Source organism: Pelophylax lessonae (genome assembly GCF_965119305.1).
Source record: "Pelophylax lessonae genome assembly, chromosome: 5".
In the NCBI taxonomy this organism is placed as follows: Eukaryota; Metazoa; Chordata; class Amphibia; order Anura; family Ranidae; genus Pelophylax; species Pelophylax lessonae.
In genome coordinates, this window is record NC_138772.1 from 151,761,966 (window position 1) to 151,899,023 (window position 137,058).

At 44.8% G+C, this 137,058-nt stretch overlaps 2 protein-coding genes across 6 annotated transcripts; one reads left to right on the forward strand and one right to left on the reverse strand.

Annotated features, from left to right (window-relative positions):
• The first annotated feature begins 15,758 nt into the window (after nucleotides 1-15,758).
• Nucleotides 15,759-77,613, forward strand: UBE2E1 (ubiquitin conjugating enzyme E2 E1). 2 transcript variants are annotated; one of them, XM_082258632.1, is made up of 6 exons: nucleotides 15,759-15,785; nucleotides 15,862-16,097; nucleotides 43,446-43,496; nucleotides 69,325-69,457; nucleotides 75,688-75,835; nucleotides 76,881-77,613. In XM_082258632.1, the coding sequence occupies exons 2-6, from the start codon at nucleotides 15,922-15,924 to the stop codon at nucleotides 76,976-76,978; spliced, it is 606 nt and encodes a 201-aa protein (XP_082114758.1). In that variant the 5' UTR covers nucleotides 15,759-15,785; nucleotides 15,862-15,921; the 3' UTR covers nucleotides 76,979-77,613. The 2 variants fall into 2 exon arrangements, with proteins under 2 accessions (XP_082114758.1, XP_082114757.1); XM_082258631.1 differs by having other exon boundaries at nucleotides 15,771-16,097.
• Nucleotides 77,614-119,039: 41,426 nt separating this feature from the next.
• On the reverse strand, nucleotides 119,040-126,270 carry NKIRAS1 (NFKB inhibitor interacting Ras like 1). 4 transcript variants are annotated; one of them, XM_082257800.1, is made up of 5 exons: nucleotides 126,192-126,270; nucleotides 125,868-125,977; nucleotides 122,939-123,180; nucleotides 119,669-119,882; nucleotides 119,040-119,298 (listed from the first exon to the last, which is right to left on the reverse strand). In XM_082257800.1, the coding sequence occupies exons 1-5, from the start codon at nucleotides 126,239-126,241 to the stop codon at nucleotides 119,237-119,239; spliced, it is 678 nt and encodes a 225-aa protein (XP_082113926.1). In that variant the 5' UTR covers nucleotides 126,242-126,270; the 3' UTR covers nucleotides 119,040-119,236. The 4 variants fall into 4 exon arrangements, with proteins under 4 accessions (XP_082113926.1, XP_082113928.1, XP_082113929.1 ...); XM_082257802.1 differs by having other exon boundaries at nucleotides 126,178-126,247; XM_082257803.1 differs by lacking the exon at nucleotides 126,192-126,270.
• Nucleotides 126,271-137,058: the final 10,788 nt, after the last annotated feature.

Genomic DNA, 137,058 nt, shown 5'->3' on the forward strand with positions numbered 1-137,058 from the left:
ATCAAGGACTGAGAAGGTATTGAAGCCACAAGATTTGTGTAATGGCCAGAAAACTTTGTGTATGTGCCATGACAGATTTTATTTTAGGCTCCGTTCACACATGTGTGGCCGCGGGTTTGTGACTTGGGTCAGATGTGCCTCTGTTCACCGGTTCAGGAACGAATCAGATCCGAAATTTAGCCTGAATTCGCACCTGAATCGGACCAGAAGACACACTGGACCCATTTTTAATCCCAACCGTGGCCGCCCCCCGAAGATGTGTGAACCCGCTACATTGAGAGCCGGTCACACTTCCCTGTCATGTGAACTGAAAAACCGCATCCGATTTGCATATGTGTGAACCCAGCCTGAATGATCACAGCCATTGATGAATTGGATTTTCCACCTGCCCTAGTCTTTATCTGAATGATTGCAATAATATATTAATTGAACCTGGGTGCTGTTTGGTGCTTAGAGACACTGGGACTTGCAGCTGTTTTAACTAAGCTGTAAGGCTCAGATCACACTAATGTATTTTTACACACTAAACAATTTTTTTTAACATGGGTTCCTATAGAACACGTTCACATCAATGCATCTTTGTGCCTTTTTTTTTCCCGCAGCATGCAGCATTTTGCATGTATTAAACTTCAATAAATCCGCATCCAAAATGAAAACACTGCGTTTTTATCATGATTCTGCCACGATTTGCGATTTATTTTTTGGGGGCTTTACATTCACTGTATACAGTATAGCTGGTTGCCGGGAAGCCAGCCGCCACGTCTTTACCAACTGATGGGTTCCTCGCTGACAGTTGAATGTAAAAAAAAAAAAGATTCGCCGGTGAAAAAAATTCATGAAAACAAAGGGCGTGGGGTCCCCCACCAAAACCATACCAGACCTTTCGAACTGGTATGGATTTGGAGGGGACATCCAACGCCCAAAAAAAATGGCGTGGGGTCCCCCACCAAATCCATACCAGACCTTTATCTGAGCATGCAGTCCAACAGGTCAGGAAAGGGAGGGGACGAGCAAGCGCCCCACCCCCCTTCCTGAACCATAACAGGCAGCATGCTCTCAACATAGTGGGGTTGCTTTGGGGCAGGGGGGCTCTGCCCCCACTCCAAAGCTCCTTATACCCATGTTGATGGGGACAAGGGCCTCTTCCCCGCAACCCTGGCCGGTGGTTGTGGGGGTCTGGGGGCTTATCAGAATCTGGAAGCCCCCTTCAACAATGGGGGATCTAGGTCCCCGGCCCCCCCAAATGTGAATGAGTATGGGTACATTGTACCCCTACCCATTAGCCAAAAAAAGTAGTGTAGTGTGACAAAAGACACTTTTTGACAAGTACTTTATTATATTCCTCCGGTCGTTTTCTTCCTCCTCCGCCGCCGCCGCTGCCAATGTACCCCATACTCATTAACATAGGGGGGACCAGGATCTTGTAAAAGGGTGCTTCCGGATTCTGATTTTGGACCCTGCCCTAAGACCCCCACAACCACCGGTCAGGTTTGTGGGGAAGAGGCCCTTGTCCCCAACAACAGTGGGACAAGGTGCTTTGGGGTGAGAGGGGCAGGAGAGGGGGGGGGCGCTCGCTCTTTCCCTCCTTTTTTCTAACCTGCTCGGCTGCATGCTCGGATAAGGGTCTGGTATGGATTTTGGGGGGGGGGGGGGCACGCCATTTGTTTTTAAATTTTTGGCGTGGGGGTGTTCCCTCCAAATCCAGGAGCTGGGGGGGGGGGCCCACACAGTTGTATTATTACAGAACCCCAGGGGCGTGCAGAGCGGCGATCGGTGATGCGGCGTGATGCGACGTGTGCTCTTTACTATGTGACCAGCTGTGTCCAATCACAGCTGGTCACATAGTACACAGGAAGAGCCATTGATCGGCTTTCCTTAGTTCGTGCATGACAGGGGGGGGGGTGCCACTAGAACCACCAGGGATGCCCACCCATGACCCCAGGGATGGCAATCAGTGCCCTCCTCATCAGTGCTGCCCACCAGTGCCCTCCCCATCAGTGTTGCCCGCCAGTACCCATCATTGCCCATCAGTGCTGCCCACCAGTGCCCATTATTCCCACCAGTGCTATCTATCAGTGCCCCTCAGTGCCCATCAGTGCCGTCTATCAGTGCCCATCAGTGCCGCCTATCAGTGCCCATCAGTGCTGCATATCAGTGCTGCCTATCAGTGCCACCCCATCAGTGCCCATCACCCCATCAGTGCGCCTCATCAGTGCAAGAAAAAAATGTATCTATTTACAAAATTGTATAACATAAACGAAAAAACTTTTTTTTTCAAACTTTTCTGCCTTTTTTTTTTTTTATTTGTTTAGCAAAAACGAAAAAAACTTGCAGTGATCATTTACCACCAAAAGAAAGCTCTATTTGTGGGAAAAAAATATGACATAAATTTGCTTTAGGTACAGTGTTGCATGACCATTGTCACTCAAAATGCAATAGCGCTAAAAGCTGAAAACTGGCCTGGGCTGAAAGGGGGTGAAAGTGCTCTGTATTGAAGTGGTTAAAAAAAAAAAAAAAAATTATGCACATTTTTTTATGTACTGCCATTGAAGTCTGTGGGGCCAAAATTGTGTACAAAACTGCACCAGATACCCCTCATTGACTTTAAAGACCAATCAAAATTGTAAAAAATATCTTTTTATTATATTAAATTGTAAAAAAAAGGGGAACACATACAAACAATACAACAGTATACAGAATAAATACAGATAAAACAACTGAGTACCCATTACATAACAGAAGCATGGCAAACATACGGCTACCTGTAATGAACCATTGGGCTAGCTGCTATGAACTTATGCATGGAACTGAACATGTTTCCATCTGATATAGTAGAGTCCTTCTTCAAAGATGGAACAATGGATACTATTATTTTCTAAAACATAAATGTATTATGTTAGTAATGTAAATATATCTATCATGAGTAATAATATGTATAAAGTAGAGAGCCCATCACAAAGACACAGTAATATCACAGTCAAAACATTAAATAAGCTGAATTATACTTACAAAGTTCAACAAATGCATTGCACATCAAAGCAAGTTGGGAAATAACCACTGTCAAATGGACCCGCACAGCCAAAGACCCCTTGTATTGTGAACCAATAGGTCCTCAGATAGAGACAGAGTCGCAGTCACAAGGATCCAGAAACGAGCAACCGCCCATGTATCCACCAGTTAGGTAAATTGTCTGGAGGACAAATGAGTAATAAATAGACTCATAAAGACAAAATGCAAATAAACAAAATATTTCAGAGGTAAGTAATGCTAAAAATGTTTGCTGAAGCCTACTGCTGAGAGGAGACAGCCTTGATAACTGCGGTGGGAATGTCCCCAACTATGGAGGTAAAAATCCCCACATAGTATCCATAAAGTGCAGTAAAATGCAAAAAAAATAAAAGTATAATCAATGTCACAGAGGCATACCTGTCTTTGTATAGCGACACCACTTGTTACAGCAGAACCATCAACCATCTGCTCCATGCAGCATAAGCTGACCTACCGGAGTGATGGTTATATGCCTTACCAGGGAGTGCTGATCATCAATTAACTGGATTAGTGATTACCATCAGCTGGCTGGTGGTGTGATAGACGCCCTCGTCGCTGTGGCGATGAGCAGCGTCTCCAGAGGATCTGCTGGCAAGACGGCGCACAGCGCCAACCCGCCCAGATGGACAGAGTGGCTTCACGCGTCATCATGCCACTGACGCACACTAGGCCAACCGTCCAAGCTGAAACGCACCTGATGACGTCAGCTGTGACGAAACGCGTCGTGCGTGGTTACGTCATTTCCGCCCCACTGGAACGCAGATCCGGTCGCTGGCTCACATAGCGTCCCGGAAGCAGCCGCCAATGAGGGATTCGCGGCCCCTACTGCCTTTTATGCTTGTTTGCCACGATATTATGTGAGTACTATTCTTACTTTTTGCCTAATAAAGTGTTTAAACGGTACATCACTATATGAGGTCTTCCTTTTTGTATATTACCTCAGAATATCTCCTTAAACTTGAGAGAGGAATACCATATTGATCTAGTGTATTGGAATTACCTTACCCCGCTGAGAGGAAAGATCCAGGGATACCTTTACCCACGAACTCACTACGTAGGAATCGTAGGAAAGAGGCCATTAACCTAAGGCTCATTACCCCTGTAGGGGTATATATCTCTGGTGAGTGCGGGATATATTGGAGGGGTGCACGTTTTGTCTCACCCTATATTTACCACCCGGATCACTTCTTGAATATCACCTATCAATAATACTGAAGCACTATTGTTTTGTTAAGCACTTTTCTGCAGCACTTTACGGACTGTTTTTGGACTTTTTTATATTTATTTTTTATTGGTTTAATATATATATATATATATATATATATATATATATAATATATGCTTGGTGTTTTCACTGGATAACTTGCACTGGCACATTGTTTATTGTCATCTCTATTTTATTGCACTTATCACTTTGTGTTCACAATTAATGTGTATATTTTAACTCCAGAATATTTTTAAAGCACCTATATATATAGTTTTATCTACAGTATACTTTTTTGGGACATGTTTGCATACTAGCACTATATTGTATATTATTTAAACCCCTTCTATATATATATACATACACTTTTAAAACAGGCAGCGCCATTTTACCTCATTTTATTTTTCTATTGTATGATATAGCCCACTGGACTGTATTTTGAGGTAGGCTGCAGTCTAGTTTTTATCCATAAGCGCGGAATTTGTACCTCTTTAAGACGGCGCACAGCGCCAACCCGCCCAGATGGACAGAGTGGCTTCACGCGTCATCATGCCACTGACGCACACTAGGCCAACCGTCCAAGCTGAAACGCAAACAGGAAGAGGATGCGGCACTCATGCGAAGGTCCACGACCCGAACAGGCCTGCTAAAAGGCCCATCTGTGTTCCACAAAGGGAGCACAGGGGGCCTTTGTGCGCCGGGTGATGCAGCTCCAATCTCACATTAGATCCCTTTAGTCCACCTGGGGGGTCTACTCTCCATCATGCTCGTCCATTCTGCAGAAAAATACAAACAGAAGTACAATATATTTATTGCACAAGAATTAGTACCAGGCATGATTATATGCATATTGTCATAAATATAGGGGCTATGCTCACAGTTAGCCATATTGGATTAGATAGAAAATTAGACAGATAAAGCAGAAACATTTGGGCCAAAAAGGCATACTGATACACCAAAAAAGCACCTATAGCATCTTTCCTGACACATGGCAGCACGCAGGAGTGAACAGGTCCCATAGAAAACAATGATAGTTCTTTTGGCATACGGTCATGTTAGGCCAGTGATGTTATGAGAATCCCCACCGCTTGGTATATGTAACGCTGTAGGATAGAAAATTCCCTGACCACAGTTGATTGGGCTCAGAGGTTTCATGTTTGGGAAAATACATTGTATGCACATGAGTGGAAAAATACTAATCCACAATAGCTTCAGCATTTACATGAGTATGGGGTGTACAGCCATTAGCTTCTATGCCCAGCTGCATGCCCCATCTATGGCTCACCAGGCATGTATTTTTTATGCCTGAAAATGACTGTGTGCATGAGGCCTTTGTGTAAAGCCAAGCTTTAGATAATGTGATTTTTCATGCCGTGCGATGATGCAAAAAATGCTCAATTTCCCCATCAACACAGTCAGTGTTGATGGGAGAAATCAAGCAATTTTTGCATCATGGCACGGCATGAAAAATCACATTATCTAAAGCTTGGCTTTACACAAAGGCCTCATGCACACAGTCATTTTCAGGCATAAAATAATATATGCCTGGGGAGCCGTACAATGTATTTTCCCAAACGTGAAACCTCTGAGCCCTACACTTTTTTTGGGTGAATGGGTAGGGGTACAATGTACCCCTCCGGTCTTCTTTCTATGGTCTCCTTCTTCTTCTTCCGCTGCTGCTCCTGCTGCCCCCAATGTACCCCATACTCATTCAAATAGGGGGGGGGCAGGATCTTGTTAAAGGGGGCTTCAGGATTCTGAATTTGGATCCTGCCCACAGACCCACACAACCACCAGTCAGGGTTGTGAGGAAGAGGCCCTTGTCCCCATCAACATGGGAACAAAGTGCATTGGGGTAGGGGGGGCAGAGCACTTGCTCGTCCCCCCCCCCCTCTTTTCCTAACCTGCATGCTCAGATAAGGGTCTGGTATGGATTTTGGGGGGACTCCACAACGTTTTTTTTTTTTTTCAATTTTGGCGTGGGGTCTCCCCTCAAGATTCATACCAGACTCAAAGGGCTTGGTATAGTTGGATCAAAGTCGGATCCCATTCATTGAAGTTGCATGGAAGTCGGACATTAAGTCGCAGGGCAAAGTCAGATCTGAAGTCATACGACTTTCGTGTCGGATCAGTGTGAACATAGCCTAAATCAGAGACAGCGTGATTTGCAGTAACTATTGGCCTGAATTTGTAAGTCATTTTTATGTGTGCACACATGTTATATCTACTTAAAGCAGAAAACCAAATACCAAGATAAAGAAGAATAGCTCATTAAAGATAAGAGATTTCACACACAGTCATTTTTTCTGCAGCTAGACATTCTAAGGTAGGCCATAGACAGTGCAAACTTCACACGATTCTTCCATAAACACAGACAGTGCTGACAGGGGAATCCCACTTGCCGAGACAATGTATTCTCCTGGCGGGAGAAGCCTATAGCAACCGTTAGTGATATTTGCAAGGAAATCCAGCAGGCTGGTTGTACTCAAGTTGATTAATCAGCTTGGTACATTCAGCCTGTCCATACATGGTTCAAATCTTGGCCAGTTCCTGCTGAACCGGCCAAGATTGGAACTGTCTATGGCCGGCCTTAGCTGCTATTAAAGCCGCTAGCAAGAATTGTATGTAAAATCTGACAGGCTGGTTGAACCCAAGTTGACTAATCAATCAACTTGGGTACAATCAGCCTGCCTATACATGGTTCGAATGTCAGCTGCTCCCTGCTGAACAGGCCGAGATTCAAACCATCTATGGCCGGCTTAAAGCTGGAAATACACAGATTTTTTGGTATTCTGTATATTCCTGCATCCACCAAAGTAATATGGATGTAGGAATCTCCTTTGCTGTGTTATTGTATTCTGACAGTGGGGACTCCTCTGTCAGAATACTCAGATCAGTGCTGGATGAATGCAGGTTTTCCAACATGTCTGTTCAGTGGAAGCTAATTTAACAATGGGCTTCTGTCAAATCAGGAGAGCTACACACAGATCAAAATTCAGTCAGTCCCTGTCCCTGCTGAACTGGCCGAAATTTTCAATCTGTTTGTACCTAGCTTTAGTCCACTTCCTATAAGCCCAGGATGACCCCAGCCATGGACCCACCTTAGCCTGTGACTGGACAGTGGAAGGTAAAGCAGCACAGTGAAGAGGTCATCTCTCAGAGGTCATTACACAAACTTATTGGCTCCTTGTGCTGCTTCCTCCAACACCCCAGCCCTGCTGTACAGGGGGCTGCAAGAACCTGGCACCCAGTCAAACTTAGCTACTTAAATTGTTTGCATTCAAAAAATACATTGAATGACGTATTAATGATTAAAGAGCTGCATTCATTTGTATATTTTATATCTGCCTAGAGTTCAACTTTAAATATTACTGCAGTCATTTGTTTACCTAGGAACTGTGTCCTGTTACATTTTATGATGTAACACTAGTAGCAACGATCAACAGTTTGACCTAATGTGTACAATATTTACTTTATTTCATTACTATGTATGCTATTAGTCACATTCCTTTGGCTTGAATGCGCACGCTTTTCACTAAAGCTAAAACATTTCAGTGTTTTAGTTTCAGCATTCTTCTGGGTTTACTTTTGAAACATATAATAAAATATTACTGTATTACTGTACTAAGTGAAAGTTCACATGGACCTTGATACTCAAGGGCTTCCGGTATCTGCATGACTTCAAGTGGCATTCCACCTGGCCTTTAAATACTTATATAGAAGCAGGATGAGGACGGGGAAATGATGGTCCTGCAGCACAAGGCATTGCAGGTTATGTTTGGGGCATCACGTCATAGCAAAAAACAAAGTGAATGCTTTGCTAAATGCTACTAAGTAACCAACCTCCTTTAGTGCCCATTCACACTACCGCGACTGGTCAGCCTGACAAGTTGTGGTTCATGCAGTGCTACGGGAACCGTTGTAATAGGAGCGACTCAAGTCGCTCCGACTTAGAAAGTAGTTCCTGTACTACTTCGGGGCGACATCGGAGCGACTTGCATTGACATTCATTATATGAAGTGCGTGCAAGTCGCGCCTGAAGTCGCGGTGCACGCGACTTCACAGGTCGCCCACGAAGTCGTGCCGCGGTAGTGTTAACTGGCACTTAAAGAGACCCTGTCATGATAGCAATTTATAAATACCTTAATGGTGATCTCAGCATAGAAAAAAAGCTATTCAGTCGCAAGGATTGCATGAGGACATGCAATGCGATTAGAGGAGAAGCGTTTTGACCTCAGGCAACATGGGGGGTTCTTTACTGTTAGGGCTACAAGAGTGTGGAATTCTCTACCGCAAGAGGTGGTTTCTGCGGGAAGTATGGCTACTTTCAAAAGACTCTTGGACGTACATCTCAAGGATCAGAACATTCAGGGGTATGAGAGATGATTACGGCCACGCGCACCTACACAGGTTGAATTGGATGGACTATTGTCTTTATTCAACCTCAACTACTATGTAACAGAAAAAAATGAAGGTTAAAGCACAATAAATATCTTAAATGCTTGCTTTCTTTGTTTTTTTTTTTCAATGCAATAGTTTTAATAATTTGCAATGCCTTTGCTAGAAAATTTGACTACTCTAGGCAGAATCATACTTTTCCTAGCACTACCCCCTCCCTCTTTGCACATCATAGCCCTCTGTTCTTCTGGGAGTGTCTAATTACTCTTTATATTGGCCCAGCTCCTCCAACCCTCCATGTATAATCTTTATGTATCCTTTAGGGGAAGATCAAAGTGGAATACTATAGTGCAGTCATTCTCAACCAGGGTTATGTGGAATCCTAGGGTTCCTCCACAGGTTGTTATAGGTTCCTTTAGCTGTGACAGATTATTATTGTTATTATACAGGATTTAAATATGCTTATATAAGGGCAGGCAATACAATTACAATACAATTTAATACAGTAGGATCATAGGCGTGCGCAGGTGTGCTTGAGCACACCCTAATCACTACGTGCAGTGCTAATTCTCCTACTGCCCAGGTTTCCCCTCGTGCTGGCCCCGACGCCCTGCTGGCTTCCCTCTTCTCCTCTCCCCCAGCTGTTGGGGGGGGGGGGGTCAGAAAAGAGAGTGTAGGTAATTTACCAGCCCCTTCCTTTTCTAAATGAACACAGTGAATACATTCACTTACTGTGTCCCTTCATAACTGAAGCATAATAAACTATGTTTACTATGCTTCAGTTTGTGAACGAGCAGGAAGCCGCTTAGCACAGAGCACTTCCTATTTATTCACTGCCCAGTGCAGCTTAGGCTGCAGAGAAAGGCATGTGTGTTTGAGCTCTGGGGTGCACACCCTAATGCAATAAGCTATGCACATCCATGAGTAGGATCAGAGGGTCCTGCTCTTTAGAGCTTACAATCTAAGAGGAAGGGTCAAGAGATACAAAGGGTAATAACTGTGGGGGATGAGCTGATGGAGAAAATAAAAGTACAGTTGATAGGTGGAGGCAGGGTAGGCCTCTCTGAAGAGAAAGGTTTTCAGGTATTGTCTAAAATGGACAGAGTAGTTGATAGTCAGAAAGATTGGGGTAGGAAGTTCCAGAGGATGGGAGAGGCTCTGGAGAGGTCCTGGGGGAGCATGGGAGGAGGAGACAAGGGAGCTAGAGAGCAGGAGGTCTTGGAAGGAACAAAGAGAACAATTTGGTTGGTATTTTGAGACAAGGTTAATGATGTAGCTGGGGGCCTGAGTTGTGGATGGCCTTATAAGTTTTTAGTATTTTAAATTTAATTCAGTGGGTGAGGAGAAGCCAGTGGAGGGATTGGCAGACAGGGTTGGCAGACACAGAGCAGCTGGTAAGGTGGATGAGTCTGGAGGCAGCATTCATGATGGATTGAAGGGGGGATAGCCTATGTAAAGGTAAGCCAATGAGGAAGAAGTTGCAGTAGTCGAGGTGAGAGATGACAGGGAGTAAATTAGAAGTTTTGTGGTGTTATTGGTTAGGAAGGGAGAATTTATAAATGTTGCGGGCAAGTGCCAAAAAGGGGCGGAGCATAGGTGACCTTAAAATGATGCCTCCCCTGAAAAAAGTTCTGTGGACGCCCATGATAACATCAAGCACCTTGGCATATGGGGACGGGTTGATAATTGAGCCATCGATCTTGACACAGAAGTAAGAAAAAAAACAGACAGAATAAATATTATGAGCTTGGTTTTAGATAGACTGAGCTGAGATTGAGGAAGTGGTGTGACGTCCAGTCTAATATGTCTATTAGTAAATTAGTGGTGCGTGAGGAGACTGATGAAGTGAGCTGAGGGGTAGAGAGATAGATTTGGGTGTCATCAGTGTAGAAATGGTATTGAAAGCCATGGGAGGCTGTCAGCTGACCCAGGGAGGCAGTGTAGACCAAGAATAGGAGAGGTCCGAAAACAGAACCTTGGGTGACTACCCATTTGATTGTTCCTGCATAGTTTCAGGGTCAACACCACTTGGCAGAGGCGGGCACCAATGATTGTTTTATCTATCTGTAAGGGTGGAATTCTGATCCCCATTGTAAGAAAGGCACTCTTTCTACTGACCACCAATGCAGGAGCAGTTTTGCTTTTGACCACCAATGAATTGTTTTTAGCAGGGAATCCCTGAGACTTGCAAATTAATTCAGGGGTTCCCCAGGTTGAGAAGGCTGAAAGAGAGTATCACTTGGGTGACAGCTGTAAAGCTAACATCATATCCAAGATGGTGGTGCCCAACACCACTCTCAAGCCTTTTTGGTGTCTAAGCAAGGGAAGCTTTTACAGGTAAATAACACTCTTAAAATATGCTTTGCTATGCTACACCTAAGTAGGTTTTAGTAATGTGCTTTATTGCCCATTTTATAGGCTATGTAAATGATGATTGTTTTCTACAGCATTGGAATTGGGAAGTTTGTTTGTTAACAGTTTGTCCAGTCTGTACTGAAGTTCTGGTTTTGACCTATGCTGCCAAGTTCCACTACTCTTTTGAGTCTTCTATTTCTGAAGTACTCTAGTCGTAAAATCTCCCCGCAAACATTTGTCACGCAGATCCCCCTTTGGAGTATTAAAGGTACCAATAGGCATAAGTTGACAGTCTACTGATTTGGCCATTTTCATCAAATCTGATAAAGATCTTAAGGTGCCCATAGACACTAGATGACGGTTTACTGATCTAGTCTTTTTTAGCCCGGTTAGGTATTATGTGTCAGCGCTGGATGAGTTATCCTAGTAAACAAAATTATTGGACAAATTAGGCTAGAAAACCTTATTATTTCTGTTGTTATTCATACATGGGTCCCCCTCTGCTCTCCCTTTCCCTTTACAGAAGTGCTCATTCAACTAGAGCTCCCATGGGTTGTGCACTTTTGATGCAGTTACACTTAGATTGTAATTCTCCTGTACAAGTCTTATGGCCGGAATACACAATAAGAAAATCGGCCGAAAATTTCCGTTCAACGAAGGATCGGCCGATATTCTACTCGTTAATGCCCAGCCATCAGTGACCGATATTGTGAACGGAAAATCCCGTTATCGTCTCGTTTGCGAACGAACGATATTCTATACGTTGGTGTTAAGGTCGTTCATTTAAAATCTGTAGAACATCATCACGCATGCACTGTTTCGATGGTCAGCGGTCAAACGGTCGGGCGATATTCGGCCTGTGTATGTTGGCAACGTTTTCGACCAAGGAACACTTTTTCATAAGTCGGTGGTTGAATGATCGGGCGATATTCGGCCCGTGTATTCCAGCCATTACACTCATCTGTCCCTGAGATATATCTCATTCTACAGCCACTTGTCAAACTCTTGCCTGGCCAGGCAAATGTATGCGCTCTGCACTCCTATTTACTCCAATAGAGCTATTGAGTATGAGCAAGTACTCTGGACTCACTTTTCATAGGAAGGAATGAGAGTGCAGAGCACATGTGTGGGTTCCACACATATTGATAAGTGGCTGTGCACCGTTTTAATCACCACCTAAGTGCAAACACATACAGTACAAATAGTGGAGTAGCCTTTGTTATGTAACAAAGTCTCTCATGGTCTGTAGTATGCAGCTGTGATCAAATGGTGATCATCCCCCATCATTTCCAATTCATATGGTGAGAAGAGAAAATGGGAGAGGCATTTTCATGAGTCACTGCTGGTCAGACAGGAAGTAAAGGAGGTCCCTCTGAGCAACACCACTTTAAATAGCAGGATCATTGTGAAGAATGCCTCCTGCTTCCAACCAGCATGTGAATTGAGCAACACCCAGCGTTATGTGAAAGAGGGTCCCATAAGCCACTTGTCCTACACCTAGTATATATTGGTCCCTATATTCCATAGGGCCCTTGTGCTGCTGCATGGTCTGCACAAATGATTTGTCCATCCCTGATCATCATGAAGGTCACCTCCTGCTTCTAACCTGCATGTGAATTGAGCAATGCCCAGTTTTATGTGAAGGAAGATAGGGGGTCCCATAAGCCACCTGTCCCCCCATCTAGTATACCTGGGCCCCTATATTCCAAAGAGCCCTTTTGCTGCTTCATGGTCTACATAAATGGTGTGTCCATCCCTGATCATCATGAAGTTCACCTCCTGCTTCTAACCTGCATGTGAATTGAGCAATGCCCAGTTTTATGTGAAGGAAGATAGGGGGTCCCATAAGCCGTCTGTCCCCCCATCTAGTATATATGGGCCCCTATATTCCAAAGAGCCCTTGTGCTGCTGTATGGTCTGCATTAATGGTCTGTCCATCCCTGAACTTCATGAAGGACATCTCTTGCTTCTAACCTGCATGTGAATTGAGCAATACCCAGTGGTATGTGAAAGAGGAAGAGGGTTCCATAGGCTGCCTGTCCCCCATATATTATACATGGGCCCCTATATCCCAAAGAGCCCTGGTGGTGCTGCATGGTCTGCACAAATGGTATGTCCACCCCTGGTCATCATGAAAGTCACCTCCTGCTTCTAACCTGCATGTGAGGTAAGCATTGTCCAGCTTTATATGTAAAAGGTAGGGAGTCTCATCGGCCACCCATTCCTCAACTAGTATAAATATGTATATACAGTATGGTTCAGAGGGCCCTTGTTGTACTGCTGCGTGGTCTGCACAAATCTTCCTCATTGTGAAGAACTCTTCCTGCTTCTAACCTGAGCATGAAGTGAGCAATGTCCAGCTTCATATGAAAAAAGGAGGTCCCATCCAACACCTGTCCCCCATGTAGTATAAATGGGCCCCTATGTCCCAGAGGGCCCTTGAGCTGCTACATGGTCTGCACAAATGTTATGCCCATCCCTGCTCATTGTGACGGATGCCTCCCGCTTCTAACCAGCATGTGAAGTGAGCAATGTTCAGTGTTATGTGAAAGAGGAAGGGGGTCCCATCAGCCGCCTGTGCGAATCTAGTATACATGGGCCCTATATCCTAGACGGCCCTTTTGTAGATACATGGTCTACTCTACACAAATGGTATGTTTACCCTTATTTATCATAAAAGATGTCTTCTGCATCTAACCTGCTTGTCAATGAGCAATAGCCCACTTTATATGAAAGAGGACCCATCAGTTGCCTGTGCCCAACTTGTATAAACTGGCACCTATATCCTGGCATACCATTTTGTAGTTGCACAAATGTATACCCATCTTTACCAGGCAGGGCCAAGACAAGGGGTGGGCAGGAGGGGTAGCGGCTGCCCTGGACACTGTGGTATAATTTGAGCTGGGGGGGCACCACCACAAAGCAATGGGGGGAGGGGTGTCAGCGGGTAAGAATTTTTCTAGTAGGGGAAATTTGGGGAGGTGTGCTAGGATTGATGCTTTAGGGGATATGTGTTGGGAGGGGGATGGGTGACGAGGATTTGTGATTGGAGGGGGCATTTGTGCTAGAAAAGGTAATATGGTAGGGGGGGGATTTGTGGTGAGATCAGACATTTTTGTGAGGGGGGATTTATGCTAGTATGGATGATTGGGGGGTTTATGTGCTAGGAGGGGATATTTGGAGTGGGGGGATTTGTGCTCGAATAAATGTGAGGGGTAGATGATTTGTGATAGGAGGGAAAGATTTTTTATTTTTTCTTGGGGGGGGGGGGGGTGTGCTGGAGGCATATGGGAAGAGAGAGGATTTAAACTGGGAGGGAAAGGGGGGGGGCAAAGATTTGTGCCAGGAGGGGGATCTCAGCAGGGGGGTGTACTTGCACTGGGGGAAAGGGGGTATTTATGCTTAAGGGGGAGCATGCAGATTAGTGCTCAATTCTTTTTTTCTCTTTGGGGGGGGGGGGGGGGATTTTTGCTGACACAATCATACATTTTGGCATGTTCGTCCTGGGCTCTAGATAACCTTGTCCTGGCATTACCAGGAAGTATGTCTTCTGCAACATCCGCTTTATATGAAAGAGAAAAGGGGTCCCGTCAGCGCCCCATATATCCCAGAACCCCCTGTGCTACTTATCACCTTCTCTCTAAAGCTGGCCATACAGGTGGTGCCTTCTCCTGCCCCTAGGTTCCCCCATGTAGAAAGTCCTTAGATTCCCCCATGCAGAAAGCCCTTAGATTCCCCCATGCAGAAAGCCCTTAGATTCCCCCATGCAGAAAGCCACATAGGTTCCCCCATACAGAAAGCCCCATAGGTTCCCCCATACAGAAAGCCCCATAGGTTCCCCCATACAGAAAGCCCCATAGGTTCCCCCATGCAGAAAGCCCCATAGGTTCCCCCATGCAGAAAGCCCCTAGGTTCCCCCATGCAGAAAGCCCCATAGGTTCCCCCATGCAGAAAGCCCCATAGGTTCCCCCATGTAGAAAGCCCCTAGGTTCCCCCATAGGAAGCCCCTAGGTTCCCCCATACAGAAAGCCCCATAGGTTCCCCCATGCAGAAAGCCCCATAGGTTCCCCCATGCAGAAAGCCCCATAGGTTCCCCCATGCAGAAAGCCCCATAGGTTCCCCCATGCAGAAAGCCCCATAGGTTCCCCCATGTAGAAAGCCCCTAGGTTCCCCCATAGGAAGCCCCTAGGTTCCCCCATACAGAAAGCCCCATAGGTTCCCCCATGCAGAAAGCCCCTAGGTTCCCCCATGCAGAAAGCCCCTAGGTTCCCCCATGTAGAAAGCCCCTAGAAAGCCCCATAGGTTCCCCCATGTAGAAAGCCCCTAGGTTCCCCCATGTAGAAAGCCCCTAGGAAGCCCCATAGGTTCCCCCATGCAGAAAGCCCCATAGGTTCCCCCATGTAGAAAGCCCCATAGGTTCCCCCATGTGCCTGCGCTGCTGACTTTTTCCCGACTCCTCAATGGAAATGTGTGTGGGGTGGTATGGGCTGGAATTTGGGGTGATCAGAGCCATGTATGACCAATATAGAGGTAAAGGTGGTCCAGCATTCACCTAGAGTTGCCCCCCCCATTGATTGTATATAATGGAGGTGAGGTGTGAAGAGGTATACATGATGTGTGAGGAGTAGTGACGTCACACAGTGGGGCTCACACATACATAGCCTTCCATTGGTGGCTGTGCTCCCCTCCCCCTCAGTGTGTGCATTGTGCAGGAGGAGATAGCCCCCCCTCTGGTCGGTGCTCTCAGTGTGTGTGGTGGGGGAAGGAAGGAAGGATCCTCCATCTCTCTCTGGTCGGTGTTCTTTCTCTCTATCAGTGTGTGAGTGTGTGGGGTGGGGGAAGGAAGAATCCTCCAGCATCTGGTCGCCCTCCTCCTCCTCCCTCCTCTGTGGGTGCAGGCAGTGTGTCAGCTCGCTATGTCGGATGACGATTCCAGGGCCAGCTCCTCTTCATCCACCTCCTCCTCCTCCACCAACAACAACAACAACCAGCAGCACATAGACCGGGACCTCTCCAACAACCACCCCAGGAAGAAGGACACCAAAGTCAGCATGAGCAAGAACTCCAAACTCCTCTCCACCAGCGCCAAGAGGTACCTACCTACCGTCACCCCCCTCCCCCCAATAGTATCTCCCGGTATATATGTGGGTGAGGAAGTGTCAGCGCTGGCAGGATCCACCATCACCCCCAGCATAGGGGTGCCAGGCCTGGCACAGGTTACCCCGGCTCTGTGTGTGGCCTGCTGGAGACAAAGGCTGGGCTCTACACCGGACATGGGGGACAACAATGGGCTCAGACCCAACCAGCCGCTCTTCCCCTTTAAGTCTGCTCCGTCATGGCCGCCGCCGGCACCCCCTTCCCTCACTGTCCGCTCAGGTTAACCCGTTCTCTCCCGCACCCCCACCGTGCGGCAACGAAAGGGTGCCATGGCTCGACGCTCATTTGCATTGTAGGGCGCCGCCCACCGACTCTCATTTACATGTTAGCTTTTCGGGGTCCCCGTGCAGTGAGATGGGGAGGCAGAGCGGGCCGGGAGCGGGGACGGTGTGTGTGACCGGAGCCGCCGCCATGTTCTGCCCCTCAGGGGGTCAGGAGTGGGGGCAGGGAGGGGAGAGTCCTTATGTGCTACTGAGGGGACAATATAGGGAAGGGTCCCTTTGTGAGGATACTGAGGGGACAGTGTGGGGGAGACTCCTCAGGGGTGGTGAGGGGACAATTTTTTTTTTTTAAGGGGAGAGTCCCTGTGTGGCCCTGAGGGGACAATGGTGGGGGAGGGGAGCAGTGCTGAGGGGACAATGATGGGGGAGGGGAGCAGTGCTGAGGGGACAATGATGGGGGAGGGGACAGTGATGGGGGAGGGGACAGTGATGGGGGAGGGGGAGCAGTGCTGAGGTGACAGTGATGGGGGAGCAGTGCTGAGGGGACAGTGTGCTGAGGTGGGAGAGTCCCTGTGCGGTGCTGAGGGGACAGTGTGAGGGGGGGAGAGTCCCTGTGCAGTGCTGAGGGGACAGTGTGCTGAGGTGGGAGAGTCCCTGTGCGGTGCTGAGGGGACAGTGTGAGGGGGAGAGTCCCTGTGCGGTCCTGAGGGGACAGTGTGAGGGGGGGAGAGTCCCTGTGCGGTGCTGAGGGGGAGATTCCCTATGCGGTGCTGAGGGGACAGTGTAAAGGGGAGATTCCCTGTGCGTTGCTGAGGGGACAGTGTGAGGGGGAGAAGAGTCCCTGTGCGGTGCTGAGGGGACAGTGTGAGGGGGAGATTCCCTATGCGGTGCTGAGGGGACAGTGTGAGGGGGAGATTCCCTATGTGGTGCTGAGGGGACAGTGTGAGGGGGAGATTCCCTGTGCGGTGCTGAGGGGACAGTGTGAGGGGGAGAGTCCCTGTGCGGTGCTGAGGGGACAGTGTGAGGGGGAGATTCCCTATGTGGTGCTGAGGGGACAGTGTGAGGGGGAGAGTCCCTGTGTGGTGCTGAGGGGACAGTGTAAGGGGGAGAGTCCCTGTGCGGTGCTGAGGGGACAGTGTGAGGGGGAGAAGAGTCCCTGTGCGGTGCTGAGGGGACAGTGTGAGGGGGAGATTCCCTATGTGGTGCTGAGGGGACAGTGTGAGGGGGAGATTCCCTGTGCGGTGCTGAGGGGACAGTGTGAGGGGGAGAGTCCCTGTGCGGTGCTGAGGGGACAGTGTGAGGGGGGGAGAGTCCCTGTGCAGTGCTGAGGGGACAGTGTGCTGAGGTGGGAGAGTCCCTGTGCGGTGCTGAGGGGACAGTGTGAGGGGGAGAGTCCCTGTGCGGTCCTGAGGGGACAGTGTGAGGGGGGGAGAGTCCCTGTGCGGTGCTGAGGGGGAGATTCCCTATGCGGTGCTGAGGGGACAGTGTAAAGGGGAGATTCCCTGTGCGTTGCTGAGGGGACAGTGTGAGGGGGAGAAGAGTCCCTGTGCGGTGCTGAGGGGACAGTGTGAGGGGGAGATTCCCTATGCGGTGCTGAGGGGACAGTGTGAGGGGGAGATTCCCTATGTGGTGCTGAGGGGACAGTGTGAGGGGGAGATTCCCTGTGCGGTGCTGAGGGGACAGTGTGAGGGGGAGAGTCCCTGTGCAGTGCTGAGGGGACAGTGTGAGGGGGAGATTCCCTATGTGGTGCTGAGGGGACAGTGTGAGGGGGAGAGTCCCTGTGTGGTGCTGAGGGGACAGTGTAAGGGGGAGAGTCCCTGTGCGGTGCTGAGGGGACAGTGTGAGGGGGAGAAGAGTCCCTGTGCGGTGCTGAGGGGACAGTGTGAGGGGGAGATTCCCTATGTGGTGCTGAGGGGACAGTGTGAGGGGGAGATTCCCTGTGCGGTGCTGAGGGGACAGTGTGAGGGGGAGAGTCCCTATGTGGTGCTGAGGGGACAGTGTGAGGGGGAGAGTCCCTGTGCGGTGCTGAGGGGACAGTGTAAGGGGGAGAGTCCCTGTGCGGTGCTGAGGGGACAGTGTGAGGGGGAGAGTCACTGTGGTGATACTGGAGGGGACATAGTGGGTGTCCCTGAACACATCACATATTAGGATAGGGACTGACCTTGATGTCCTCCTCCACCTTATGCCCAGAGTTAGGCACAAAGCACCAGATCTTTATTATATGAAGTAAAGTTGGAAGATGTGATGACTGAATATACACCCTATGATTGTGTCAGTATAAGTTAGGACAGTCCCCGTCCCATCCAGACATGGGTGTACAGGCTGATGGCCGCTTTCCTTGGTACCTTCATATATTTTTCTAAGCAGAATCTGGTTGCATATGGTTGGGTTTTTCAGGAGTTTGTATAACTAGAATAGCCCTTGTAGGCCTCATTCACATTGGCAGTGACAGGCGTGTTTTTTTAGGACATTTGTGAATTCCTAGATGGATATCAGGACTACAAATCATACAATTCACACCTTGTGCTCAGTGTGGCGGGGATAGGACTGTGTGGGTCCCGGGGCAGATAGGAGATGCTGAGAGCCGTTCACATATATGTGATGACAGACACCGCATGTGATTCGCAGCGCACTGCTCTGCACATCACATGCGATGTCTTCAGCCATACAGATTGTATGGCTGAATTTGCATCGCATTCAGACACAACTCGCACAGAACCCTTTTTGGGGTCCGCACCAGAATTGGATCGCTTGGGTGTTCACACCTATGCAATCCGATTCATGTCCAAACTCACAGTTTTCACTGCGATATGTGAGCTGATCTGGGGGTGTCGTTAACCTTGTATTGACACTCCCAGCGATTCGCATATGGCAGTGTGTACTGCCTGCGAGATGAATGCGATGCTCATGTCTAGAGCCAGTCTATGGGGGCGATGACATCAGGCACAGTCCATGCAGAAGACCGCTAGAGTTCAGGGGGGTAAGAGCAGCAGGGACTGGTCTTGCGCTTGGAAGATCGGTGGATTAGGTGGGTAAATCGCCACTCCCCTCACCCGTAGTGCGGTGCGGGCATAGCCCCACTGCATGCAAAAAATGTTCTTCTTCAAGCCCCAAAACAGTATATTTATATTGCAGCTTACCAATTGTTAGGTGTGATGGCTGCATCAGTTTACTTTAGACTTTTTCTTTCTTTCCGATATTTTCACTTGGTCAGTAAGGGCTCTTTCACACGGGCGATCCGATCAGATCCGCCTGTCAGTTTTTTAGGCGGATCTGATCGGATCCTCCATGCAGCTCTATGGGGCAGCGGGTGTCAGCGGAGACACCTCCGCTGACACCCGCTGCCATCCGCATCCGATCCTGTGCTTGAAATCTGGACAGATGGAAACCCTATTTTTCCATCCGTTCAGTAATCGGAGCGGATCGGATCTGATGAGAGTGGACAAGCGGTCCGCTCTCATCCGATCCCCCATAGAGGGCAGCGGGTGCTGAGACACCTCCCTCTCCGCTCTGCAAGCGGAGACGGAGTTGTCATCCGCCCGGCTCAGCGGGGATCGCGGATCGATCCCTGCTGAGCAACACGGATCCACCTACGGAGCGGACTGTGTGAAAGAGCCCTATGTCTGTTTTTCAACACACCAAGTTGTCCCGCAGATGTAGCTGTTGGAGGTTTGAGAAAAAAAATGTAACACTGACAGGGGTGCTTAAATTATCAGTTTTTATTAATTTATTTAAAACCTTTATCCCAACAGCGGAAAAACCTGTTGCAGTAGCTGCTTAAAAGCCAGTGCTGGCTGGAGTTCAACTTTAGTTTATTAGTTACTAAATCTGCTAGTTCATCTAACACCTCCCTTCCCCCAGACTGATAATGATGCTTTCCAAAGGTGTCTCTGTTGCTCTTTCAACCAGAGTGGAGACGCTCCTAATACAGGAGGTGTGTAATGGGCAGGCAGATCACCAGGTGAAAACAGTGGGGGGGGGCTAAAATAAGAAAACCAATGCAGCCACCACATCTAAGGATTGGTAAGCTGCAATATATTACACTTTTGGTTTAATACCACTGTAAAGTAAATGTAAATCCAGTCACTAAAATGTCTTCACTGTTTTAACATGTGAATGTGCTTTCTGTGTTTTCTTAATTTATCTTGAATATTCAGCTTGTGTTAAATATACTCCATGCTGGTCCCTGCTGTGAAGGTCCTTGTTTAGGCACTTCCTGGTTTGGGGTTTTGGAGAGACAATTGTGCTCCTGCTTTGTCACCTTGTCAAATGATTCCCTGGGTGATACTACAAGTGTTTGAGTTGACAAACCTTGAACAAGCTTGGTCCATTGTTGTCTGTATTAGGAGTCTGTTTCCCAGCAGTGATTAAAGCCGGCCAAACCCTGATTGAAATGTCTCTAGTGGAGTAGGAATCGGCTGAATTTCCATCCATGTATGGTGGTTCCCGTTCATGAGAAGTGTTAGTGGATCAACAGTTCATGAATTGGCTTGTCAGAAATTCCCTGCTCAATTGGTGCGATGGAGCCAATGGGCTGCAGTGCTGATCAGTGTATTCTGGTGGGAGAGTCCTGCTGTCAGAATACAAAGACACAGCGGGGAGGTTTCCCCACCCATCTTAAATGTGTGGAGGGGAAATCGGCTCAGTTTTGTTCATTCGGCTGGCTGGCTAAACAAAATAACTGAGTAACGTATGGCAAGCTTAGGAGTTAATGCTGAAACAAGTATCCATAGACAGGAGGTGGCTGGAAGTGGCTACAGGAGATCAGCAGCACTGAGATGAAAATAAACCGTATTTTACTAACAAAGAAAACATTATTGCTGATCGTGCACAGCGTTCTGGCAATCTAAATGTCTTCCCCTTGGAGTTTACATCTGCCTTAACGGATACATTGTCATGTGCAGTGATAGGAGCCGTCACATTCAGTGTAGAGGCAGAATTGTGTATTGTCTGCATTGCTGGCCTGCTATGGCATCATCTTCTCTCCTTTCTCACCAGGGATTTGATGTTGCTGCGCTGTGATAGCATGGGGCAGTATTGCCATGTTGATGATTAGGAGTGTGAAAATGATTGCAAATGGTATAATTTCAAATCATCATGTTGAATTTCTATAATTACCACCCAGGCTACAATTTTCCAGCTCATATAATGTGTGTTTTCAAATCTCACTTCTCCTTGCTTGTGTAAATAACGTTTTAGGTCTTTATACAGTTTAGACTATGCTTATAGCATTTATCAAAACGGCAGCAGTGGTGCATTGCAACCAATCAGCTTCTATCTTCATCTTGTTCAGTTAGGCTTTGAAAATGAAAGATAGAAGCTGGTTGGTTGCTGTGCATTGCTTCTCCAGATTCTGACTGCACTAATTTTAATAAATATCCCTCACAGAATTTAAATGTTGTGTTTGTCTACCCAGTGGGGCAGGCGCGGCCACACATGGATTATAATTTTGTTGGTCTCTGCTGAACCAGCCAAAATTTGACCCATCTATGGCCAGCTTAAAGCGATATTAAAACCAAAAGTTTAATGTATTGCAGTTTACCGATCATTGGATGTGTTGGCTGCCTTCATTTTCTTTTGTTCCCTTTTTTCCCCTCTGTTTTTACCTGGTGATCTGGCCAGCAACACACCACCAGTATTTGTGTGCCCCCACTCCACTCTGAATGAATGAGCACCAGAGGCATAGCAGCATTGCTAGTCTTGAGGGGTGTCAGTATGAGGAATAGTGCCCCAAGGGCTAGATAAGGGTATGCAAATGGCCACTATTTTGGGAGCACTGTACTAGCAGATTTAAGCACACTAACAAATTGAAGTCAAACTCCAGCTCACACTTTATAATCAATTACAGTAAACCGTTTTATTTCCTTTTTTGGGATAAAAGTTTTACATATGTAAACAAAAATTGGTCATTGTAAGCACCTCTGTCAGTGTTAAATGGTTTGTCTTAAGCCTGTAAACTGAAAATTCTGCTAGAGGGCTTGTTCTTTTGAAAAACAGACTTGATGGCCAAATCAACAGATAATAGAAGAAAGAGAGCCTAAAAAAAAAAGGAAACGAATGCAGCCATCACATCTAAGAATGGGTAAGCTGCAATATAATAAATGTTTGCTTTTGGGTTTAATACTGCTTTACAGATCAAGTCCAGAAAAGTTAGGACTGTTGCAGGGACTATAGCCCTGCATTGGGCGGGAGGACATTGAAGGGCCTTTCACTGCCGTAGCGCAGGGGAACACCTTCTGCCAGGGGAGGATCAGGTAAACAGTGCGTTTCCTGTGCCCTAGACAAATGAGCAGCTACATCCTGTAGTGAGGGTACAGTCGCTACTCTACCAATGGGCACAAGGGTGCAAGTATAAAGGGAGTGCTAGAAGGGATAGGAACCTGGACCTATAATGGCTTACAGTCCCCCTTTTCTTTTTCGTTCATTGACTGACACAGTTTTTCATCTTTTTGACCATATTTTTACACTGTCCCCTACAGGAGTAGGACACTAGGAAGAGAAAAGGCTTGAACACGCCTATGAGGCAGTCCCTGGGTGTATACTCCCACTTCCTGCTATAGGTATTCATTTTTTTTCTGCCTAGTCAGGAGAAAGGACCTAGTTCCTTGCTGGGATCCCTGGTCCTGGCAATTTTTTTTTTTTTTACATGGAATTTTTTCCTCTTTATTATTTTGTTTCTGTGAGAGCTACAATGAAGTGCTTGACTGGGTGACAAACTGGATAATATAGATCCTTAGTGTCTACCCTGCCAGTGAGCATGTGCAGACCACAGCTCCACTCTAGGTTGGCCGCGACATAGCCCCACTGGACGGGGGCTGGCCTGGGAGTTAAACGTCTCGCGAGGGTGCATACGAACTGGCTTCGGCCTGAGTCACAGCGCTTCCTTCTGGCCGACAGCACCCACATTACGATGGAGCGCTGTCCTGTCCGGAGCGGTGCCCACCCTGTTCCTGGTGTGGTAGGTAGCTGCCCCCCCTACCCCTGGAATGGTCTGACCCCTGGGTTCCCATCCCCCCCGCCCCCCTCTAAAATATGGTCACTGTGGGTCTTTGAGCCCCCCCTCCCCTCCCTGGGTGAGGGTATGAGCTGGCTGTTGCCACATGCTCTCAAGGGGGGCTGGTTAAATTTGCTGCCGAGTCCTGACCTTGGGCACAACATGGGGTTGAGCAGGGTTCCCTTCCACCCTGGGGGTTGGTGACTAGGGCAGGGATCTCCTCTGGGCTGCCTGCGGTGATGTTAGGCTGGGGGAGCGGATGTTTTAACATCTACAGGTACGCGCCTCACGTGGCCAGATCCGGCTAAAAATTTAGGCCGTTGCCTACTCGCTGAAAACTATGTGAGGCGGCCCCTGTGAGGGTGGCTGATGCCACTGCCTCCCGTTTGGGCATCCGCCTGCCCCTAGGTGGTCAACTCAGCTGGGGTTCACGTTCTTGCGGCTGAGCGCCTTCAAAAATTTAGGCTGCGGCCTACTAGGCCAAGTGTCTGAATCTGGCTCTGCCGTTGGGAGGCAGCCTCACTGTGTGTAGCTGAAGCCCCCACTCTTTTGGGCACCAGCTAGGCTGAGGATCCGTGCGATTGCGACTGGGCCTCCACAAAAATTTAGGCTGCGGCTTGCAGCCTGCTAGACCATGTGTTTAGCTTGGCACCTCCCTTGGGAAGGGGTAGTGCTGTGGGGGCACTTCATTTTTTTAATGACAGCCTTGCTGCCATTATTGTGTGGTACACCTGCCCTCTTTTAGTGAGGGCAGAGGAGAACCCCCAATGGGACTTTTAAGGTCTTAGACAATCATTTGCTGCTAAAATAGCAGAGATAAAAAAGGTATGCGGTCTTAACCATTAACTCCCTATTTCTCCAACCAATCCCTTTCTTTTAGTGAGGGTACCCTGCCCTTGCTTCCGCGTCACCGCGGACGGCCCCCTTTTAAGGGGGCTTTGTCCTCTATGGAGGGCTCGGAGGGAGACCCCCCCCTTGTTTTTTTGTTGGGTCTGATAGGTGGCCAGTGTCCCCTTTGTGGGATCGCAGTCGGCGGCCTCCCCTGATTGTTTTTCGGGATGACCTTAGTATATAGTGACCCTACTGGGTCTGCGTCCATGCATCTGGAGGGCTCAGATAGTGAGGATAATTCCTCTGCTCCTCTAGCCATGCTTAATCACTTGCCTACCGGGCACTTTCACCCCCTTGCTGCCCAGGCCAATTTTCAGCTTTCAGCGCTCTCACGCTTTGAATGACAATTGCGCGGTCATGCTACACTGTACCCATATGACATTTTTATCATTTTTTTCACACAAATAGAGCTTTCTTTTGGTGGTATTTAATCACCTCTGGGTTTTTTATTTCTTACAAAAAAAAAAAGAAAAAAGACAAAATTTTGAAGAAAAAAAAGTTTTTCTTATTTTCTGCGAGTAAATTTTGAAAATAAATACATTTTTCTCCTTCACTTATGTGCGCTGATGAGGTGGCACTGATGGGCACTGATAGGCTGCACTGATGAGGTGGCACTTATGGGCACTGATGAGGTGGCACTGATATGGAGGTACTAATATGCCGCACTGAGAGGTGGCACTGAGAGGTGGCACTGCTGGGCACTGACGGGTCGCACTGAGCACTGATGGGCAGCACCATCAGTGCCCACACTCAGTGCCCATAGTGCTGCTAGTCAGTGCCCATCAGTGCCTAGATGAGCAGGCACTGACTGGCAGCACTATGGGCACTGATGGGGGGGCACTGATGGTGGGCACTTATTGTATTTTATTTACCTTTTTTTGTAATCAGGGCACTGGTGATCAGTGCCCTGATTACATGTCTCTGTGTTCCCTAATCGCTGTTCAGCTCTGCTCTTCCTCACACGCAGTCTCTGTTTACATATGAGATCATCTCTCAATGCATGGTCCGATCACGTGGTAAATGGCTGCTGTGATTGGCCATTTACCACGATCTGTGATTGGCTGTGTCCAAGGGACACGGCCAGTACAGATTTTCGACGATGCGCGCTCGCGGGGAGCCTGTCACTGGAAGGCCGTGTAAAGACGGCCTCCCGGAAATTTGAGCCCGCGCTGTAGCTGTACTTCGGCTATAGCGCGGGCGGCAACAAGTTAAATAAGCGCTGGTGGATGCACTGTTTGGGTCAGTGCGTGAAATTTTAAAAATGGAGGTTGCGGCTTATGCCGCGTCGGAGGCACCAGTTCCTTTTGGCACCCACAGGCCCCCCCCCCAAAGCAGCAAGGGTGTTCCTCTTTCCGCTCACCTTGACAACACCTGCATTTACAGGTGGAAGGTTCCATCTGTAGTGGACTCACTGGTTTCCAGGTCAAATTGAGCTACCTTAATTCCGGTTGAGGAGTCCCCGACCATTTACAGGTTAAGCTAATAAGAGGGGGGAGGCTCTGGCCTGCCATATGTGGCTGTGGCTGGTTCAGCGATGAGGCCGATAATTACTATTTCCCTGGTGTTGCAAACTCTGACCGAGTGGGCTAAGCTTTTACGTCAGGACCTGGAGGAGAAGCAGCTTCCCCCTGCCTTGGTGGAGCTGGCAGATCAGTTGGTCCAAGGGCTACAGTTTGTCCTAGACGCCTCTTTGGATGCTGCTCCTCTGCTTTCTAGACTGTCTCAGCAGTGGTCCTCTGGCTGAAATGCTGGTCTACGGACCAGGCTTCTAATGGGTCTTGTCTGATCTTCCATTTGTGGGGGGGATCTCCTGTTTGGAGCTTTCTTGGATGACATCATCAAGGGCCTCACAGGGGGAAAGTGTACTCTTCTTCGCAGGCTTCCAAGGGTAAAGAGTCCCGTCGCAGATGGGGACCCTCCTTTTCGGCTTAAAAGTGACTTTTTCGTTCCTCTCAAGACAAGGAATCCAAGCCATTTCGGGCCTTCGCTGGGGATTCCAAAAAGTTTTGGGTCGGGCAAACCACGAGCAGGTACTGCCAGACCTGTGGACAAAACTTCCTTCACATGTCTCTGCTGTTTACAAGAGCTGTGGACCGCTCTGCTTAAGGACAAGTGGGTCCACAAAGGCATTCCCTCCGGCTACAAGATCGAGTTTCGATCATATCCTCCGGATAGGTTCTTGCCTTCTAACCTGCACATATCCCCAGATAGCTTAAAGTATCTCTATGGGGCAGTGCAAGATTAGTTACTTCAAGGGGTGGTTGTTCTGGCTCCAAAGTCGGAATGTTTTCAACATATTTACAGTTCCCAGGAAGGAGGGCAAGGTACTCCCCAATACTGGACCTCAAGGCACTAAACCGCTTTGTGGGGGTACAGAAGTTTCGCATTGAGTCCATGCACACGGTGGTGGCATCCCTACACCAGGGGGATTTCCTCGCCTCCATCGACATCAAGCATGCCTACCTTTACATTCCAATATGTGTTGCCCATCAACGTTTCCTCCGCTTTGCCGTGGGCAAGGAGCATTATCAATTCTTGGCGTTACCCTTGGTCTCGCTTCGGCTCCTCGGGTCTTCAAGAAAGTGTTGGCCCCGGTTCTAGCATTACAGCATCAGCGGGGGATCGCAGTACTGGGGTACCTGGACAATCTGCTTTTACAAGTAGAGTCTTCGTCCGCCTTGTTGGACAACTTGGACATTACTCTGCAAACGCTGAGGGAGTTCGGTTGGATTCTGAATCTTCAGAAGTCTGCCTTGGTTCCATCCACAAGCCTAGTCTATTTGAGTCTGACTCTGAAATCGTCCTCAGCCAGAAAAAAGTTTAAAAGTTGCAGGAGGCAATTCGGCTTTTGCTGACCAGCAGACGGTCGTCTCTTTGGACTTGCATGCACCTGTTTGGGTGGGGAGGCGTCCTTGGCACAGATTGTGCTCAGGGGGTCTGGTCTCAGGAAGAGTCCAGATTACCAATCAATGTACTGGAGCTCCGAGCAATCAGATTTTTGTCTGGATCATTGGACAAATCGTCTCCAGGGGTGTCCAGTGCGGATTCAATCGAACATTGCCATGGCTGTGGTCTGTCAATCACAAAGGGGGCACAAGAAGTGTCCTTGCGGCTTGGGAAGTAGCCGGTATTCTAAGGTGGGCAGAAAGATTCATTCAGCCCTCTCTGTTGTGCACATTCCAAGGGTGGAAAATTGGCAAGTTGACTTTCTCAGTCGACAGGCGTTAGACCAGGGGGAATGGTCTCTTCATCCGGTGGTGTTTCCTCAGTTGTATCTCTGGTGAGTTAAACGTCTCGCGAGAATGCATAGCCCTGGTCACGATCCTGGCCATGACCTGAGTGGCAGCGTACCTCTGGCCAGCAGCATGCCTATGCCAAGATGGTGGGTGGTCTGTCTGGAGTGTTGCACACCCAGTTCCATTGTGTGGTAAGTAGTGTTCCCCCCCCCCCTCGATGGTCTTTCGGGGTGGACCTGGGCCCCTCCCTGGTATGGTCGGACCCCCCGGTTCCACACCCATCCCCCCAGCCCCTCCCAACAGTCACAGTGGGTCTTTTGACCCCCAACCACCCCCCCTACCCCCGGGTGAGGTGAGAGCTGGCCTTGCTACGGGGGGGGGGGGGGTTTGATGTGGTTGTTGCTGACCTGGTTGCACAACAGGGTACTTGGAGCGGGTTTTCTGCCTCCTGGGGGTTTTTGCAAATGTGGCAGGGATGTCCTTTGGGGTTTCTGCGGCACTTATTGGGCTGGGGGAGCAGATGTTTTTATCACCTGCGTTAAGCGCCTCATGTGGCCTGATCGGGCCGGAAATTTGGGCTGTGACTTTGCGGCCTACTCGCGGCTGACAGTCCAAGCTGTCTGAGTGACTGACCAGGCTGTCTGAGCAGCTGATCAAGCTGACAGAGCTGCCGTCAGGCGGCCGGATCAGGCCAAAAATTTAGGCTGCGGCTTTACGGCCTACTCACGGCTGAATGACCAAGCTGCTGATCAAGCTGAAAGAACTGTCGTCGGGCATGCGCCTCATGCGGCCGAATCAGACCAAAAATTTAGGCTGCAGCCTACCTTGTGGCCGATTGACCAACCTGTCCGAGTCCTGAGCTGCTGACACGCATTCAACCCCCCGACCCAGACTCAGACTAATAGACCCCAAAGGATGTCTATTTAGATGAAACGCGTCAGATCTACTGCAATTGCTGTGATTATTTTTATGTACTAGCGCTTTTCATCAGTCTTTCTGTAAGTGTGTTTTTACCCTTACTATGAAATGGTTTTACATGGGTACACACTATGTGAGTTTTCTATTTCATTGAGCTCCTCGTGGAAGAATTTCCTGTTGTAGTTACCAGCGGTTATCCTCCTCCTGAGTTTATATTCTGTGAATGATGAGTCTGGGTTGAAAGTATTATTTCCTGAAGGATTTGAGATATCTATAATACAGTGATATCTGCATTTCCCCTAAGCTTGAATGATCCAAAGAGTATATACTCTATTGGATCCAGGATATCTGGTAAGCCTTTGAGCTACCTGTTTCATCTGTGGTGGTCATAACTCAAGAGGTTTTTATCTGCACTTTGCACTTTTGTGGTGGATATATCACAAATTTCTCAAATGATGGACTATTTTTATTTAATTACATAGAATTTATGGTCACTTATGCACTTTATGTATTTGCATATTTTTGCTAAATTTTGCACATATATCTTCACTTTTAGATATTTTCTTGTAAAGAATATGTACTATTTTGCACTACATACATTTAAATTCATATGAGTTTGCACATTTTTTGTCTAGTTTTGCACATATATTTGCACTTTAAAGTGCAGGTATTGATTACACATAATATTTTGCACTATATGTGTTTAAATCCTATTATCAGCTCTGCATTATTTATATCCGTCTTGTCCTTTTACAAATTGTCATTTGTTTTTGCTGGCTGCTGACTATTAGTGTTGGCGCAGTATACATTTTCTATTTACATGCACATGAACTTTCTAATGGCATCCCAGTCTTCGTAGGGTTCAATATTGAGTTGGATCACCCTTTGCAGCTATAACAGCTTCAACTTTTCTGGGAAGGCAGGCCATAAGGTTTAGGAGTGTGTCTATGGGAATGTTTGACCATTCTTCTTGAAGCGCGTTTGTTAGTTCAGGCACTAACGGACGAAAAGGCCTGGCTCGCAATCTCTGCTCTAATTCATCCCAACAGTGTTCTGTTGGGTTGAGATCAGGGCTCTGTACAGGCCAGTCAAGTTCTTCCACCCCAAACTTGCTTATCCATGTCTTTATGGACCCTCTTCCTGACCAGAGCACTTTTTTCAATTTGGCACTACGCTGCTTTTAACTGGTAATTGCGCGATCATGCAACGCTGTACCCAAACAGTTTGCTTCCTTTTTTTCCCCACAAATAGAGCTTTTGGTGGTATTTGATCACCACTGGGATTTTTATTTTTTGCAATATAAACAAACCGCAATTTTCTTTTAAAAAAAAATATTTTCTACTTTTTGTTATAAAAAAATCCAATAAACTAATTTTTTGTCAAACATTTAGGCTAAAACGTATTCAGCCACATGTCTCGGGTAAAAAGAAATTCAAAAAGCGTATATATTTATTGGTTTGCGCAAAAGTTATAGCGTCTACAAAGTATGGGACATTTTCTTGAATTTACGCAGCTTTTAGTTTGACTGCCTATCTCATTTTAGGTGCTAAAATGTCAGGGCAGTACAACTACCCCCCCCCAAACTACACCTTTTTGGAAAGTAGACACCCCAAGGAATTTGCTGAGAGGCAGGTTGAGCCCATTGAATATTTCATTTTTTTTGTCGCAAGTGACTGAAATAAAAAAATGACACAAAGTTGTCAGTGAATAGATATATTTCTCACACATACCATGGGTATCTGTGGAATTGAACCCCAGAATACATTCTGCTGCTTTTCCTGAGTATGGGGATACCCCATGTGTGAGACTTTTTGGGAGCTTAGCCATATACAGGACCCTGAAAACCAATCCCCACCTTCAGAATTTCAAAGGGCGTAAATTGCTCATTTTACTTCATCACTACCTATCATGGTTTCGGAGGTCCTGAAATGTTAGCACAAAAACCCCCCAAATTACCCCATTTTGGAAAGTAGACACCCCAAGCTATTTGCTGAGAGGCATGGTGAGTCCATGGAATATTTTATATTTTGCCACACGTTTTGGGAACATTACACTTTATTTTTAACACAAAGTTGTCACTAAAAGATACACTGCTCACGCATGCCATGGGTATATGTGGAAAGACACCCCAAAATACATTCTGCTGCTTCTCTTGAGTACAGGGATACCCCATGTGTGAGCCTTTTAGGGAGCCTAGCTGTGTACGGGACCCCAAAAACCAATCACCGCCTTCAAGCTTTCTAAGCGTGTAAATTGCACATTTTACTTCCTCACTGCCTATCACAGTTTCAAGGGCCCTGAAATGTCAAGATGGCACAACCCCCCCCCCCCCCCCCAATGACCCTACTTTGGAAAGTTGACACTCCAAACTATTTTCTGAGAGGCATGTTAAGTTAATGGAACATTTTATATTTTGCCACACGTTTCGGAAAAATTACAAATATTTTTTTTTTTTTTTTACACAGAGTTGTCATTGAAATGATATATTGCTCACACATGCCATAGATATACGTGAAATTAAACCGCAAAATAAATTCTGCTGCTTCTCCTGAGTATGGAGATACCCCATGTGTGAGACCTTTTGGCAGTCTAGCCGCGTGCAGGACCCCAAAAACCAATCCCCGCCTTCAGGCTTTCCAAGGGAGTAAATTGTTGATTTCACTCCTCACTACCTATCACCGTTTCGGAGGCCATAAAATGACGAAATGGCACCAAACCCCCCCAAATGACCCCTTTTCAGAAAGTAGACATCCCAAGGTATTTGCTAAGAGGCATGGTGAGTATTTTGCAGCTCTTATTAATTTTGGAAAATAAATAAAGAAAAGAACATTTTTTTTTTCCGTTTTTTAATTTTCAAAACTTTGTGACAAAAAAGCAAGATCTGCAAAATACTCAACATGCCTCTCAACAAATAGCTCAGGGTGTCTACTTTCGGAAAAGGGGTCATTTGGGGGGGATGGGGGGTCTGTGCTATTTTGGCCTTTCATGGCCTCCGAAACTGTGATAGGTAGTGAGGAGTGAAATCAACAATTTACGCCCTTAGAAAGCCTGAAGGTGGTGAATGGTTTTCGGGGTCCTCTACACGTCTAGACTACCAAAAAGTATCACACATGGGGTATTCCCATACTCGGGAGAAGCAGCAGAATGTATTTTGGGGTGTAATTTCACATATACCTATGGCGTGTGTGAGCAATATAGCATTTAATTGACAACTTTGTGTAAAAAAAAAAAAAAAATAAAAAAAAAAAAAAATAATAATAATACTTCTGGAACTTGTGGCACAATATAAAATATTCCATGGACTCACCATGCCCCTCAGCAAATAGTTTGGAGTGTCTACTTTACAAAATGGGGTCATTTAGGGGATTTTGTGCTATCTTGACATTTCAGGGCCTCCAAAATTGTGATAGGCAGTGAGGAAGTAAAATGCACAATTTACACCCTTAGAAAACTTAAAGGCAGTGATTGGTTTTTGGGGTCCCGTACACAGCTAGGCTCCCAAAAAGTCTCACACATATGGTATCCCTGTACTCAGGAGAAGCAGTAGAATTTATTTTGGTGTGTCATTTCACATATACTCATGACATGTGTGAGCAACGTATCTTTTTAGTGACCACTTTGTGTTAAAAAAAAAGGAATTTTCCTAAAACTTGTGGCAAAATGTAAAATATTCCATGGACTCAACATGCCTTCCAGGAAATAGCTTGGAGTGTCTACTTTCCAAAAGGGGGTCATTTGGGGGGAGGGGGGGGGGGGTTGAACTGTCCTGGCATTTTATGCCAAATATTAGCTTATGCCATACATCACCCACTCTTCTAAACACTTGAAGACCAAGCCCTTTTTGATACTTTTTTGTTTACATGAAAAAATTACTTTTTGTGCTAGAAAATTACATTGTATATTTTTTGAAAGCAGAGGCCCTAGAGATTAAAATGGTGGGTGTTGCAATTTTTTTTTTTCCGCAGCGATTTTACAAATGCAATTTTGTGGGGGGGAAAAAACACTTTTTTTTAAAAGCACAAAAACACACTATATTGGCCAAATGTTTACTAACACATAAAAGATGATCTTATGCCGAGTACATAGATACCAAACATGACATGCTTTAAAATTTCAGCGGCGACAAACTAATTACATTTTTAAAAGCATTTAAGAGATTTTTCAGGTTACCACTTTAGATTTACAGAGGAGGTCTACTACTAGAATTACTGCCCTCGATCTGACGTTCGCAGTGATACCTCACATGCATGGTGCAAATGCTATTTACATATGATACAAGACCCATGCTTGCGAGCATAGGGGGACAAGAGTGCTTTAATTTATTTTTTTAAATAACTTATTTTGCTTTTTTAATTTATTTTTACACTGTCCTATCATTTTTTTTTTTTTAGTGTTCTACAGGGAATGTACACATCCCCTATGATAGCAATAGGTAGTGACAGGTACTTTTTTTTTTTTGGAAAATTTGGGGGTCTATTAGATTTTAGATCTCTCCTCTGCCCTTAAAGCATCTGACCACATCAAGAATGGTGTAATAAGATGTGTTCCCAATTTCCCAATAGCGTTTTTTATATCCAGGAAAACCGAAGTCGTGAAATGCTTGTAGCTTACGGTTTCTTAGGCCATAGAGTTGATTGGTGCCATTCTGGTCTCTGATCAGCTCTATTGCCAGCTGCATTCTTGGGTTCCCCAGTGGGACAGGACAGCCCGAGAAACCGTGGGGGGGGGGGGACATCCCCTCTAACTGCTTGTAAAAGCAGTCTAGCCGCTAATTAGCCACTAGGATTGCTTTTACATGAAAGCTGACTGCTGGCTAAAAAAAAATACCAAGATGATGCCTAAATCATCAATCAAATCTGAAGACATCATCCTTGAATGACCGCTCAAAGTCCAGTGACGTACCAGTATACCAGTACGTTACTGGTCCTTGTTGACCATATATTGTAAGGTTATTTTTTTTTTCATGCAGCCTATGGACTGAACGAAAAAAGAGAACCTAACAGATTCCTCCATTGACATCAATCGATCGATTGATTGGTTGTATGCCCACCATTGGAATACCGCCCTGCATCCACCCACTTCTAATGATGATCATACACTGTTCTTTTTTTTCCGTTCAGCCCATGGACAAGCGCAAATTAGGGTCACAAGTGACACTAATACAGTTATCAGTAGTTAGCTATATACTTTATATTAGTGCACAGTGTGATAGCGAGTGAAGGGGTTAACTGGGGGAGATCAAGGAGTTAAACCTTTATTAGGGGATAGATGGCGGGTGCCCTAAACCTATTTGGGCCTAGCGCAAATTAGGATCACAAGTGACACCAATACAGTGATCAGTAGTTGGCTATATACTTTATATTAGTGCACAGTGTGATAGGGAGTGAAGGGGTTAACTGGGGGAGATCAAGGAGTTAAACCTTTATTAGGGGATAGATAGCGGGTGCCCTAAACCTATTTAGGCCTAGCGCAAGTGCAATTTAGGGTCACAAGTGACACTAATACAGTGATCAGTAATAAACTGTATATAGTGTACACTGTAAGGGGTTAACTGGGGGGGGGGGTTGATCAAGGGGTTAAAAGTGTGCCTATGTGTGGTAGTGTTAGTGTAGTGCTTGGCGTACTCACTTTTAGGTGCTTCTTCTCCTGGAACCGAATGGGCTCCAGGAGGGAAGATTACATCACTTCCCCCTGCCTGTGTTTACATTACACAGCCTGGGGACATGATGCCATTGGCCAGAACCGATCACCAGAAATCATTGGTCTGCATCTGGTGACCGGTTCTGACCAAATCAGACCAGATTGGGTGCGCGGGAGCGCACCCTAGACTCGTGAATGCGCATCACCTAGTGCTACGTGACTTTGCGCAGCCGAGCCGCCCTGCCACAGTAATACTACGGTGGGCGGTTGGCAACTGGTTAATAGATTGGTCTGGCAAGAGCGAATTTTTTTTTTTTTTTTTCATGAATCCATGCTGATTACTACTAATGATACAGTTTTCATTACTAAAGTCTTGTATATAGTCCCTTATCATCCCCTGCAATATCTTACAGACTATTGATGTTAGGCTAACCGGCCTGTAGTTCCCAGGGATAAATCTCAGCCCTTTTTAACCAGTTGCTGACCACCCGCCACATATATACTGCAGCAGGCTGGCTCGGCTGCGCAAATCGGCATACCTGTACGGCGATCCGTGGTAGCGATCCTGGGTGTGTGCACGTGCCGCCGGCGGCACGCTCCCGCCCCCACTAGGCAGCGAGGATGCAGATCCACGGGACCGGTAGCACCGATTACTGCCAAGCACCCACGATTGCTCCCTGCTGAGAGAGAACACCGGTCAGCTTGTAAACACAGCCGACCGTTCTCTGAAATGATCACAGAGCGCCTGTGATCCTTCTATATAGGAACACAGGTCTCTGTGATCATTTCAGAAGTTCCTCCCTCCAGTTGGTAAACACTCCCCTAGGCTCACAGTTAACCCTTTGATCACCCCAGGGTTAACCCCTTCCCTGCCAGTGTCATTATTACAGTAACTGCATATTTTTAGCACTAATTAGTGTAGTAATGTCACTGGTCCCCCCAAAAAATGTCAGTTAGGGGTCTGATCTGTCCGCCACAATGTCACAGTCCTGCTAAAAATCGCAGATAGCTGCCTTTACTAGTAAAACAAAATAAAAAATAAAAATTACATAAATCTTTCCCCTAATTTGTAGATGCGATAACTTTTGCGCAAAATACGCTTTTTTGGGATTTTTTTTACCAAAAATATGTAGCAGAATACAAATTGGCCTAATAGAAGGAAAAAAAAAATATATATTATTTTTTTTTTTTTTTTGGGGAATGTTTTTTATATAGCAGAAAGTGAAAAATATTATTTTATTTTTTCAGAATTGTCGCTCTTTTTTTGTTTATAGCGCAAAAAAATAAAAATCACACAGGTGATCAAATATCACCAAGAGAAAGCTCTATTAGTGGGGAAAAAAAAGGACATAAACTTTTATTTAGGTACAGCGTTGCACGACCGCGCAATTGTCCGTTAAAGTAACGCAGTGCCGAATCGCAAAAAATTACCTGGTCTTTAAGGGGGCAAATCTTTCCAGTCCAGAACTGGTTAAATATTGATACCACGTTGGCTTTTTTCCAATCGGCTGCTAATATTCCCGTCAGTAGACTATCCATAAGAAACAACGGTCTGGCTATTAGCTGGCTGAATTCCTTAAGGCCCTGGTCGCGGTAACCTAATTTATGTTAAGTTTTTCAAGTCTGGTTCTGAGCCTGTCTTCTGTTTACCATGAGGGTGCTTCCTGTGACGTGTTATTAACTTTAACATTACAGTCTAGGTTACTGTATCCCCCCAATTATTTTGTGAAGACTGAGGAGAAAAATTTATTTGGCACCTTTGCCTTCTCTCTGTCCTTTGTAGTGAAATTCCCTTTGTCATCCTTTATGGGGCCAATGATGTGCTCTGGCCTCACTTTCTTACTATTTATATACTTAAAGGTTTTTTTTTTTTTTTTTTTTTTACTCTCTTCTGCTATGTGCCTTTCGTGTTCTATCTTAGCCGCCTTAAATGCACTCTTACATTTCTTATTGCATTCTTTGTTAGCTTGGAATGCTGCCAATGACCCTATGCTTTGTCGTTTTTGAAGGCCTTTCTTTAGTTTTTATATGCATTTTTACGTTGGAGTTTAGCCACCAACGGTTTTATTCCCTGTTGGAATGCAATGGCCAGTACCTTTATTTAGTATGTTCTTAAAGCACTCCCATTTTTCCTCCGTGCTCTTTGTGCCTAGGATTCTATTCCATTTTATATTGTCTAAAAAAAAAAGAGTGCAGTTTAGGGAAGTTGGCTCTTTTGAAATTCATTGTCCTTGTATTACCCTTGTGTTTCCTATTTCTATGATTTATACTGAAACGAATTGACCTATGGTCACTGTTTCCTAAGTTGCCCCGTATTTCTACATCCGTGATCAGGTCTGTATTGTTAGTAATCAGCAGTGTGTGTGTGTGTGTGTGTAAATATACAGTGGGTACGGAAAGTATTCAGACCCCCTTAAATTTTTCACTCTTTGTTATATTGCAGCCATTTGCTAAAATCATTTAGGTTCATTCTTTTTCCTCATGAATGTACACATAGCACCCCATACTGACAGAAAAACACAGAATTGTTGACATTGTTGCAGATTTATTAAAAAAGAAAAACTGAAATATCACATGGTCCTAAGTATTCAGACCCTTTGCTGTGACACTCATATATTTAACTCAGGTGCTTTCCATTTCTTCTGATCATCCTTGAGATGGTTCTACACCTTCATTTGAGTCCAGCTGTGTTTGATTATACTGATTGGACTTGATTAGGAAAGCCACACACCTGTCTATATAAGACCTTCCAGATCACAATGCAAATGAGAAACATGAGGTCAAAGGAACTGCCTGAAGAGCTCAGAGACAGAATTGTGGCAAGGCACAGATCTGGCCAAGGTTACAAAAAGATTTCTGCTGCACTTAAGGTTTCTAAGAGCACAGTGGCCTCCATAATCCTCAAATGGAAGACGTTTGGGGCGACCAGAACCCTTCCTAGAGCTGGCCGTTCGGCCAAACTAAGCTATCGGGGGAGAAGAGCCTTGGTGAGAGAGGTAAAGAAGAACCCAAAGATCACTGTGGCTGAGCTCCAGAGATGCAGTCAGGAGATGGGAGAAAGTTGTAGAAAGTCAACCATCACTGCAGCCCTCCACCAGTCGGGGCTTTATGGCAGAGTGGCCCGACGGAAGCCTCTCCTCAGTGTAAGACACATGAAAGCCCGCATGGAGTTTGCTAAAAAACACCTGAAGGACTCCAAGATGGTGAGAAATAAGATTCTCTGGTTTGATGAGACCAAAATAGAACTTTTTGGCCTTAATTCTAAGCGGTATGTGTGGAGAAAACCAGGCACTGCTCATCACCTGTCCAATACAGTCCCAACAGTGAAGCATGGTGGTGGCAGCATCATGCTGTGGGGGTGTTTTTCAGCTGCAGGGACAGGACGACTGGTTGCAATCGAGGGAAAGATGAATGCGGCCAAGTACAGGGATATCCTGGACAAAAACCTTCTCCAGAGTGCTCTGGACCTCAGACTGGGCTGAAGGTTTACCTTCCAACAAGACAATGACCCTAAGCACACAGCTAAAATAACGAAGGAGTGGCTTCACAACAACTCCGTGACTGTTCTTGAATGGCCCAGCCAGAGCCCTGACTTAAACCCAATTGAGCATCTCTGGAGAGACCTAAAAATGGCTGTCCACCAACGTTTACCATCCAACCTGACAGAACTGGAGAGGATCTGCAAGGAGGAATGGCAGAGGATCCCCAAATCCAGGTGTGAAAGACTTGTTGCATCTTTCCCAAAAAGACTCCTGGCTGTATTAGATCAAAAGGGGGCTTCTACTAAATACTGAGCAAAGGGTCTGAATACTTAGGACCATGTGATATTTCAGTTTTTCTTTTTTAATAAATCTGCAACAATGTCAACAATTCTGTGTTTTTCTGTCAGTATGGGGTGCTATGTGTACATTCATGAGGAAGAAGAATAACCTTAAATGATTTTAGCAAATGGCTGCAATATAACAAAGAGTGAAAAATTTAAGGGGGTCTGAATACTTTCCGTACCCACTGTATGTGTGTATATACAGTATCTCACAAAAATGAGTACACCCCTCACATTTTTGTAAATATTTTATTATATCTTTTCATGTGACAACACTGAAAATATGACACTTTGCTACAATGTATAAAGTAGTGAGTGTACAGCTTGAATAACAGTGTAAATTTGCTGTCCCCTCCAAATAACTCAACACACAGCCATTAATGTCTAAACCACTAGCAACAAAAGTGAGTAAACCCCTAAGTGACAATGTCCAAGTTGGGTCCAATTAGCCATTTTCCCTCCCCCCGTGTCATGTGACTCATCAGTGTTACAAGGTCTCAGGTGTGAATGGGAACAGATGAGTTAAATTTGGTGTTATCGCTCTCACTCTCTCATACTGGTCACTGGAAGCTCAACATGGCACCTCATGGCAAAAAACTCTGAGGATCTGAAAAAAGAATTGTTGCTCTACATAAAGATGGCCTAGGCTATAAGAAGATTGCCAAGACCCTGGAACTGAGCTGAAGAACGGTGGCCAAGACCATACAATGGTTTAACAGGACAGGTTCCACTCAGAACAGGCCTCGCCATGGTCGACAAAAGAAGTTGAGTGCATGTGCTCAGCGTCATATCCAGAGGTTGTCTTCGGAAAATAGATGTCTGAGTGCTTCCAGCATTGCTGCAGAGATTGAAGAGGTGGGGGGGTCAGCCTGTCAGTGCTCAGACCATACACCGTACACTGCATCAAATTGGTCTGCATGCCTTTCATCCCAGAAGGAAGTCCGCAAACAGTTTTCTGAAGACAAGCAGAATAAGGATATGGAGACCAAGATCAACTTGTTTGGTTCAGATGGCATCAAGCGAGTGTGGCGGCAACCAGGAGAGGAGTACAAAGACAAGTGTGTCTTGTCTACAGTCAAGCATGGTGGTGGGAGTGTCATGGTCTGGGGCTGCATGATTGCTGCTGGCACTGGGGAGCTACAGTTTGAGGGAACCATGAATGCCAACATGTACTGTGACATACTGAAGCAGAGCATGATTCTCTCCCTTTAGAGACTGGACTGCAGGGCAGTATGCCAACATAACAACCTCAAACACACCTCCAAGATGACCACTGCCTTGCTAAAGAAGCTGAGGGTTAAGTGATAACTAGCCAAGTATGTCTCCAGACCTAAACCCTATTGAGCATCTGTGTGGCATCCTCAAACTGAAGTTGGAGGAGCGCAGGGTCTCTAACATCCACCAGCTCCGTGATGTCGTCATGGAGGAGTGGAAGAGGACTCCAGTGGCAAACTGTGAAGCTCTGGTGAACTCCATGCCCAAGAGAGTTAAGGCAGTGCTGAAAAATAATAGTGGCCACACAAAATATTGACACATTGGGCCTCATTTGGACATTTTAACTTAGGAGTGTACTCACTTTTGTTGCCAGCTGTTTAGACATTAAGGCCCCTTTCACGCTGTCAGTTTTTCAGGCGGTTTTGAACGGATGCCCCATGCATCTCTATGGGGCATCGGATGTCAGCAGAGACATTTCTGCTGACATCTGATCTGATCCTGTCCGTCAAATCCGGACGGATGGAAACCCTATTTTCCATACGTCTGGGGGATCGGATGAGAACAGACAGGCGGTCCGTTTCCATCTGATTCCCCCATAGAGAAGAGCGGGGACCTGACAGCTCTGTCTCCGCACACAGCGAGGAGACAGAGCTGCCATCCACCTGCTCAGCGGGGGATCGGCGGATCGATTCCCCGCTGACAAAAAACTGAGTCCGCCGACGGAGCAATAAGTGTGAAAAGGGCCTAATGGCTGTGTGTTGAGTTATTTTGAGGGGACAGCAAATTTACACTGTTATACAAGCTGTACACTCACTACTTTACATTGTAGCAAAGTGTCAATTCTTCAGTGTTGTCAAATGAAAAGATGCAATACAATATCTACAAAAATGTGAGGGGTGTACTCACTTCTGTGAGGCACTGTGTGTGTGTATGTATATATATATATGTGTGTGTGTGTGTGTGTGTGTGTATAAAAAGAGAAAAAATGAGAGTTTGATGGCCTACAAGGGACGCCTAAGCTGGATACAGTACATTGCATCCAAAAGAGCGCGGTTTGGCATCAAATCCTATATGCTCTGCGAGTCATCCACGGGGTACATCTGGAATTCGGTTATTTACACCGGTAAAGGCACAAAGTTCAACCCCAGGTACAGCGGCTATGGGATGGCCACATCATCTGTCCTTACACTTCTGGAGCCATTGCTGAACCAGGGATATTGTGTGACCACGGACAATTTCTACACGTCCCCGGAACTATGAGGTTTTGCTACAAAATAAAACTGACGCATATGGTACCGTTAGGCCTAACCGACGAGACATGCCATCTATGTTTGCCAAAAAAACCCTAAAAACCGGAGAAATAGTTGCCTGGCAGAAGGATAAGATGATGGCAATGCGATGGCGAGACAAGAAGGACATGTGTCTCATGAGCACTGTGCACAATACCTCCACTGCCATGGTCCACACAAAAAGTGGGAAAGATGTGCTGAAGCCGCAAGTTGTGATAGACTATAACAAAACCATGGGAGGTGTCGACAGAGCCGATCAGGCAATGACATTTTATCCGGCTATGGGCAAACAGCAAAAAAAAATATTATAAAAAAATATCTAGACATCTTCTGGAACAATGCCTTTGGAACGCATATATCCTGCACAGAGCAAAGAGTGACAAGCCTCTTGCTCATTCTGAGTTTGTCTGGAAGGTGGCTGAGCGGATTTTTGTCAAGCACCAGACGCCATCAGTAGTTGTAAATAGACCTGGACATCGCGCTGTTGACGTTGTCAACCCAGAACGCCTGACCGGTCGTCACTTTGCAGACTATATCCCGCCAACCGCAAAAAAGGCAGCACCTACCAGGATGTGCATAGTTTGCTGCTCAAAGAGAGATGGCAATGGAAAGAAAGTCAGAAAAGAAACTAGGTTCCACTGTCCTGATTGTGACATCAGACTTTGTGCAGTTCCATGTTTCAAAATTTGTCACACTCAGGATGTTTATTGAATTTTCTAAGGCTGGCCATACACTATACAATTTTCTTGTTCAACTTTCCTTTAGATTTACCAAAACCATGTAATATAGGGTCAAACCTAAACACTTTCAATTTGTATGCAATCAGGCAGGCCCTTGCACTGCATAGTTTAAGGTAAATCTAAAGGAAATTGAATAAGAAAATTGTATAGTGTATGGCCAGCCTTAGTTTGACAAATTTCATTATTTATCACATTACTGAATAAAATTATATTATTTATTAGCTTATAATTCATGATTTTGTGTTTCATCTGGGATGTCTACTAGAGTCTTGTTTAGTCAGGTTTAAGTCAGTAATTACTAAGAATTGTAGGCCTATAATACATAACACCAAATTTCCATGCAAAAAATTGTACCGCTTTTGGTACAAAATTCCAGACATAATCATACTGCCAGGGAGGTTAAAAAAAAAAGTCACTGAGCGGCGGAAAAAACTGAACGGACTGTGTGAAAGGACCCTAAGGGTCCTTTCACACGGCCGCTCCGCTGCTTAAGTCCGCTGCGGGACTTTTTTTTTTTTTTCACGGAGCGGATGACATTTGTGTCATCCGCTCCGTGTGCCCGCATATCATCCCATCCATTTGCGGATGATATGCGGACATAATGTAAGTATATGGCATTGCGGATGTCAGCGGATGACACCGCTGACATCCGATTTTCCTTCCTTTCCGTTTTTTACACGGATGAAAAAATAGGGTTCTGTTCCATTCGAAAAAACTGAACAGAACTGAAAGGAGGAAAATCGGATGTCAGCGGATGGTATTCCGTTGACATCCACAATGCCATTCACTTACATTATGTCCGCAAATCATCCGCAAACGGATGGGATGATTTGCGGACACACGGAGCTGCCGTGTGAAAGGACCCTTAAGCATATAAAAAAAGTCTGCTGTTGCATTTGTAAAAGTCTGTAAATTAATTAATTAATTAGATCCATCCACTAGAATTGCTGTACTATACATGGCTCGAAATTCAATCCTTGAGTGGCCCTGTCCGACAATGAAGGAACTAGGTGTCAATTGTAAGCTGAACATTGACTGAATCCAATTGGATGCAGTCACTGTTTTGGTAATCTGACAGCTGTGGATATTGGCAGCTGTTCAACCCATGGTCTGAACAAGAGATAATCAGGATGTGTGTGACTAACCTAAGGCTGGCCATACATACACCTTACAAATCTCGGCCAGTTCAGCAGGATTTGAACCATTAATGGGCAGGCTGAACCAAGTTAATCGATTTAATTAATTTAGGTACAACCAACCTGCCTGATTCTCTTGCAATTATGCCGCTAGCGATAATCATTGTCAGACAATTGCTCGGCACAGGGATCCCCCTGTCAGCACTGTCTGTGTTAATTGGGTAATCGTGCAAATTTTGCAGGAATGAAATTCGCACGGTGTATGGCTTGCCTAAGGCTGGCCATACACTATACAATTTTCTTGTTCAACTTTCCTTTAGATTTACCAAAACCATGTAATATAGGGTCAAACCTAAACACTTTCAATTTGTATGCAGTCAGGCAGGCCCTTGCACTACGTAGTTTAAGGTAAATCTAAAGGAAATTGAATAAGAAAATTGTATAGTGTATGGCCAGCCTTAGTCTACTGTTCTGGTAGTGGTCTAGATTGTAAGCTCTAACGAGCAGGGCCCTCTGATTCCTCCTGTATTGAATTGTACTGTAACTTTACAGTGTGGGGAAGACAATAAAGTGCGCAAACTGTTGGCGCTATATAAATCCTGTATAATAATAATAGTGGTCCCTTTGTTTTAGTACAACTGTGAATAGCAGTAAAGGCCTTCATTCACATCAGTTGGCTCTGTTGCAGTGCGTTTATCGCACATTTGTTAGCATCTGTTTCATTAAATCAACCAATACATCTGAATGGGCTGCAAGTCTCCACAACACACCAAAAATAACACACTGCATTTTTGCTCAAAGAATAGTAACCCACCAACGCAAGTGGTGTGCAGAGCGGTGGTGTGAATATGCCCTTAGAGGATGCCAATGGACTTGTATAAATTACAGAATCCTATTAGATTGTAATTCTTTTTTAATGCCTTTTGTTTGGGAGATTTTTCTTTAGATCCTGCTTATTTCTATTTTCCATCACTTCCACTGGGCAGCATTGATACAAAATGCTTCGGTTGGAGTGGTCTTTAAAGAAGACTACATACTGTATTCTTTTTACATTGTGGGTTATGAAATTCTTTGGGAAAGAAAGTGTTGTGTTTTTGGTATATTTGTTACACTTTAGCGGGTGTAAAGATATCTATGCAATGTTTCCTAAAACTAAAATGTTGCTTTTGTATTTGTACAGGATTCAGAAAGAACTGGCTGATATCACCCTGGATCCTCCTCCAAACTGCAGGTTAGTGTGTCTTAAGCATTATTCTTCTGTCTCGTGTGACATTACTTGACTCGCATTGTTGCTTTGTGGAATGGTATTGCTGTCGCCTTTTGAAACTAAAGAATGGTTTCACTTCCCGCTGCTCTATTAAACGAGGAGGAAAAAATACTTTGAATGAAGTTTAGCTAATAGTTAAAATTAACCTGATATCGTAGTATTATTCTACTTTCTGCCTGATAGGCATTCTCATCTACTACAGTGTTTTGTAGATATGGAAATGATTTTGGTTATATATGTAAAGGGAGATTTTCAGTGCTTATGCAGTTTGCTTCTAGGACAGGCAGTGAGGAGGCATTTTGCAGCTCGGATAGATTTAACTAAATATTTGGTTTGGTATGTCTCACTGCCATCTTCTGTCATGCTCCTGTCAGCTGATTTTCTTGCAGCAAGAAGTGCTAGCAGCCTTTAAGCTAGGTGATGGTACAGGTTTAAGCTGGTTTAGGGCTTAAGCACACTTAGGCCTCATTAATACTTGCAGTTGGGGGCAGTGCGGTGGTTAGGGTTTTAAGGGGTAAAAACAGACCGCAAGGAGGAAACATAATGCCTCCTCCCCACCTGTCAAACATCCTCACTGTTGATCAGCCAATGTGAGGGTCAACACATGTAAATGAGCCTTTACTGTGCCCGCTGAAGAGCGTTCTGCAGTGGATCGCTCTTTAGAGGTTTTTTTGTGGTAAGGAGGCATTATTTTGCCTTGAAACCCTAAAAACCTGCAACTGCATGCATTGTTTAGTGGGTGGTAGTGCTCATACATGTATATACAGCCACATATTGAGGTGGTTATACCGCTGGATCAGTTTACAGGTGGCGGAAGTGGGTACTCCTCTCCCCCACCACTGCTGCCACCTGTTTCTTTTACTGGGCTCTACTGTCCTAACTGGGACCAGTTGCATCGGCTCCACTGCACACAGCAATAGGAACTTTCATCAGCTGCGTTCTGCTTTTTCCTTTATTCTTTAAAAACTGTACTCAAGGAATTCAGACACTTGGTAAAATGCGCTGACTTACTATGAGCGAAGTCAAACGAGATGCATGCCAACTTGTGGCCTTTTCTCTTACATTTATATTCCCAGCATTTTGAAAGGAAAGACAGTGTCTTCTCGCACACAGCATCTCTGCTCACCGCTCTCCTCTACTGTTCATTCAGAGGGCTTTGTGGTCTATGAATGAGTTCACATAATGGCAAGCAATGTGTCAATGGGCACATAATCTGCATGCAACTCTGCAGCTGTTGGATCTGAGATATTGGAGCGCCAGAAGTATAGCGAAAGCTATACTCCTGGCACGCAGTAAAGAAAAAAAATATAAGTTAAAAAGATAAGTCCATAAGGTTGCATGCCCATCATTGGACATAACCCCTAGTAATCCAGAGCTTTTTACAAAGTGGCTGATTTCCTGTTCAGCCAAAAAGGCCATGACCTCTTCTATCCCTGCTTTGAGTACCTTGCCAGTAAGGTTCCATTCACGCTTGTGCAACTTGTCATGTGAATTTGGCCAATTAAGTTACATGACGAGTTGCACCCAATGTTTTTTGAGTGACAACTGCTTAAATATGTGTAACTTAGTCGCAGCGACTTAAAAAAGGTTCCTGCACTACTTTGGCCTGACCATTTTGTGACTTGAGTCCCATAGACTGCAATGTAAACCTTCAAAAGTCACATGAAATTTGCACCTGAATGTTATGCATGTGACAGTTGTGCAACAGTTGTCTATTATCATTGGTCAAAGCCAGGGATGCACCCATCCAAAGTTATGTCAAACTTACACTCCAAAGTTGTGCAATTTTGGAGTCATACAAGTGAGAATGGAGCCCAAGGTTCCAGTCACACTTGAGCATATCGTTTTCAGGCATTTTTTTTTGTTTTTCAGACGTTTTTTTTACGTTTTGAGACTTTAGAGATGAGCATTTTACGAGCTGAAATACGCTCATGCCCCATACACACGTGCAGATTATCTGCAGACTTTTGTCTGCAGACTTACCAAAACCATATAATATGAGGTCAAACCTAAACACTTTCAATTTGTATGCAATCCGGCAGGCCCTTGCACTACATAGAAAAGGTAAATCTGAAGACAAAAGTCTGCAGATAATCTGCACGTGTGTATGGGGCATCAGGTGTGAACAGGGCCTAAATGATAGCATCCATCTGCAAACTGTTTTATTGGACCGTCTAGCAATTGTTTTTGACTTTTTCTTTCAAAGATGGTTTGCAATTTTAAAGTATACATTCCACTTTTCTATTCTCTGCTCTTTGGCAAGTTAAGCGCTGTACCAGTTGGAAAAAAAAGTCTGCCAGTAGCTCTCTGCTATTCTTGGTGGGCACTATATAATGTTGCTTTTTTACCTTAAAGTGATCTATTTGTTTCGGGGCCTATACATATTTCCCAAGAGAGTCTGAACTCTACCCACTAAACCGTTCTGGCCTGTTTCTGAACCCTGTGGTATCCTGGCATTTACCAAGCATCCAGTGGTTAAATATAACTAACGCATACGCATACTCAGACTGGTCTGGGGTGGTAAGCGGGGTCCCCCAAGGCTCAGTCTTGGGACCAACCTTGTTCAATTTATTCATAAACAGCATTGAGGACGGGATCAGTAGTTCTTATATCAGTTTTTGCAGATGACACACAATTGGGCAGGGCAATAACTGCACAGCATGAAGCAGATATCCTACAGAATGACCTGGACAAAATAACAGAGTGGGCAACGACATGGCAAATGAGGTTTAATGTGGAGAAGTGTAAGGTTTTGCACTTGGGGACTAAAAACATAAAAGCACAATACACTTGAAGGGGGGGGCCTTTGGGGAAATCAAAAATGGAGAATGATCTGGGAGTCTTGGTAGAGGGTAGACTAAGCAATAGCATGCAATGTCAAGCTGCAGCTGCCAAAGCCGGCAGAATATTGGCATGCATAAGGAAGGGGATGTATTCCAGAGATAAAACTATAATTCTACCACTTTATAAAACTCTGGTCCGACCGCATCTGGAGTATTCTGTCCAGTTCTGGTCGCCAGTCCTCAGGAGGGATGTGATGGAGCTGGAGAGAGTCCAGAGAAGGGCAACTAAACTAATTAGGGGATTGGAGGACCTTTAATTATGAAGAGCGTCTGCAATCTCTTGATTTATTCTCCCTGGAGAAGAGATGCCTGAGAAGGGACATGATAGCAATTTATAAATATCTCAATGGTAATCTCAGCATAGAAAAAAAGCTATTCAGTCGCAAGGATTGCATAAAGACTCGAGGGCATACAATGCGATTAGAGGAGAAGCATTTTAACCTCAGGCAAAGCAGGGGGTTCTTTACTGTTAGGGCTACAAGATTGTGGAGTTCTCTACCACAATAGGTGGTTTCTGTGGGAAGTATGGCTACTTTTAAAAGACTCTTAGACGTACATCTCAAGGATCAGAACATTCAGGGGTATGAGAGATGATTACAGCCACACACACCTACACAGGTTGAACTGGATGGACTATTGTCTTTATTCAACCTCAACTACTGTAACTAAAGGAAAAACTTTTTTTTTTTTTTTTTTTAGCTTTTGATAGAGTGGAGGGGGATTAGAACCCTTGTCGGTTTTTATTGCTGTCTGTGCCCCTTTTAGGGAGATTCACCCTCTCTATTTGTTCTGTTTTCCATTATCTTTGAAAGTAAAAGAAAATCCTACATTTTGGGTTGTCCCCCAAAAAAGTAAGGGCATAAAAGTAATTACAATATATTCATTAATGGATACATTATACAGTGTTTTATATCTGAGGTTTAGCTTAGTCTGGTTTTTATTTCTTTTTCTATTGATTCCTAAAAATAAACCTCGCAGAGGGGTTATAACCCCCCCTGCTCTATCCCAAAAAAAGTTTTGCCCAATAGTTCTACTTTAAATAAAATATTGTTTCACTTGCAGATATTGGTCACTGTTGCTCTGCCTGCACATATGTTCCTCTTTATTGGCTGCTAAAAGAGAACAGGTCCATACATGTCTAAAATACCTGTATTTGCAGCACCAATGAAATGGGTTTTGAATTGTGAAAAAGATCCATTCTTTGTTCTTTGCTCTCCAGCTTCTCCACTCCTCCTGTGATAGAGTCCTGCGTTTTGAGCTTCACTAATCTTGAGCGCTGGCAGAGCTCAGTTGCCACTGCCTTCTGTTCAGTGCCTGGGTTAGGGTTAGGCAGTTTTATAGTGAGCGGGAGGGGGGGAGCTATAGCAGCCGCTAGCAATAATCGCAGGTAAAACCCAGCATGCTGGTTGTACCCATGTTGATCATTCGATCAACTTGGTGCATTTAAATTGAAATATTCCTGCGAGCAATTGAGGTAAACACTAAATAAATACTGCAGCGAGCACTTCACTTTCTCAGAAGTGTGGGGATTAAATAAATAAATAAATGCTGTGCAATTAGCCTCTCCCGTCACCCCTAAAAGTGATCACGCGGTGAATCCGCCACTGGGACCACTTTTACTTGAAAGAGGACCGCTTGCCCGTTAAAAAATACTGGGGTTATGGCACAGCTATCTGCTGCCATAACCCCGATATTTAACGTCAAAGTAGCGCTGTAAACCTTGGCAGACAGTCTTTAAGTGGTTAAGTAAGTTCATCAAATAGAAACATTTGCCAATATCAGCCAGTTTCAGAATCTGGTTACTGTGACAACATGCGCAGTTCTACTATAAAGTGGTTGTAAACCTCAGACTTGAAATCTAAACAAAGCATATCCCTCTACAGTGTGCAACTTGTCTCAGTCCAGAGCATAGGATAACATAATGGGGAGTTTACTGGCTGCAGAAAAAAAAGCTTGAAGCCAAAAACAGCCGCTGTAAAAACGTCCTGTGTGCATGAAGCCTCAATGCACACTGGACATTATAAAAATGTCAATAGCTTTAGCTGTAGAATGCTGCTGTAAAAATATGGGGTTTTAGCAAAACTATACTCCCACAAAAGCTTATGGCTCAAAAATGCTTACAAATGCAGAATGGCCACAGTTTTCAGCTTTTTTTTCCAGTTAGTGTTTTTACAGCTGCAAAACTCCTTCAAACCTACTAGTTCTGGGGTTTTTTTTCCAGCCAGAAAACTCCCCTGCCAAAAAATTGGTGATAAAAGCCTATGTGTGCATAGATACATAGGATATCCTGCTGTCACATTTACTGGCTGTAGAAAAAAGCCAAAAACAGCAGCTGTAAAAACGTTCAGTGTGCATAAGCCCTAATGCTGCCTGCTGCTTTGTTCCTCTACCAGCTTGAGTCACTTCTGACAAGTTTTTCCTGACACCAAGAGAAAAATGGTGATAGGGGAGGGATTGCCAGCTTGTTGACAGCCTCAGCTCTGTTCCTGTGTGCTGTGTGAATGGGGTGTGTCCCTTCCCTCCAATCAGCTCTCAGAGCTCTCCTCACTGAGCTCTGCAGTGTGTAACTTCAGCCCTCTGACACCTCAGACAAGCCTTGTAAATTCTGGACATTATCTGCCGTCTCCTCCTCTCTAAATCAGTTCAAACAGGTACACCTTGTGTAGGAGGATTTGTTTCATCTCCGTGTATCACCTGAGGCTAGTCACTTCACTGGGTAAACGTAAGGGGTTTACAACCACTTTATTGAAGGATGCCAATGTGTCATATCTTTAGAATGTACAAAGGAAAGGCAAATTGTAATAATACACAGTATAATGGATTTTTCAGGAAAAGCAACCTCTGAAGAACCTGCAACAGCACCATTTTATTTTAGCCATACAGAATTTTGGACTGAAGCCTCTGTAGCATCATAAAAAATGTTAGTTCTAGTTAAATCAGGTTAGAGAAAGCATACGATTCATGTCTGACTGGCAAAATGGCATCTCGTTGTTAAACCCCCAATTTGTGAACGTTGTCTGTAAAGCTGTGTCAGGGATTTGTGTTGTAGTGAGTCAGTCTCTAGAGAATTCTCAGCAGTATGAAGGGGTGATTATCCTTCTAGAACATGGTAAATGAGACTTAACAAGCTTCATGTGGGTATATGTGCATCCCCAGTATTTGCTGCCAAGTCTTTTTCTTATTGCTTTCCAGGAAGACATTGGGAATACTGCTTTACTCAGCATGTATTGTGTGTCAGTTTTTGACTAGGGAGTGCAGAGCATTTTACTGATAGAGAGCCACTTTCCCTGATCTGTATCTCTGTGAAAGTCAAAACTTTATTAACAAGGGTGCTCATAATGATTTAGTGTGGAATGCTGGCCAGCCTGGAAATAATGACGTCTGTCCTGTGTACACATCCATTGGGTGATTCTTATTCTGGATTTTGAAAAGTGCTGTGTATGGGAGCAGGCGCTAAGGTTTTGGAGTTGCTCTGACCCAATTGTTTAGCCCTTGTCAAAGTCACTCAAATCCTAAAAAATGTGTTTTATCTGCTTTTAACACATCAACTTCAGGGACAACATGTTCACTTGTTTCCTAATATATCCCACCTACTTTCAGATGCCATTCTAACAAGAAAATCAATGTTGTTCACTTTCCCTGTCAGTGGTAATAATGTTACGGCTGGTGTGTGTGTGTGTGTGTGATTATATATATATATATATATAATAAAACCTTGGATTGCGAGCATATCTCGTTCTGGAAACATGCTTGAGATCCAAAGCACTCTTATATCAAAGTGAATTTCCCCATAAGAAACAATGGCAACTCAGATGATTTGTTCCACAACCATTTATTCATAAACCCTTCAGTTTATAGTCCATATAAAAAGATTATAGCAATGTGATAGGTTATGTACCCATAAAATGTCCATCCAAAAATGGCGCCTCCACAAGGGGGTTAGAAGCAAAATCCAGCAGGAGATATATAAATTATATATAGTATAAAAGAGAAGAGAGGCGCCTCTAAGTGTAGCAATATGGTTACATTTAATGAAGGTTCAACATTTAGCAACTCACGTTGATGATTAAAAGAGGCGCATCTAATGGCACTTTTCCACTGCAAGTACAAGCTCGGCTCCACTCGGCACTGCTTGGCCCAGCTCGGCTCAGTTTGCTTTTCCACTGCGTGGTATGAGTCGGCACGTTTCAGCACTGTATAGGTTCTATTCGGCTCGGTTTGCTTTTCCACTAAAGTAGTAAGTGGGTGGGATTACGATTCTCTGACCAATCAGTGGCTAGTAGTGACAAACAATCAAGGCTGCATGCAAAGGATTGTGGGATATTGTATAGGTACGGCCCGCTTGGAACCCCAACTGAGGTGGTACTGTTTAAGCGAGCTGTACCATTTAGTGGAAAAGCACCGCTGTATCAAACCGTACCAAACACCTACCATGCGGTACCACGCAGTGGAAAAGCGCCAAACCAAGCCATACCATGCAGTGGAAAAGCTCCTTAAGAATGCAGGTATCCGGGGTAAAGCTGTCTACATAGACCATCCTCCTCACTACTGGCTCTCACCCCTGTTAGTCTGCAGTCGTGACCGGGAAAACTACCCTGCAGTAGAGTGATCTGAAAGCTAAGCTTGAAGAGCTTGTAGAGCGCAGCGTGGAAGGGATGACATTGATGGCAGTGCGGAGGATAGTCTATGTGGACAGATTTATCCCAGATGCCTGCATAATTAGATGTGCCATTAGATGTGCCTGTTTTAATCAACCACGGGTTGCCAAATTTTGTACCTTCACTAAATGTAACCATATTGCTACACTTAGAGGCGCCTCTCTTCTCTTTTTGTGAGGCAACGCTACTTGTATAAAAGACATTGCTTGTTTATCAAGTCAAAATTTATAGAAACAATTTTGCTTGTCTTGCAAAACGTTTTCAAACCAAGTTACTCTCAATTCAAGGTTTTACACTCGTATATATATATATATATATATATATATATATATATATATTAAAAGATTTTACATTACGTTCTACCGTTTTCCTCTGCAAAGCTTAAACTCCAAATGCTAAAAAGAAAAAAAAAACAACCTGTGTGTGTACATTTTTTTAATGTATTCTACACAAGTAGTACATTTTCTGCTATAAATACTGTATCCTAATGTGATCTTGATATTTGTTTGGCCTTATGGTTTCATGCTATTTTAAAAAGTAGCTTTTTTTTTTGCACTGGGAAAACCCACACTGTTTATCTGTATTGTCTGTTTTTTTTTTTTTTCACCTAAGGGGGAGACACAATTTTATTTTATTTTTCCATTTAAAGTTTTATTCCGCACACCAGCAAAACTATACAATTCCAGTATCGATTGAGGGTATAATATTCAAAACTGTTACACAAGCATATTTTATAAAAAAAAAAAAAAAAAAGCCATAAGCATAGTACAAAACATGAAGGTTAATGCCTGAGCGGCAACTGAGAATTTCAGTACTCTGTAAAGAAATGTAACAGTAGGCTCACCCAGAGGCCGATTTACGAGTACAATTTTTCAAAGACAATTTTTGCTTAGATGAATTTGGACCTATTTATTTTCCCCAAAAATTACCTTAACTGCACATTTAACAAAAAATGTGTAATTTTCCTAATTACCTTGATATATTTTTTATGTTGGATAGCATAGGGGAAGACTAACCCCTTCACGCCGACGAAATGCAAATATGCGGCCTCGGGTTAAAGGGGTTGTACCGGGGTGATGCCTGCAGCTGGAGGCATCTCCTCGCTACCATTAAGAGCCAATGGCCATCTTTATTGTAATAACAGCCGCTCGGTTGTTATTATGTGGGGGTGGGGACATCTCCCCCCTCTCGCCGCCGGCTGGCCGAAGACCTGAACAAAGCCAGATTGGGCTTTGATTGGGTCTCTTATGTAGATGTCATGACATTATTTTCAGTTACTGGAGCCTTAAAGGAGCAAGATGTTTAAAAAATGACAGTATTCAAAACAGCCAAACTTAGCATTTTGAATGCTTTAAAGTGCAGAGGAGGGGTTTGGGGTCTTTTAGACCCCAGATCCCTCCATAAAAAGTACCTGTCACTGCCTATTACTGTCACAAGGGATGCTTACATCCCTTGTGATGGCAATAAAAGTGATCAAAATTTTTTTAAAGGGACAGTGTAAAAAATATATATATATTTTTTTAAATGTAAACAGTGTTCAAACCACACATATGAGGTAATGCTGCGATTGTTAGAGCAAGAGCAATAATTCTAGCACAAGACCTCCTCTTCTCACCTGAAAAAGGAGTGCGCATGCCCCGCCCGGGTTTATGCGCAGACTCCGAAACGCGTTGTGAAGCCTACTCCGCCATCTTGCTATCTCCTTTGCTGACGTCAGACGCCCTCCGATTCCCGCAACATGGCCGAATTTCTCTGCCCGCCTGGACTCACACGGTCAGCTAGCCTGGCTGTCTGAATCAAAGGCCTCTCAGGAGTTTGCGGACCCTCCTACTCCACCTCGGAACCGCTGCGACTGGACAGATGTTTTTATCCTTACTAAGATGTAAGTGATTATGTAACTTTTGTATAATAAACCACTACTTTGCACTCAGAGGCGCTCTTCCTCTTTCTTATCCGATTTTAGAGCTGACTTCTCTCTTGCTGAATGAGCTGGCCCTGAGCTGCGGACACCCACCCCAGGTACAGGTCTCGATCCACGGACCTCCTACAAAGACTGCCATTAAATTTCCTCCCTGTGCTTCTCCCTCTCAGTGCATACAGTACTGTACCTTAAACCACTTGTTTTTATCCATTTATGTTGCTATATGTACACCTAAACCCCCAAGCGCCTACATTTCTCTGTCTCATCCTCTGTAACTCTAAACCGGTAACCGTTTTTAGGTACCGTAGTTTGTCGCCATTTCACAAGAGTGTGCAGTTTTAAAGCATGACATGTTGGGTATCTAGTTACTCGGTGTAACATCATCTTTCACATTCTATAAAAATAATTGTGCTAACTTTACTGTTTTTTTAATTTTTTAATGATCGTGTAATTCTTCCAAAAAAATTGCATTTGAAAGACCGCTGCGCAAATACAGTGTGACATAAAATATTGCAACGGTCGCCATTTTATTCTCTAGGGTCTCTGTTAAAAAAAAAATAAAACAATTATAAAATGTGTCTAGCAAAAAATACGGATTTTAACTTGTAAGCAACATATGTCATAAAAAGGCTTAGACATGAAGGGGTTACATTTGGTCATTATGGAGATTTCCCTTCACTTCCATGAAGTGAGGAAAATCCTCTCCTAAACCGCTATCACTGGAAGAACAAGTGTCCCCATTGAAAGATTTACCTCTTATTCCTGTTCTGGTGCAACTCAAAATTTTGGATTCAACCTAATTTTCTTTACCAGTGACATTGGTAATCAGGATGATTAGAAAATAAATCTCCTAAGGGGGAAACAGACAGCAAAAGGAACCCAACAGATGTTCTTACCCCTCTCCACTCTATTCAAAACTAAAAAAAGTTTGGTTTTTGCATTACTTCAAAAATGAGAGTGTCAAATTTTAAGCTTTAAGAGACGTGTGTTAACCATTGTTTAAAATGAATGCAATGGACTTGGAGAGTAGAAAGGTATGAAGTGATGGAAAAAGAAATAGAAACAAAATCTTTATTTCTCATAGCAACCAACCATGTGTCTGTTTTCCTATTGTAAGCAGCTTTAGAACGAATGGGTGATGGCACTTTACAAAAAAATCTCCACTGCTCACACTGATTACATCTCTGTGGAGTGAGATGAGAGACTTTGAGTGCACCATAAACTATACACCAAACAGAACGTAAAAATAAAACATCTGTTCTTTATTCTGTTACATAGTAAAATCTAGGAATTTAAAAATATTTGCATAGTCTAGGATATGTGGGACTCAATATATACAAAAAAAAAAAGAAAACATATAATGTATGAGACATGATCAGTTATTCGGATCTGATCAGATCGTTCGTGTGAAAGGGGCCTAACAGAATAAAGAACATATGTTTTATTTATAAGTTCTGTTTGGTGCATGTTTATTGGAAAACTCAAAGCCCCTCATCTCACTCCACACAGATATAATCAGTGTGTTTTCACAGTGTTGTATTTTCACTTTTGGGGTGGTGCCATTTTACAAGTTCATTGTAAACTCCACCCACATGAACATTATTAAGTGTTCTTGCATGGCAAGACCACTTACTGTTATCTCACATATATATTCTTATTATTATAGCCAAATTTACCACCCTAACTCCTCTCACAGTTTTTACACTACATAGACAGTAATATACCAAATTGCGGATTGTTCTTGATTGGTGTGCTATTACTTTGTGGAACGTTTCGCCGAATGGTTCACGAAATATCGACGTTTTTGTGGCGAGATTGGTCCCATAGGAATGAATGGCGGAATGTTCAAAACTAGAGTGGGAGCTGAAAAATCAGGATATGATATCTAAACTGTCACCACTTCCTCATTTTCTAACCCACCTACACAAATCTTATATCAAAACGTTCCGCTATCCCTGCTGCCACTAAAAATGTCCACGGCTAAGCCATAGTTCTGATAGTTTTCACAATATGACTGGTGGAGACAAGAACACTTCACACAATTTCCCCAGAAATTGTAGCTTTTCTAGTTAAATATGTTATAGCAATTTATCATTGTGTATAGGGTCTATTCTTGACACTTTCATGTACTCAAATGTGTCATGTCTCATGCAGCCCTGCTTTGTAAATTCATATATTGAGCCACAAAGAAACCCAGTATGCCAGTCAATAAATTGGCAGTAGATTACCCACCCACTCTGCTGCTCGTATTTTAATCTAGCTTAGATTACATCTGTGCATTAGGTGAGGAATTCCAGTGGCATTTGAATACATCCACCAGCAGTTTAATGCCTTGTGTTTCTGGCCTTTGCTCTAGGGACTCCCACTGTAGTGTCATTACTGGATTTGCTATCATTGTTATTGTCACATTGAGTGCCAGACTGAAGCAACAAAAGGCAATTGTGTGAAGATCAACAGCAAATTAACAGCCATGTATATCCCTGAAATGTGATTTCTAATGAAACCTAAGGGGATGCTAGAAAGAGCAGTCTCCATGTTCTGTTGCTTCAGGACTGATCTAAATATAATTAGAAAGCCATCACCGTGATTTGGGAAGGAGGTCATTTAACAGCTCTTAATCAACATGCCTAATGTTATCACATTTAAATTTGATTTTGGAGCAGACATTGAAGGTTTTATAGGTTGAGTCCTACATAACTCTAATTTTATTCTTCATGTCTTAAACCTGGTCATTGTTTAAAGCATATCAAAGCTCAAGAACAAAAATTTCGTTTTGCAGCTTACCAGTCTTCAGATGTGGTGGCTGCATTAGTTTTCATTCAGGGCTGCTTCACACCATGAAGGATGTGTTTGCATGTGGTTTTTCACGTTCCCAGGCAACATGCTTTTGGCGGTGAATTCATTTTAATTAACTGCAGCAGCAACTTTTAAAATTGTGCCACACAAAAAGTGCGTACTACTATGGTACCATACAGTTTTTGGTGGCTGCAAATGTACCCACATTAGCGAGAGGCTTGGGGTGCCATTAGGACTTGTGGCACTCATGCACATCTGCACACAGCATAAAGTTTTTTATGTTGTGCGGAAAAAAACGTGCACTGCTGCGCCGCAGTTGGTGTGAACCAACTGCGGATGACATGGCTCGCCAAATCATCAATTTTGCATTTAATTTGGAAATCAAGATCCCAGTGTCTGGAGGAAGAGCGGAGAGGCACAGAATCAAAGTTGCATGAGGTCCCAGTGTGAAATTTCCACAGTCAGTGATGATTTAGGGAGCCATGTCATCTGCTGGTGTTGGTCCACTGTGTTTTATCAAGTCCAAAGTCAATGAAGCCCTCTACCAGGAAATTCTAGAGCACTTCATGCTTCCCTCTGCTGACCAGCTTTATAAAGATGCTGATTTCATTTTCCAACAGGATATGGCCCCTGCCCACACTGCCAAAAGTACCAATACATGATTTAATGATCATGGTATCACTGTACTTGATTGGCCAGCAAAACTACCTGACCTAAACCCTTATAGAGAATCTGTGGGGTATTGTCAAGAGGAAGAAGAGAGACACCAGACCCAACAATGCAGATGTGCTGAAGGCCGCTATCAAAGAAACCTGAGCTTCCATAACTCCTCAGCAGTGCCACAGGCTGATCGCCTCTACAGTATGTCATGCTGCATTGATGCAGTAATTCATGCAAAAAGAGCCCCAACCAAGTATTGAGTGCATACTATAGTGTACATGGACATACTTTTCAGTAAGCTAACATTTATTGTATTAAAAAATCCTTTTATTTGGTCTTATGTAATCTAATTTCCTGAGATACTGAATTTTGGGTTTTCACTAGCCGTAAGCAATAATCCTCAAAAGGAAAAGAAAGAAATGCTTGTAATATATCACTCTGTGTGTAACGCATCTATATAAAATATGAGTTTTACTTTTTGAATTTAATTACTGAAATAAATTAACTTTTTGATGATATTTTAATTTTGAGATGCACCTGTATACAGACTGATTTTACTGTTGTGGGTTTAGTAACACTTTTAAGTCTTAAAATAAAACTAAAGGCAAAACTTTTTTTTTGTTTTTTTTTCAATTTTTGGATAGAGATGGATACAGAGCGATCTGGAGATTAAGAGCCCGTTCACATAGGGGCGACGCTACTTGCCAGGGCGACCTGTGAAGTCACTGTGCACAGCCAGCCAGGGGGCCAAGTGCATGCGATACCTAGTCCTGTTTGATCCTTCCTGTTGCTGAGCAACATGATCATTCAGACTGCTAGCATGCAGATGAATACTTAGTTGGATCTGAATGACAGCACTAGTTTCTGGCAGCAGAAGCATGCTAATGACATGAGCTGTCCTTCAGCAAGGAAGAGGGCATGGTCCACTCCATTTACAGTGAGGGGGAAAAGAAGTATTTGATCCCTTGCTGATTTTGTATGTTTACCAACTGACAAAGAAATGATCTGTCTTTAATTTTAATGCTCGGTTTATTTTAACAGTGAGATACCGAAAACAACTAGTTCCAGAAAAACTAATTTCAAAAAATGTATAAATTGATTTGCATTTTAATGAGTGAAATAAGTATTTGATCCCCTATCAATCAGTAAGATTTCTGGCTTCCAAGTGTCTTCTATAATGAATCTTGTCAATGATCTCAAGGCACCTGGGCCCATAGTCACCAGGAAAACAATTGGTAACACACTACGCTGTGTAGGACTGAAATTCTGCAGCACCTGGAAGGTCCCCCTGCTCAAGAAAGCACTTGTACAGGCCCGTCTGAAGTTTTCTAATGAACATCTGAATGATTCAGAGAAGAACTGGGTAACAGTGTTGTGGTCAGATGAGACCAAAATCAAGCTCTTTGACATTAACTCAATTCTCCGTGTTTGGAAACATTAATCTTTGGGGGTGTTTTTCTGCTAAGGGGACAGGACAACTTCACTGCATCAAAGAGGCAATGGGCAGGGCCATGTACCATCAAATCTTAGGTGAGAACCTCCTTCCCTCAGCCAGGGCATTGAAAATGGGTCATGGATGGGTATTCCAGCATGACAATGACCCAAAACATATGGCCGAGGCAACAATGTAGTGGCTCAAGAAGAAGCACATGAAGGTCCTGGAGTGACCTAGCCAGTCTCCAGACCTTATTCCTATAGAAAATATGTGGAGGGAGCTGAATGTTCGAGTTACCAAACGTCAGCCTCAAAACCCTAATAACTTGGAGAGGATCTGCAAACCTGGTGGCCAACTACAAGAAACGTCTGACCTCTGTGATTGCCAACAAGGGTTTTGCCACCAAGTTTGTCATCAAGTCATGTTTTGCAAAGGGGTCAAATAGTTAGTTATTTCACTCATTAAAACGCAAATCCATGAATAACTTTTTTAAAAGGCTTTCTGGATTTTGTTGTTGTTCTGTCTCTCTCACTTTTTAAATCTACCATTAAAATATAGACTGATAATTTCTTTGTCAGTAGGCAAACGTACATAATCAGCAGGGGATCAAATACTTTTTTCCCCTCACTGTACAATGCCAGCAATCAAAATAGTTGTGGATCTGTCAGCACTGGCGTGGCTGTGTAATCTTTCTGCTGTCTTGTATGTTCTATCACAGATCCACCGCTATTGTGAATACAGTGACGTAGCAGTGTATATTAAGCATTTCTGCCAACTGCTAGAAAAAATGAAGGGACTTCCCGCAACAGCAGCCTGGTTTGCAGCAGGAGCTGCAGATTTGAACAGGAGGTGCTCCTGAAGGAACACTGCTCCCTCAGGAACACTGTTGAAAGTGTCCATCTCCCTGTCCCTCAGCAGCCCCACTGTCAGGGAGTTGTGTTCATAAATGCAGTCTTCAGCTACACTCAACAAAAATGAGCAGCAGCAGCAGCAACCTACGTTTTGGGATTACAAAGAGCGTAGTATATTCCTGTGTGTCATCCTCCTTCAAGCTGGCTCTCTGGCGAGTTGTGGGGTGCAGTCTTGTGGGATTGTCACATAGTAAGAAATTCTGTATTTGATATTCTGCATTTTCAGATTCTGCATTTTACTATTATATTTTGCAAAGCACATCTGAGAAAAGGGGCGGTGGCTAAAGTGCTGGTTGTAACTCTTGTAAAGAAACACCAATAAATTGGGCTCCAGCCTAGGGTGGGGCTACAGCCAACATAAACTAGTGAAATAGCATTTATTTACTAATCACAGCACGGATCTGAACAGGACCAAGTGCCACATACTCGTGGTTTCCTGGAGGAGTATACAAGGTTGTTTTATGTTGTGGCAATGCTTCTTCTTAAGCACCGGTTCACATACACGCAATGCTACTTCCCGGGGCGACCTCCGAGATCGCGGTGCGAGCAGCGCGCCGCGACCTCGGAACGGCCACCACGGACTTCATAACATTGAAGTCTATGGCGGTCGCCTCCTGGTCGCCCCAAAGAAGCTCCGGACCCTTTTTCTAAGTCGGAGCGACTTGTGTCGCTCCTATTAGAATGGGTCCGCAGCTTCCCTATGGGAGGCGACCTGCGGCGACCTGTGAGGCGACCAGGTCGCCTTAGTGTGAACGGGGGCTTAAGAGCATTGGAACTAAATACTTTTAGAATTAAATTTGTGTTTAGTGTTAAGTTTTGAACAACTGCATTTGACAGCAGGAAGAAGGTTTTCAAATCATAATAGGCACATAAATCTCTAGTACTACTTTTCCTCATAATATAAATTGCAGTATTTGCACATTGTAGGTATGGTTGGACAGCTCCACCATGAATTCATAGAGATAAATTTATTATGCTGTGCTGTTTGGCATCCACGCTGAACATTCTGATTGTGTAGAGGGCCATGGAGGCAGGCAGGTAACGAATGCATATAGTGACGGATGCAGTCATTATACACCCACATTAACCATCGGAAGTCACTCTGAACCCTATAGACATTCTGCTTTGGTTATAAAAATAGCTCAATTACCTTCTGGGTTTCTTATTGCCCACAAAAACCCATAAGGTAATTCCTTTTATTTTTCAAACCTGCAGGGAGAAAATGTCTAGAAGCTACTATAGAAAACTAAAACACATTTTCCTTACATGAGAGCGGTTAGAAATATTCTCCAGAGTGGTCTAAAATGGCTTCTTCAGCTGGCATAATTTTCTTGTGCGTGATTCTTTTCTATAATAGCTACGTAAAATAGATCGGTATAGGGGGATATTCACTAAAACCAAAGACCCTCTATATGACACCACAGCTACATGTGTGTTGCAGGAGTAAAAAACAGCAGGTAAAAAGTGCAGTACAGTAATAACACAGCAATGTTGTAAATGTGCATGCTATTCATATAGCTGCACTAAATAGTGTGGGTTCTCCTTTCTGAAACTTTTCACTGGAATATATGGGAAGGGTTGGCCAAATTAAAAACTGGTGGCTATGCACCGTTGAGTGGGTGGAGGAGGAAAGCTCACATTAGCAGCACTGTCCAACTTGCAAGAGCAAATTTATATTTCTCTATGGTTCACTAACAGACACAGCTTCAAATCTTCAGGCCATTGGGCTTATGCTGCTTTCTAGGAGTAGGACTGGGCGGAACCTTTTTGGTTACGCCCCTGGGACTGCCCCAGGGGCATAATCAAAAAGGTTTTTGCCTAGTCCTACTTCTAAAGAGCATGAGCATAAGCCCAGTGGTCTGAAGATTTGAAGCTGTGTCTGTCAGTGAACGAAGGAGAAAAGGATTTTACGGTAAGACAAAAATCCACTTTTTTTTTTTTTTTGTAAAGGTGCATTTTAGGGCTGCAACTAACGATTAATTTGTCTGTCGACTAATCTATCGATTATTTTTACGATTAGTTGACTAATCTAACGATTATTTTTATTTTATTTTTTTTTTTGCTTAATTGAGTGTTTTTTTGATTAGCTAATTAATCCTGTAATTAATACAGACCCCTCAGTAAGCCCCCCTCCCAGTACAGACCCCTCAGTAAGTCCCTTCCCAGTACAGACCCCTCAGTAAGCCCCCCTCCCAGTACAGACCCCTCAGTAAGCCCTTAAATGGAACCTGCTGGCTAACCAAGGCTGTCTGTAATAGAACAAATTACTGGACCTTCCTGACCCAAATTTTTACTACACAGGGTTGCTGTAGATGAAGTGGAGAGGCACTGTTGAGCACATCAAATGTCTTCAACACAGGAATGCTGTAGTTGTAGTGAAGATGTACTGTCCAGCCTCTGTAAAATGTCACCTACGCAAGGCTGCTGTAGATGTAACGTGTAAGCAAAGCACTTTTTAAATGTCACCTACACAGGGCTTCTATAATTGTAGTAGAGAGGCACTATCAAACACAAATGAAGTGCCATCTACACAGAGCTGCAGTACATTTAGTGGAGCGGCACCATCAAGCACCTAGAAAATGTCACTTCTGCATGACTGCTATAGCTGTAGTAGAGGGGCTTCTCCAAGCATGTGTAAAATGCTACATGATATTGTATGAATATGCTGTTGTATACAGCATGTCTAGTTTGTGGCTGTACCACCATTTGACACACTCAGAAGAAATATAGAAGAATGACAGTTCATACTGATTATGAAAATAATTATGTGACAAGTTATGACAATGTTTCATTTCAGTAAGTAAAAAAAAAAAAAGGGCATTTTACTAACTTTTGCACCAGCACCTGCAGAGCATTGCAACCACATCACTGCCTCAGTGTGCAGAGCGTCGCTCGCCTCTGGGATGTCATGCCGCTCGCCTCCGGGATGTCATGCCGATCACAGACACTCTGGACTGGAGCGCAGCGGGGGCTGGGGGCGGGGCAGTGCAGCCTGAAACGGCCCCAATCAATGCAGCGGGGGGCGTGTGACGTCACGCGTGACGAGTCTACGCCTTTCACGCACGTCGACTAATTTTTGTAGTCGACGAGTCGTGGCAGCCCTAGTGCATTTATTTTGCTTAAAGTGGAGCTCCAGCCCCATTCCCCCCCCCCCCCCCTCCAAAAATTTAAAATTAGCAGATACAGCAGCTGCTGACTTTTAATATTAGGACACTTTCCTGTCCATGGGTCCCGCGGTGTCGGCATCCCAGCCAATTTTTCAGTCGGCTCTCAGGTGCTGCCGCCTCCATTCCTTGTAAGGGAAACAGGCAGTGAAGTCTTGTGGCTTTGCAGCCAGTTCCCTACTGCACATGTGCCAAGCGTGCTGCGCCTTCTGAATAGCCCAGCGGTGAGGGAAGGGAGAGGGGGGTTGAACTTCCTGCCGCAAGGTCTCCCGGAAGTGTCAAATATGGCAGCAGAGGGTGGGAGGAAGCAAACAAGCAGAGCTTCCCATTTTGGGTGGAGCTTTGCTTTAATATATCTTGTATAGCAATGATTTTGTGTGGAAAAGGTTCCTCCATTCTGGCAGTCATGTGACCAGGATTATTTATCCCCCACCCCCCCCTTCTTCTTTTTATTTTTTTTTAGGTGTGTTACATGTTTAACTAGTGTGTAATGGCAATTGCCTGTATTACACCCCTTAATATGCGAACAAACAATCCATTTGAATAGAGTCCAATCAGACTGGCCCCTGCACTGCATACATAGTGGATGGTAGATTCAAAGGTTATTGTACAATTAGATTGTATAGTATGGTCAGCTTTAGGGCCCGTTCACACAACATGCAGTGTAGTGCTTTTTTTTTCTGGATCAAAAACGCATAGAAAGTAGGTTATATGGGTTCCAATGGTATCACACCATCCAAAAAGTTCACACCAATGCAGTGCCAGTGCATTTTAGCTAAAGTAAAATGTGCTGCCCTTTTCCTGCGCAGAACTGTACTGGAACGCAGTAAAATGCATCAAAAACGTACTGGACCCCGATACAGTGAAAAAAAAGAGAAACAAAAACCATCAATAACTTGTTAAAAATGCGCACCCAGAACAGATCTGGTGGACATTATTTGTGGTGTGAAGGGGAACTTGGATTTGTCACCAGAGAATGAGGTCAAGGAAAATCATCTAATTGAGACACATGTTCTAAAGTCTAAGATGGTAATTACTTTCCCTTTGGGGAGAAATCCTTTCACTTCCTGTTGTGTCTACTGGACAGGAAGTGAGGAGTGAGCTCCCAAGTAGCACAGAGGTAGAGAACAGTAACACTTTTCCTGTCCTAGAGTGCTGACATTCACTTACTATAGTGTGTCTATGCAGCGTTCTTACCCCAGGACAGGATTTAGTTGACTACAGAGCACCAGGACAGGATTTGGTTGACTACAGAGCACCTCTACTTCTCATCACCATAACACAAAGGGATGTATTCTGTAGTTCACAGAAGGGAGCTGAGTAGGTTCATAATAATGTTAGAGATTTCAGGGCAGTACACATGATCTTACAGGGAGACTTAAAATCTGGCAAGTTTATTTTTTTGACGTGGCCTGAAGAAAAATAAATGCGGCCATGTCAAAGCAATGGTAAGCTGCAACGTATAACATTTTTTGTTCTTGGGTTCTTCATCTCTGTTGATAATCTTTTGGTGGTGAGAATGGGATTAAATGGCGTCCTACTCATTTATACATGTAGATTAGTTTGGCTGGCCATACATTATACAATTTTTCTTTAGAATTACCCAAACAATATAGTATGGTGTCAAACCTAAACACTTTTCATTTGTATGCAATCATGCAGGCCCTTGCACTACATAGTTGAAGGTAAATTTAAAGGAAATTGAATAAGAAAATTGTATAATGTATGGCCAGCTTAGAGGCCATACCTGCATAAATGTATTGTGTGACCGCTAACCAGAGAAAAATGGAAGTTCCAACTGCAAACCAAAAGGTACTGCGTCCCAGCTTCTGCACTGGCATAATGTAGTGATGAGACAGATTGGGTTGTTTAGGGATTGATGTCTTGAAAAGATTGTTCATCCAAAAGATTATCCATGCGTTTGTTGGGCACTGTTTTATATCTATGGGTAGACTTGGAGGTTTTTATGATCTTTGTGTTATGGGTCCTTTTTTTTTTCCCCCACTAATTACATCTGAAAATACAGTTCTTCTTTATATGGATTGCCTGTTTAATGTTACGAAGATTTCGTTTTAAAACTGTTTAAATGGCAGCAGTGAACGGTTGAAGTAATATGATATCGTTTTGGAGCAAAACGCGCTACCCGTGACTAACAGGTTTTATAGAGAACTTCATTTCGGTGGCACACATGCACATTTGATGTGCTTCTGACTTTGTTAAAAAGGCCTGAATGAAAGTGTATGTGAACCCTAACAATGATCTTTACTTATTTTATTCCCTTTTGATATGTAAATTGTTAATTGAAAGCATTTTGGTAGATCTGTTTGATAAGAGCAAAGAAGCCTGTAATTTATGTCAGTAATGTAGACGTACTTCACACTTCTAAAGTGCTGTGTGTTGCCAAAGTACAGCCATTGAGTGCTCCAGCTGTGGCCCTCCAGCTGTTGTGGAACTACAAGTCCAACGAGTCACTGCAAGACTGACAGTTACAAGCATGGCTCCCAAAGGCTGAGGCATGAAGGGACTTGTAGTTCCGCAACAGCTGGAGGACCACAGCTTGAGCACCCATGAGTCTTCATGCAGATCAACAGGCATTTTCTGTACTTGCAGGGTCTTTGAAGGGGTAACCTGCTTGTATTGCTGAGTTGTGCTGTTTAAGGTTGTGTGTTTTTTGTTTTTCAGTCTTGGCTTGACATATGCTTTAGGTCGAAAATACGATTAGAAATTAGTATCCTAGTTGAGATCTGACCTCAATCAGCTGGACCTAATTTATTTTTTTTAATTTGAAAACCATTTCTATAACAGCCTTTCCCCTCCCTAAAGAAAAGTTGCCTATAAAATAGAAAAATGTTCCTAGGATATGCATAAACATTGGCTCCCCTCGCTCACTGGCATGTCCATGTCACTTGTTATCTATGGGTGTAACAATTATGTCATTTATGTTGAAAGGATTCCATTAAAGAACTCTGATCGAATTTATGCATTTATAAACCCAAAAACAAAAATGTCATATAGTGCAGCTTACCAAGTCCTTCATTGTGATAGCTGCATTAGTTTTTTTTATAGGCATTTTGTGAGGAGGTGAGCTGTGAGCTAGATAGGGGGAGACCCATGGATGTGGAGTATCTGGATTTTGTTAAGGCATTCGATACAGTTCCCCACAAACGCTTAATCTACAAACTAAGGTCTGCAGGCATCGACCTCAAGGTTTGTTCTTGGATAGAAAACTGGTTACATGGGCGTGCCCAAAGGGTGGTAATAAATAATGCGTACTCAAGATTGGTCAGAAGTGGTAAGTGGGGTCCCCCAAGGCTCAGTCCTGGGACCAATTTTTGTTCATCAATAACATAGAGGCTGGAATAAGTAGCTCAATCTGTTTTCACGGATGACACACAAATATGCAGGGCAATAACTTTTCATCAAGATATAGAAGTCTTACAGAATGACCTGAACAAAATAACGGAGTGGGCAACTACGTGGCAAATGAGATTTAATGTAGAGAAATGTAAGGTATTGCACTTGGGTGCAAAAAACAAAATGCAAATTATACTCTGGGGGGGAACCTCTGGGGAAATCCAGGATGGAGAAGGATCTGGGGGTTCTAGTAGAAGATAGACTAAGTAATAACATGCAATGTCAAGCTGCAGCTTGCCAAACCTCAGAAGGGATGTGCTGGAACTGGAGAGAATCCAAAGAAGGGCAACTAAACTAATTAGGGGATTGGAGGATCTTCATTACGAGGAGCGTTTACAGGCACTTAATTCATTCTCCTTGGAGAGGAGATGCCTAAGAGGTGACATGATAGCGATTTACAAATACCTCAATGGCAATCCCAGCAAAGTTAAAAAACGATTTAGTATCAAGGAGTGTAAGAGGACACGTGGCCACACAATGAGATCAGAGGAAAGGCGGTTAAACCTTAATCTACGTAAGGGGTTTTTCACTGTAAGGGCGGTGAGAATGTGGAACTCTCTTCCACAATTGGTGGTAGCTGTGGGGAGTATGGCTACTTTTAAAAGACTATTGGAAGTGCATCTCACAGATCACAACATTCAGGGTTATGGGAAATGATCACGTCACTGACACACACACACCTGCTCAGGTTGAACTGGATAGACTGTTGTCTTTATCCAACCTTAACTACTATAACTATGTAACTAAGAACATTTTCAGCAGGAAAAAAACGTTACTCTTGCCAGAAATGTTCTTGTCACTTCTAACAAGCAGAGAAGACCACAAAAACAATCCTTAATTTACTTTTGCAAACTACTGATCCCATCAAACCAACATGGAGACATGTTTGAAGTCCAACCTTTGCGACAACCATAGTTTCTTTCCCCTGTAGATATTTTAGAGAAATGAGCATCGACTTGAAGAGACAGGAAGTGTGTATTTGTAGGATCACCAGGTGAAAAAAGAAAACCAATACAGCCATCACATTGAAGGTCAGGGAAGCCGACCGATCCTTCGCTGAGCAGGCGTATCTGCTTGGCAGAGTCTGACCTTTCTGCAAGGGGCTAAAAAGATTGTTGCATACAGTGAAATGAAAAGAGCAGCACTGGCAGAGAGTAGGTACCATCTGATGGCGATTGTGTATTCTGCCACTACAATGGCCATGTGTTGATGAATTTGTAGTTTGTTTGTCCATTCACTCCAAGGTTATATTCCCATTTGTATGAGTGAAGTGTGTAGCTGGGCATGAATTCAGAACCATTTGTATTCCAGTGTAGAGAAACTTGCTTTTAACAAGTCACCGTCTGAGTTCAAAATGTGTTATATATATATATATATATATAAAACTTTTTTTTTTTTTTTCGGAACCGTGCCAGTTAGGAAAAAGTGTTTTGCTCAGATTAAGGAGTTTAAGATTTACACAGCCATTGGTGAGTGGTGTTCTGATCACAGTACATTACAGCTTCTTAAATGCATATGATGGAAATGGTCTGCTTCAGTGACTGCCGCGTACTGAGGGCCTTGTCTGAATTGTGACCTTGCCATCTGTCTTAAGTTTCAGGCTTGCTGCAAGCTCTGTGTATTTTGAAACGTGCGAGGGAAAATCATGAGATTGAAAATGGATAAATACCTTATCAAATGTCAGCGTGGAATTCCCATCTGTCTCCTTGCAGGTTTTACGATGTGACGCTTTGTATTGACTAGTGCGCAGTTCTTTTTACAGCTCCTATTTCATGATCTCCTTATTTCATAACACATCCAACAATAGGGCTTCTGCATATGTTATCTCGCTTGCTTTCTACCATATCACTGCACAAACGGTGACTTGGTTTCCACTTTTACAGGTTTCTTCATTAAGGTGGTACAAACAAGGATAATGATGTGAAGACTGCAGGAACTTCTTGATCTGAAGTTTTTTGTAGCACATTGTTAAAGTTTAGAAGAGGTGAAAAATTTCACTTCCACGTTATTCAGTAAGCCTATTTGTGTAAATCTTTTTCACCTCTCACATCCTTCAGTTCTATTGTGACAAATTAGCTGTTCTGAAATGGTACAAATCATTATGTATGTAAGGGGCTCGTTCACATTATAATGCGTGTGTGCGCATTAACAGAAGTGTTTTGAGGCAGGTTATTATATGCAGCTTATTCCTTTTGGAAAGGCTTTCAGTGTATGTCGACCAATGAAAAAAATGTTTACATCAAAGAGCGTTTTGCGTTTTTTTTTTTTTTTTTTTCTACTGGCATTAAGGGGCTAAAGGGTGACCACTTAGGTATTTTAAAAATAAATGAAGCCTAAACAGATGTAAGAAACTGTCAGAGGGTATAGGCCTACAGCTTCTGCCAAGAGCTAAATATTTAGTGTAATGACCTGTTAAACTTCTATTTGGAAAGCAATATGAGAATGCAATTAGTGATTAAAAAATTTCTGTAAAGCAGACCTGTTTCTACCATTCTAGCTCACGGAAATGGTACCTGGACTGACCCAGCATATTAAAATACACTTATGTGTCACTCAGTGGATGTGACTGTGTTCTCATTGTTTTTAGATCTTTTTGTCAGATGTTACTGTGGTATACTCATGTATAGTTACAAGCATTTTATAAATGTCAAAGGCTTTTATTGACAATTACATGAAGTTTATGCAAAGAGTCAATATTTGTAGCGTTGGCCTTCTTTTTCAAGACGTCTACAGTCTGCTCTGGCAATCAACTTCTGGGCCACATCCAGACTAATGGCAGCCCATTCTTGCATAATCATTGCTTGGAGTTTGTCAGAATTTGTGAGGTTTTTTTTGTTCACCCACCTCTTTAGGATTGACCACAAGTTCTCAATAGGATTAATTTCTGGGGAGTTTCCTGGCCATAGACCCAAAATATTGATGGTTTTTTCCCCAAGCCACTTAGTTATGCCTTTTGCCTTATGGCTAGGTGCTCCGTCATGCTGGAAAAGGCATTGTTCATCACCAAACTGTTCTCGGATGGTTGGGAATAGTTGCTCTCGGAGGATGATTTTGTACCATTCTTTATTCATGGCTGTGTTCTTAGGCAAACTTGTGAGTGAGCCCATTCCCTTGGCTGAGAAGCAACCCCACACATGAATGGTCTCAGGATGCTTTACTGTTGGCATGACACAGGACTGATGGTAGCGCTCACCTTTTCTTCTCCAGAAAAGGTTTTTTTCTGGATGCCCCAAGCAATGGGAAAGGGGATTCATCAGAGAAAATGACTTTACCCCAGTCCTCAGCAGTCCAATCCCTGTACCTTTTGCAGAATATCTGTCCCTAAAGTTTTTCCTGCAGAGAAGTGTTTTTTTTCTTCTGCCCTTCTTGACACCAGGCCATCCTCCAAATGTCTTCGCCTCGCTTTGCCTGCAGATGCACTCACACCTGCCTGCTGCCATTCCTGAGCAATCTCTTCACTAGTGGTGTCCCCATCCCACAGCTGAATCAACTGTAAGAGACAGTCCTGGCGCTTGCTGGACTTTCTTGGGGCTGCCTTCTTCACAAATGCAGTGGAAATGTTTTTTATGGGATTAAGTTAATTTTCTTGGCAAAGAGGGACTTTGCAATGAAATGCAATTTATCTGATCACTTTTCCTAACATTCTGGAGTATATGCAAATTGCTATCATAAAAACTGAGGCAGCAGACTTTGTGAAAAATATTTGTGTCATTCTCAACTTTTGGCCACAGCTGTATAAGGCTTCTATGCTAAGTTTTTGGATGATACTGCCATCTAGGCAGATATAACTATTTACATTTGCCTTTTCAATTTTATATGATCCTTCTGGTCTCTTTCTGAAGGCTATACCATCCAGAAATATTGGCCCTGCTTGACTAGTTCATTTAAACCCAGGTATTTTAAAGTAGATTTGCATTTGCTTTAGTTCAGGATTTAACAAACTTTTAATGGATGCATATTAAAATTTTGTTCTTTATTTCCCACATACAGCGCTGGTCCAAAAGGAGACAATATTTATGAATGGCGGTCTACTATTTTGGGTCCTCCTGGCTCTGTGTATGAAGGAGGTGTTTTCTTCCTGGACATCACATTCACACCTGAATATCCATTCAAACCCCCTAAGGTAAGGCTTCCTGTTCGCTTTTGTTCATTTTCACCTTTTTGAGGTACTTAGCTGGTAAACAGGTCGGTTTTTGACCAAGTGAAGTCAGTGAATGTTGTGTAGTTTGTAAAAGACATCCTTGTAGTAATTATTAATATTTTGATGGAGGGTAGCTGTTTAGGGATCTTCACTACTGCTGCTGTGTCTGACTTTATTAGTCCTTTATTTATGAAGCTGTCTTAACCAGTTCCTGCTACCTGGACTTAGATGCTGCGGCAGGGTGGGGGGGGGGGTCTTAACGCCAAGCCGCCTCACATATGGGTAACTGCTTTTCTGTGCTGAGAACTTGCTTCTAGCATAGAGGCTGAGCTGTCATGGATAGCTCCTGGTCATTGTTTACAATTGGGAGCTTCAGAACATGTTTTTGCTGTGACAGCCAATCATAGCGTTCACAGGATTGGGAAGTTCACCTCTACCACCTTACATTTAGAACCACTTAAGGGGGTGCCAAATGGCAGTGGCAAGGGGTAAGAGAGAAGCGCCTGTATCACCCAGTAATAATTAACCAGAAAGAATAATGTTTTTCTCCAGCTGTCATTTCTCACCTAGTTCAGACTAGTTACTGATGTGTAATGCAAGGTAAGGCAAAACCTATCTGGTTGTTTGACCGGAAGATGTGTGGTAGTGTTCACATCTCTACTATAATGTATTTCATATTACTGAACAAAAAGGTAAAATGCAGCAACATCTGTTCTGCTGTGTCTGCTTAGAATAGGAGGGTGACAACACTTTTCCTAGTCTGCGGTTATTGTGACACTACTCTGCCTCCTGTCTACCTGTTAGCACCCTCCCTAATCTCCAACATATACATATATATAAGGCTAACCTATGTACCTTCTTCTCCAAACAGTTCACAGAGATTACAGAGCCCCATTTCAACTTTCAGCTAAGCAGGCTCATTCTACTATAACTTTGTTGTTTAAGAAGACTTTAGCATATGTTTAGAGACAATGTGAATGACATTTTGGATATGATTACTGTAACTGTAAGAATGTTTATTCTCCCTCCTTGCTGGATTTGGAACATCATTACGCCCTCTCTATGGCTGAAGTTCCTTATTTAGGTAATGGTTGGAGATGGAAAAAAATGTTGTCACTGGGGAATGGCTTTTTCCGACTTCTTCATTGTCAGAATACACTAATGTATAAATAACTTATACAGGGTGTAACAATTAAGGGTGCTACATTAGTTCCTAATGATACTGGAGAGACTGGATTTGCATTAAAAATTTCTATCAGGAAAAAAAAACTAGGTCACAACTGTAATTTATCAGATTCACCACAAGAGGTCAGAAGACTATTACAAATGCAATTACAATAACCTCATTATAAACTTTGGTGAGTTTATCTGCTAATTCGCGGTAGTGAATTCATACTGGAATACATTTTTGCCCTGTTTTTGTCTTCTATAACACACCCTTGGCCTCATTTACCAGTATGTGCTTAATAAGAATCAAAGCATCTAGTAAGACTTGTAGTTGCATAGTTACTTTTTTGGTTCAAGGCCTCCTGTACACTGTTGCTGATAAACGGACGTTCAGGAGTCGTTTAGTGGCATTTTTTTAAAGCAAAAAATTGCGTTCAGATGGAAGTTTAATGGTATTTGAAACGCCAAATGCTTGTAGCAGGGTGCAAACGCATCTAAACGCGGTAACTTGTGTTTTATAAGGGTTTTGTTTAAATGCTGATTCATTTCTGACCATTTTACAATGTAAAAAAATGCTTCTAAACGCAAAAGCCGATAAACGTGCATAAAAATGTGCGGCATGTAAACGTAGCAAAACTGGCGTTTTCACCGTCGGTTACTAGCTGTCAAGATCCAGGGTTCAGGAGAGGTTTTTTAAATGTCCCGTGTACATGAAGCCTAAAGGTAAACCTGTGTTTAAATTCACTGACTCACAAAACTGGCTGACTACTTCTGATAGAAGAAGTCTGTGCCAAGCATATTCTACTCTTTTAAGTAAAGGTTTACTTTCTAACATTACTTTTTAGGTTTCTTCTTGCTGCACAGGTTCCTGTGTTCTTGATCTCCACTTCATATAACAAATACTACCCTCCTGAATCTAATTCACACCATTAATGTATTCAAAGGTTTCAGTCTTGCTCCCCTTTACCCTTTTACTTGATTATTTACATTAAAGGAGATCTATGGTCAAAGCATACACTTCATTTTAGAACAGCAGCATTGTAATAACAATACAAACCATATTTATTTTTGAGTGAGTTCTGCCTGTCTGCTGGCCATCTATTTCCACAACTTCCTGGACTCCATGCATGCTTTGAAGCTTCTCCTCTGCTCTTTACCTTCAATTTCTAAGATATCCCATGGTACCTTTCTGCCTGCAAGCAGTGATTCCTGTACTGACTCCGCCTCCTGAAACTCCTCTCTGCATCTCTGTAGTTCAGAAGGCAGTCTCAGTGAAATGTGTAACACAGCAGTGCTTGCTCACAGGGCATAGTAAATACATGTCACAGAAGTCAAGGAAGTAAATCTACATGGCGATCTAAACATAGAAAGTGTACACCCTTCAAGTTCATTCAGATTAATAGGAGTAGAATAAAAATAATTGAAATACAATGTGGAAATTATTCTGGTTTTACATTTTAGCCTCTCAAGCCTTTCCTGATATGTTTTAGCCTTCAAATCTACAACCTATTTGTCGCCTGTCTCAGATTTTTATTCTAATGAATTGGCCACAGTATTCTAAAAGTTATTTACTGAATTATGTAGGGGAATCAGGACCCCCTTCCTCCTGCTGCTGATCGCACTAGTGATGCACACCAGAATTACGTTTGCTTTCCCTGCTGTCCAGCCATACTGTTAGCTCAATTTTGCAAACATTTGAAATGAGTACCCTGAAATATGTTCTTAAGTTCTGTTAAACACTGTGTACTCCTAGTATTGTACTATGGAAGATAATTTTTGTCCATATGTATATTAATTTACATTTAGGAACAGTGAACCATGAGAACGATAGTTTCATTTCAGTTGGTGTTGTGGGCAACAAAACCGGGCTTTATTTAGAATACGTTAAATTTGGATGTTTTTGTGCAACACACTGACCTGACCTGTAACCATAGTAAAGTATGTAAAAATTCCTAAAGTAGGCCTTTACCCATTGTAGGAAGGTCCTCTCCTCTCTCCCCTGGCCCTTTTCACACGTAAAAAGAGAACATGTACAGTCCACAAATAAGTTTGACCTTCCAGATGCATCCAAATTCATAATTTTATTGATAAAGTATAGTAAAGACGGAAAGCTTTTTGGCCATATTTCTCCTATGGGTCACAGCCGTGCAGTTCTTTCTCAGCTGGTCCAGGCTCAGGGAAAGATCCACTCAGATGCCTGGACCAGCACCTGGCTCAACTCTGTGGCCCTTTAAGAACTTGAGTCAGCCCCCCAACAGCCCAGTTTACAGGTCAATTTGGGTTATCTTCATCCCGGTTTAGGAGTCCCTGACCTTTACAGGTTTAGCTAATAAGAGGGCAAATGCTCTGGCCCGACATATGTGCGCTGTGGCTGGTTCGGCAAATAGGTCTGTAATTACTATTGACCTGGTGTCACAAACTTACTGAGTGGGCTAAGCTTTTATGCCAGGACCTGGTGGGAGAACAGCTTCCCCCTGTCTTTGTAGAGCTGGCGGACCGGTTGGTCTAGGGGATACACTTTTTGTCTGACGATTAGTGCACTGAAACTCCGAGCGATCAGACTGTGTCTGTCTGGCTCATTGGACAATTGTCTTCAGGGGTGTCCGGTATGAATTCTTTCGGACAGTGTCACGGCCCTGGTCTATGTCAACCAGTAAAGGGGCACAAAAAGTGTCCTGGTGGCTCGGTAAGTAGCTGGCATTCTAAGGTGGGCTGACTGATTAGTTCCAGCCCTCTCAAACTTCTGCCACGACTCCTGCGTAGGATTCAGGCAGAAGGGATTTCTGTCATTCTAGTGGCTCCAGATTGGCCCCGCCAGTCTTGGTATATTGATCTGGTACGGCTGGTTGGCGATGCTCCTTGGGGACTTCCTCTCAGGGAGAATCTGCTGTCCCAAGGACCAATCTTCCATCCTGCTCTACGATCGCTGGCTTTAACGGCTTGGCTGTTGAACTCCGGGTGCTGAAAGATAGGTTTGTTTGAATCTTTGATTTCTATGCTGTTAAAAGCTAGGAAATCTGCCTCTAGGAAGATCTGCCATCGTACGTGGAAGACGTACATTGCGTGGTGTGAGTCTCTTGGGATTCATCCCTTCTCCTCCTTCTCAGTGGATTGGATCTTAACCTTGCTTCAACAGGGGGTTGAACAAAAATTGGCCCTGAGTACCTTTAAGGGCCAGGGATCTGGTTTTGGTGGTCTTTTTTCTAACGACTTTTGGGCACACATTCCCTGGTGCGTACCTTTTTCTTCAGGGTGTCCGACATTTGGTTCCTTCAGTGTGGGCTCTGTTGCTGCCCTGGAATCCTAATGTGGTGCATTCAGCTCTACTGAAGCTTCTCTTTGAAAATATTCGGGAGGATCCCTGCTTACGCTGCCCCAGAAGGTGGCCTTCTTTGGTGGCTATCACCTCTGCATGCAGGGTGTCAGAAATGACAGCGTTATCCTTTCGTTCACCTGATGGGGATTCACAAGGATAAGGTGGTGTTTTGCCTCTGTCCGTCATTCCTTCCCATGGTGGTCTCTGTCATTTGAATGCAGATATTGTGTTGCCTTCCCTATGTCCCAGGCCTAAACATCTGAAGGAAATTCCCTTGCATGTCTTGGATGTGGTCAGGGCAGTTAGGGTGTACCTGGCAGCTACGGAGTTGTTTAGGAAGTCCGACTCTCTATTTGTGTTTACGGATGGACCTCCACAAAGTGTTGTTGGCTTCTTCTGCGACCATTTACAGATGGATCAGACGGTGGATCAGACCTATTGCGTCAGGGGTCAGGTTCCTCCTTTCCCTGTTTAGGTGCACTCTACTAGGGCGCTTAGTGTCTCCTGGGCTTTCCGTTTTCAAGCGTCAGTTTGCAAGGCGACTGCCTGGTCGTCGGGGCACACTACAAAGTTTTTTGTAACGTGGTTGTGTTAGCATCTGCGGATGCTTCTTTTGGCCGCAAGGTTTTGCTGGCTGCTGTTTAGAAGACCTGATCCTCTTTGAGGGTGTATTGTTTTTCATGTGAGCTCCAGTTGTTTATGGTTGAGCTCCATGTTACCTGGTTGGCTATGGTTAGCTTTGAGAATTATTTTCTGATGTTTTTCCACTGCACATGTTTCACTGCTTTCGGACATCCGAATGGTTAAGACAAATCAGGACCTGTGTCTCTCAATGAACATCAGAGAAATGGATTTTATGGCAAGTCAAAAATCCCATTTTCTCTTTCGTTCATTGATGGACACAGGTCCTGATTTTTCTTAACCATTCGGATGTCCGAAAGCAGTGAACTGCTTGTAACAAAACTGTGTCTATAGCTGAGAGAGTAGGTGTATACCCCCTGGGACTACCCATAGGCGTAGTCAAGATTTTTCCTGCCTAGTGTCCTACTCCTGTAGGGGGCAGTATAACCCGATGGTTAAGAAGAATCAGGAGCTGTGTCTGTCAATGAACATCAGAGAAATGGATTTTAGCTTTTTAATAAGAAAAAAAAAAAAAGTAAATTTTTCTTGCTAAACCCCTCTCCCCCAGTTAAAGAGGAAGACTCAGGCCCCTGGTCATACCCAGGCACACTGTGGGTCTCTGACAAGTTCCTGGCAGAGACCCTTCAGTGTTTCTGCGCATTTCTGAGGTCTAGTAACTGCCTCCTGGGATGTGCGACATAATTACATGCCTGGAAGGATCAAACTCATGCACAGACACGCTGCTGGGTCTTCTCTGTCAGGTCCTGTAAACCTTGCAGAGATGTGCAACTTTTCTGTGCATGTGCCAGATCTCTGTTAAAGATGGCGGTGCAGCAGAAGGGTAGTGAAACGAGATCAAGACACATGACTTCATGGTCTAGTGTGTGTGTGTGTGTGTGTGTGTGTGTGTGTGTGTGTGTTTTTTTTTGTGAGACCGGAACAAGTATTTAAGGATTATTGTTTTTTTGGCTTGGAGGCATGTGTTTCCTATTTCTGAGAAAATAAAAAAGGCAGCATATGACATGTCTGCAAAAGAATCTTTTGATTATCTAATGAGAGATTATTAACAACTTGCACTTATTTCTTCTTCAACTGCCTCCTAATACAGGTGACATTTCGGACGAGGATCTACCACTGCAACATAAACAGCCAAGGAGTCATCTGTCTCGATATCCTGAAAGATAACTGGAGCCCAGCATTAACCATTTCTAAAGTTCTCCTCTCCATCTGTTCACTGCTCACAGACTGCAACCCTGGTAAGAATCCCCTCTAGAAATCCATTCTTCACCACATAAGCCACAGTCTTCCTTTTGAAACAAACAATTTTATTTTAACTTCTAGACTAAAAATATCCATATAGAACTTTAAACCGTTTTCTGTATACCAGGTATGATGCAATAATTTATTAAAATTGGAGAAGATCTATAATGCATATGTTATGTTATTTTACAACTTGATTACTGAACACAACAGTTTCTATGGGAAATAACAATTGTTATACTGTAGCTTAGAGTGAACTTAGGGTTTATTCATGCAGGATAAAGCAAATTGTTCACTTTAACCCCTCTTCCCCCCCCCCCCCCCCCCCAGCAACATATACTTCTCTTCACTCCTCTGCCACTCCAATTAATGGCGGAGGGGGGGGGGGGTTGAGAAACAGCAGCCCTATGTAAGCACAAGTTAGATCTTTAGTGGGAGCCTATTGGTCTAACTATCCATCTGCCCTCATGGGACAGTACTTAACCAATACACCAGTACTGTCACATGGAATGAGTCTCATTCTTTTCAGAAATACAGGGTATTTTCATCATTCTCATCAGCTGAAATCAGTGGCAGGGTTGTGAAAGCAAGAAAAATAGGTGCTGCTGAGGTACCAGACATTAAGGGTGGGCTTGAAAATCCTGCAATAGGTTGTACCTCTCCTTTTTCTTAAAAAAAAAAAAAAACCCTTTATGACCGCTATAAACCAATGTACAGTGGCAGGGAAGGTTGGGCATTAACACCAAGTTCTACATATTTGCGTTGCTGTCTTGTTCTGTGGTGTACTCCATCGTTGCCCCCAGAACTGTGTCCAGGCTTCCAATGCTTTTACAGTGCAGCCAGTCACAGTGCCGCATGATTGGGAACCCATTCTACTTGTACTGGCATCACAGCCCAATTAAGTCGGCACATGCCAGTGTAAAGGGGTTAACGGAAAACCCACCTTTTTGTGAAATTACAGAAATGCGCTTGTCAGAAATGTATATTCTATGTGTTATTTTGGCAACCTTGACAAACGTTTTTTCTTTTTTTAATTCCTAGCTGACCCTCTTGTTGGCAGCATCGCCACCCAGTATATGACCAACAGAGCAGAGCATGACAGAATGGCCAGACAGTGGACCAAGAGATACGCTACATAAATAAAGTTCAGCACACCAGTCTGTCTGATAGCGAGAGCTGCTTGTTCATTGGGCAATGGAGGGTGGGAGTCTGCAAAGAATAGGTTATTTCTATAACAGATTTTATTCAGTCTTTTATTTCCAGAGAATTTTGTTATTGTAACTTAAGGTATCTTTCTGCAGTAACTGACTGGATTACATATACCTCTGAATTATGATCTAATGAGGAATACAAAGAACGTAAGGTTGTTTTCCCCTTATTTTTGGTTCTGGAAGCGATTATGTAAACTATTCAAACAATTTAATTTTGTACAGTTACACTGCTTATACTGTATACCTCTGTGTTGTCCTTGTTCAAGTATTGAATGCATATTTGTGTGTGAGAGATGGATTGCAGAGTGTGTGTGACAAATATAACCAAGTCTCTACTGTAAGGGGCCTGGTGAGCTGTAATAAACAATTTACACCTTCTATAATTTTCTTCTTTTTTTGTATGTCGGTGAGCTTTGATGAAAGAGGTGGTAATGGAATCTGTAGTAAAATACCTTAAGCTGTTTAAATGTAAAAGTGAATAAGAATTACTCCGTGGATTGGTTATATGTTGTAGGCTAATGAAGTCTGCATTTGTTACTGTGCTAATAAAAGTGAAAAATACATGTGTTTGCTGTGCTTTTTGATGAAGATAAAGTAATGGTTTCATCCTACAGTGCTATTGGAAGAGACTTGCTGGTGTTTTGTGGTGAAAACCAAAACTCTGTTACTGAATGCTGTCACCAGTATGAAGAAAAGTGGTGAAAACTATAAGGAACCTCTCCTTTCACCAATTACCATACATTGGAGACCTTTGACTGCCAATTTCCTGGGCTGTCATCCTCTTGCAGTACTCAAAGTCCCAGTATGCAGCTACCAAAGCCATCGCTTCCAAGCTGCATTCTTTTATAGGGGTAATGATGAAAGATGACAACCTAGGGACTTGCAGCTTGAAAAAAACACAATCCCCTATTAATATAATAACCATTTAATCCTGATAATGTAAAGCGAATTATGGGACCACATGATTATATCTTTGTAAAAAAGGGCTTGAGTACATGAAGGAGCAATGTGTCAAGCAAGCCTGTACAAAGTACCGGTATTGGCACAGCATTCAAGCAGGTTTTCTCTTTCGTTCATTGATGGACACAGCTCCATAGCTCCTTGGGTTTATGCTGCCCCCTAGGACACTAGGCAGAAAAAAGTTTGACTAAGACTATAGGGCAGTCCCAGGGGGTATACTCCCACTTCCTGCTTTAGGTCTTATGTTTTTTTGTCTGCCTAGTCAGGAGTAAGGACCTAGTTCCTTGCTGGGATCTCTGGCCCCAGCACATTTTCCTTTTTAAATTGAATTTTTTTGCTTCTTTTATTATTTTCTGTTCCTGTGAGAACTACTATCAACTGTTGGACTGGGCAATGGACTAGATATTCTAGATCCTTACGGTCTCCCCAGTCCAGCCCGCAAGCGTGACCGAACCTCAGCTCCACGCTAGGTCGGCAGCAACATAGCCCCACTGGACGGGGGCTGGTCAGCAAGTAAACGCCTCACGAAGATGCATAGCCCTGGTCACGACCTGAGTCGCAGCATGTCTCTGACCCGCAGCACCCCCATTCTAAGATGGTGCGGTGGTCTGCCTGGAGTGGTGCCCGTCCGGTTCCAAGTTGTGGAAATTAGTGTCCCCCCTCTCCCTTGGTGGTCTTTCGGGGTGGACGTGGGCCCCTCACTGGGATGGTCCGAACTCCTCCAGCCCCTCTAAACAGTCACTGTGGGTCTATTGCCCCCCAACCCTTCCCCTCCCCCTCGGTGCGGTAGGAGCTGGCTTTGCCACATGCTCCAGAAGGGGGGATTGGATGTGGTTGCTGCTGACCGGGTTGCACAACGGGATTTTTGAGCATTCTCTGCCTCCTGGGGGTTAGTGACTGGGGCAGGGATGTCCTTTGGGCTCCCTGCCGCAGTGGTTGGGCTAGGGAAGCGGATGTTCTATCATCTGCGGGTACGGGCCTCACGTGGTTGGATCGGGCCAATAATTTAGACCGCTGCTTTGCAGTCTACTCGCGGCTGAAAGACCGAGCTGTCCAAGCTACTGACCAATTGTCATAGCTGCTGAAGCTGTCAGAGCTGCTGATGGGCATCCACTACCCCCCACCCCCTGCGCTGCCCTGGGTGGTCAGCTCCATTGGGGCTGGTGGCTGGGCGCCCTCAAAATTTAGGCTGCGACTTGCAGCCTACTGGGCAATGCGGCCCCTTTGGGCGCTGCCGTTGGGGGGGGTGGCGTTTAGCTAAAGCCCCCAACTCTCTCCCTGGGCATCTGCCGGGCTGTGAATCTGGGAAAATGCCCCTGGGCCTCCACTGAAATTTAGACTGTGGCCTGCGACCTGCTGGGCCATATGGTCAGCCTGGTGCCTCCTCCTGGATGGCGCTTCATTTTTAGTGACAGAGTAGCAGCCATTATTGTGTGGGCGAGGCTACTTCTGTCTGCGTGTCCGCGTCATGGCGAGTGCCCCCCCCCAAGGGGGCTATGTCCTATTGTGTCCTCCATGCCTTTTCCAATAAGGGTCAGGTTCCTCCTTTCCCTGTTAAGGCGCATTCTACAAAGGCGCTTAGTGCCTTCCGTCATCAGGCGTCAGTGACGCAGGTTGCAAGGCAGCCACCTGGTCGTCCGTGCACGCTCTCACAAAATTTTATATGGTGGATGTGTTGGCATCTGCGAATGCTGCCTTTGGCGACAAGGTTTTGCGGGCCGCTGTTGGAGAGGATTAGTCATCTTTGTGGGTGTAGTTTTTTTGTCAGATGAGCTCCAGTTTTACCTGGTTGGCTACGTTTAGCCTTTGGAAAGTATGTTTATTGCTGTGTTCTTCCCACCCCTCAAGTTGACACTGCTTTGGGACGGCTCAAGAAGATATGGAGCTGTGTCCGTCAATGGACAAAAGAGAAAACAGTTTTTCTCTGTCGCTCATTGACAGACGTAGTCCTCCTTGATTAATATCAACTCGGGTTATACTGCCCTCTACAGGAGTAGGACTAGACAGGAAAGAAAACGTTCTGGCCACACCCTAGGGGCAGTCCCAGAGGGTATATCCTCTCACTTCCTGCTACAGCAAATAAGTTTTTTTCTGTCTAGTTAGGAGTAAGGACCTAGATTCCTTGCTAGGATCTTCGGTCCTGGCAGGATTTTTTTTTAGAAATACTTTTTTAAACAGCTTTTTTTCTCCAGTGTTCCTGTGAGATCTTCAAGCAAGCACGCTGAAACTGGGCGACGGGCTGGATGTTGAGATCCAGTGGTCACCCCAGTTCAGCCTACGAGCGCGTGCAGGCCATAGCTTCGCGCTGGGTCGGCCGCGACATAGTCCCACTGGACGGGGACTGACCCTGCGAGTTAAACGTCTCGCCTGGACGCCAATGACCAGCAGAGTCACGGCGTCCACATTGGTCGACAGCCCCCCCCCCCCACTCCGGTGGAGAGGGGTTCTGTCAGGAGTTGGCGCCCGCCTGGTTCCGGTATGGTGAGTAGAATGTTCCCCCTCTCCCCCTGTCGGGTTTGTTGGTGGACGCGGGCCCCTCTCTGGGATGGTCGGACACTCAGTTTCTGGGTCTCCCCTCTATCTATAACAGGTCACAGATCCCCCAATTTGAGTGTGATTTTGTGAATAGAAACCAGGAGGCTTGGTTTGGGAGCTGACTATCTAAAGTCACTATATGACTGTAAGGGTGACTGAAGTCAGTGGCAGACTACTAAAAGGCATTACTATTGAGGTATAGAGGTATCCTACCTGTCATAGTGTGTACACAGGCGATGCCTATGCCTGAGTTACTGCAGCCACAGATCGCCATCCCTCCAGAAAGCCGGTCACTTCCACAGGCCGCACAGCCTCCCGCAGGCCGAGGACACCTCCCGCAGGCCGAGGCACTCCCGCAGGCCGCACAGGCCGAATGCACACCTCCCGCAGGCCGCTGCTAGCCGCCGCTATCCTACACAGGCCGCCGCCATTTTCCTGCAGATCGCATGAGGCCGCCATATTGGCGTAGCCTCGTGTCTCCAGCATGGGGGCGGCCATGTTTGAGGTGACCAAACACCTCGTGGAGTAATTGGGAGGCGCCGGAATGCGTGTAAAGGGGCGGAGCCGCCTCCTTGGCCCGGAAAAAGCAAGCCAAAGACTTCCTGTCTGTAACAGACAGTGCTGGAAGCAAGTTGATAAGAAACTTCTGTGCATTAGGTGAGCTTGGGGTCTCTCTCTCTCTCTCTCTCTTTCTGAGGGGTCCAAGCAGGTAGACTGAGGGCGCTATTGCGCTGGGGGTCTAAGTAAAAAAAAAAAAAAATTTTTTCTTGCAATTTTTAATTTTTTGTGTTTGCTGGCAAGTGTCTTGTTACATGAACCCTGCCACACATGTATCCCCACCTGAGCCCCTCGGGGTGGCCGCAGGACCCTCCAGTACCCCACTTGTGATGATGCATTATCAGCAGGGCCGCCATCAGGGGGGTACAGCCCATACACATGTATGGGGCCCGACCAACCTGAGGGGCCCGCCGCCCGCTCAGCTGTTTCTTACTTTCAGTATTGAGGGGAGAACGTATCTCAATGGACAGATTGCTCCTCTCATCTACAGCTTCCTGCTTTACCAGCAGGTGGGTGTGGCGCCGCTGGCTCATCACGTGACCAGTGTCTGTCCAGTGGTAGCAAGCGCGGTACACTCAAACTGAGGCCGGAGGAGAGATAGAGAGGAGAGCAGAGCATCAGCGTGCAGGGCCATCTTATCAAGCATAGAGGTAAGCTGCTAGCAGTGCTGGGGTGGCATGGTACACTGCACACTAACAGTAATTTTATTAGTAGTGGTGTGCACCTGCTACTTGCAGTATTTAGGTTCTCCTCATGGTCAATTACTGGTCTGGGCAGCTACCTGTCTCGGGAGTTTGTTGCTGTGCAATGTCTCACACTGCTTTACCGAGCTTTTCACTCAATGTCTCATTTGCACAAAACCTGCGAGTGAGACAGGAATGGGAGTGCACAGCACAGTGTGATCAACATATCAGTCCAGTGACTCTTCTCCTCCTCTGATGATCCATCCTATCCCTGCTGTACCTGCCCCAATGGCCCCACCCATATTCCACCCCTTTCTCACAAACATGCACACACTGTGAAGGGGCTTGCTGTGTGTATGCAGGACAGATGCCAAACTAGAGTACACACGCACTGCAGCAGGGCAAACACAGTGATAGATCCTGGCTGGATAATTGGCGAGTGTCTCTAACTGCCCCCCCCCCCCTTGCCAATTGCAGATGCACCCCCCCCCTCCTCCTCTGCTCTGTGTCTCTGATTGAGAGCCATGGGTCAGTGAGAGCTGCTGCAATTAACACTGGTGCTAATCCCTGGTGTGAATGTAGCCTAATTTACACTATATACAGTGACAGATGTTTTGCTGCATTGCAACATGTGTCACATCAGGCACACTCAGGAAATTTATTGATTCCTATGTGTCCCATTCACACTGCAACGCAGCCTATGGCTGTGCTTCAGCATGCTGTAATAAAATGCAGACATGCTATGCCGAATCGCACAACAATGCAGGGCATCTTACTCCGGTAAATTGCTGTGAATGAAGTGTACAATTTATACACCTAAAATAAAGTTCATTAAAAAAAAGGGGAGCCATGTGATGCACTGACTTTACCACAGCCGACAAAGCAGAGCTGCCGATGCTGTGAATCGTTCCAGTAGCTCTGCATTATGTGTGAATAGAGCCTGAAAAAGGATGCCACTCCTCTGAAAAACAATCCACACATGGATTCCTTTTTAGAGGCATTTATCAGGCAGTGAAGAAGTGATGTCACCTCCTCACCACTTGTTTTAACTCCCAAAATACTGCATCACCCTCACCACAAGCATTCCACGCAGTTGCGAGGAAGTTGCAGCACAGACCTATCAAATCTAATAAACAAATAATCTAAAAACAGATCTATTAAATCTGTCAACTATTTATACTTTATTTTTGAGAGTAGGTGCAAAAATTGGGAGAGCTTGTATGGGCCCCAGTGCATTACTTTGCCCAGGGGCGCATAATGCTATTAGGATGGCCCTGGTAGCGTCTGCTCAGGGACAGGGCAGCATTGATCAGTCACTGGCTGATTCGGAGCTTAGTTGGTTGGGGACACCGTGGAGGTGAAGAGGAAAGGGGGCTCTGGTGTAGCTTTCGTGGACTGTGAATTGAGCTGAGGTGACATTTCTGCAGACTGGGATTATAAGGATACTGAGGGGCTACATGTGTGGATGTGGGCTTGTGCTGCCAGCCTGCCTGTGACTGTCTCTTTGCTATATTGGGCCATCAGCAGTGTTGCACTTTGAATGACAATTGCGCAATCATGCAACGCTAAACCCAAGCTTTTCTAATTTTTTTTTTCCCCACACAAATAGAGCTTTCTTTTGGTGGTATTTAATCACCACTGTGGTTTTTCATTTTTTGCTAAATAAACGGAAAAAGTTTGAAAAAAAAAAAAAAAAATTTTTTTTCTTTGTTTCTGTTATAAAATTTTGCAAAGAAAAAATCTTTTTTCATACATTTAGGCCAAATTGTATACTACTACATTTCTTTCATGAACATAACCTAAATCAGTGTATATTATGGGTTGATTTGGTGGGACGGAAAGTGGGCGAGCCCTGTGGAATGTTGGAGGTCAGGCCCGGGGGGAAGGGGGGGGGCCCAGGCCTACAGCTGTGTAAGGGGCCCCAAAATTTCTGATGGCTGCCCTGATTATCAGCAGTTTTGGAGTCTTTGGTATCCCGGGTGGAGGTAGCCTGTCAGGGACGGGGGTCAAGAACAGCGACCCCCGCCTACCCCTATGTCATCTGATACTTCAGATATGGATTCTGAGCTGGTCATTGCAGTCCCTTTCCTGGGGTTGTTGTCTCAGGTACGGTCTCCTCAGACAGTGAGGAGGACGCTTCTGCCTCCGCCATAGCACAAGAAGCGTTGGTGGAAGCACTAGTTGTGTCTGTCCGGGAAACCTTAAATCTTGAGGTTACACCGGCAGAGGTAGCTGAGACTCGTATTCCTTTTTTGGTACTAGCAAGCCTACCAAAATGGTGAAGGGGTTCCCTTGCCCAAATGGGGTCGTCCGTAAAAGAGCCCCTGCTATTTCCAAACGCATTGCTAGGCGCTATCATTTTGAGGAATCCCTCATTACAAAGATGGACGGTACCACCAATAGTGGACTCACCGATTTCCAGACTAAATAAATAAAGCCACTGTTATCTCGCTGGATTGACAGAATGGGCCCCACCCATCTCTAGGGTGGGGGGACGTCTTCACCGGTTTCCGGATCCAGGGCTTTCCAGAATCCCAGGTAAAGGGGTTCGCAAGGTCATATGGTCGGGATACAAGATCGAGTTCGATCACTTCCACCGGTGCGATTCTTCCCTTCCAATATTCAACATCCCCCGGTCACTTAAAAAGCTTTGCGGGGGACAGCTTGATGCAACAAGCAGTGGTAGTTCCCATTCCTTGGAGGAGTTCTAGTCGAACCTGTTCACAATGTCCAGGAAAAAGGGCTAGGTGCGTCCAATTCTGGTCTTGGAAGAGATGGAGTCCATCCATACAGTGGTGGCCTCCCTGCATCAGGGGGATTGACTGGCGTCCATAGACATTTAGGATGCCTATCTTCATATCCCCATCTTCGCAGGACATCAGCGTTTTCTTTGCTTTTCCCAAAGATCATCCCTGGTTCCCACCAGGAGACTGAACTATCTGGGCCTAATTTTGGATACATCCTTGGCAAGAGTGTTTCTCCATGCGGAGAAACTCCAGAAGATTCAGTCAATGATTCGGATGTTGCTGTCCGTCAACTGGCTGGGATTGATGGTCGCCTCCTTAGAGGCAGTACCGTTTGCCCAGTCTCATACCCGAATTCTCCAAAGAGGAGATTCTTCTCATATGGAATCGGAATCCCGATTCCCTGGACAATCGGATCCGATTGAGGGAGCGGACCAGGGAGGCTCTGGTCTGGTGGCTTCGGTCTCCAATGCTCAGCCAGGGGAAGTCATTTCTTCTGATAAATTCCAGGCTAACGATAAATGTGTTGGAACTGAGAGCGATCAGACTTTGTCTGATTTACTGGACCGAGCAGCTCCAGGGCAGTCTGGTTCGGATCCAATCGGACTATGCCACGGTCATGACTTATGTCGATCACCAAGGGGCACCAAGAGTGCTCTGGCGGCCATAGAAGTGGCCACATTCTTATTGGGGGAACAGTTGTTCCAGTTCTCTCCGCGATATTTATCACGGGGGTGGACAGGCAGATTATTTCAGCCGTCAGATTCTGGATCAAGAGGAATAGTCTCTTCATCCAGAGGTATTTCACCAGCTGTCCCTTCATTGGGGCACCCCGGATATGGATCTGTTAGCAGGTTGGCTCAACAGGGCTCGCGCCGCGATCCTCTAGCGGACGCAGCAGACGCGCTGAGCGCCCCGTAGGGGAAGTATCAGCTACTGTATGTCTTCCCCCCTCTCAAGTTACTGCTGAGATTTCTCCGCAGGATAGAGGTGGAGGGAACTCCAGTTATCCTGGTAATTCCGGGCTGGCCTCGTCAAGCCGGGTACGCCGACTTGGGCAGGCTAGTCGCAGACGCTCCTTGGAGACTTCTTCTCAGGGAGGATCTGCGGTCTCAAGGACCGATCTTCCATCGTGCTTTACAGTCGCTGGTTTTAACGGCCTGGCCATTGAGACCCAGGTACTGAAGGACAGGGGATTGTCAGCTTCGGTTATTCCTACTCTAATTAAAGCAAGGAAAGCGACTTCTAGCAAAGTCTATTATCACACATGGAAGACTTATATTGCGTGGTGTAAATCTTTGGTATTTCCCCCACGTACCTATTTGGTGACCCGAATTTTGGCTTTTCTGCAAAAGGGGGTTGAGCAGAAACTATCCTTGAGCACTATCAAGGGTCAGGTTTCAGCGTTAGCAATCTTCTTTCAGAAGCCGCTGGCTACTCATTCCTTGGTGCGGAATTTCATCCAGGGGGTGCGGCACTTGGCTCCGCCAGTGCGCGCGCCCTTACCGCCCTGGGATCTTAATTTGGTTTTGTCGTTCTGCAGAAACCTCCCTTTGAAAATATCAGGGAGATTCCCTTGCTTACATTATCCCAGAAGGTGGCCTTCTTGGTGGCTAGCACTTCTGCACGCAGGGTGTCAGAACTGGCTGCATTATCATGCCATTCCCCATATCTAGTGGTTCATAGGGATAAGGTAGTTCTTCATCCGAAGCCATCCTTTCTTCCTAAGGTGGTTTCAGATTTTCATCTGAATGAAGATATTGTGCTACCTTCCTTGTGTCCTAAGCCTAATCATCCTCGGGAGTGTGCGTTGCATTCCTTGGATGTAGTTCGGGCAATCGGGGTATACCTGAAGACTACGGAATCGTTCCGTAAAACGGATTCACTTTTTGTGATCACGGATGGCCCCAGGAAGGGGTTGCCTGCATCTGCCGCGACTATCTCCAAATGGATTAGACAGACGGTGGTACAGGCTTATTCTATTAAGGGTCGGAATCCTCCGTTCCCTGTTAAGGCGCACTCCACTCGAGCGCTCAGTACTTCCTGGGCCTACCGCCATCAGGCATCAGTGGTCCAGGTGTGCAAGGCGGCTACCTGGTCGTCGGTTCATACCTTTACAAAATTTTATAAAGTTGATGTGATGGCATCGGCGGATGCCTCATTTGGCTGCAAGGTTTTGCAGGCCGCAATTTGAGGAGACCGGTGGTCTACCTCGAGGGTTTTTGTCCGTTGGAATTTCAGTTGAGTCTCATCTTTTGATTGATGAGCCTTTAAAACTTCTAGTTGGCACCGGTTGGGCCTTCTAGATTGGATTTTGATTTCCATTTTCCCACCCCTCATTTGTGGCACTGCTTTGGGACGTCCCGAGTTGATATTAATCAAGGAGGACTACGTCTGTCAATGAGCGACAGAGAAAAATGGATTTTTGTAAAATCTTACCGTAAAATCCTTTTCTCTTAAGCTCATTGACAGACGTAGTACCCGCCCCTCTGTTTTTGAGTTGGGTTGGGTTAAATTCTCTAAACACTGCTTTGTGACATAACTGATTTGCTGTAGCAGGAAGTGAGAGGATATACCCTCTGGGACTGCCCCTGGGGTGTGGCCAGAATGTTTTCTTTCCTGTCTAGTCCTACTCCTGTAGAGGGCAGTATAACCTGAGTTGGTATTAATCAAGGAGGACTACGTCTGTCAATGAGCTTAAGAGAAAAGGATTTTACGGTAAGATTTTACAAAAATCCATTTTTTTGTCTTACCGTAAAATCCTTTTCTCTTATGTTCATTGACGGACACAGCACCCACCCCTCTATTGAGTTGGGTTACATGTTCTTCTCACACTGCCTGTTACAAAACTGAAGACCTATAGCAAGAAATGGGAGTATACCCCCTGGGACTGCCCTATAGGAGTAGTCAAACATTTTTCCGCCTAGTTTCCTACTCCTGTAGGGGGCAGCATAAATCCAAGGGTCAAGAAGATATGGTGTTCGTCAATGAACATCAGAGAAAAGGATTTCACGGTAAGACAAAAATAGTTTCTTTAACTCCGTAAGCCCTGGTTCACACTAATGTGATTTCTGATGCACTCCAGAAAGCGTGGATTCGCATGCTAAGTAAAATGGCATGCATTTCTATGAAGGCCATTCATAAACATGTAGGGTGGTTCAGAAGCGATTTTCAAAAAGGGTCTTGTGTGAGTTTAGTGCAGTTTGATTTTTAGCTTTATAAACTTGAATGGAAACTGCATGCAGATCGATTGTCTGTTGTAAGCGAACACAATTCCAGTACATTTTCTGCAAGGCTTGTGCTCTGATCTCCAGCTGTAATTCCTGAACCATGTGCTATAGGAGAGAGGAATCGCAGATGTAAGCCATCAGAACCGCATCACTATCACACTGCAAAATGGATGCAATTTGCACTGCATCAATGTGAACCTAGGCTAAATGTATCTATAGCCACAAGTTTTTTTTTTTGTTTTTTTTTTTGTTTTTTTTTTAATAGCTCGGGAAAGCGTACGGAAGGGTTAAAATTGTTGCCAGGTTACTTTTTTTTTTTTTTTTTTTTTTGCTGTCTGCATGCCGTAGGGGAATTTTCACTATTTCACTTGTCTCAAGGATGCAACAGGAAGTTGGAGGATCTCTTCTAAAGTGAGGGGAAATTGCCTCTTAAGCCCCGTACACACAATCAGATTATCGAACGATCTGTCGTCCGTTTTTTGTGACATGCTAGTCTGATGTGGAAAGTGAAGAAGTTACATAGTTGCAAAGTGTACTCACTTTTATGAGATACTTAAGCTCTGACGACATAGTGGTCCCTGCAGGCGTACCTGACCCTGTTCTTCTGTTGCTGAGGTGCAACAATCGCAGGGTTCTCGTATGCAGCAGAGTGTCAGCCAGGGGCGAATCCAGAGTCTAGTCTCGGGAGGGGCACTGCCAGAAAATAAGTTGTTGCTTACAGAACTGTATTACAAAACGAACTGCACTCCTGTGATCCATAGAAGTACAGCCAAATGAGCTTTCCCTGTACTTCTCCTTTAAGTGTGTACTCAGCTAAAAGTGGAAAGGGCTTAAGGGGAGGGGGGGGGGGGTTGATTAAACAGAATCTGTGCCTACTGGCTGTATACACTGCACACACATGCCACAATCCTTATACCACAAAATACTCTTAAGTACTGTGCCACAGGTAACCATTTTATAGACACATATAAACCTCAGAATGAACGATCATTTTTAAAAATGAAACGTTTCCATCACATATGCTTTACTTCGCACAGAACTGATCACTGTGCCTAATGCCCCGTACACACGTACCGATTGTCGGCCGTAAATATTCGGCCGACGACCGATCGGCCGATTGTAGGCTTGTTAGTATGATGCTTCCGACAGCGCATTTTCGGCTGAACAGAATCTGTCGTGCAAGCATTAAAATTTTTGTTGGCCAACACCAGAACGGCCGATTGTTCGCCAGTCAGTACAGATTTCGGCCGACAGACAGCAGATTTGCAAGACTGAGCATGCTCAGAAAAGAAAAAAGACAAGGAAAGTTAACCATCACATGACATCACTTCTGCAGTCGGCTGTTGTTGGCCGACAAAATTCGTGTGCAGTCTTTTGCAGTTTTCAACAGACACGACAGCCCTGGACAAAAGACGGCCGATCGTTAGGCCGACGATCGGTACGTGTGTACGGGGCTTATCTTAAAGAAGATCTTCATTAAAACCTGCAACTGTTGGGACAATAAACACTTTGGTCAGGGCTATGTAATGTACAACATACTGTGTAGAGTGCAGGGGTCAGGAGGAGTAAGTAACATACAAAACATCATAATGTATAGAGTACAGGGGCCATGAGTAAAGCTCGCCATACATAGTTTAGTATTTTTCATTCAGCCAGCCAGCTGAACAAAATAAACTGAATACATTTCCACATCCACACATTCAAGGTGAATGGGGAAATCCTCCCTTTTGTGTCTGTATATTCTGACAGCAGGATTCCCCCACTGTCAGAATACACTGATCAGCATGGCAGTCACTGGCTGCATGTGTTGACCGAATTCTACAGGACTGTTTATAAGAAGCCAGTCAATGAGACAAAACAACAGAGTGCTACATTCAGGACAAGCCCCCTTGTTTACATGAATGTCCCCCCTTACATTATAAATACCCACCCCCCTTCCTCTTTATCAGAGTCCTCCCCCTTTTGTCAAAGACCCCTCCCCCTTTTGTCCCTAGAGTCACCCTCCCCCCTTACTCCAGGGTCCCCTGAGCCACCCCCTTTACATTAAGGTCCCCTGAGCCACCTCCCCTTTACATTAGGGTCCCCTGAGCCACCCTCCCATGCATCAGGGTCCCCAGAGCCTCCCTCATTACATCAGGGTCCCCAAAGCCCCCCTCCTTACATCAGGGTCCCCATAGTTGCTCCTTTTTACTTCTGGGTTCTTAGAGAGCCCCCCCTCCTTAACATCAGGAACCCCAGAGCCCCCACCATACATCAGGATCCCAAGAGCCCTCCTTGTTACATCAGGGTCCCCAGAGAGCCCCCCCCCACTTAAATCTGGTCCCCAGAGCCCCCCTCATTACATCAGGGTCCCCAGAGATCCCCCTTACATAAGGGTCCCCAAAGAGCCCCCCTCCACTTAAATAAGGGTCCCCGGAGAGCCCCCCTTACAACAGAGTCCCCAGAGAGCTCCCCTTCCTTACACCAGAATCCCCAGGGAGCTCCCCCTCCTTACATCAAGGTCCCCAGAGAGCTCCCCTCCTTACATCACGGTAGCCAGAGAGCTCCCCCTCACATCAGGGATCCCTCTCCTTACATCAGGGTCCCCAGATAGCTCCCCCCTCATGTCAGGGTCCCCAGAGAGCTCCCCCTTACATCAAGGTCCCCAGAGAGCCCCCTCCTTACATCAGGGTCCCCAGAGAGCCCCCTCCTTACATCAGGGTCCCCAGAGAGCTCCCCCTCACATCAGGGTCCCCAGATAGCCCCCTCCTTACATCAGGGTCCCAGAGAGCCACCCTTGCATCACCAGAGAGCCCCCCCTTACATCAGGGTCCCCAGAAAGCCTCCTCCTTACATCAGTGTCCCCAGAGAGCCCACTCCTTACATCAGCGTCCCCAGAGAGCCCCCTTCTTACATCAGGGTCCCCAGAGAGCCCCCCCTTACATCAGGGTCCCCAGAGAGCTCCTCCTCACATCGGGGTCCTCAGAGAGCCCCCTTCTTACATCAGGGTCCCCAGAGAGCTCCCCCCTTACAACAGGGTCCCCAGAGAGCTCCCCCCTTACAACAGGGTCCCCAGAGAGCGCCCTCCTTACATCAGGGTCCCCAGAGAGCTCCCCTCCTTACATCAGGGTCCCCAAGAGAGCTCCCACTCACATCAGGGTCCCCAGAGAGCCCCCCCCCTTAGAACAGGGTCCCCAGAGTCCCCTCCTTACATCAGGGTCCCCAGAGAGCCCCCCCCCCTTACATCAGGGTCCCCAGAGAACTCCCCCTCACATCGGGGTCCTCAGAGAGCCCCCTTCTTACATCAGGGTCCCCAGAGAGACCCCCCTTACAACAGGGTCCCCAGAGAGTCCCCTACTTACATCAGGGTCCCCAGAGAGCCCCCTCCTTACATCAGGGTCCCCAGAGAGCCCCCCTCACATCAGGGTCCCCAGAGAGCCCCCCCCTTACATTAGGGTCCCCAGAGAGCTCCCCCCTTACATCAGGGTCCCTTTCTTACATCAGGGTCCCCAGAGAGCCCCCCTTACAACAGGGTCCCCAGAGAGCCCCCTCCTTACATCAGGATCCCCAGAGAGCCCCCTCCTTACATCAGGGTCCCCAGAGAGCTCCCCCCTTACAACAGGGTCCCCAGAGAGCGCCCTCCTTACATCAGGGTCCCCAGAGAGCTCCCCTCCTTACATCAGGGTCCCCAAGAGAGCTCCCACTCACATCAGGGTCCCCAGAGATCCCCCTTACATAAGGGTCCCCAAAGAGCCCCCCTCCACTTAAATAAGGGTCCCCGGAGAGCCCCCCTTACAACAGAGTCCCCAGAGAGCTCCCCTTCCTTACACCAGAATCCCCAGGGAGCTCCCCCTCCTTACATCAAGGTCCCCAGAGAGCTCCCCTCCTTACATCACGGTAGCCAGAGAGCTCCCCCTCACATCAGGGATCCCTCTCCTTACATCAGGGTCCCCAGATAGCTCCCCCCTCATGTCAGGGTCCCCAGAGAGCTCCCCCTTACATCAAGGTCCCCAGAGAGCCCCCTCCTTACATCAGGGTCCCCAGAGAGCCCCCTCCTTACATCAGGGTCCCCAGAGAGCTCCCCCTCACATTAGGGTCCCCAGAGAGCTCCCCCCTTACATCAGGGTCCCTTTCTTACATCAGGGTCCCCAGAGAGCCCCCCTTACAACAGGGTCCCCAGAGAGCCCCCTCCTTACATCAGGATCCCCAGAGAGCCCCCTCCTTACATCAGGGTCCCCAGAGAGCTCCCTCCGACATCCGGGTCCCCAGAGAGCCCCCTCCTTACATCAGGGTCCCCAGAGAGCCCCCTCCTTATATCAGGGTCCCCAGAGAGCCCCCCCTTACATCAGGGTCCCCATAGAGCTCCCCCTCACATCAGGGTCGCCAGAGAGCCCCCTCCTTACATCAGGGTCCCCAGAGACTGCAGCCGGTGGTTCTATCAGCTGACCATAGAGCTGATTGGAGACCAGAACAGCTCCTTAACCACTTAAGCCCCGGAAGATTTTACCCCCTTCCTGACCAGGGCCTGTTTTGCGATTCGGCACTGCGTGATTTTAACTGACAATTGCGCGGTCGTGCGACGCTGTATCTAAACTAATTTGACGTCCTTTTTTTCCCACAACCAGAGCTTTCTTTTGGTGGTATTTGATCACCTGTGCGATTTTTTGATCATGCGCTATAAACAAAAAAAGAGCGTCAATTTTGCAAAAATAACAATATTTTTCACATTTTTATATGTAATTCCCCAAAAAAAATATGTAAAAATCAAAATTTTTTAACATTTTAGGCCAATTTGTTTTATGCTACATATTTTTGGTAAAAAAAACGCAAAAAGCGTATTTTGATTGGTTTGCGCAAAAGTTATTGCGTTTACTAACTAAGGGAAAGATTTTTGTAATTTTTGTTGTTTTTTTTTTAACGCGTAATGGCGGCGATCTGCGATTTTTTTTGCGGGACTGCGACATTGCGGCGGACAGATCGGACCCTTGACTGACATTTTTGACACTTTTGGGGTTACCAGTGACATTACTACAGTAATCAGTGCTATACATATGCACTGTTACTGTAAAAATGACACTGGCAGTGAAGGGGTTAACTTTTTTGAGAGGGAGGGGTTAAGAGTGTCCCTAAGGGCGTGTTTCTAACTGTGATTGGCTGTGGCTTGAGCTGTAAGAACAGTGATCACAGTCCTACATAGCAGAACCGTATGATCACTATTCTTACACAGGGGAGAATGGCAGGCGGCTTTGTTTACATTAGCCGCCTGCCTTTCTCCCAGTGTCACGGACGATCGCAAGTGCCCGGTGGACATCGGGTCCGCCGGGCACGCGCGCGCGCGGGGGGGGGGGGGGCGTGACCGTGCGGGAGCGCGCATCCGGTGGCGCGCGCTCGCTCCCTAGAGCCTCAAAGGCTAGTGACGTACCCCTACGTCACTTCGCCTGTGAGGGGCTGACCGCCGCAGTATATGTACTTGCGGCGGTTGGCAAGTGGTTAAAGAGTAATGTGGCTGTGACTCAGAACAAGGATGCTAATTGGAGTCTTTTTTTTTTTTTTGCACATACTTGTTTGTGCCTGTGGCTTTAATTTTGCATCTATAGTATAAGCATGATAGCTAAGCAACTAGCATTTCTCTTACGTCCTCCGACAGTCGCCGCCTCCTCTAAGTCATCACTATTGGGTATTGTCATCTGCTCCGCAGGAGTAGCTAGGCATATAGACTTAGTTAAAAACAAAAGGCATTTGCATGTATACACCCCTGGGGGCTGTCCCATCTGGTCAATACCCCCCTGCAGTGTCAACTCCCAACTCAGTTTTAATTTGCCTAGCATCAGGAGTAGTTAGGCTTTCCCTGTGCTGGGGCTTCGGTCACAGCCTATCTTCTTTTTTATTTGATTTTCTTGGAAAATGTCAGTTTTTCTTTCTTTACTAGCTGTTTATTTGGTCAGCTTTAGTTTTTAGTCGACTCTTCGGACGAAGATGGTCATGCGGTGCTGGGATTCGGACTGGCCGCCCTGGTTCTCCAGGGCACTGAGGGTCAGATGGACCCCCAGCCCGCCATCGAGCGTTCAGCTATGGTTCGCCCTGGCATTGTGAACGACCCATCCCTGTTCGGTTCAGGGATGCAGCTGTGAGGTGGCTACCTCACTGGACGTGGCTGCGACTTAGCAGTGCAATGTCCCTGGCAAACGGCATTCCCTGTCAGATGAGGACAGCGGCTTTCCGTTCTGTGAGGCTCCCCACGCCATCGGGTGCAGGTAAGTGCTTCTGTGTGGGGCCTCTGTGTGGGGTGGCAGTCCTGGTTGCTGTGTGTTCCCCATGTCTGTGCCTTGTGTGACCTCCTGCTGCGATCCCTGTGGGGATCGCTTGTACATGCGCTGCGGCGCTGTGTATGGGGTTTAGGGGTCCCCTTCCCTGGGTCACTTAGTGTTTGGGGGTGCAGACTGTGTATGGACCGCGGCGGGGTGACACCGCGCGGTCTGCCATTTTTTATACACTGAGCAGGCATGTGAGCTTCTCTATGGGCATAGATACATGCTGAATTGGCGCCAATCGCCGCCATGTTTGCGGTGACCGATCGCTCGGTTCGGCCGCATGTCGGCGGCCATTTTGGTGGAGTCTCCCATACGTTCCTATGGGGCAGCCATTTTCCCTGGGTCATGCAGCAGATGGATCAGCCTACTTTTACAGCACTTCCTCTTTCCTCCTAAGCAGGACAGCGGTGGCAACACTCTGCGGGGGCTCTGCAGGTTATTGCTCTCAATATATCTCTGTACTGTTGCTTCTGGCTCAGTTTTGTCTCCTTCCTGTAAATACAAAAATATGTGCAGCGCACATATCTCCTTCCTGTTTGGGGGTCTTTCTCTATCTTTATAGCTGGAGCGGTGGGCTGCGCACTCGCAGTGCTTTTAAGGGGACAGCACCTAATTCTTGCACTGTCCGTTTTTTCTCACTTGAGCATGGATTCTCAGGATAGCAAATTTCCACCAGCCTTGGTGGGGGCCCCCGATTCTCCTGTGGCCCCTCTGAGACCTGATTTAGCCGCTGTGGTGGCGACTTTGGGGTCCAATGGGAAAATGCTGATGGCTGAACGTGCTGCTCGTCAGGGACCCAGATTGTCCATCTCCTCTGATTCAGATGGTGTTATGGCTGCTGCGGCTGCGAGCGTGCCCTTTTCAGGGTCCCGCTCATACTTGGACCCCTTGGGGTCTGAGGGGGAGACTGTGATGGAAGGGGTTGATGCCCCCTCCCTGGGGTCGCCTGCAGAACGGGCGACCATGGATGCATTGATTGTGTCTGTTAGGGACACCTTACATTTAGAAGAGGAGCCCTGTCCTCCGGGCGTTGTGTCTCCGTTTGGGACGCACGGGACCCGCAAGTCTGCGCAGGAAGAATTCCATGACACTGTTAGTGCACAGTGGCGCACGTTAAAACGTCCATTCCTGGTACCTAGTCGGTTTGGGTTGCGTTATCCCTTTGATCCGGCTACGGAATCACGATGGTGTGTGCCGCCACAGGTGGATCACGCTGTGGCCGTGCTGAACGCGCCTACTTTAGTTCCTGCTGAGGATGCCCCGGTTTTCCGGGGTCCCACGGACCGGCGGTTGGAGTACCTATCTCGCCATTCTTATACGGTGGCGGGTTCGTTGCTCAAACCCGTTTTCGCGTCCGTTCTGGTGGCTCAGGGGGCTGCTGATTGGACTAAGATGCTTAAGCGCAATCTTGTGTCTGCTGGTGTTGCACCTGCCCGGCTGGAATTGGTGGATCAAATCCACCGAGGAGTACTGTACTTGTGTGATGCAGCCTTGGCTGAGGCCCCCTTAGTGGCTCGCCTCTCTAGTGTCGCGGTGCTTCAACGGCGACTGTTATGGCTGAAGGGCTGGTCGGCCGACCAGGCCTCAAGGGAAACGATTGCTGACTTTCCCTATGCTGGCTCTTGCCTTTTTGGCGAGGCTTTGGACACCCTGTTTTCAGGTGTCACGGGGGGGGGCATGAGCTCTATGCTGCCCCTGAACCAGACGTCCAAGTCCTTTCGAGGCAGGCGGGGTCCTGCGTCTGGTTCTACTAGGGGGTCCTTTCGTGCCTTTCGGGCCCATCGCAAGGGCAAGACCTTCCAGGCCCAGGGCACCCGGAAGAAGCCCTGGGCAGGTGAGCAGGAGTCCGGCAATGCCGGCTCGGCGGGTCAGTCTGCCTCTACCTGAAGGGGCGCCCTCACCTGTTTCAGGGGTGGGGGGACGTTTGCGCGATTTCCTCCGACCTTGACTGATCCGGCTATCGGACTGGTGGGTCCAGGAAATCGTTCGATCGGGTTTCCAGATCGAATTCCTTTCCCGGCCGGGGGACAGATTCCTTCCCTCCTATCTTCCTCTGCTTCCGGGGTGTTTGCAGGACCTGCATCAAGCGGTGTTGGGCCTGCTTGCTCAGGGAGTGTTTGTCCCGGTTCCTCATCGGGACGGGTTTCGGGGGTTTTATTAGCATCTGTTCCCTGTGCCCAAGAAGGAGGGCAAAGTGCGTCCTATTCTGGACCTGAAAGCGCTGAACCGCTTCGTGCGTATTCGGTAGTTTCGAATGGAGTCCCTTCGTTCGGTTGTGGTCTCCTTGGGCCCAGGCGAATTCCTGGCTTCGATGGATCTGCAGGATGCGTACCCGTGCATCCCTATTTTCGAGGATCATCAGTGGTACCTTCGGTTTGCTGTCACAGGGGATCACTACCTGTTTGTGGCGTTACCCTTCGGTCTCGCTTCGGCACCCGGGATGTTTACCGGGGTGTTGGCTCCGGTCCTGGGCGTACTGCGGGCCCGGGGCATTGATTCTGGGATCGCGTGCCAGTCAAGATCTTGTGCGCGGTCTGTTCTTCACGGTACAGACGCTCCAGGAGTTCGACTGGGCCATCAATGTTCAAAATTCGACATTGTCTCCGCCGCTTCGCCTTCCCTAGCGGAAAATGGTTCTGAACTCTGCTCAGACACAAGTGTTCTTGCTGGAGGACAAGCTCCGAACTTTGCGGGACGAATTCGGGTCCCTCAGGGACAATCCGTCCTCGTCACTCAGGACCTGCATGCGGGGCCTGGGGTTGATGGTGTCGGCCTTCAAGGCGATTCCATTTGCCCAGTTCCACACGCGAGCTCTCCAGTCGGGGATCCTGGCCAGGTGGGACAGACTTTCTCAGTCCTTGGATCTGGGTGTCTCCCTGAGTCGCCAGATCAGATTGGCTCTTCTATGGTGGATCCAGTCCCCGTTGGTGGCGGAAGGCAAGTCCTTACGTCCGTTGGTGTGGACAGTGGTTACCACGGACACCAGCCTGTCGGGCTGGGGTGGAGTCCTGGGCAACCTGTCTGCCCAGGGCACTTGGTCGGAGGAGGAGTCCTCCCTCCCGATGAATGTGCTGGAGCTACGAGCGATAAAATTCTGTCTCTTCCAGTGGTCAGACCGTCTCCGGGGCCTTCCTGTTCGCGTACAGACGGACAATGCTACCGCGATGGCTTACATCAGCCACCAGGGGGGCACCAGGAGTGCTCAAGCGGCCCAGGAGCTGACCAACATTCTGGCTGGGGCCGAGGCTCATGTCCCGGCGATCTCGGCAATTCACTTTCCGGGTGTGCAGTTTTGGCAGGCCGACTGTGTGAGCCGCCAGACCCTGGACCAGGGGGAATGGTCCCTACACCCGGAGGTCTTTCGGATGCTGGGTGCGAGGTGGGGGTCCCCAGACGTGGATCTGTTCGCATCCCGGCTATATCAAAGGGTGGAAAGATTGTGGCAAGAACGCGCAATCCGTTGGTGGTCGCCTCGGTTGCGTTGGTGGCCCCTTGGCATCAGTATCGTCTGATGTACGCCTTTCCTCCGATTCAGTTACTATCCCGAGTTCCTTCGCAGATTGATCTCGGAACCGCACATGGTGATTCTGGTGGCGCCAGACTGGCCTCGCCGGTCCTGGTACGCCGACATTGTTCACCTGGCAGTGGTGCCTCCGTGGCGTCTTTCCAGGTGGGAGGATCTCCTGTCTCAGGGTCCGATCTTCCATCTTGCTTACAGTCACTGGCTTAACGGCCTGGCTGTTGAGACCCATGTCTTGGAGGACTAGGGTCTATCCTCTGAGGTTATCCCTTCCCTAATCGAGGCTGGGAAATCCTCCTCTGGTAAGATCTATTACTGTACCTGGAAAGCTTTTTTCGCTGGGTGTGAGTCCAGGGGGTTCTCCCCTCGTTCTTACTCGGTGTCGAGAATCTTGGCTTTCCTCCAGTCTGGAGTGGATCAGCGCCTGGCGCTGGCCACGATAAAGGGCCGGGTGTCTGCACTGGCTGTGCTTTTCCAACGCCCTGTGGCGTCTCATTCCTTGGTGCGCACCTTCATTCAAGGTGTGCGACGTTTGGCTCCTCCCAGGCTGGAGCCTTTCCCTCCATGGGACTTGAACTTGGTTCTGTCCGTGTTTCCCGGGCTCCCTTTGAAAATATCAGGGAGTTCTCTTTGCCTTTGCTGTCAAGAAGGTCGTCTTTTTGGTGGCGATCACTTTGGCTCGCAGGGGGTCGGAGCTGGCGGCGTTGTCTTGCCACTCCCCTTACTTGGTAATCCATAGGGATATGGTGGTGTTGAGAACACTTCCGTCTTTTCTTCCCAAGGTGGTCACTGAATTTCACCTTAATGGATAAATTGTTCTGCCTTCGCTTTGCACGGAGCCTAAGTGTCCGAAGGAGATTGCCTTGCATTCTTTGGATGTTGTCCGGGCGATCAGGGTTTACCTGTCGTCTACAGAATCCTTTCGTAAAACGGATTCCCTGTTTGTTCTTCCTGAGGGATCTCGGAAGGGCATGGCTGCGTCCGCAGCAACTATTGCCAAATGGATCAGACAGACCATTGAACAGGCTTATGCTTTGCAGGAACAGGTTCCGCCCTTCCCTGTTAAGGCGCACTCTACTAGATCTGTGAGTACGTCCTGGGCTTGTTGGCATAGGGCCTCGGTGGCCCAGGTGTGCAAGGCTGCGACTTGGTCGTCGATGCACACTTTCTCAAAATTCTACACAGTAGATGTTCTGGCATCAGCTGATGCTTCCTTTGGCCGCAAAGTTCTCAGTGCGGCAGTGCCATGAAGGACCCTTGTTTTTTTATGGGTCCCTGTCTGTTGGTGTTTGCTTTCCTGGGCGGTTGCTCTGGTTGAGCATTGTTTTTTTCTGTGGCCCAGTGGGTTCTCTTACAGTGTATGTAAGGTTCCTTTCTCTGATATGGGTACGGCGTTACCTCTTCTACGGTTGCGTATCCTACCCCTCATGTCTATACTGCTTTGGGACATCCCAATAGTGATGACTTAGAGGAGGCGGCGACTGTCGGAGGACGTAAGAGAAAACTGAATTTTTGTAAAATCTTACCTGTAAAATTCCTTTCTCTGAGTCCTCCGACAGTCGCCACCCCCGCCCCTCTATGGGGTTCTTGTTACTTACTGCTATGTTACCAAACTGAGTTGGGAGTGGACACTGCAGGGGGGTATTGACCAGATGGAACAGCCCCCAGGGGTGTATACATGCAAATGCCTTTTGTTTTTAACTAAGTCTATATGCCTAGCTACTCCTGCGGAGCAGATGACAATACCCAATAGTGATGACTTAGAGGAGGCGGCGACTGTCGGGGACTCAGAGAAAGGAATTTTACAGGTAAGATTTTACAAAAATTCAGTTTTTCACAATGTGAGATCAGCCTGTATATCTATTCTCACCACAAATTTCCTTTGAACAAATAAAATATTGCCAACAGGACCAGTGATATCTATAAAAAATAGTTTGCTCCAAAACCACCAATTTATTTTTTTTGTCCTCAAAGAATTACCTGCCACATTGTGTTGCGTTTGATTATATAATATATTAATATATATATATATACTGTTCAAAAGTTTGGGGTCACCCAATTTCATGTTTTCCATGAAAACTCACACTATTATTCATCAAACGAGTTGCAAAATGAATAGAAAATATAGTCAAGACATTGAAGAGGTTAGAAATAAGGATTTTTATTTGAAATAATAATTTTGTCTTTCAAACTTTGCTTTCATTAAAGAATTCTCCATTTGCAGCAATTACAGCCTTGCAGACCTTTGGCATTCTAGCTGTCAGTTTGTTGAGGTAATCTGAAGAAATTTCACCCCACGATTCCTGAAGCTCCTCCCACAAGTTGGGTTGGCTTAATGGGCACTTCTTATGTACCATACGGTCAAGCTGCTTCCACAACAGTTCAATAGGGTTGAGATCTGGTGACTGCGCTGGCCACTCCATTACAAACAGAATACCAGCTGACTGCTTCTTCCCTAAATAGTTCTTGCGTAATTTGGAGGTGTGCGGTGGGTCATTGTCCTGTTGTAGGAGGAAATTGGCTCCAATCAAGCGCTATCCACAGGGTATGGCATGGCATTGCAAAATGGAGTGATAGCCTTCCTTATTCAAAATCCCTTTCATCTTGTACAAATCTCGCACTTTACCAGCACCAAAGCAGCCCCAGACCATCACATTACCTCCACAATGCTTGACAGAGGGCGTCAGGCACTCCTCCAGGATCTGTTCACTTGCTCTGCGTCTCACAAATGTTCTTCTGTGTGAGCCAAACACCTCAAACTTATGCCTCGGCTCGTACACACGTTCAGATAATCGTACGAAAAAAATCGCTTTCGACTTGATCGCACGATAATCTGATCGTTAGTACACAGCTTTCGACAGCCAATCACGACAGTTTGTCCAACAAAATCCAAAGGGACAAACACGAAAACGTATGCCATACGATAGCCTAGCGAACGACAATTGTTTAATCAATACAGTATGCGTCCGCTAAAAATCGATAGACAAAGACCACGCATGATCAGAAACACAAAAATAACCTGGAAAAAACCTGGCTGCCAATGTTTTTGTTTTTCACTATCTGATACGTTGCTACGCAACCAGGAAGCTTTTCCAGGATCGTCCAAAAAAATCATACAAGTACGCATTGTTGAATTCGATATTAGTATCATGCAACAAAATGCGAACGATAAGTCGTACGATTATCTGATCGTGTGTACGAGGCATTGGATTAGTCTGTCCATAACACGTTTTCTCCCTTCCCCTTGCAGGACGGCAACACATGAGAGATGAGAGGCTAGACCCTACAGGAAACACAATCAGTTCACAGCTGTTAAAATGCCCCACCCTTCCCCTTGTCCCTCAGTATTGATCGCGTTTCTTCTACAGCAAAACATTTGTTTTTTTATTCTGACCTGAAGACTTAGAGCAGGGGTCTTCAAACTATGGCCCTCCAGTTGTTCAGGAACTACAATTCCCATTGACGCACTTCCGGTACGGCACTGTTGGAATCGTCACTTCCAGTTAGCTTCCTGGATCGGCCGTAGAATGCACGCCAGCAGCGGTGTTCGTGGCAGCTTGTACAGATTTTACTGCCATTCCTCTCTATTTTGTTTGTGAGTATGTTCCTTTGGCTTTATCAATAAATTATCAAAAACGTACTTCACTATCTATGGTCTCTTGTCCCTGGCATTGGGTTACGGAGGAATCTCGGACCACTTTTGACAAAGAATCATCTTGAAACAACCTGGCATTATATAGGAGAAGTCCTGGTGCATTACCCTATCCCAGTGTTTACAGGCTTTCTTGACCCTTTGTTCTGGTGAGTGGGGTACCTGGAGGGGTCACAGTCACCTGGAGCACCTTCACTTTTTTCGTTTGCACTGGAGAACCTTGCACTTTATGGGTTAATTTTATATATTGGACTTTTTTTATCACATTAATTAATATTTATTTAAAATGGATGTGTTTTATGAATATTCACATTGTGCACATTTTGTTACTCAATTTCATATTTTTTTTTAAGACACTTTGTATTTTGATTTCATGCTAGCGCTGTGTTAAATTGGGTATATGCATATTGTCTAAGTTTTTACTTAATGTAACAGCAGCTGCATCACTTACGTTCTTTTATATATATATATATATATATTTTAGTGAGCGCGGGTTTATATTTTATAGTACAATTCCCATCATACCTTGTCATGTCTGTAAATGTCAGAGTTTTACAATGCCTCATGGGATGTGTAGTTCCGCAACAGCTGGAGGGGCATAGTTTGAGGATCCCTGACTTAGAGAGTTGGATGGTACTCCTGTGAGGCAGGTTCTGGGATGCCTATTGAGGACCGCACTCTACCTGCACACCTTTTGGGCTTCTCACAGGTCGCCTCTTTTGGCACAGGCAAGTCGGACACAGCATGGTGGTCCCTCTGCTTTTGCCCCACTCAGCAGCTCAGGTCTCCTCCTGTCCTCCCCTGCAAACAGTGGGCACCATGCTGTGAAGGGCCTGCCACATAACATCAGCAGCGATAAGGGGAGGACTCAGTGCGCTCCAAGCCTCGTTCTGAAACCGGAACTTCCTGTCTGAACAGGGAAAAGGCCAAGCACGCACAGCGTGACCCGGGAGTGGGTGTAAGGTGTGGAGGAGACGCTGGACCCCCACAATGGTGAGAAAGTAACAGGCTCTTCAGCTACCAAGAGCCAGAAGGCTGCTTAGAGTGTGAACTCTGTCTGGACCCACCTCATGGAGAAGGAGGATGGAAAGATGGCGCAGTTTGGCTGCAGGCAACAGCAAATCGGGGCCAGGTAAGTGCCTTTTCTGAGGTGAGTTCAGAAAATGGCAGAATGCCTTAGAGGGACAGCAGAAGAGAAGCAAGGCTGTCTGCTAGCCCCCCCCCCTCCCCCCTTTCAAAAAAGGTGGGATACCAGAAGGTGTGTGTGTATGCTGCTGTTGCAATGTGAAGCACACAGCCTAATTTTGCAGCTCCCCAGTCGGGACAGCAACTTGGAAGGTGGTGAGTTTGGCCGCTATCCTCCTCATGTGACCTTGAGGATAGAATAGCAAGCCCTGTGGCTGTGGTAAAGAGGAAAACAACAATGGTGAGTACTTCCCTTTGCCTTAGCAGCAGTATCCCTTTTAGCAGCCAGGTGGTTTCTTGGGCTTTGACATAGTACTCCCTCCCTCAATGGGGGTGCTACTATCCTTTCTCTTAGGGCTGAGAACAAATAACCCAGAAGCTTCAGCTAGACCAATGTCCACCGCTTCCTTTTAACTCAGGAGACGCTGTGGTTATTGCAACATTAAGTTGCCAGTCTCTCACTATAAACCCTATTGTACATCAATAAGGGTAAATCTAGGTGACACCTGTTAGACACAAAGAGTCTCTTACAGGCTAATCGAAAGGGATCTAAAGTGGTCTACAGGAACCTAAAGATTCCATGAATAATACCACAGATTTTCCCTTGTCAGCAATGCATACCAGATAATCTAAATATATTAGGCCAGCTGCTATGATTCTGGCATGTATCTCCAAGATGGTTCATTCAAGTCTTCTTGCTCTTTAAAGCCTGCCTCCTAATTTTTTCCACATATGGTGGAGAGACACAGTAAGGGGGTACCCTTGGGGAACATTTTCTTCTTATGGGGTTGCTTGCTAGGTGTAACATCTTGACAAGCGCCAACTTATTATTTCCTCGTTACACTGCTGTTAGATCGGTTGGTGTGTAAGAGTTAATTGGGACCCCTAGTGGTTTGGGCTACTGCCCACCCCTTGATGAACTAGAAACATATGTTTTTCTGCAACCCTTATTGATGGTTTTCTGGGTGCAAACCTCTATACAAGAGCTACACATACAAACCTGTATTTAATGTTTGCTTGTTAAGCCCTTCAGGTGTCTGATTGCCTCCAAGCTAAGACTGTGTCCACCTCTTCCTGAGGCTGACTTAATTGATCTCCAGGTCTGTGTTCGTTAAGACTTTAGATACTGGGAGGCTTGGACTCGCTCCCTCTGTGTGTGGGCTAACTACACCTACTCATACTTATGCAATGGTAGGGAAACAGCTACTACTACTGTGGTGTATGCACCCACCTTAAACTTCCATTATTTGGAACTACCCTGGTTCTCCTCTGGTGGAGGAAGGTTTAGTATCTAGAGTCCAAGCTATGCCTATGATAGATGTTGGCCTCTGCTGGCTGTTTCTTAGTTGAATTAGCCATGATTCTGACTTCATGCCTTGTCTGGTTGCATATCAGAAACACACTGTGGAAGTTTGTGTCTTTTCTGGTTGTTTTGGTGCTCATCAGAAATAAACAACACTAAGTTATTTGTCTTTTTCTGGGTTGACTGTGTCTTGTTGAGCATCAGAAATACACAACATTGAAGTTTATTTTGGCTATATGACTCTTTTGCTTACTAGAAATACACCACATTAAAAGTTCTGGGTGTCTATTATACCTTATTTTTCTGTACATTAGAAATGCAGAACATTGAAGTTGTTAGTAACATTTCTGTTGGTTACATGGCTGTACCCGGGCTGCTAAATCAGAAAACGCACAACATTAAAGGTTGCTACTGACATTGCTGTTAGGTAACTACTCTGTTACTAATCAAAATGCACAACATTTAAATTTTTGTTAGTAACATTTCTGTTGGTCATATGGCTGTACCCGGGCTGCTAAATCAGAAATGCAAAAAGGTTGCTAGTGTAATTTCTGTAATGACTACACTGTTACTATTTAAAGTGCACAACATTTTGTTAGTAACATTTCTGGTACATGGCTATACCATGTTACTATTCAGAAATGCACAACATTAAAGATTGCTAGTGACATTTCTGTTATGACTACCCTGTTACTAATCAAGATGCACAACTTTTAAATTTTGTTAGTAACATTTATGTTACTAACAAAATTTAAAAGGGTAGGGTAGGGTATGGTTAGAAGCATTCTATTACCAAGCTCCTTTTTGCTTAATTGTATTGCATTTGCGGGCAGGTGTATAGGGAGTTTCTGGTATATAGTGCATTTTCACAACTGACATGCCAACATTTAGATGTGAGGGAAGTCCTAGGTTGGTGTACTTTGGGTACATACCCGTCTAGCTTTCTGAGCTTGGAAAATAACCTTGCCTTGATCTGTTTCCCTTAAGTGGGCTTCCCTTTACCCATCGCTATGAGAAAGAAATAAATAATAATTTAAAGGGGGTCTGTAAGGGAGTCTCTTTTTAATCATTCTCCTGAACAGAGTAGTGTTTAAGCCAGATCCGCTTTGTTGATCAAAGTAGTGTCTTTGTTTCACAGAACAAGTCTTGGATTAGTCATTTTAGTAGTCCTAAGAAGTGGTACATACATGATAGACCATGATTGCTAGATGATTTAGACAGTCAATCTTGCTAACCTACTGATTTCACAGGTTTTCTGATTTCATCTTTAAGTTCCCACTGCATCCGAAGCAGAGAAGGCATCTGAAGCAGAGAAGACAGAGACTTCGGAGGGGCAAACCTGCTGATCAACCTCTTGATTCAAGATTTCTTCATCACTCATAATGGAGTGGAGGTAAAACACGCTGCAAGCCTGGCATTTGACAGGAAGATATTGCAGGCAGTGGTCCCACCCTAAGGTAGGCCTGTGGTTACTTTGTTATCCTCTCATGTGTTGCCGTCCTGGAAGGGGAAGGGAGAAAACCGACCGTTAAATTTACCAGTAACGGTGTTTCTACGAACCTTCCAGGATAACAGGCCTACTTCCCGCACAGTTAAAAAGGTGAGGAAAGAATGTAAACAATACGTGGTGAGTACCCAAGTGAATGAATACCCCTCGGTAATCGGTTGGGAGTATTCCTTTTTTACAACAGAGGGTTAAGGGTGGGGCCTTTTAACAACTGGGAACTGATTATGTTTCCTGTGGAGTGGAGCCTCTCATCTCTCATGTGTTGCCGTCCTGGAAGGTTTGTAGAAACACTGTTACCGGTAAGTCTAACGGTCGGTTTTTCCAATCTTCCTCTGTCCAATGTCTGTGTTCTTTTGCCCATCTTAATCTTTTCCTTTTATTTGCCAGTCTCAGATATGGCTTTTTCTTTGCCACTTTGCCTAGGAGGCCAGCATCCCGGAGTCACCGCTTCACTGTGGACATTGAGACTGGCATTTTGCGGGTACTATTAATTAAGCTGCCAGTTAAGGACCTGTGAGACGTCTATGTCTCAAACTAGAGACACTAATGTACTTGTCCTCTTGCTTAGTTGTGCATCGGGGCCTCCCACTTCTCTTTCTTTTCTGGTTAGAGTCCATTTGTGCTGTTCTCTGAAGGGAGTAGTACACACTGTTGTAGGAAATCTTCAGTGTCTTGGCAATTTCTCGCATGGAATAGCCTTCATTTCTCAGAACAAGAATAGACTGTCGAGTTTCAGAAGAAATTTCTTTTTTTCTGGCCATTTTGAGAGTATAATCGAACCCACAAATGCTGATGCTCCAGATACTCAACTAGCTCAAAGGAAGGCCAGTTTTATAGCTTCTCTAATCAGCACAACAGTTTTCCGCTGTGCTAACATAATTGCACAAGGGTTTTGTGATCATCAATTAGCCTTTTAACACGATTACCTAACACAATGTGCCATTAGATTACAGAAGTGATGGTTGCTGGAAATGGGCCTCTGTACACCTATGTAGATATTCCATTAAAAATCAGCCGTTTCCAGCTAGAATTGTCATTTACCACATTAACAATGTGTAGACCAGTGATGGCAATCCTTGAGACCCCAGATGTTTTGGAACTACATTTCCCATGATGCTCATGCACTCTGCAGTGTATTTGAGCACCATGGGAAATGTAGTTCCAAAACATCTAGGGTGCCAAGGTTCGCCATCACTGGTCTAGACTGTATTTCTGATTAATTAAATGTTAATTAAATGTTATCTTCACTGAATAAAAAAAACAGTGCTTTTCTTTCAAAAATAAGGACTTTTCTAAGTGACCCCAAACTCTTTAACGGGTTATATATATATATATATATATATATATATATATATATATATATATATATATATATTTATTAAATTATTGGATTTTCTCCATCAGACTAGTTTTCACAGAAACAGAAATTAAGTTGTGTTTGAGTGGATGCTTCTCAATGCCTTGGTAACAAGTACACAGACTGTCCTCAAGCAATGGGAACTTAGATAGACCATTGTTGTATTTTAGTTTGCTGTTCAGTCTATTGTGTATCTGTCATACAATAGCTTGAGAACCTGACATATATAACCTATGGCATGTATGCTACCAGAGGGCCATCTTCAGGCAGAAAATGTGAATGTTTCTCCCATTAGGCTCAGTTTTCCAAAAGGGACAACACCCATGTGGGGATGGTCTGTTGTTTGGTAACTATGGTAAATAACCTGACATATATAAAAGGTTGTCGGGCATAAGCTGGACAGGGCTCCATAATGCATTAATAACAAAGGAAGGAAAGTCTGTACCAGCCAAGATGTTTTCGCCTGATCTCCAGAAGAAGCCTGAGTTCTCGTTGTCAACTGAGATCACGAACACAAAGTAACCGGAGTTAAGTAACTTTTAAGCGTATATCTACTGTTACAGACCATAGTTTCTGCTTATTTGCTAGGCATCTTACTTGATATATCTGTCAGTTTTTTTATTGTATTTCTAAGAATTTTTGTAATTTATACACTGCAGAGGTCTTAGCTTCCTTGCTTACAACGCAAAGTTACGTTGCTTGATAAACGCAAGCAAAACAATTGGGGGCTCGTAAGCGGTTTAGGAAAAGCAAGGCTGCAGAGGGTTCTAGTGTCCAGAGAGTGTGCAGCTTATCTATCTGGACCAGAGACAATAAGTGGGAGCCTCTTGCTAAAGAAATTGCTAAGTATATTTCTCCCTTGAATAAGTCTTGGGGTGATAAAGTCTCAGATCATTTTGTAGATTTTAGCCTTAAGGGGTTGGATTTAAGTAAAGCAGAAAAGAGGATAATTTCAACAGTGGGTTGGTACTTTCTTCATGCTCTCTATACTGAATTGCAGAGAATGGAAAAGGCAGAGGCAAAAAATAATGCATTAAAAGACCAGCTAGCAGTTGCTTCGGAGTGTGTGCATTCAACTGCTAGTTGGGCTGATGATTTGAAAGAGCGATGTGCAGCCCTCATGACCAAATCAATAATGCCTTAAGGAAAAGGAAGGGCTGTAAACCTGTTAGTAAAGCCAGGGTACAAGTCATTGTCATATCCCAAACATGGGATTGTGAGGATGTGCTCTCCTTCAATGATAGTGAGGATTAGGAGATAGAGTTTGATGTTTCTGATGATGATCATCCAATGGGAAGGAAAACGTGTGCCAGACCTCTCATTACTAAGCATAGGAAACGGTAACATGATAGAGAGCATATGGCAGATGGGGAGGTGCATTATTGCAACCCCAAAGATGTGGAATTTGAAGTAGTAAGGGAGTTTACGCAAACTGAACTCTGGCAAAACAATACAAACAGAGCTCCGGGAAACCCCTAATGAGTTAGCTCCTACATTTTTGGGATGAAGTGGTGGACAGTGTTGTTTTGTCAGGCAAGGAAGCAGTGGCTATGGGAGTGTTAACCCATGATCTACAATTTTGTCAGGCTATGCGAAAAGCCCAAGAGTTTAGTGTGAATTTTTTACTGTTAGACCTTGTGAAAGATGGGATAGTATGAGTATACGCTAGTCCTAGTGACTTGAAAAATACCTACTCGTGGAAAATAGGAGAAGGTATTTCCAGGTTACGTGAGATGGGTTGTATACGTAGATTAAATACATTTCCAGAATAGATGGGTCCAGATATGGAACCCTTCACGTCTGCTCTGAGCTGTAAGCTAATGACGTCTGCGCTACTTAATCTCAGGGCTCAGCCATTGTCCTTGCTGGGAGGCCTGGGATTAAACAGCAAGATTCATAAAGCCACTACCCTTTTAAGCCAGTTAGAGGAACTAGAGGAGACTAAAACAAAACCTGTCGGGGTAGTAGATAAGGTCAAGGCCAGACAGGAAGAAAACCGGCAGAAAAAACTTTTTACGGAGAAGAAAGGGAATGTGGGAGAGAGGACAGGCGGTCCAAGAAAAAAAAAAAAACAGGCTAGTTATCTCTAGGAAACAAATGTGGGTGGACCTATTAAATGCAGGAGTACCTAAAGATGGGATTTCTACTGCAGAAATGCTAAAGAGGTGGAAACATTTAGTGGGGAAAACGGTCAGGTTTAGAAACACTACGCCTAGTGAAAATAACATCAGCCTAGATTTAGAGAAAACAGAACAGACCCCTCCTGTTAGCCCCAAACTGCACATGAACCCAAACCCCAATCCCTTTACCCTCATGAGGATTTAGAGAGACTCAGAAAAGGGGATTGGGAGGTTCCTTATACTTTATGAAGGGAAGGTGGGTCACCTGTGATAGCAGTGAGGGAAGTGACAGCAGGAGACTGCCCATATGCACCTGTCACTGTATGGTGGGAGAAGTTGTCTTCTCCTACAGGTGATGGCTTTAATTGATACTGGAGCTGAAGTTACACTTTTGCAAGGAAGTCTTTCCCATCACAAAGGAGAATTGATTAATATAGAAGGTTTGGGGGGGCAAACCACACCAGCAGTTAAGACATGGGTGAAATTGGCTATTGGCAAAGGACTAGGATTTTAGACAAATGTTTTGGTATCAGAGTTACTCCAAAATATTCTTGGGATGGGTATACTTCAAGGTCAGTCAATTCAGACTGAAAGGGGTACATTTACATTCAGGTATTCTGATAAAGCGTATCTGGTTAGGGAGGTGAAGGCTGTGGTCAGAGGTCTTGCAAAATGAACCCCTGTCTACATTCCTCCAATAGAGAAGCCAGTCTGTCTCAAGCAGTACAGACTTCCTGGAGGCCACAAATAAAATTGGGGAGACTATTCAAGAACTGTTGAGAGTATGGATCCTTAGACCTGCTGTAAGTCCTTTCTCATCTCCGGTATTCCCAGTAAAGCAACCTGATGGGACATATAGAATAAATGTGGATTACATAGGTTGGCACCTCCTCTTAAGTCAGCTGTAGCTGATATGCTCTCAATCATTGAGAAAACTGCTAAAAAGGCAGGAGAATTTTATGCTGTGATAGCCATTCATGGTTTCTTTTCCATTTTAAAAGACCCAGAGTGTCAGAGCCAGTTTGACTTTGTGTGGGATGGCTGCTAGTACACTTTCACCACACTTCCTGAAGATTATGTTCATTCTCCAATGATTTGTCATAGATCCAGGCAAGAAGCCAGTTAGAGGAGAGATTGTAGCTGAAGGGCCGGGTCTACTGTTTATGTATTATTAGAAGTATAGCACCCTCCTAGGTAGGTAAAGCCCAGTGTCTCGATCTGCTTATCAGGGGAGCCTGATTGTTAGTTAGGCCTGTTGCATGTGTCCATGTGTGATTCATCTGGTCTGAGGGAGTGTCCCCACTGTATCCAATAGGGAAGCCTGTTGGACAGTGGAGGAAACCCAGCCAGGGACACACAGGCTTTGGTAACTATCCCAGTGGGTTGGCACCAACCGTGGTGCATCCTGGGATATGTTATAAAAGCCAAGGGCACATGTGATAGGGTGTCTTTAGGTGGGAAGCCAGGTCCCAGAAGGAGGGTGACATTTGTCTCCTTCTGCAGCAGTGGATGGTGGTCACAGGTGGTTGGCCTTGTGAGCCAGGAGTGTGGGGCTGAGCCAGGAGGTCCAGTGTATGCCGACTAGTGGAGTTGGAGGCAGAGCAACCTTGGGAAAAATTTCTAGGAGTACCAGGGAGCTTGCTAGGGGTCTGCCCAGGAAGGGGACCACTATAGCGGAGAGTCAGTGGACAGGTGTCAGCACATATGTAGTGCAAAAACCAGCGCAAAAAGGTATACAAATATAAATTAAATAAATAACCAATATGACACTCATAAATTAAACAGTAAAGTGCAACGTCCAATACATGTGCAGTTCATATACAGTAAATAATTCTGTGCTGTTCCCACTCCGGGTTATAAATATATATAAACAGTCACAATTTATATAGTGCCAGTCCGTGATAAATGTATAGAGAATAGTCCAAATAAATAGAAAAAATCCACAACAGTCCCAACAAAGTGCTCATGTGCCGAAAACACAGTGCCAAAACATGCCTTCAATCCTGTGCTGTGGGTGGTGACAATCCTCCCCCTCCGGAAAATGCACTTACCAGACTGAAATGACCCCTATGCCATATAGCAGAACAGGTCAGTAAGGCTTGTGTCCCAACAGGGAACTTGATGTAGATATCCTTAAGGGTGGGGTACTGTGATTCCCAATAATCCTTAGTGCTCCAATATGCATAGATAGAAAAAAAGCCACAATAGTGTAACTCTGATAAAATTTTAATGAATAGCAAAATAAAAGGTTACACTCACATTTGGAAGTGCAAATGCATGCAGATAAAGTGCTTAGGCAGGTCTGACAGTCTTCCTAGCCTTGGGATACGCTCGGGATGGCTCCTGGTCCCGGCGTGCATTCCACAGTGCCGGAAGTGACGTGCCGATGTCCGTAAACCGGAAATTGTGTCAATGAGAAAGGGGGTGCCAAGTTAGAACCCTGAAGAGCAATTCAAGCGGGAACACATTATCTATCTTTATTTCAGTAGCAAGGTGAAGCAGTGGCCTTGCCACACACTACAGCTAGTTGTCCTCAAGATTGTGCATAGTTCATAGTTGGAGTATAACACTCATCCCTTCTCCTATCCCAGTTCCAAATAAAAACACAAAAAGCCAACATCCCCTGGATTGATTATTGACTGAGCCAAGGACTTTCGATGCCAATTATCTGCTATCAGTTGCTAAGGGTAACCCAGGGGAATCCAGAAAGTGTAAAGTGTAAGTCCTCTAGGGGGCAGTGCTAATAATAATCTGTTATTTATTTATTTTTTTTTACTCCACAGGCTGTCACCGATTTGATCCATAGGAAGACCAGAGAAAAGTGGCTCCATGATGAACAGAATAATAAAGACCACAAGACCTGTGGAGAGCAAGGCCTTTGATGTATTATAAGTTTGGACTTGTTTAGAATGAACTATCTAGTGAACTTTTAGCCAAAGAATGAAACACCTTCTCAGTGGCAAAAATATGGGAGGGGGTTGCATTCCCAGGAAAATTAATGTTTAGAATGAGTGGCTAGTAATGAAGAGACTTTCTGTGTGGAGTCTTGAGAGAAAAATCAAGGGTGGAATGGGTTGCATTTGATATAAATATAGATATAAATCTATATTTATATTAAATTAATGATGTTCTCCATTAGACAGAAACTGAAATCAGGTTGTGTTTGAGTGGATGCTTCTCAAACTAATGCCTTGGTAACAAGTTCACAGCCTGTCCTCAAACAATGGGAACTTAAATACCATTGTTGTATTTTAGTTTGACTGTTGTTCAGTCTATTGCTTAAATGTTGTAAACAATAGATTGAGACCCTGACATATATAACCTATGGCATGTATAATACCAGAGTACCATCTTCATGGAGAATTTGAGAATGTTTCTCCCATGAAGCTCAGTTTTCCAAAAAGGACAACACCCATCTGGGAATGGTCTGTTGTTCGGTAACTATGGTAAACAACCTAACATATAAAAGATTGTCAGGCATAAGCTGGACAGGGCGTCATAATCCATTAACACCAAAGGAAGGAAAGTCTGTACCAGCCAAGACACTTTCGCCTAATCTCCAGAAGAAGCCTGAGTCCTCGTTGTCAACGGAGTTCAGGAACACGCAGTAACCAGAGTTAAGTAACTTAAGTGTATTTCTACTGTTACAGACCATAGTTTCTGTTTATTTGCTAGGCATCTTGCTTGATATACCGGTCAGTTTTGTGTTGTATTCCTAATATTATAATGTACAGCATTTTTGTATAGTAAAGCACATTTATACACTGCAGAATTCTCAGCTTCCTTGCCTTAACCGTAAAGTAACCTTTCTAGATAAACGCAAGCAAAACACACATGCAAGCAGTATTTGCACAGGATTTGTGTACATGGGGGTCGTTCTTTTCTTTGGTGGCTTATCGTACTTAGGAGGCCAGGAATACCCTTTCTATGAATCTTGATGTAAGGCTCCTACTGCAGAGTAAATTTAATTTTGTACTTTCACCAATGTTGCCATCTCATACATTATTCTGTTTCTATGCACTCACCCTTTTCTCTCCCTATATTTACACGTTGGAACCCAGCTCACTTTTCTCCCTTCATCACATCTTGCCTCCAGTCAAGTCCTAAAGCTGCTAACTCTTTAATTTCCTGTTGCTTACTGTGGGTAGGCCTCTTTCTTTTACTTTCAATCTGTTTTATTAGAAAGTTTAAAGTACAAAGATACATAGAAAAGTGAGGCCAAAGCACTGGTGAGACATGGTAATAAAAAGCGTAAGAGATAGAACATAATAGTAGGGAACTGAAGATAAGCAAAATATCACAGTAACAGCGGCCAAACCTACTCAGAACATCATATTGATCCAGCATCTCTACAGGGTTGCCAGTGTTATCACTCAAAATTACGAAAAAAAAAAACTACAGAATATGACTCCATGTAGCTCACATAGTGCAAATTATAGGACATCGCCCAAAAGGTAAAAAGAGGGGGTGGGTTAAAGAAGGGAAAAAGGTAGAAAGAAGAGAGAGAAGGATAGGGGAAACCCAGAAGGAAAATAGTAAGTCTTACTGAGCTGGTGTACCCGCACTGAAGACACTTTAGGCCCTGTTCCCACATGAGCGATTTTCAGCTTGTAAAATGCTCAGCTCTGATGCTCCAAAATGCACAACAAGCAAAATTCCATTCATTTTAATGGCCCCTGTTCACATCTGAGGGTTCTGTCGCCTGAAGCTCAAAAAGTACATTACATTTTTGGCAGATTACAAGCGTTTTGGCTCCATAGACTCAATAGAAATGCCTGACTTGCGCAGAAAAACGCTTGTAAAATGCTCAAATAGCAGCTCTCCATCCTTAATTTCCTCTCCCTCTCCTACCCCTAGTGCTTTCTAAAACGCCTGAAGCTGTAAGACACTGGTAATACACTTCTAAAGAGCTTGAAAAAGGTGCAAAAAAGCTTAAAAAAAAAAAAAACAGTAAATCAATACGCTCAGGTGTGAATGAAGCCTAAAATCTCTAAAAAAAAAATATGTATATAGCTGGCCTATGGATTCCAGACCTGCTCAAAGTTTGGTAGTATCATTAAATACTGTATGCTGGCAAGATTTTCAATGAGAATACTTCAAGACACCTTGCTCCAGAACAGAGAAATTGAAACGGAGGGTTGCTTCCATGAGAAAGCCATAGTGAGTTTAGTTGTCAATAGTATAAAGGAGATACATTTTTGCATGGAGCAAGGAAGCTCCTCAGCTCCAATAGGCAAACAATGTATATTCCGATTTAAAAAAAATGGAGTTAAAATTGTCTGCAGATTTTTGTAGACAAAGCTGGGATGATCAACACCTTTCGCTGATCAGAGAGAGCCACCCAGTTTTGTCACCTGGAGACCCCGCAACTTGTGTTGCCCCCATGGCTATATAAGTATGCCGAAAAGAACGGAGCTGGTATAATCACAAGAGACATCGTTGAATGAGGACCGGGTTGACAGCGGAGATGACCGGAGGCACAGAAGACCAGAGGAAGAAGATCAGAGGAAGATTTTTAATAAAGGACTTCTCAAAACCGTCTTTTGTCATTGACACTACACTGCCCCATACTCATTCACATGGGGGGAATCTTCTACAGGGGGCTTCCAGATTCCAATAAGCCCCCTGCCCACAGACCCCCACAACCACCACCCAGGGTTGTCGGGAAGAGGCCCTTGTCCCCACCAACATGGGGCCAAGGTGCTTTGGGGTAGGGGGTGCAGAGCTTGCTCATCCCCCCTCCCCTTTTCTGACCTGCCAGGCTGCATGCTTGGATAAGGGTCTGCTACGGATTTTGGGGGGGACCCCACGCCATTTCTTTTTGGCATGGGGTTTGCCCTCAAGATCCATACCAGACTCAAAGGGCCAGAAATTACACTTTGTACTCCTAATTGAGGCAAGTACACACTATAGAGGGATATTCTTTGTTTCATGTCGGAGGTTTGCAACCCCTTTAAAGTACTGTATGTGTGAACCTTTACCTTGTAAAACAACCCATTCAGTTTAAAATAGAAATACAAGGCAAAATGTTTGTATATACTGTACTTTGCAAACGTCTTAGGCCGGAGTGAAAAATTGTGTTTATTTACTATGCTTTCAGAAATAGCAGCGTTAATAGTTTAAATTACTAAAATGGAAAGTAAATGAAGAGAAATCCAAATCAATATTTGGTGTGACCACCCTTTGCCTTCAAAACAGCATCAATTCTTCTAGGTATGCTTGCACACAGTTTTTGAAGGAACTCAGCAGGTAGGTTGTTACAAACAATTTGGACCACTAACCACAGATCGTCTTTGGATGTAGGCTGCCTCACATCCTTCTGTCTCTTCATGTAATCCCAGACAGTCTCAATGACGTTGCGATTAGGGCTCTGTGGGGGCCAAACCATCACTTCCAGGACTCTGTGCTGTTCTTTATGCTGAAGTTAATTCTTAATGACATTGGCTGTATGGTTTGGGGGGGGGGGGGTTGTCCTGCTCCAGAGCATATGTATTTCTCGGCATGGAGGACACCATTGATCCTAACCAATTCTGCATTTGCAGAAATGCATGCAAGGAACCTCCGCCATACTTCACGGTTGCCTGCAGACATTCATTATTGTATCGCTCTCCAGACCTTTAGCGAACAAACTGCTTGCTGATCAGTCCAACCTGTTCCAATTTTTCTGCATCCCAGTTCCTACGTTTTCATGCACAGGACATGGAAACACAGCTAAGCTACTCAACTATGCATGAAAACATAGAACTGGGGTGCAGTTCTTAGCTACATAATGGGCTTAGAGAGGTGGGGGGGGGGGGGGGAGGTAAAGGCAGGCTGTGCTCTCATGTACAATGCAAAGAAGAAAAAGCAACCATGGTGAAATGGATGCGCTTCCATTTCTTGCATGTAAGAAGGAAAAGCAGAGGGACGGTCAGGAACACCATGGATTTCCAACAAAAAGTGTTTCAGTTTTCAGCACTGTCATGCATGCTTTAAATAAAAATTACTCACTGATGCAACACTGTACTCAAATGCATTCTTTTTGACACAAAAAAATAACTTCTCACTAACTATGCTCATTTTATTACCATTGCCAGTTACATTTGTTTATGTTTGTTTTTCTCTTTTTTTTTCCCTTTGGCTTAGAGATTGGTAACAAAAAACAAACATTCTGCTAGAACTTTTGTGAATCAGTACTGCTTGGATCTTGATGAAGGGGACATACCCCAAAAGCTGGTCCTGAAAAATTGTATGTTAGTGCAAATAAAAAAGTATCACGGACAGTACTCAATTTGTCTCTGCCACAAAAAAGGAAGAAATACAAAGAGAACAGGCTTTTTTTTTTTTTTACAAGTACATGGTACAGCAGAAATCTGAAATGTTGGGGTGACGTATTAAAATTGGTGTTTCTGCTCAACCCTAACTGGATCAACAAAGGCATCTTGTAGAATTAGTAAAGGACCTAATCTATGTTATATACAGTAAAAGCTGTGTGTTTGAATTTAGCTCTATTAAACATCTATAGGCAAAACACAAGATTCAGAAAAACCATACATAACTGCATACCTACAACTGCATTCAATTTTGGGCTTGCTGTTTTGCACAAAAGCTAGTGATCCATATATTTTAGTCCTATATAAAAATGACAAACATTTACATACCTACCAATGTTATGAAATGGGAATAAGGGACACATATTAGCAAAAGTACATTTTGACACACGCCCCATTAAAGGAAAAGTATATGTACCCCCCCTTCAGGTAGGTGCTAGGTAAAGGTGTGGTGGGACTTGTCTGCCTAACAGCAGGGCTGTGATTTATTTAGTCAGGGTATCATGGTTTCCAGGTGTGCCTGCTGAAGGGGGGAGTCTGCCCACTGGCTCCTGTGAGAGGGTTCTCATTGGGCAGTGGAGGAAACCCAATCAGGGGACACATCCGGGCTTGTAACTACCCCAGAAGGCAGATTGTGCTGCAATGGATTCTGGGAGTGGGTATAAGTTTGGGGGTGGCACATGACAATGTCTTTGGCAGGAGCGGAGTTCCAGGATGGAGAGTGCGGCTGTCTCTCCTCCTGTCTGAGGAAAGAGGATGTCTCGAGGTGTCACTTGAGAATCCAGAGAGAGTGCTGAGTTGAGCTGAGGGGATCCGGTGTGCCGAGAACCTGCGGAGAGAGAGGGGGTTCAGTCCCAGGAAAGCCTACACAGGTTGTGAGTACTGAGGATTGCCCCTGGGGGTCTGCCAGAGTTAAAGGGGACCACTCCGGAAGAGGTTCCGGGATCCAGTGGCAGCTAGCGGAGAGGGGGTACCTAGGTGGGGACCCTGAAGTTACAGAGGGGGTTACATAGACAGTGAACCCCAAAGGATTCAAGGTTCACGGTTAAAGGGGGCACCTACTATTGGGCCCTGAATAGTACAGAGAGTGTGTCAGTTGGGATTTACCGTTCTAAAACGTACTACCTCGAGCAAGGCGGGAGGGAAGTATTCAGGGACTTGTTGCAGTGTAACAGTGTCGGTGGTTCTACAATTTCACAGTCCTGAATCTTTTTGGACTTTAAGTCAAGGATTCAGCACTTCTATTAAGCTACAGAGTATTCTCATCAGAGTTAGTGAGCGTTGGCTGGCATCAAGGAAGCGCCAATGGGCATTTTAAACCAAGTCCCAGGTTTACATAGTTGAAGCCTAAAGGAGTATCCAACTCATTCCCTTTTCCCATCCCCTATATCTACAATAAAACAACAAAACCAAGATGCCAAAGTTGTCCATGTCTCTGTCTCTACATCCAGGGCCGCAGCTCACATGGACTGGAAAGGTAACCGGTAACAATGGCAGACCCACATCAGGCCACAGGCCTGGAAAACCTGCTACATATACAAAAACAAAACAAGTCCTTTTGTTACCACTACTATTCCTGGGAAACACTTTTGCAAAAATAAATAGTGCATTTTATATACAGCTATATACCTCAAGAAAATCTTCTGCCTACTGACAGAAAGTTGTCAATGGGAAGAAGGTTTGCCTTCCAGCATGACAATGGCCCAAAGTACACGGCCATTGTGTGGAATGACTTGAAGACTGCAGTCCACAAATGGTCACCATAAAATTTAACTGAACATAAGCAGTTCTGCAAAGAAGAGTGGGAAAATATTGTAAAGTCTAGATTGTAAAGTTAGTAGAGACCTATCCCAACAGACAAAATAAAAAAATACTGACACAAGGGGGTCATCCTTTTTCCAACTCCGTTAATGTTTTTGATTTTTTTTTTTTCCTAACATGTTGTGTCACTTGGATGTTAAAGGTTGCTGGATAAAATAAAAACTTTCTTCATTTCAGGCTGCAAAGCAACAAAATGTGATTATTTTAAAAGGGGGGGGATGATTATTTTCTATACCCACTGTAGATCAGACCGAACTGAGGGATAAACGAGGAGGACAGAGGCACATTGTTCCAAATCAGGAACAGTTGGGTGCTATGCACCTGTATGTTCATGGCCAAAATACCACAGGTTCTGATCGGACCAAAAAAAGAGGAACACAATAAGGGTAACCAGTATAGTAGCTGGGGACTAGAGATGCTGCAGTTTTAGGCCAACTACCCTAAGCTACCATGTCTTTATGCACTGATTCCAACTGATGCACTTGCTAGCAAGAGTTTACTTTTCATACTAAGAAGCAATTACATCTTGCATATTTGACACATGAGGCCAACCTGCAAGAGCATTTTAACATGCTTGTTAGCAAGTCCAACTGATTGCCATGCATCACCTCACAAACCTCCACATTGGGGTTTGTTTTTCTTAAGGCAAATAGGCTGCTCCCTTTGCACAGGCATTTTCTTTAACCTAATGAATGAGGTGAAGCTCTGTTGAATTCCATCATCCAATCACTTGCAAGCAAAAATATTAGGGTTGCAATGGTATCGGTGCCGATACTAAGCATTTGCATAAGTATCGGTAATCGCTAAAATGCTCCTATACCAAAAGGGACGTCAGCTTGGGGGCGCATAGGGTTACATCCCCCCTCATGGTGGGGAGTCCTGTTACATATCCCGCATGTCTCTTGTAGTCATGGTGTCTTGTCTATTGTACTTCTGGTTATTATCACACAGGATGGCATATACTGCTTCGGACTGTTAGTCTACACAGTCTAACACAAGCAATCTGCATTCTAGCATTCATCCCTGGGTGCATGTTGCCCTAAATGGAAGTAGCTTTGAGGGTACAGTCCATTCGCTGTCAGACTATCATAGAATTTGACAGGCTGCCCACAGAAGGGCTGGACGGTGGGCCTTCCAGCTAGCTAAACATCAGATGCTCATGCACAGGGAATAAACACCAAGTGTGTATGAGACATTGATTGTAAGAATTTTGGTATTCAAAACTTAAACATGATTTAGCAATGCTGGTGTGCCCAGCTGATTCATATGAAGTGAATTTTAGTGATAGATCCACTTTATGAGTAAAACCTTTATTTACAAGTAATCAACATAACTTGACACAAAGAGGAATTTTATACAAGGGACCTGTGACAGTGGATCACGATCCAGTCTAGGCGATACCGGGTGCTGCTCACAGGAAGACATCATGCCGAAGCCAGGCCTTGTAACACCATAACCAACACGGGAACCATGCTGTGAAAAAAAGCAATTGTCTCTCTTGGAGGGAACTGATTATGCAGAACAAGGTAAATTATCACATATCAAAGGCATATGCACTATATAGGTGGCAAATAACTGTGATCTTGGTTTACAAATTCTATACAATAGTGTATGTGATTTTATTTTTCTACACTGCAAATAGGACCTAGTAAAGGACTGATGCTTTTATTTTACGACAACACGTTAATGAAAGAAAATATATGTTAGTATTCAGTATCTATATGTTATAATGCATACTAAAGTGCCTTGAAGGGATCAGCTCAAAACATTAGAATAAAGTTCTGAATAAACATTAAGAGATGCAATACTGTAGACTAGTTGTCAGAAGATGGGGTCCCCTTACTTTTTCTCCCTGGCAAAGGAAAGGTTGATTTACTTTGGATCTGATTGAGTTTGCTAGCCAGCAGCGTGAATGGCTCAATTAAGGTCTTCCTGTTTGCCACCGTCACCTCCCATAATTTTACTTTTTCGCCTCTTGCCCATTGTAAAGCCATCTCTGTGTCCACTTGTCTGTAGTCCTCTAGGTCAGCTTTATTTCCTAGAATGATCGTCACCACCTTGAAAAACAAAATCATCCATTTGGTTATGGAATAATGTTATAATCATCCAGTATGTAAACCCCAACAAAGAACTTCACCTATTTGGTCTCCTTCAGTTTCGGGTTCACACTGATGCGGTGCGGAATTTGGATGCAGTGCAGCGAAGATATACAGCCTACAGACCACTAAATTCTGCCTCACAAACATTTTAGGGCTTGTTCACACCAGGTACTCAGTGGTAACGCGTGTGAAATTTTCTGTGTATTTTCCTGCCTTTCAAAGACACGTGTGGGTGCCATTAACTCTTAATCCCCCCCCCCCCCCCCCACACACACACACTTTCTTGGGAAATGCATGTGCGTTCGCACCCACCACAACTCATGGTACCATGCGTTTTGGTGCAGCTTGATTTTTAAAAAAATTGTGCTGGCACCGTTTTGCATGTTTTACGCGAATAGAGGCCAGTGAAAAGCATGAAATGCGGGAATGTGTAAAAAAACATGTGCCCTCGGACACAACTCTTGCTGTGAAAGAGCCCTTAGCTTGGTGGGCACAATTTTAAAGGGTGCCTCAACTGAAAAAAAAAAAAAAAAAATGGGAAACACTGTTCTAGAGCACAGCAATTGTAGTCAACCCCTGGAACACCGGGCTGTTCATCTCCTGCCTGAAGGGGTAAATGATAGATTTGTGTAAGGAAATTACATATTGTGGGGGGGGGGGGGGGGAGGGCACAGCCATCGCAACACTGGAGCTCTAAGCAATCATGAGGTAAGTGTGCCATAATGTACAAACAGGTTTGTTTATCATACAGTACTTGCACATTATGACAAAAACTCCCTCCTCCAGATGAAAAAGAAAATGCCCATGAAGACTCAGGATGTACGTTACCATTTTGGCACCAAGTATATACACTATTTACTAATGCTAGCAGCAGAAGGATTAAAAATAGGTTATGCTGATTGAGAGAGTTTAGTTCAGCTTTAAATCTTTCCTGCTGGTTTATTTTCTAGGATTGTCCTTAATTAGGCTGCATTTATGTCACGGTGGGCTTTTAAAATGATACATTTTGTTACACCCACCATCCGCCTGTGCCCAATTGGGTACACTTTGCTTCTTTTAAACAGGATTACTACAGGCAGCTAATGTATTCTGTGGTCCGCTTTCTTTGCAAAGAAATAGCAACTTCTTTTTCTTATGTACCCCTGGCATATTCTTGATGAATCAATTTACAGCAGGCTGAGTGAGCAGACCTAGATAGAGCTACTCGGTAAGGATTAAATAATTAGTGCACTTTAGCACTTATTACTTTTTTCTGCAGCATGCTCAAAGAACTCATTTGGAGGAAGGGGTAAAGCCCCGTACACACGTACTGATCGTCGGCCGAACGATCGGCCGTCTTTTGTCCAGGGCTGTCGTGTCTGTTGAAAACTGCAAAAGACTGCACACGAATTTTGTCGGCCAACAACAGCCGACTGCAGAAGTGATGTCATGTGATGGTTAACTTTCCTTGTCTTTTTTCTTTTCTGAGCATGCCCAGTCTTGCTAATCTGCTGTCTGTCGGCCGAAATCTGTACTGACTGGCGAACAATCAGCCGTTCTGGTGTTGGCCAACAAAAATTTTAATGCCTGCACGACAGATTCTGTTCAGCCGAAAATGCGCTGTCGGCAGCATCATACTAACAAGCCTACAAATCAGCCGATCGGTCGGACGAATATTTACGGCCGACAATCGGTACGTGTGTACGGGGCTTACCAGTTTGGCTGATAACCAGGAGTTTTCAACATGACCCTACAACCAGTGTTTTTGCAGCTTTATCCCATTTCTTTTCATCTCTAGAAGACACAACAGGTAACTAGATGACCCATCCACTTTCTTATAGTTGTCACCAGAAATGTCTGAATTTCAACTTTTGCTCTGACATTTGTAACGTTTCCATTTCCCATCACTTTGTTTTTGTGACAATAGTCACCAGGAAGGTGAATCTCCCCAGTGCAAAACAGGCAGAAAAAAATGGTAGAAGGAAAGAAAAATCAAGTCACCTACGGGCTGCCTTGATCCATCATTTATATGTCAAAGGCACATAAAAAGCAGCCGTGTTCACGATCCCTAAGAACAAAGGCAGATAGGCGATTATATGTCTATGCACATTCAACAAGTGCGATACCAGATAAATCATAGGTGCTAAAAAAAAAATATATATATACGGGAACTGTCCAAAATGAATTATTATATATATATATATATATATATATATATATATATATATATATATATATATATATATATATATATATATATATATATATATATATATATATATATATATATATATATATATATATATATAGTGCACTGTCAACTGAATGATTTGAAAAGTGCTGAAATTCAAATATACTGTATGTGGCCAATATATATTTGAATTGGTCACATATATTTGAATTTCAGCTCTCATATCATTCAGTTTGGCAGTGCACTTTATATACTGTATAATCTAGATTTTCTACTTTTGGACTGTTCCCAATTAACTTTTTAGCACCTATTTATCTCGTAGCACATTTGTTCTGTGTGTATATTCTTCATATTTGTATTCGGTGGTGTAATAGGTGCAGCTCTAGGTATAAAGCAATCACACTGAGCGCAAAATTTTTCTGTTTGTCTATTAGGTGATTTTACACACCAAAAAAAAAAAAAAAAAAAAAAAAAAAAAAAAAGGAAAAGTGGTTCAGTTCATGTAAAGTCAGTTATCTAAAATCACCTTCATATACCTTGGCGCCTGTTCCCACACGTCATCATGCCTACTGACATTGGAACTTGATAAGACCAAGAAAAGTTTACTACATCATGTAAGATTTTTTTTTCCTGGTTCATGTGTGAAAAGCTTGCATTACAAAACAGGAAACAAGTTTTTTTTCCTGAAAAAGACATGCTCGATAGAAATGCTCACTTTGCTGAGTGTGTGTGTGTGTGTGTGTGGGGGGGGGGGGGGGGGGGTGTAGAGACTATACATATATAAGCGTACATTTTCACAGAAAGACCTGTAGATAAGCGCTTAGCGAAGTTCTTTAAAACAAACCTCCTTTTTATCTCTCAATCTGTCAACATCCCTTTTAAGCTGCTCAACCCTTCGAAAAGATTCCAAGCTGTCCACACTGTAGACTAGAATGAATCCATCAGCAACAGAGAAGTAATGTTTTGGCAGCTCCATTCCATTTTGAAGTCCTTGTGTGTCATATACACGCAGCTGCTCTCTCACGCCACGGTCAGTTTCCACAGAAGCAATATAAACATCTTCCAGGGTGTCACTGTGTTCCTGACCTGCAAAATGGGTAAGCACAGTTTTTACAGAACAAAAATGGAATGTTTAGGGTATGCGATACTTTTTATTATTCATGTCAGAACTGCATTCAATCTTTGTGATGTAGGGGCGCTGAACCTTAGGAGAATGTGTTTTGATCACATAGGATGGTTTGTGGTCCTAGAGGCTGCTCATCTGCAACTATGAGGTCTTACTGGAACTGCATTCAAGTCCATTGGAATGCAAAAGCAGCTTTAAGCAGGTTGATGCAGCTTAGGAGGTCAGGTCAGAAATAGGTCAATTGCACCTGTCAGACATCAGAATGATCTCAGAAGTATCTCATTCTGATATCAAAGGCAAGCAAAAGGCACCCGAAAGCCTGCTGCATTTGCCCAATACAAGCTCTTTCAGTACTGACCGTAGATGAATACAAGTCAGGTTCGTAAAGCTGAACTCCAGGTATGATCCTTATTACATACTTACATGGGGCCAGCTTGGACCAATGTAAAATACATATCTCATATACCCGAGGAGCTGCTGGGGAAGCTGGCAATGACTGTATTAGTCAGTGCTCATATAGTGTAAGGCCCCTTTCACACATACGGTCCGTTCAGTTCATCAGTTCAGTCACGTCAAAATGTATCAGTTTGTCCGTCAGTTTGTCCGTCAGTTTGTCATCCGATCCGTTTGACGGATGAAAATTAGGGCATTCATCCGTTCAAAAAAACTGACATTGACGGAAGAGGATGAAAACAGATGTTAACTGATGATCATCCGTTGTCATCCGTTTTTACATAGAGATACATTGATGTCCGTTTTTCATCCGTCAACGGATGGATGAAAAACGGACAAACGGACAGCATGTGTGAAAGGGGCCATAGCAGACCAGCTTCCAGGTGCTGTGCAAGTGGCTTTCCCTCTGCACGTTGACCACAGGGGGTTGCTCCTTTGGCACCATCATTTTTAGAACTTCTTGTTTTTTGTTTTCTTTTCAATGAATACAAGGCGTTCTCCGATTCAGCAAGGTGGAGGTTATGATGTCACTGCCCCTCCCCTCCATGGTAATTTCCCTGTGGTCTATATAGGATCAGATTTAGACCTTGGGGAGCCTGGGGCACTTCAGGTTCTGGGGGCCCCTCATACACAAGGTTGGTTTACAGTCTCAATGACAGACACACATTTTTAAAATGTAGAACACAACACCATTTTGAAGTAATGTACACACACACACACACACACCAAAATAATGCAATATACCAGTCCAGAGTAAAAACTTTTACAGATTATGACCAGCAAACTATTACTTCAAGATAGAAATAAATATATTATATTTTATTTTATTAAATGTATTATTTTATATAACTTTTAATGTTATTTTATATTTTTGCATAGAGGGGAACTCAGGGCAGTTACCCCTTTTGCTGCCTTATAAATCTGGCAATGAGTCAATATGTGTGTGGATAAACGAAGCAGTAAAATTCTATTGTCTTACAAGGGGAATTCTGTCTGATTGTAGTAATTTGTGGCAATAGATGCGAGTCAGAAAGATTTGGGCAAAACCAGCCCTATAGCTAAATATGAAAAACCAGAAAGGAAGAGGTTAATCGAACCCCACATATATTGGGGACTCCCAAATGTGCCAACATGTTTCGCGGCCTATGTATTCCGCTTCTTCAGGGCTTCTGCCATCTGTATACACTTCACAGACATCTAATATGCATGTATAGAAAAAAGGAAACAGCAACATAATACACATATAGAAAAATATACATACTGTATACGCATAAAAATAAAACATAAATTTGAAAAATCCAATATATACATGGGACGGGGGGGGGGTGTCTCCCCCCCCCCCCCCCGGCCAATGTATATTTTCTATATGTGTGTTATGTTATTATGTTGCTGTTTCTATTTCCTATACATGCATAGCATATTCGATGTCTGAAGTGTATACGGATGGCAGAAGCCCTGAAGAAGCGGAATACATAGGCCACGAAACACGTTGGCACATTATGCACTTTTTATCCGTTATACATTATGTTTTTATGGGCCCTACATACTACGAGGCTGTTTATATGACTGTGGATGCTAAATAAATGCATTTTTGTACTTTTGTAATAAATTATTGATGTGGTTGTTCTTTCATTTGGGAGTCACCATTTAAAAGCCCAATATATGTGGGGTTAGAGTAACCTCTTCCTTTCTGTCTTGAAAGGAATTTCAAGGAAATTCAAGAAAACTGTTCAGGACAGAAATATAGTGGCACTGGGGACTTGTTTTTGGAGGTGCTCCCCACCCGGACACTGACTTGCCAAGCATGTAGCCAATAAAGTGTTGGGGTAACTGATCTGCATTATGTTCAAGGTCATGACTTCATAGTGAAGCAAGGATGAGAACGAGAGACTCAAAGTTTGCATAATTAAAAACAAGGCAGCAGTCGCCGATCGCAAATTTCTGTTGCAACATGTTTACTAACTCACAGGTTGACGCTAACTTAACATGGAAAAAGTGTACAAATGGGCATGGTACTTTATAGAACTAAATAAACGGGTCACTGACAGCAAGTTATGGCAGACATAATTAAGATAGGGAGTATCACCATATTTTACTAAACACATAGGCGACACATGATGACACTTCCGTGACAAATATCTTCTAGTGGATTTATACCAAATGGTACACTACAGATTATGTTAAAGAATCTTACCAACTATATGATTTCCATATATCACCTGCTCAAGAATAGCAGTTTTTCCAACTGTGGCCAGTCCACAAATAACAACTCGGCTTCCCTTCCCCATCATAAACAAGGAAATTCTGCATATAAAAAAAATCCACTATTAATGTCAATATATTTTTAGCATAAATCACATTTTACGAGAAGTGCAATATATCCAGTCCTTGTTAGCAACAACCAGTGAATATTAGGACTTCACAAACAATAGTGACCTGGACTTTAAAGGTTTCTGACCAATTAGAATTGTATTCAAGAATACATAAAATACTAGTAAACTTACAAAAAATCTCTGACCTTGAACAGGCATGCAGCCTGTGATGCCAAAACACCAGATCTGCAAACATGTAAAAGCAGGGTCAGGGACTCAATATGCCAAAGCCACTGGTTCAGTATTACAGCCTGGTAACTCCTTTCCAAATTAATTCTGCACCTACAGATTTCTCACACTACAGGTTCTACTGTGAACTTAATAACCATCTATGTACATTCGTTTTCCTGGGCAGCATTTTGTGGGTGGGGAAGATTCATCAAAATGCTTTTGGCCCAATGCCCAATCATGTGCATTTTTTTTTTTTTTTTTAATGGGACTTCTCTTCATCTATGATAAGTGAACACAGGATCATGTGAAAGCACTACACCTAAAATTCATGATTTAGCAAAGAAGGTCGTGTGTGTAAATCTTGTTTGGAATCCACAGGAGCAAAAGGTTTGTCAGAAACACTTAAGCCCCGTACAAACTAGCCAAATATCGGCCAAAATCAGTCGTTACAGTAGAAACCATCTTACTTTCGGCCATGTGTACAGCTGCTTGTCCAACATGAGCTGATCTCATAGGTGGTTTATGTTAGAACAAGCATGCTGGAAATTCAGAAGCCGATCGGCATCTAATCAGCGCTGGCAGCCAATGACTGCCAGCGCTGACCAGTGTGTTCTGGTGAGGGGGTGATCTCCCTGTCAGGGGGGAGATCTCTCTACTAACATTGTATGTTTAGTATGGCAACCTTTTTTTTTTTTATCCTGCTGGGTAGAACAAAAAAAAAAAAAAAAACACCACAAGTACCAGGCATTAGATGGACCTCCTTCAGATCTGTGTGTTAAAGTAAGTCAATCATTTTGAACGACTTACCCAACAAACTAACACAGTAGTGAGCAGGCATTGTGGTGCACTTTGATGAAAAAAAAAAATAGGGCATGATCATTTTTGTTGCGTTGTGGTTCAGATGGGGTCCATTCAAAAATAAACAGTTGCCTCAACACAAAGCAGCACTAAAGTTTGAATGGGCTCCTTAAAGATCTGGGATACAAGTCCAAGACAAAAAAAAAAAAAAAAAATGTCTACCAAAACAAAATGTGCCAAATTTCACAGGCAACACGTGCCTTAAAACAAGCCTTATGCTAGGTTCACCCCTGTGCATGGACCTGCAAGCCCATTGTGTGCCCAACAATTTCTTCACCTGCAACCACCTGCAGTGAAAACGTGCGGTCTTTAGGAGACGCACCCCGTCTGCGGGGAAATGGGGGGGGGGGGGGTAAATCGCATAGTCTAAAAGACAATGCAATTTCCCTGAAGCTGCATTTTTGAAAAGGTGCATGTACCTTTGGTGGAAACGCAGGCATGGCAGCCCATACACTAAGGTGCAAACCTAGCATTAAAAATAAACAAATGCTATAGTTACATCAAACTTAAGCTGGCTGAGAAAAATAAACACTCACAATCAATCCCCTTTGTATGGATAGAGACATTCCCAATCCCCCACCCCACTGGGACATTGTAGTCGGACAGCAGGAGCTGATGGAATCAGAGTACACTGATCAGCAGCTGCAGACTAACAAAAGTTTTCCAACTTGCCCATTCAATAAAAGTCAATCAAACAGTCGATTTCTGTGCAACAGAGACGGCCACACACTGATAGAAATTTGGTTGGTCCCTGGTGAACCAGTCAAATTTGGATTAGTCTATGACCAACTTGAAAAAGCCTATTATTGTAGTTAAATGTGGATCTATTATTGCCTCTAGAACAGCAGACAGAAACCATTTGTACATAAAGTGAATTTTTCTGATAACATACCTGTCGGAAACCTTAAGCAGGTGTGTTGCAAACAAGTTTCTACAGCCCTTATCTTCTTTTCATTGCCCCCACCCAAAATTAATTCTGTCTTCAATTGGCTGCCTATGTTAAACAGTACAGGGAAGTGCAAAGACCAAATCTCCTTAAAGGGAAACAAATCTTTAAACATATAATTATATAAGTATCTGAATGTATTCATTTTAATGTGAATCATCTTAGCAATAATTTAACCACTCCCCCCATTCTCTCCATTCATCAGGTGAAGTTTTCATGTGTATCAGTGCAAGGTATGGATCAGGACTCATCACTCCTAGATGACAAGGATAAAACCATTTGTACATCTGTCCCACCTGGGCTACAGACTTCATGTTCACATCAATTGGCCACCAAGCATCCCTGTGTAGCTGCAGAGTGAAAGAACTTTTGTTTTAGGATCATGGCACACCACTGAGATTGTATGTACAATTAATGAACAAGATTATTTTCCTGAAATTTGTATAATTTAAAAAAAATTACCAGGACTCAGACAACCTTTTGACCTAGCATAGCACATGATATAGATTATAGAACTCACAATAAGCATTCTGCTGCATCTCTTTTGCCTAGGCCCCATTTTCCATTCATTCCACAGTGATATGTTGCTGCATTATAGTCACCATTATGGTGGAGGTACAAGCTTCCTGTTCCTAGATCCCGCTACCCATACCATCTAATTTAATCCCATATTTGGAAGCAGAAGTTGGTGGGGTATACCTACGAATTTCCTGACAGGTACTGTAAATATGAGGATATAAGAACAGGTGGTGTCACCAGGGTCATATCTACTGCGAGGCAAACAAGGTGTTTGCTTTGGGCAGCATTTTCCAGGGGAAGTGGCACCGCCCCCTGGCTCCCTCTTCCTGCCACTTCACCCCCGATGCCCTACTGCTGACTTTGGGAGCTGCAAAGCATCCAAAGAGGGATCTGTTAACCAAATGTATCCCCCCTCTGCTCCTCTGCCCTCCCCCCCTTCATATCTCCATGCAGCTACTGCCCTGCTCTGTCCCCACCCCCTCCCGCCAGCTGCAGCCGCCGCTAGTGCAAGAAATCTGGATGGATGGATGGATGGAGAGTGGGGGGGGGGGGGGTCTGCTCCATGGAGCTACTGGCCGACTCTCCGTCCACCCCCTTCCTGCCAGCTGCAGCCACTGCTAGTGAAGGAGATCTGGATGGATGGAGAGTGGGGGGGTCTGCTCCATGCAGCTACTGGCTGGCTCTCCCACCAGCTGCAGCCGCCGCTAGTGCAAAAGATCTGGATGGATAGAGAGCGGGGGGCTGGTTCATGCAGCTGCTGGCCAGCTCTCCCACCTCTCATCATGGAGGGCTGATAAACTGTAAGAGAAGTTCAGCTGGAACAAAACAGGCATTGGCGCGCATGCGTGGACACATTACCGTGTGCACAAAAAGAAATGTACATATGCCCATGCGCAAACGCCATCACCATGCACGCACTGGCGCCAAACAGCCTATTTAAGCTGAGCAATGACAGGAACACATTACTGAGTGGTCTTTCAGCTTGTTCCTGTTTACCTGTGCCCTGATCTGCTTCCTGCCTAGCTGTGTTTGACGCTGCTTGACCTCAACTCTCCTCTGGATTCCCACCTGCCTACGTGTGACCTCGGCCTGTGCTTTGACCCTGCTCATGCTCTTGTACCCCGCTGCCCGACTGTGTACTGACTCCGGCTTGTATCCTGACCCTGCTCCTGTACCTGCATTGCCCGGCTGTTGACGACCCCTTGGCTTGTGTTCCGGCTATGCTCCTGCCTACTGATCCAGCATCACGGCGTTCCAATTCCAGGTGCTTGTCTGGTGATCCACGGCCATTGGTTTCCTGTTAAGCCTCAGCTGGTGCCACCTGCTATACCGGCCCTCGTGCCACTCTGTGTCCCACACTACCTGTCATCTCTACCAGGCATGTTGGACAGGAGGTGCAAAAGAAGCCCCCTTTACAGCTCGATCTCCACCAGGTACGTGATAGCTGTAGTGTGGACTTCTCTTGCACCTCCTGTCCAACTCCCCTGGTAGCTGCTGACTTCTAATAAAAAGGCATTTGCTAGCCCAGGAATCCAGCGCTATCTTCACCCAGGCTGGTTCTTCACTGGTGTCCCCAGATTTCATTTTGAAAACTGATCACCTGAAAATTGATGTATGGCAAATACAACCCACACTATGCGCTCCAAAACACAGTGCACTATGCACCACTGGTAATATGAACCTCCATACACACAGCACCATAAACCCCAAAACAATAAAAACTATGAACACCAGTGGGCATAGTTTATACACATAGTGTTCCAGACTCCTATACACACAAGCACCATGTACCCCAGTACAGAAAGCACCATACATACACCCAATATACACCCGACCAAACACCCCAATACACACAGCACATACACTATAACACAAACATCACATACTGTACCTCACAATTACCAGCACATACATCCCAATACAGACAGAACTATACTTGCAAATAAAGACACCTCCATGCCCTGCAATACACAACCCACCATACACCTCAAGCTCTGTACCATACACCCCAATACACACAGCAGACAGACTTTATTATATTTCACTCCATATACTCCAAAACACACATCACCATGAACCCCAATGCAAATAAAACATAGTGTACACATTAAAGAACAACAGAGACAACAAAGCACACAGCACCATGTACTGAATTCACCACAGGTCCTCTTGCCACCAGAGCCTATCTGACAGGCCTACCCCCCCCCCGTGTCTCCCCATAAACTTCAACCCCCCCAAGAGTCTCTCTGTACACTTTTGTCTCCACATTACAGTGCAGAGGGCTTCCTTAAGCCCCGTACACACGTACCGATTGTCGGCCGAACGATCGGCCGTCTTTTGTCCAGGGCTGTCCTGTCCGCTGAAAAGTGCAAAAGACTGCACACGAATTTTGTCGGCCAACAACAGCTGACTGCAGAAGTGATGTCATGTGATGGTTAACGTTCCGTGTCTTTTTTCTTCTCTGAGCATGCCCAGTCTTGCAAATCTGCTGATTGTCGGCCGAAATCTGTACTGACTGACGCAAAATCGGCCGTTCTGTTGTCAGCCTACAAAAATTTTAATGCCTGCACGACAGATTCTGTTCCGCCGAAAATGCGCTGTCGACTGTCGGAAGAATCATACTAACAAGCCTACAATCGGCCGATCAGTCGGCGGCCGAATATTTGCGGCCGACAATCGGTACGTGTGTACGGGGCTTAATGCTCCACCAACATGCATGTTTTGTGGCATTTCTCACAGACAAACAATTAATTCATCAGTGATGGTGGTAAATAGCTAGATCTACCAAGGCTCTTGAGGGAATTTATGCATATCAAGGAAAGAAATGTGTATATGTAATATATTAGATTAATGCACCAAAGTCAAACCCTATGCCAAAATTGCTTAATATTAACAATATCATTTTGTATTTAAAAAAAAGATATATATGTTTATACAATTTTTTGCTTTTGTAAATGAGTTATCATATGTAAATATGTCAGTTTGTATGATATCTTGTGAGAATTTCTAGAACCAACAACTGATCATATGGCCAGAGGACAGACTTATGCCCCATACACACGTGCAGATTATCTGAAGACTTTTGTCTGCAGACTTACCAAAACCATATAATATGAGGTCAAACCTAAACACTTTCAATTTGTATGCAATCCGGCAGGCCCTTGCACTACATAGAAAAGGTAAGTCTGCAGACAAAAGTCTTCAGATAATCTGCACGTGTGTACGGGGCATTAGAGAACCTCTGATCTTTGCACACTACAAAAGAAATGTATAAGAACGATGGACTTTGCATAAGAAGATATATAAGAACAATAGATTTTATGTAAGAATATAGTGTATATATTAAAGCAATGGGATTTATAGCCCCAGACAACAGTAAATGAAGCTGTCTTTCCTATCCATAGTGCAATATCACATACTGTAAGTAGACAGCAGAGGGCACTGTTCAGTATAAAATAATGCAACATTTCTAAAATCTGCAAGACCTCCATTAACTCAAAACACCTACAGTAAATATCTATAAGGCTCCTTTCACACGGCCGCTCCGTGTGAAAGGTCCGCTGCGGGACTTTTTTTTTTTTTTTTTCACGGAGCGGATGACATTTCTGTCATCCGCTCCGTGTGCCCGCATATCATCCCATCCGTTTGCGGATGATATGCGGACATAATGTATGTCTATGCCACTGCGGATGTCAGCGGATGACACCGCTGACATCCGATTTTCCTTCCTTTCCGTTTTTTACACGGAAGGAAAAATAGGGTTCTGTTCCGTTCATAAAAACGGAACAGAACTGACAGGAGGAAAATCGGGTGTCAGCGGATGGTATTCCGCTGACACCCGCAGTGCCATTCACTTACATTGATGTCCGCAAATCATCCGCAAAAAAATAGGATGATTTGCGGACACACGGAAAGCAGCTGAGCGGCCGTGTGAAAGGACCCTAATACTTACAGCAAACTTTTAGTAACAATGATGTTAGGTGAGGTCTGCAAGAAACAGAAAATGAAATTTGTTGGTGTATTACCTTGTTAATCACATGCAAATATACAGAAAATATCATCTGCAAACATGTAGGACACTATATATAAAAAAAACATATCTCAGTGGTACACTACTCCATTCCTGATCTGTGTCAATGTGGAAGGAATGTTTCCTGAAATATACAGTTAATATTCAATATTTTTTTATTTACCGGCATTTTTATAGTACTGACAATTTAAACAAGATTCACATACTGTATATTCACATCAGTCCCTGTACTCACGGAACAAAATTACCTCCCAGCCAGTGGCATAGCGTGGGTTGTCAGCGCCCGGGGCAAGGTAAGTAATTTGCGCCCCCTACACAAATCTACTAGACCACTACACTGACACCTACACTGACCTAGCTGACCACTACACAGACCTACCTTATTCCTACACTGACCTACCTGATTACTATACTGACACCTACACAGACCTACCTGACCACTACACAGACACCTACATTGATGTATATCTGTCTGTTTTCTTGCTGGGGAGATGAACCCTCTCTATTTGAACAGGTGAATTTCGATCCATCTATGGGCATAATGGTTGTACTAAAGTCGATCCATTGATCGACTTCAGTACAACCAGCCTGTAAGGTTTTTTTTGCCCAATCATTACCAACAATTATAGCCACCAGCAGTGATCATTGTTTTCTGCTGGTGGGGAAGGATCCCCGTTGGCAGAACACAATAGCGCAATTGGAGGGATTCCTCCATCAACACTGACTGTTTTGGTGGGAGAATCAAGCAATTTTTTTCCTTCAACCACAGAAAGTTGCATAATGTATACCTGCCTAAAGCCCCGTACACACGTACCGATCGTCGGCCGAACGATCGGCTGTCTTTTGTCCGGTGCTGTCTTGTCTGTTGAAAAATGCAAAAGACTGCACACGAATTTTGTCGGCCAACAACAGCCGACTGCAGAAGTGATGTCATGTGATGGTTAACTTTCCTTGTCTTTTTTCTTTTCTGAGCATGCCCAGTCTTGCAAATCTGCTGTCTGTCGGCCGAAATCTGTACTGACTGGCGAACAATCGGCCGTTCTGGTGTTGGCCAACAAAAATTGTAATGCTTGCATGACAGATTCTTTTCGGCCGAAAATGCGCTGTCGGCTGTCAGAAGCATCATACTAACAAGCCTACAATCGGCCGAATCTTTACGGCCGACAATCGGTACATGTGTACGGGCCTTAAGTATCTGGAGGTAAAAATGTTTACCTTCATGTACGGAAAGGCTTTTTTACATTAACCACATCCATACCGGCGCATAGTAATATGACGCCGGCAGGATGGCTTTACCGTTCCGGGCGGCCGTCATATGACGTCCGCCCGCTCTAGCTGCTACTGCGCGCCCCCGGGGGCGCGCAGCGCGGCGATCGGGGGTGAGGCTCGTCCCTCGGACATAGCCCATCCCTGATCAAGGTAAACAGCCAATAGATATTGGCTGTTTACCATGTGATCGGCTGTGTCAGTCACAGCCGATCACATGAGCGACTCCTGCACGAGCCGCTCGTTCTCTCTGCAATGCGCGCCCCCGGGGGCGCGCAGAGCAGCGATCGGGGACGAGGCTCGTCCCTCGGACAGAGTCGATCCCCGATCTAGGTAAAGAGCCAATGAAATTGGCTCTTTACCACGTGACCGTCTGTGTCCAATCACAGCCGGTCACAAATGTCAACAGAGAACACGGTAACTAGCTGTCACCGTGTTCTCCTCCACACACACTGATCCTGTGTGAGGAAGAGAGTGTGGTAACAGCTAGTTACCAAATACAGTGCACCCCAACCACACTGATTGCCCCCCCCCCCAATAAAGAGTACCTGTCACTAGCCCATCAAAGTACCCGAGTACCTGTCACCAGCCCATCAGGTACTCTGATGACAGGTACTCGGGTACTCTGATGGGCTGGTGACAGGTACTCGGGTACTCTGATGACAGGTACTCGGGTACTCTGATGACAGGTACTCGGGTACTCTGATGACAGGTACTCGGGTACTCTGATGACGGGTACTCGGGTACTCTGATGACAGATACTTGGGTACTCTGATGACAGGTACTCGGATACTCTGATGACAGGTACTCGGGTACTCTGATGACAGGTACTCGGGTACTCTGACGAAAGGTACTCGGGTACTCTGATGACGGGTACTCGGGTACTCTGATGACGGGTACTCGGGTACTCTGATGACGGGTACTCGGGTACTCTGATGACGGGTACTCGGGTACTCTGATGACGGATACTCGGGTATTCTGATGACAGGTACTCGGATACTTTGATTACCTGTCAACGGAGTACCCGTCATCAGAGTACCTGAGTACCTGTCACCTACCCATCAGAGTACCCGAGTACCTTCCACCTGCTCATCAGAGTACCTGACGCCTGAAGTACCCGAGTACTTGCCGCCTGCTCATCAGTACCCATCACTACTCATCAGTACTCATCAGTACCTATCACCTATCAGTACTGATCATCAGTACCCATCAGTACAGTATCACCTATCAGTACTACTCATCAGTACCTATCACCTGCCTGTCACCTGCCCATCAGAGTACCCGAGTACCTGTCACCTGCCTATCGGAGTACCCGAGTACCTGCCACCTGCTCATCAGTACCAGAGTACCTGTCACCTGCCTGTCACCTGCCCAACAAATTACCCGAGTACCTGTCACCCTTCATACAGCCACCATGTCCAAGTCCAAAAAGGTTTATATACATCCTCCGTTTAAACCTAAATACCGGTGTTATGGTAGCAGATAGCTGCCATAACCCTGGTATTTTTTTAAACGGTGGACGGTTGGCTTTCCGATAAGGGTGGTCCCAGCGGCGGATTCGCCGTGGGTTCACCCTTCCGGGATGGCGGAAGAGGTGCCCCCCCCCCCTCCCGCCGCGTCCGGTCCTTTTCCCCGCTTACCGGACCCGCCGGCAGCGGGGAAAACGATCCGGTCCCGGATCCTCACAGACAGGATGTCGAGTGAGGGCAAGCTTGCCCTCACTTGACTCTATGGTCTTGGAGGACCGGAGCTACGGAAAATGTTGTTGCCTAGCAACCGGTTTAAATGTCCTTTTTTTTTTTTTTTTCATTTTATATAATAATTTTTTTTTTTTTTTTCTATCTTTTAGTGTACTTGTGAGATCTGAGGACTTTTTGACCCCAGATCTCACAAAAAGAGGTCCTGTCGTGCCTTTTTCTATTACTAGTAATGTTTACATTTCTTGTAATAGAAATAAAAATGATCAATTTTTTTTTTTTTTGTTAAACGGTGTAAAAATAAAAAATAATAAATAAAATAAATAGTAAAAAAAAAAAAAAAAATTAAAGCGCCCTGTCCCCTTTAGCTCGCGCGCAGAAGCGACGCATGTGGAAACCCCGCCCACATATGTAAACGGTGTTCAAACCACACATGTGAGGTATCGCCGCGATCGTTAGAGCAAGGGGATTAATTTGAGCCCTAGACCTCCTCTGTAACTCAAAGATGGCAACCTGTAGAAATTTTTAAATTGTCGCCTATGGGGATTTTTAAGTACCAAAGTTTGTCGCCATTCCGTGAGCGTGCGCAATTTTGAAACATGACATGTTGGGTATCTATTTACTCGGCGTAACATTATCTTTCACATTATGGAAAAAAATTGGGCTAACTTTACTGGTTTCTTATTTTTTAATTAAAAAAAGTGAATTTTTTCCAAAAAAATTGCGTTTGGAAGACCGCTGCGCAAATACGGTGTGATAAAAAATATTGCAATAATCTCCACTTTAATCTCTAGGGTCTCTGCTAAAAAAAATATATATAATGTTTGGGGATTCTAAGCAGTTTTCTAGCAAAACAACTGATTTTAGCTTGTAAACACCAAATGTCAAAAATAGGCCTAGGCAAGTGGCTAGGATGCATGATGATGCGCCTTGGATGTTAGGCCCCTCTATATGGCTAGGCTGTGAAAAAGTCTCACACATGTGGTATTGCCATACTCAGGAGGAGTGGCAGAATGTATTTTGGGGTGTAATTTTTGCTGTGTACATGCTATGTGTTAGGAATATCCTATAAATTGACAACTTTGTGTAAAAAAAAAAAAGTTTTTATTTTTTTCCCACATTTTCCAAAAACTTGTGGAAAAAAATGACATGTTCAAAGGACTCATAATGCCTCATAGAATATACGTTGGAGTGTTTGCTTTCCAAAATGGGGTCATTTTGTGGACTTTTCCATTGTATTGGTGCTCTAGGGCCTTGAAAAGTGTGATAGGTAGTAAGAAAGTTTTATGTGTATTTATGCTCCTAAAACGCCTTATGGTGCTACTTGGACGTGGAGTCTCTTTTTGTGGCCAGGCTGTGTAAAAGGCTCACACATGTGGTATCACCATACTCAGAAGGAGTAACAGAATGAATTTTGGGGTGTCATTTTTGCTGTGTACATGCTATGTGTTAGAAATAGCTTATAAATTGACAACGTTTTGGGAAAAAAAAGAAAAAAAATTTTTTTTCTTAATTTTCCCAAGAAT

Excerpts from the sequence above, each read along its gene's own strand:
- NKIRAS1 (XM_082257800.1), bottom strand. The coding sequence starts at position 126,241 with ATGTTTGCAGATCTGGTGTTTTGGCATCACAGGCTGCATGCCTGTTCA. Across the intron at positions 123,181-125,867 it reads ATATGGAAATCATATAGTTG|GTCAGGAACACAGTGACACC; the intron begins GTAAGATTCTTT and ends CCCATTTTGCAG. Across the intron at positions 119,299-119,668 it reads TCCTTTGCCAGGGAGAAAAA|CATGGTTCCCGTGTTGGTTA; the intron begins GTAAGGGGACCC and ends TTTTTTTCACAG.
- UBE2E1 (XM_082258632.1), top strand. The coding sequence starts at position 15,922 with ATGTCGGATGACGATTCCAGGGCCAGCTCCTCTTCATCCACCTCCTCC. Across the intron at positions 43,497-69,324 it reads GATCCTCCTCCAAACTGCAG|CGCTGGTCCAAAAGGAGACA; the intron begins GTTAGTGTGTCT and ends TCCCACATACAG. Across the intron at positions 75,836-76,880 it reads GCTCACAGACTGCAACCCTG|CTGACCCTCTTGTTGGCAGC; the intron begins GTAAGAATCCCC and ends TTTAATTCCTAG.